Source organism: Schistocerca piceifrons, chromosome 3 (assembly GCF_021461385.2).
Source record: "Schistocerca piceifrons isolate TAMUIC-IGC-003096 chromosome 3, iqSchPice1.1, whole genome shotgun sequence".
Classification (NCBI taxonomy): domain Eukaryota; kingdom Metazoa; phylum Arthropoda; class Insecta; order Orthoptera; family Acrididae; genus Schistocerca; species Schistocerca piceifrons.
In genome coordinates, this window is record NC_060140.1 from 877388015 (window position 1) to 877532193 (window position 144179).

The window sequence follows — 144179 nt, forward strand, 5'->3', positions numbered from 1 at the left end:
GAATCTGCTTAGTGTATTCATCTCTTGGTCTCCCTCTACGATTTTTACCCTCCACGCTGGCCTCCAATACTAAATTGGCGATCCCTTGATGCCTCAGAACATGTCCTACCAACCGATCCCTTCTTCTGGTCAAGTTGTGCCACAAACTTCTCCCCAATCCTATTCAATACTTCCTCATTAGTTATGTGATCTACCCATCTAATCTTCAGCATTCTTCTGTAGCACCACATTTTAAAGCTTCTATTCTCTTCTTGTCCAAACTATTTATCGTCCATGTTTCACTTCCATACATGGCTACACTCCATACGAATACTTTCAGAAATGACTTCCTGACACTTAAATCTATACTCGATGTTAACAAATTTCTCTTCTTCAGAAACGCTTTCCTTGCCATTGCCAGCCTACATTTTATATCCTCTCTACTTCGACCATCATCAGTTATTTTGCTCCCCAAATAGCAAAACTCCTTTACTACTTTAAGTGCCTCATTTCCTAATCTAATTCCCTCAGCATCACCCGACTTAATTAGACTACATTCCATTATCCTTGTTTTGCTTTTGTTGATGTTCATCTTATATCCTCCTTTCAAGACACTGTCCATTCCATTCAACTGCTCTTCCAAGTCCTTTGCTGTCTCTGACAGAATTACAATGTCATCGGCGAACCTCAAAGTTTTTATTTCTTCTCCATGAATTTTAATACCTACTCCGAATTTTTCTTTTGTTTCCTTTACTGCTTGCTCAATATACAGATTGAACAACATCGGGGAGAGGCTACAACCTTGTCTTACTCCCTTCCCAACCACTGCTTCCCTTTCATGTCCCTCGACTCTTATAACTGCCATCTGGTTTCTGTACAAATTGTAAATAGCCTTTCGCCCCCTGTATTTTACCCCTGCCACCTTTAGAAATTGAAAGAGAGTATTCCAGTCAACATTGTCAAAAGCTTTCTCTAAGTCTACAAATGCTAGAAACGTAGGTTTGCCTTTCCCTAATCTTTCTTCTAAGATAAGTCGTAAGGTCAGTATTGCAGGACGTGTTCCAGTGTTTCTACGGAATCCAAACTGATCTTCCCCGAGGTTGGCTTCTACTAGTTTTTCCATTCGTCTGTAAAGAATTCGTGTTAGTATTTTGCAGCTGTGACTTATTAAGCTGATAGTTCGGTAATTTTCACATCTGTCAACACCTGCTTTCTTTGGGATTGGAATTATTATATTCTTCTTGAAGTCTGAGGGTATTTCGCCTGTTTCATACGTCTTGCTCACCAGATGGTAGAGTTTTGTCAGGACTGGCTCTCCCACTGCTGTCAGTAGTTCCAATGGAATATTGTCTACTCCGGGGGCTTTGTTTCGACTCAGGTCTTTCAGTGCTCTGTCAAACTCTTCACACAGTATCATATCTCCCATTTCATCTTCATCTACATCCTCTTTCATTTCCATAATATTGTCCTCAAGTACATCGCCCTTGTATAGACCCTTTATATACTCCTTCCACCTTTCTGCTTTCCCTTCTTTGCTTAGAACTGGGTTTCCATCTGAGCTCTTGATATTCATACAAGTAGTTCTCTTATCTCCAAAGGTCTCTTTAATTTTCCTGTAGGCGGTATCTATCTTACCCCTAGTGAGATAGGCCTCTACATCCTTACATTTGTCCTCTAGCCATCCCTGCTTAGCCATTTTGCACTTCCTGTCGATCTCATTTTTGAGACGTTTGTATTCCATTTTGCCTGTTTCACTTACTGCATTTTTATATTTTCTCCTTTCATCAATTAAATTCAATATTTCTTCTGTTACCCAAGGATTTCTACTAGCCCTCGTCTTTTTACCCACTTGATCCTCTGCTGCCTTCACTACTTCATCCCTCAAAGCTACCCATTCTTCTTCTACTGTATTTCTTTCCCCCATTCCTGTCAATTGTTCCTTTATGCTCTCCCTGAATCTCTGTACAACCTCTGGTTCTTTTAGTTTATCCAGGTCCCATCTCCTTAAATTCCCACCTTTTTGCAGTTTCTTCAGCTTTAATCTACAGGTCATAACCAATAGATTGTGGTCAGAGTCCACATCTGCCCCTGGAAATGTCTTACAATTTAAAACCTGGTTCCTAAATCTCTGTCTTACCATTATATAATCTATCTGATACCTTTTAGTATCTCCAGGGTTCTTCCATGTATACAACCTTCTTTTATGATTCTTAAACCAAGTGTTAGTTATGATTATGTTGTGCTCTGTGCAAAATTCTACCAGGCGGCTTCCTCTTTCATTTCTGTCCCCCAATCCATATTCACCTACTATGTTTCCTTCTCTCCCTTTTCCTACACTCGAATTCCAGTCACCCATGACTATTAAATTTTCGTCTCCCTTCACAATCTGAATAATTTCTTTTATTTCATCATACATTTCTTCAATTTCTTCGTCATCTGCAGAGCTAGTTGGCATATAAACTTGTATTACTGTAGTACGTGTGGGCTTCGTATCTATCTTGGCCACAATAATGCGTTCACTATGCTGTTTGTAGTAGCTTACCCACATTCCTATTTTCCTATTCATTATTAAACCTACTCCGGCATTACCCCTATTTGATTTTGTGTTTATAACCCTGTAGTCACCTGACCAGAAGTCTTGTTCCTCCTGCCACCGAACTTCACTAATTCCCACTATATCTAACTTTAACTTATCCATCCCTTTTTAAATTTTCTAACCTACCTGCCCGATTAAGGGATCTGACATTCCACACTCCGATCCGTAGAACGCCAGTTTTCTTTCTCCTGATAACGACATCCTCTTGAGCAGTCCCCGCCCGGAGATCCGAATGGGGGACTATTTTACCTCCGGAATATTTTACCCAAGAGGACGCCATCATCATGTAATCATACAGTAAAGCTGCATGCCCTCGGGAAAAATTACGGCTGTAGTTTCCCCTTGCTTTCAGCCGTTCGCAGTACCAGCGCAGCAAGGCCGTTTTGGTTATTGTTACAAGGCCACATCAGTCAATCATCCAGACTGTTGCCCTTGCAACTACTGAAAAGGCTGCTGCCCCTCTTCAGGAACCACACGTTTGTCTGGCCTCTCAACAGATACCCCTCCGTTGTGGTTGAACCTACGGTACGGCTATCTGTATCGCTGAGGCACGCAAGCCTCCCCACCAACGGCAAGGGCCATGGTTCATGGGGGGGGGGGGGGGGGGGGGGGAGGGGGAGGGGGGGGTATGTGGTATGTGGTATGTGGTATGCAAATAGAATAGCTAATTCACAGGATAAAATTAAAACCATATGGTCAGTTGTGAAGGAAGTGTCTGGTCAGCAGCACAAGGTCGACAATATTAAGTCAGTTCGCAGTTAAAATATTTCCATTACTGATAAATCAGATACATGTACAGTATTTAACAATCATTTTCTGAGCGTTGCTGGTGAAGTAATTAGAAATTTAGTTTCTACAGGAAATCATATAGGCCTAACTTTCTTGGCAAATGCCTTTCTGGGATTGATGTCTGAAATACTCCTCTGTGATACAGACAAGAGGGAGATTGAGTCAATAATTAAATCACTGAAGACTAAGGACTCTCATGGTTGTGAAGGAGTATCTAGCGGAATACTAAAGTACTGTGCTGCACATGTTAGCCCTGTATTTAGCCATATTTGTAATTTTTCCTTTAGGAATGGTCAGTTTCCTGAGAAATTAAAGTACTCGGTAGTAAAGCCACTTTATAAAAAGGGAGAAAGGGATAATGTAGACAATTTTAGACCTATTTCTATGCCATCAGTGTTTGCAAAAGTTATTGAAAAGGCTGTATATGTAAGGATAATTTATCATTTTATATCACACAATTTGCTATCAAATGTAAGTTTGCCTTCAGAAGTCCCTTAACAGCTGAAATTGCTATATTCTCTTTTATCTGTGAGGTACTGGATGGGCTAAACAAAAGGTTTTTGGACGTTTGGCATATTTTTTGATTTAACTAAGGCACTTGATTGTGTCAATCACAAAATATTGCTCCAGAAGTTGGACCATTACAGAATATGGGGAGTAGCTCACAATTGGTTCTCCTCTTACTCTAGCAACAGGCAGCAAAAGGTCATTATTCACAATGTTGATAATGACTGTGATGTGGGGTACTGTCAAGTGGGGGGTGCCCCAGGGCCACTCCTGTTCCTTATTTATATAAATGATATGCCCTCTAGTATTATGGGTAACTCTAAAATATTTCTGTTTGCTGATGACACAAGCTTGGTAGTAAAGGATGTTGTGTGCAACATTGACTCTGTTTCAAATAGTGCAGTACATGACCTCAATTCATAGCTTGTAGAAAATAAACTAATGCTAAATCACAGTAAGACTCAGTTTTTACAGTTTCTAACGCACAATTCAACAAAACCTGAGGTTTTAATTTCACAGAACGGGCGTATGATTAGTGAAACTGAACAGTTCAAATTTGTAGACGTTCAGATAGATAGTAAGCTGTCGTGGAAAGCCCACTTTCAGGATCTTGTTCAAAGACTTAATACTGCAATTTTTACTATTCGAACAGTATCAGAACTGAGTGATCGTTCGACATGAAAATTAGTCTACTTTGCTTATTTTCATTTGCTTATGTCATATGGTATTATATTTTTGGGTAACTCTTCCCATTATAAAAGGATATTTTTGGCTCAGAAATGGGTGGTTTGTGTAATAAGTGGTGGGAGTTCACGAACCTCTTGTCGACCTGTGTTCACGAGTCTGGGTATTTTGACATTGGCCTCTCAATATATATATTCCTTATTGTCATTTCTTGTTACCAATATCAGTTTATTCCTAAGAATAAGTAGCTTTCACTCGGTTAATAGTCGGCAGAAATCAAACCTGCATTTAGATCGGACTTCCTTAACTCTTGTGCAAAAAGATGTGCAGTATACTGCTGCATCCATTTTCAATAAGCTGCCACTCGAATTCAAAAATCTTTGCAGTAATCCATGTGCTTTCAAATCGAAACTGAAGAGTTTCATCATGGGTCACTCCTTCTATTCTGTCGAGGAGTTCCTTGAAAAATTAAGCTGATTCATATTGTATTGCTGATAGCGTTTACTTGAACGTATGGACAGACTTTTTTCAGGTTCGTGAACATTTATTTTTGTCTGTTATTACTTTTATGTTGTAATTTCATGTACTGACACATTCCATGACCTTGGAGATTTGCTCCTCAATTTGGTCCTATGGAACTTGACGTGTAAATAAAAATAAATAAAAATCAGTTCATCAACATGCTGTCCATGGCTTGTGTATAGCTGGCCACAAGAGTGGATATCTGCAATGGGCCAAAACTGTAGGCCGTTTCAGCAGGTTTCTGTAATGGATCAGGTGTACCAATCTGAAGCCATTGGGTTCCCACCAATGTGCAGTCCCTGCCCGTCGGATCTAGTCTCACCAATCTGCCTGCAGGCCAGGTCTGTTTGTGAGTGGTGTAATGTAGTCGAACTTCGTGGTTTATCCATGGACCCAGTACTGTGGTGCTTCTCAGCAGGCCAGAGCCCATGGATGATGGATTTCAGAAATTGCAGCTGTCTTACCGCAAGTATGTTGTACACTGTGGCATTTTATAGACATTTTAAGTGTTCTAGTATATTTTGGCACTTCAAAAGTAATTTATATGTTACAAAGTATGGACAGTAAGAAGAAGAAAATTGTATCAGTTGCTGGCAGTTGTATGCTATGTACTCACATATTTCTTGAAAGCAAAATCACACAATACTTGTAACACAGTGGGTAATAACGGACAATAACGAACATATTAGAACCAACATTTTATTGGCGGTCACCGATAGTGTTGGTTTACACAGTTCTTCTCCGCCTGGTACATTTTTTTCAAGAGGTTTACCTTTTTCTGAGGTTATTTCTGAAATCATTGATGGAAGGTATTTTAAATCTGTCTTATGACTCCAAAGATATGCGTGTTTTTGTCACCAAATGTGTCTCATTTTATCGAGATAAAACAACATCAGTGGTCTTAGTGAAACACATATACCATTTCGTTTGCTTTCCCCATCTAAAAAACAGTTCATTACAAAAGCTCTTGACATTATTACTTAAGATTTTTGTTCACATCAAGAAACGCCTTCTGCTTGCAATTTTTTTAGATATTTCCTCATTTGCACTATTGTTTCTTGTACCGTAACTGCAAAGACAGAGTGTGAGCTTTAGTCTTAACTTACCCTTGAGATGTCAAAATTTGTCAGAGAAAAATGCTAAAACTTGTCTGGAAATCAGAGAAATATCAGGGAATTTCACATGGGGAAACTTCGGGCAACCCTGTTGGTACCTTTGATATAGGAGGGGAGTCTTTGTACTATGGGTTGCGTGTGCTGATCACCTAAGGCAGATATAAGTTTGGTGGGTGCTTTGTAGCCAGCAACTATAGGACGACCAGGATGATTGGTTTTTGTGGATCTTAGGAAGAAGGTAAAAGGTGGGAGTGTGTGGTTGTGGTGGGTTGAGATGTTCTGTAGATTGAGATGTGAAGCCTTGTGAGGGGCCTGAGGTTTTAATGAGGTACTGCAGACCAGTTTGAATTACAGGGATGGGATCTTGATGGCAGACGCTGTATGTACAGGTGTCAGACAGCTGGCATAGACCTTCACTAACATACTCCTTTCAAAGTACTACAGTGGTAGATCTTTTGTCTTCTGGGAGGATAATGATGGAGTCGATCAGTTTTTAGGGAACATAGAGCCTGGATTTCTGCAGAGGTCAGGTTAGGGTCATGTTGTAGGGAGCTGAGAAAGGGTTGTGAAGCAATGCTGGATATGAGGAGTTCTTGGAAGACTTGTAAGGGACGATTTTGAAGTAGTGGTGGTACATCAAGTTGGGATTGTAGTCTGCACAGTTCAAGGCAGGGTTCAATGTCAGGTTTGCTGTTGGAAAGGTTTTGGGATTGGGCTGAAAGTGAGACTCTTAGATAACCCACAAACCTAATCATCCTGGCCGTCCTATAGTTGCTGGCTACAAAGCACCCACCGAATGTATATGTGCCTTATTTGATCAGCACATGCAACCCATAGTACAAAGATTCCTCTTGTATATCAAAGATACTAAACATTTCGCAGATCGCAGCACACACCTTGCTCCCAGCACACCACACACCTTCCTTGTCACCATTGATGCCACATCCCTCTATACCAATGTCCCCCATATACATGGTCTGTCTGCTGCTGAACATACTCTCAGTTAGTGCCCACCTGATTCCAAATCTGTGGACATCATTCCTACTTACCTTAATCAACTTAACACTTACCAACAACTACTTCAACTTTGAGGGGCAGACATAAAAACAGATCAGGGGTATGGCCATGGGGACCAGGATGCCTCCTTCCAGTGCCAACCTTTTCATGGGTCACTTGGAGGGGGCTTTCCTGGGATCCATGTCTTCAGCCCCTGGTTTGGTTTAGGTACATTGATAAAGTTTTTACCATGTGGACTCATGGTGAGGCTGAGCTATTAAAATTCCAGGTATATCTGAATACCTTCACCCAATTAAACCTCACGTGGTTTTATTCTGAATCCTATGCCACTTTCCGTGATGTTGATCTCGTCCTCACTGAAGGCCAGCTACACACTTCTGTCCACATTAAACCTACCAGCAAACAACAGTACTTAAATTTTGATAGTTGCCATCCTTTTCATGTCAACATTCCCTCCCATACAGCTTTGGCGTCTGGGGCAAACATATTTGTTTGGATGCAGAGTCGTTATAGCAAAATACATCACCATTCTCACCTTAGCCTTCACTGCATGTAATTACCCCACCAGCCTAGTTCAAAAGCAAATTTCCTGGGCAATCACATCCAGTCCTGGTACTGCTGATCCCTCCAAAAAACAACTTTGGAACACACCACTGATGACCCGGTATTATCCTGGTCTGGAATATATCAATCAACTACTTCGACAGGGCTGTGACTTCCTAAAATCATGCCCTGAAATGAGATGCGTTCTGTCTGAAATTTTGTCCACCTCACCTAGAATAGCTTTTTGTAGTCCTCCCAATCTCCTCAATAGTCTTGTCAGACCCCATGCTCCTTCTACACTGATGTTCGTACCCTATGGCTCCTACCCCTGTGGTCATCACTTCTGCAAGACTTGCCCTAGCACCCTCCTACCATGAACCTATATCAGCCCTGTAACTGGGGAAACATGTACTATCAAAGGTGCCATCTGTGAAACGACACGTCATGTACCAGCTGTTACGTAAACACTGTTCAGCCTTTTACATTGTCATGACTACCACCAAATTATCAATTAGAATGAATGGTCATAGGCAGAGGGTGTATAATGGCAACACACAATGTCGTGTTGCAGACCATGCTCTACTACATGACAATCGTAACCACACGCGCTATCCATATTCCTCCCCCAGACAACAGTTGCTCATAACTCCACAGGTGTGAACTAGTGGTACAACATGTCTTTGGTTCTCACCACCCACGTGGCCTTAATTTACATTAATTTTTTTGTCTCGGCACTTCTTCACAGTAACTGCTGTTTTCTTCACTCTATTTTAGTTTTCTGTATCTTTCATTTTCTTACTCACCTATTTTTCACTACATCCCCTCCACTCCCATCTTTGTTACGTACAATGCATGTAGCTTTTCACTCTTATTAACTCGTGCATGATGTTTAAGCAGTAATCTCTGTCAGACTGCAAAATAATCATACTGCCACCAACATACATCACACATAAGGTTTGTGAATACTATGAATACAAGATAAATCACGGCCTTTAAGGAAGCATATAAACAGTTGTTTTTTCCCTCGGCCCATTTGCTAGTGGAACAGGAAAGGGAATGACTAACAGTGGTACAGGGTACCCTCTTCCAAGCACTATATAATGGCTTGTGGAGTATGTATTTAGACTTAGATGTAGTGAATATTAAAGTTCTGTGGCAGGAAGAACAGGATTTGTTATTAGTTTATCAACACAAAGTCAAAAGGGGTAATGTAGGTGTAGGTCTAATAATGAACAAGAAGATTCGAGCAAGGAGGTTACCTTCATAGTCATTGATTTTTTTGAATGTAATGTTTGTTAAAATTCAGGACAAACTGTAATACTTTGTTCTGTCCAGATAACTTCATGGCCTGAGGTACAGGTCACAAGTGGTTTTTTGTGAAATATTGCAGTGCTCTATCTCTGGAATAATTCAGTATATTTTGTTCTTATTCTGTTTAAAAGATAATAATTCTTATTAAAGTGATGTGTTCATGTTCCTATGCTGCAGACATCTTGTTTTTAATAAAAATCAGTTTTTTCCCCATAAATGCTAATTCCAAAAATTTCATTACTTTTGTTGTTGATCAGTACCATACAGTACTACATTCTCTGAAATGAACAACTTCCATATTTCATCTTAATAGGTTTTGGATGCAATATTCATGTTTTAACATTTGTTTGTGTGTTTTTTATTGTGATTTTATAATTTTGCTGTCACAAACAACAGTCATAGAAATTTTGAGAATTTTACAAGAGTTGTATATTTGAGGCCAGTGTGTATCCTGAAACAGAATGTGCTACATTGGTTTTGGAATTCTGCTTTGGAACATCAAAATGTTATGCACTACTACCAATAGTGGGTGGTTTGACTCCCACCTAAAGATGTCTGTCTAGGTGTTTATTGTGTAAGTTGTGAACTTTGTGTGAGAACTTCAAAACACTCACTTAATTCTGTGGTATACAATACCTTTGTTGATGTGTGAAGTCATTAGTAGTATGTGATGTAGAATGGGAGACACATGTTTGAAGAAGGTGGTGACTGACCTGAAAAAGGGGGGATGGGGTGCACACCTTACACACAATTGATCTGGAAAATGCGACAGATGACTAATAATATATGGCATGGGAGGAGGATAAATACTTTTTAAAAAATCTACCATTGTTGGCCTCATTGACAAATTTGGATAATGGGGTCAATCCATACTAAGTGATCCAGCACTGGTTGCTTGACCATCTCAGAAAAATTTTATATTTGCTGGGTGAATTCCCCAGTGTTTAGTAGTCACTAAAATATTTTTTTAAAAAAATTATTATTTATTATTTTGAAATGGTGGCCATATTTGTTCCAAGCTGTATGCGTTTTATTCATATTTGCAAGCATCTACATTTTTTACAGTTCTTCAGTAGTGGATTATCCTAGGCCTTTCAGATAAAATGCATTTAGTTCAACATGCTCTGGGCTAAAAATTAACATCATTATCACTTAGCTGAATGTATTTTTTATATATTTTTAATAGTTCAAAGTTATCAGTCACAAATAAAAAAACTCAATTTTTGAACAGTAGTTTTCAAAAGAAAGATTAATTTCTCAGCTTTAATGTTTTTTCTCCTATTACACTATATAGTATAGTTAGGAGTACCAGTGGTGAGCAGCTTACGCTTAAAAAAAAAAAACTTTTAAAAAATGGATTTTTAAAATTTTTCCATCTTTTGGCCTGCAATATCTTTGTTGGGGGAACAGATAAAAATCTGAAAATTTCACAGTTAATAGACCTTTATGATATCAGACTTCAGTATAAATTTCAACTTTGAGATTCAGTCGGAAGTTATGGAAAAAAAATTACTAACACGAGTCAAAAATATGTTTTTTAACATGTGCGGTATCTGGTGGGCTAATCAAATAAAGTATACCAATTGCATAATGTAACACACCACATTACACTAGCAAATGATTATTTGTCGAAACAATGCTGTGGTAATTGTTTCAACAGGCTAACAATTGCATCTGCAAGCCTGTACAAGTCTGATTGTTGTCTTCCGCCTTACACCAACAATTGTCTACTCACACTTACTTAGCTAGAAGTTCTTGAAGTGTGCAATTGAAAAATGGCTTCTCCATGTTTTGTTGGTGTTGTTATTAATGAAGCATGTCATAAAAGTGTGTATGGAGTGTATCCTAAAGACATTACTTTAATCGAAGACTACAGTGAAGAAGAAAAAGTGTTGTTTTACTTATGAGTTGGCCCCGAGGTCAAATCAACATGCAAGTACCATGAAATGAAATACTTTAAAAAAAGTTCATCATGTTTTTGGTCAGCCTTGCATAGACCCTTTTGAGAAACCTGAAACGAAAAGTCTGCAAGAAATAACATTTGGTCATTATTGTAAAAATAAAAGCCCTTTTGTCAGTCTCATACCAGGAAAATTGTTGTGTCCAACATGTTATTCTAAGATATTTGTAATTCACAAGAGAAAGGATAGTGAAACCTCAGATACAGAATTTTGTGACTTATCAGCAACCATTAAAAAAGTAGATACAGCTTGTGAAATCGTGGGTATATCACCTGCTAGTAAAATTAGAAAGGTAAGTCAAGATAAAAGACCAAGTGGTTTGAATACAAAAACTGAGAAAGTAGCAGCTACAGTCAAAAAGAATTTGGAAGTTTCATTTGAAAATACAATTTGTATTAAAACAGATGAAAGTTCTAAAGCTTCGCCAACCAAATATGATGATTTGATAGAAAAACTAAAAACTAAATGCAGTACTTCAAACAAAGAGGATAAAGTTAAGATTATCAGTTTGCTGCCTAATTCTTGGAGTCGAGCAAAAGTTAGTGATGAATTTAATGTGTCAGAATGTCTTGTTAAGTTAACAAGGCAATTAGTAAAAGAACAGGGAATTTTACCAGCATTACAAAAGTAAAGTGCATCTAATTTGGTACATGAAAACACAATCAATAAAGTTATTAATTGTTATGACAATGACAAGAACAGCCGCTTGATGTCTGGCAAAAAAGACTGTGTTTCTGTGAAAGAAACTGGTTCTAAGAGTCAAAGACAAAAAAGGTTAATATTGCGTAATTTAAATGAACTATTCACTGAATTTAAAAAAGAAAATCCTGATATTAAAATTGGAAGATCAAAGTTTTGTGAATTGAGACCAAGATGGTGTACTGTTGGGAGGTGCATCTGGCACCCATAATGTTTGTGTTTGTTTGTATCATCAGAATGTAAAGTTGATGATAGAGGGGGCTAATCTTAGAGTTGACTATAAAGACCTTTTGGAAGTTATGGTATGCAATATTGACAGTTACAATTGTGTGAGCAAGGGAAAATGTGAAGATCGTCCAGGCAAACAAGCCTTACTTGACATGTAAGTCTGCAGGCTTTCGTGGCCATTGTCACTGAAGTTAAAATGTTCTGGGTTATTAGGCCGCGTCATGTTTATTCTATAATGTTCGTCGTTTTGACTCCTCCACTGGGAATTTATATTATTTTAGAATAAACATGATGCGGCCTAATAACCCAGAAGATTTTAACTTCACTTACTTGACATGTTTGAAGAATCCGAAGATGATTTGATGCCTGACAATATAAAATACAAACAGTGGGTGACAAGACAGAACTGAAATGGTGACAGTCATAAAATCACAAGAAGAGTTTTTTGAAGTGTTGGTGGCTAACCTTGAAAATCTGAAAATGCATCATTTTATTGCAAAAGGTCAAAGTAAATTTTTGAAAGACAAAAAGCAAAGTGTAAGCTGCTCACCATTGATACTCTATAAAAAGTAACTATACTATACAGTGTAATAGCAGGAAAAATATGAAAGCTGAGAAACTAATCTTTCTTTGGAAAACTACTGTTCAAAAATTGAGTTTTTTAATTTGTGGCTGTTAACTTTGAACTGTTAAAATATATTAAAGAACACATTCAGCTAAGTGATAATGATGTTAATTTATAGCCCAGAGCATGTTGAACTAAATGCATTTTATCTGAAAGGCTTAGAACAATCCGCTACTGAATAATTGTAAAAAATGTAGATGCTTGCAGATACGAAAAAATGCATGCAGCCTGGAACAAATGTGGCCGCCATTTCAAAATAATAAAAAATAAATTTAAAAAAATATTTTAGTGACTACTAAACATTGGGGAATTCACCCAGCAAATATAAAATATTTCTGAGATGCTCGAGCAACCAATTTTTTCTTCGACCACTTGGTATGGATTGATCGAACTACTGTAACCTACATATTTCTGAATCTGCTTAGTGTATTCATCCCTTGGTCTCCCTCTATGATTTTTACCCTTCTTGCGTCCCTCCAATACTAAATTGTTGATTCCTTGATGCACATAATTTTATTTTTGTTTTTTGAGCAGTTAAAACATTCCTCTTCTAGACATATTTATTACACAGATGGGATAATTTTTAATGAATAGATTTACATTTACAACATTTTTAATTTTTTTATTTTTTTTTAAAAAACCATCGTAAGGTTCTAAAAAGTTATTTGGCGGATCAAGGTTCCATAATTCTTGTGGAAAAACTCCATTTCCTCCATTTTTTTGTATAGATATTTTGCAATTTAACATGATCGAGTAAGGGAGAATCATTTAACTGATCATTTTTTCGGTTAGTTTGGAAAACAATGAAAGTAAAGTAAGGCATATCAAATTTAACAGAACTATAATAATTAGTAATACCTGCTTCTAAATTTATATTCTGATTAAACCAGAAATTTCAGTTGTTTGTAGTTCAATGAAAGAAATTGGAATTTTTGGATTTATCAGTCTTTCTTGTTCTAGTTAAGTGAATATTCTGTTTAATATTTAACAACAACAACATGAATTTCCATACTTTTTCAACAATTTTGCCTCCTCTCATTATTAGTAGTCAAACAAGAGAACCTTATTGATCTTTTCTTGAACTCTGAGTGAAAATTATTGTTAAATCTCCTTCCCAAATTATTTCTTTTAAGTCCTTAAAAATCATCAAATAATTCTAGTAGATAAAGTACTTCATTCTGTTTGTTTTTAATTTTATCATTGTTGAGAATATTGTTTTCCATAGCCAATTAATTTGATGGAGATGAAGTTAATCGAATAAAAAATGATGAAGACATTAATGGGTTTTCTGTTCCAGATAAAATACTGTTTCCTGTTTTAATTGTAATAATACAGGCATTTTAACACATGATTATCAATTAGTTTAACATTGAATTTACCATCATATGCTGAAAAATCCATTCCATCTGTGTGAATAACATCGAATGTCATTAATAGTTGTGAACGATTATGATGAATCCATCCATTGCCATTGTTAATATTAATTACTGTTTTATTGTTAGGAAGATATAATTGTTTGTTGTTTTCTTGTTTATGGGACATGACAAATGTTGATAACTTCCGATTTTGTTCATAATTTATTAAGGAAAAAATTTATTAATTATTTTATTATTTTGAGCTTTTCCTCATTACAGAGGCTTATCTCCAACATAATAATTTACCTGGAAATGACAATACAAACAATAAACGTTCTTAAACTATACTCTCAAAATATTTCTCCAGGTGTTTCGATCTTGCGTGTCCTCTTCCTCTGCGCCCATTCTCCTCATTGTGTGCTGTACATTTTGGAGCCAGGTGGTCACAGGTCGTCCTCTTCTTCTTCTCCCCTCCGGTTCCCACTCCAGTATCAATTTTGGTATTCTGGCTTCCTCCATTCGTCGTACATGCCCGTACCACTGTAATTTCTTCCTATCCATTACGTCATATATTCTTTCTTTTATTTCCATTCTCCTTATTACTTCGGTGTTCCTTATCTTATCCTTCCTGGAGATTCTTGCTGATCTTCTCCAAAAGTCCAGCTCTAGAGCTTGTAATTTTTTAATGTGGTTCATGTTAATTGTCCAGGTCTCCGTTCCATACAGAACCACACTTCTAATATGGATTTGTATATTAATTTTTTAGTTCTGCTCATTACATTCCTGCTCCATAAGACTGAGTTAAACATCCCAATGACCCTCCGTCCGCTACTAATTCTTTTATTGATTTCTGACTCTGATTTTCCCTCGATTTCTAAAATGGATCCCAAATAACAGAAAGTGTTTATCTTTTTGATTTTCTTTCCTTCAATGTATAGCTCATCTGAATCATTAGTCAAGTATTCTGTTTTTTGGTAATTAATCTTCAAACCCCAAGTTTTGTATGCTACTGCTAGTTGATTGCACATATAGTTAGCATCCTCCTCATCTTGTGCTACGACTACTTGATCATCAGCAAATAATAAATGATGTAGGTAAACTCCATCTCTTATTTCTAATCCCATACTATTACATTTACGAGACCATGTTCTAAGGCTAATATCTATATAGATTTTAAATAATGATGGTGACATGGGACAGCCCTGTAAAAGGCCTTTGCTTGTTCTAAATTTCTGTGAAAGTTTATTACCAACTTTCACTTGGCAAATGTTATCTTTATACATCTGTTGTATTATTTTAATCAAGGAAGGGTTTATGTTTGCCATATGTAGTGCTCTCCAAAGTAATTTTCTTGGAACAGTATCATACGCTTTTTCTAGATCTATGAAAATTAGTCCTATACTTTTTGATTTTTCCCTATGTTTCTCCAAAATCTGTCGTAATGTGAAAATATGGTCTACACATGATCTCCCAGCCGTGAATCCACATTGTTCTTCTTGGGTTCTCAAATTTTTTTCCAGTTCGTTTTTAATTACTTTCACAAAAATTCTCATTAATGTGTTTGTAACACAAATTCCTCGATAGTTTGAACAAATTTTGCGATCCCCTTTCTTAAATATTGTATTAATGTAACCTAGCTTCATTTCGTTGGGTATTGAATCTCCATGTATCATTTTGTTGAAGAGCTGTGTTATCAGTTTCACAATTTTGTCACCACCATATTTCAGACACTCCAGATTGATACTGCCTGGTGCCGGTGATTTACCATTCTTTCCTGTTCTCAACACCTGAAGTACTTCACTTTCTAAAATATGGATCTCATAATCTTCATGTCCTTTATCTTCCCCTGTTCCTTCTTCTAGATATTCTTCTCTGTCCTCATTTAATAATTTTTGGAAATACTCTTCCCATTCCTTTTGTGTTATCAGTTGGAGATTAGTTTTGCTTTTTGTATCCTGTCGAAGCCCTTTCAATACTGACCATGCTTCTTTTGCTCTCCCAAATCCTAATTTGCTATTCACCTTGGCACATGTTCTTTCCCATGCTTCATTTTTTGCCATCCTTATTTTTTTCGTCACTTCATTCTTCTTTTCCTTGTATATTGACCTTGTTTCTTCTGATTTATCATTCAACCACTGAAGGAACGCATTTCGTTTTTCTCTAACGAGGACCTCTAGTTCCTCTGACCACCACTCTGCTGCACGGTTGTGGTTGCTATCTTTTTTACCCAACACCTCTGTTGCTATGATTTTCACATTAGCTTTTATATAGTCATATATTTCGTCTGTACTTCCTTCAAATGATTCAACCAGTTTCCTTTCCATCCTGGGCGCAAAGAGTGTTCTGATACTTTCGTCTTGTAGGCTGTCAATATTAAAAGGTAAATTTTCATCTTTCTCAGTCTGGTTCGTTTTATTTATGTTACTTGTATCACTCCTTGCATTCTTCCATGGCCAGAAAGACTTCATTTTAACTAGATAGTGGTCTGATCCACACTGGGCTCCTCTATAAGATCTGACGTCTACTGCCTTGAAACTACTTGTTTGCCTAATGATAATATAATCTATTATAGAACGAAGTTCTTTGGTGTTCTGTTGCCAAGTATATTTATGAATGTCCTTGTTTGAAAAATGTGTTGGTAATTTTTAGATCAAATTGTTCACAAATTGCAATCAATCGTTCTCCATTGTCATTATATTCGTCCTCTCCATGTTTTCCTACTATTCTACAAGATTCTCTAATTCCTACCCTTCCATGCAGATCCCCCATGATAATCAGTTCCTTTCTTCTTGGGATTTTTTCAATAGTCTCCCTGAGGGTGTCCCAAAATGTATCTTTCTCCTTATCTTTTGTGTCGTTTGTGGGTGCATATACGCCAATAATCACAACTTCCCTAGCAAATAATGTCATTTCAACAGTTATTATACGTTGATTGATGAATGTCCAATTTGTGATTCTTTCTTCCCATGATTTTTTTATCATAATGGAGACTCCTGCTTTGGCTCTTACTGCTTTTGATACCCCATTCCAGATATGTACATAATTATCCAGTTCTTCTTCTCCTTGGCCTTTCTTCTTTGTTTCAGAGAGTACGACAACATCCATGTTGAACATGTCAAGTTCTGCGGGGAGTAAATTTATTTTAGTGGAAATACCTTGCACATTCCAGCATCCAAACATAATTTTCCGTTTCTCATTGCCAGTTCGTCGTCCAAAGTTCCAATTTTTCCGAGGCATATTATTAGGTTTTTTAGCATTTTTATGTTTTTATGTGAGTGAGGAGCTGGCCCACTGCACAACCCCCAACCTGGAGGACCAGGTAATTTTTACTCAAGGTTTTCTTCCTTTAGCCTTTGATAAGCCAATATCATACTACAAGGCAGCAGTTGCTAGTTTTGGTCCACCCCGGGTATTTTATTTCCCCGGTACCCACCATATCTGGTGAGCATTCCCCTATCCGCCACCTGGGGAGGCGCCCGATGGGAGACCAGCAAACTCCACACGGGGAAAAAAAATTTATTTATTAATTAATTTTCAAAATTACCGACACCCAAGCACCATTGAGGTCAAATATTCATTGTCATCAGTTATAGTTATTACTAAATTTTGAATAGTATCAAAAATTGGAGTATTTATAGGCTAATTTGGTTCATGAATAATAGTTTCTGCAAATTCAGCATTTGGTTTAAATGAGGAAATAATATTTTTTTTGTTATGAAAATGATCATTATGTTGAAGAAACATTCCATCAGCTAAATTAAAAAAAAAGAGAACCACTTGTATGAATATCAAGAGCTGAGATGGAGAACCAGTACTAAGCAAAGACGGGAAAACAGAAAGGTGGAAGGAGTATATAGAGGGTCTATACAAGGGCAATGTACTTGAAGGCAATATTATGGAGACAGAAGAGTAAGTAGATGAAGATGAAAATGGAGATATGATACTGCGTGAAGTGTTTGACAGGGCACTGAAAGACCTAAGATAAAACACAACATACCATTAGAACTACTGATAGCCTCGGGAGAGCCAGCCATGATAAAACTCTATCATCTGATGAGCAAGATGTATGAGACAGGTGAAATACCCTCAGACTTCAAGAATAATATAATAATTCCAATCCCAAAGAAAGCAGGTGTTGGCAGATGTGAAAATTACCGAACTATCAGTACAATAAGTCACAGCTGCAAAATACTAACGCGAATTCTTTACAGACGAATGGAAAAACTGGTGGAAGCTGACCTCAGGGAAGATCAGTTTGGATTCCATAGAAATGATGGGACACATGAGGCAATACTGACCTTATGACGTATCTTAGAAGAAAGATTAAGGAAAGGCAAACCTATGTTTCTAGCACTTGTAGAATTAGAGAAAGCTTTTGACAATGTTGACTGGAATACTCTCTTTCAAATTCTAAAGGTGGCAGGGGTAAAATACAGGGAGCGAAAGGCTATTTACAATTTGTACAGAAACCAGATGGCAGTTATAAGAGTGGTGGGGCATGAGAGGGAAGCAATGGTTGGGAAGGGAGTGAGACAAGGTTGTAGCCTCTCCCCGATGTTATTCAATCTGTATATTGAGCAAGCAGTAAAGCAAACATAATGCAGCAAATATGCAAACACCTATCAGACAATAATATATTAAATGATTCTCAGTATGGATTCAGGTCAAACTTATCAACAGTCAAAGCAGTTGAAAACCTTATCTCTTTTGTACTAAGCGCATTTGAGTCAGAATTATCTGCTGAAGCCATTCTAATTGACTTGAGTAAGGCTTTCGACTCAGTTAACCACAAATTATTATTAGATAAACTGTGTTGCTATGGAATAAAGAACTTGGAACTCTCACTAATTGAATCATACCTCAACAATAGAAAACAAATAGTAAAGCATAATGACCAACAGTCACAGACTTTAAGTATAAAACGAGGTGTTCCTCAGGGCTCAGTGCTTGGCCCTCTACTATTTATATTGTTTGTAAATGACTTTCCGAACAACTTACCCTGTAAATCTATCCTCTATGCTGATGACACAACATTAGCTAATTCTGGAAAGGATATAAACATATTGAAGGAGGAAAGTGAAGAGTGTCTCAAAATATCTAATATCTGGTTTAAAGCTAATGACTTATCTATGAACCATGAAAAGACTGTCAAGATAATCTTCAGTTTATCAAACAGTAACATGGAGTTATCATCTGTTAAACTACTAGGAATACACATTGACTCAAAATTAACTTGGGACACACATACAGATTATGTATGTCGAAAGCTATCACGAGTTATCTACCTACTAGCCAAACTACACACATGTGTTACACAAGATTTATTGCTTCAGTCATACTATGCCTTCTTTCATTGCCATCTACAATATGGCATTCTTTTATGGGGTAACTCTCCAGGAGCCAAAAAAATTTTCACTTGGCAGAAGAAAGCAATTAGACGTTTGTACGGAATCACTGGCAACAAGACCTCATGTAGACCTTATTTTAGAGACTTAGAAATTCTCACAGTCCCATCTCTTTAGATATATTGTTGCCTATTAAACATAAAAGAAAACTTAAACCACTACACTATAAGGAAATCAGTTCATCAACACAATACTCGACAAACAAATATGATTGATATACTCACAACCAGGCTTAAGAAAACCCAATCTAGCTATGAATACATAGGCATAAAATTATTCAACACTTTACCCGTACAGGCTCAATTGGTTTCAATGGATATTTTCAAAACTAAAACCAAAGTGTGGATGAAGAAAAATACTTTCTACAGTGTAGAAGAATTTCAGAATAGTTGTAAAGATGATCTAATTTATTGATAAACTAAGGCTTACTGTTATGTATAGTTACGGATGTAGAGGCAGCTAGCTATAAGCTAATAGGGTACAACACTATCTTTTGTTTTCCATGTAATATTTTTGTTGTATGAAACATAATGTACAAATAGCTATAATACTTCTGACAACATTGATTGCATGTTAATGCTGATAAATTATGGCTTACTGTTATGTATGGATCTAGGTGTAGAGACTGTTGTAAGCTAATAGTTTACAACATTGCTATATTTTTACTATGTAATATTTTGGTATGTAAAACATAATGTACAAATAGCTGTAACTCTTCTGATGATATCGATTGCATGTAGGTGCTGAAAGATGGATAAAATAAATAAATAAATAAATAAACAAAAGAAAAATTCGGAGTAGGTATGAAACTCCATGGAGAAGAAATAAAAACTTTGAGGTTCTGTTGTAAGATGGCGGCTAGTGTAAAAATTCGTTGTGCGTGTCCGAGAAAAAGTGTGAATTTTGCAGTGAAAAAGAAAAATTGTGACAGTTGTAAGGATGAAATTACAAAGCTCAGCGAACGGGTGTCTAGTTTACAATTTATTATCAGTTCCTTGAAGATGGATATCAAGAAGCTTAAAGAAGAAAAAAGTGAACGGAACATGAAAAACTCGCGCCATGAAAGTACGAATATGTCGGAGAATTGGACGGAAGTGAAGTACAAAAGACGCAAACAGATAATACAAGATACAGAAAACGGCGAAAGAAACATGAATATAGTGAACGAAAATTACTTTCAAGCTCTTTCGACTACGGATTGTGAAAGTGAAGTTAACAGTGCGAGTGTACCATGTGGAAAACCAAACGACCTTGTGAATAAGGTAAAAAATGGAATATTTCAGCAGCAGTTAAGTAAAAGATCATATGCGAAAGTGCTCACGAAAAATCTTCCACCGCTAAGCTATTCTACTGAGACAATATCGACATGTGTTAGCAAAAAAGACACAATAAATAGTGCCAAACAAGACTTCGCTTACTGCAAAGATAGGCAGGAAACAGGCAATCTCGGAACAGCAAGTACCGGTAAAATTGAACTGTATGCCGACAGCCAAGGACGAAATACAGCCGCTGAATTTCAGCGTACAAGTAGTCAGAATTTTAGTTTTAACTGTACAATAAAACCAGGAGCAAAATTCAGTGCTGCTACGTCAATGAGTCAAGAAAAAATTTCCTCATTGAGCAAAAAGGACTTTTCCATCTTCCTGGCAGGATCAAATAATATACCTAGGAACAAAAAAAACGTTCTCTTAATCTCGCTAAAAAGAAAACTGTATGAGCTGAGAGGAACAAATGTTATTGTTTTTTCAGTGCCACACCGTTACGATTTGATAGAATGGTCCTGTGTAAATAAAGAAATTGAAACAGCAAATAAAGAAATGCAAAATATTTGCAAGCTGTTTGAAAATGTAACATTTGTGAACATCAGCAATTTAGGGAAAAGATTTCACACAACACATGGTTCCCATCTAAATGTACTTGGAAAAAACGTAATAGTAACCAAAATTTTAGAACTTGTAAATAAAATCTCAGATGTGCAGTGTGATGATAGAAAAGTCATACCTCTCATGGACAGGAAGTGTGTGTATCCTGTAGAATCCAATGTGAAATCTGCTATCAGTGAAGCTACACCTCTCCAAGACAAATGTGAAATTTTATTAATGCAAGTGAACACTCCAAATGTTAATAATTCACAGAAAGGCACAGCAGTTATGGAACAACAAACACCAGAAATAAGTGAAACAGCAGCAGCACCATCATTATCAGCAGAAGCAGCAGCAGTAACAGAACCAACAACGACTGGGGCAGCAACACAGCAATGCTTAAGGAGGAGCCAAAGGAAAAATAAATCTGTGTCATTCAGTGATAATTTTTTATGGTTTCAAGCCAAGAAGAAAATACAAATGTGAAAAACCAGCCTGCTAACTCACAGATAAGTCGCAACAACATCCTATTTTTAAACATTCAGGGTCTTGAAAATAAGGTTGAAATTCTGGATGAGTCATTGCCCCAGAATAAGTATTCTTTCTTATGTCTATCAGAACATTGGCTTAAACCAGAACAAGTACAATACTATGTACCAGAAGGTTATAAATATGGAAACAGTTTTTGCAGATCTCAGTGCCGTAATGGTAGTACTGTTATCTATGTTTCAAATGAAATAGAGTGTAGAGAATTAGATCTTAGTTGGGCATGTGTAGAGAAACACTTTGAAATTACCGGGATCATATGTGATATAATGAAACTTATCATAGTATGTATCTACCATTCACCTGACTCAGATGATAAAACTTTTTTAGATAATTTAGACAGTGTACTCTGCTACATAACGAAATGGAAACAGTATGTAACTGTAATTGGGGGAGACTTTAATTCAAGCTTTGATGTCACATGTAACAAACCCAGTGTAAATAAGTTACTGAATATGCTAAGGCAGCACAACTTCCATCATGTAAAATCAGAACCAACAAGACTACAAGCGTGCTTGGATAATGCTTTTGTCAACTGTGCTCGTGTTATGTACTCCACCAAGGTAAAGGAGTTTGTTTTCTCAGACCACTCCATGTTAACAGTAAAGTTAAGACATTTTATAAAAGGGGATGAGAGCAAGGCTGGACAAAAGTTAACAAAATCTAATACCTTAATATTAACAAAACACAATCTCATAAAAGTAACACACCAGTTGAGCATAACAAACTGGGACAAATTATTTCAAAACTGTGATTCCAGTGCCCAAACAGTTTATGAAACATTCCACAATTACTTAACAGGTATTTTAAAAGCCCATCTTGTTCAAAAGAAATCCCATAAAACAAGAAAAGGAAAATTTTGGTACACCAAAGAACTGGAGAATCTAAAAAATAAGCTACTGCTGTTGAAGCGCCTTGCCAAAGTAAACAATTCTAATGAAATTAAGGATCTCGAAAAAATCACTAAGAAACTGTATAAGAAAGAGTTGCAATTAGCGAAACTAAGATACAACACAAATTTCATAAAAAATAGTAAAAACCAATGCAAAACAACCTGGTCAGTAATTAATACTGTTAAAGGTGAAGTCAGAAACTTCGACAAGACAGTCCCAATACCAGCAGATACATTCAATAAATATTTTGTAAGCTGTGCTGATGATATCAAAAAGCTGATCAGTAAACCCAATGTAACATGTATAGATTATCTGAAGAGAGCAAACCTAAATAATAATAGGGCCGGATCATCATTGAAACACTTCAAAGAGGTATGCCAACATGAAGTTCTTAAAATAGTCAAAGAAATGAAAAATTCATACAGTACAGATATTTTTAATATGTCAAACAGTCTATTGAAAGAAATCATACATTACATTGCAGCACCATTAACATATTCTATAAACCTGTGTCTCATAGAAGGGTTTTTTCCTAATCCTCTCAAACTATCGAAGGTAACTCCAGTCTTTAAGAAGGGTGTCAAATCAGATCCTGCAAACTACAGACCAATTTCACTAATTCCAGTACTAGGAAAAGTCTTTGAAGGCATAATATATAAGCAGATGTATGAGTACCTAGAACTAAATGGTATGTTAAGTGCATCACAGTTTGGTTGCAGAAAAGGAAGGTCAGCTATACATGCCATAGAGCTCTTAGTCAGAGACATTCTAGCAGCATTTGAGGACCATGCACACGCACAGGTAACCTTATGTGATCTGAGCAAAGCTTTTGACTGTGTTGACCACTCACTTCTGCTCTCTAAACTTGAGTACTATGGAATATGTGATAAAAGTTTAAAACTCATCAAATCATACCTCAATAAAAGGAACCAGGTGGTGAGTTCAGGAAGTCATCTGTCAAACATACTCGAGGTTCAACATGGAGTGCCACAGGGATCTAAATTGGGACCATTTCTTTTCCTTGTACACATAAATGACTTACCAGGAAATATAGATGTAAAGACATATATGTATGCAGATGACACAACTTTTCTATCTGTAAACCATGTACCTGATAACCTTGTAAGTGATATGAAATTGGCAAAAGAAAATGCAACATCATGGTTTAATGCCAATGGTCTGCTATTAAATGAGGTAAAGATCCAGAATATGTGGTTCAGTCTATCAAAGACTACAAAAATAGAAAAACAAAAGGCAAAGTTTTTAGGTATTGTACTTGACAACAGTCTAACATGGAACTCTCATGTTGATCACATAGTGGTTAGGTTGTCAAGAGTTATATATTTGTTGAAGAGACTGATGTGTTGTGTGACATTTGAGTACGTAAGGACAGCGTACTTTGCCTTTTTTCAATCTGTTTTAAGGTATGGGTTAATACTCTGGGGAAACAGCAGAAAAATAAATGAAATTATGGTGATCCAGAAGAAAGCAATCAGAGTAATGGCTAAGGTAGATAATAGAACACATTGTAAACCATTGTTCACTAAATATAGAATTTTAACAGTAATTAATTTATATATTCTTGACAGTGTTAACTACATACTTGCTGAACTACCTAATTTAAGTGTAACAAATGAAAGACATGGCTACTATACAAGAACGTGTACTTCTCTGCTGTTGCCACAAAATAGATTAGCTAAAACTAACAATAGTCAAGTATATGGCAATTAAAATATATAACAAATTGCCTAAAAATGGGTCAATCAAGCCTGACAAATTATTTAAAGACAATGTTGTTAACTAATCCATTCTATTCATTAGAAGAATTTTTAGAAATGCCCAATATCAACTTAAATATTTTTTTTTTTTTTTTTTTTTTTTTTTAAATTAATAGGTTAAGTGAACTGAAGAAGTCTATTGCATGTAACAATGCTGAATGGCTAATAAAGAATCTGAATCTGAATCTGACATTGTAATTCTGTCAGAGACAGCAAAGGACTTGCAAGAGCAGTTGAACGGAATGGACAGTGTCTTGAAAGGAGGATATAAGATGAACTTCAACAAAAGTAAAATGAGGATAATGGAATGTAGTCGAATTAAGTCTGGCGATGCTGAGGGAATTAGATTAGGAAATGAGACACTTAGAGTAGTAAAGGAGTTTTGCTATTTGGGGAGCAAAATAACTGATGATGGTTGAAGTAGAGAAGATATAAAATGTAGACTGGCAATGGCAAGGAAACCATTTCTGAAGAAGAGAAATTTGTTAACATTGAGTATAGATTTAAGTGTCAGGAAGTCGTTTCTGAAAGTATTTGTATGGAGTGTAGCCATGTATGGAAGTGAAACATGGATGATAAATAGTTTGGACAAGAAGAGAATAGAAGCTTTCAAAATGTGGTGCTACAGAAGAATGCTGAAGATTAGATGGGTAGATCACATAACTAATGAGGAGGTAATGAATAGAATTGGGGAGAAGAGGAGTTTGTGGCACAACTTGCAAAGAAGAAGGGTGTAGTTGGTAGGACATATTCTTGGATGGCAGCGTGGAGGGTAAAAATCATAGAGGGAGAGCAAGAGATGAATACGCTAAGCAGATTCAGAAGGATGTAGGTTGCAGTAGGTACTGGGAGATGAAGAAGCTTGCACAGCATAGAGTAGCATGGAGAGCTTCATCAAACCAGTCTCAGGACAGAAGACTACAACAACAACAACAAATTAAAATTTATATTTATTAATTAAAATTGAATAATTTTAAGAACATTATTATAACAAATTTCTTTTTTCATTAGGTTCAATAATTTGATTATTAATTCCAAAAATTTTACCAATATAATCTTCTTGATCCATAAATAATTTAATATCACTTTCAATAACACCTTTATTTAAAATTTTAACTTCTTTAATGTATATACTAAGTTTTTTCGGTTCAATAAATTTCCTAAAATTTTCAAACTTTATTAGCCAACAGGACTTTCTATCATTTCTTCGTTAGTGTATAATTTATTGTTTTTTGTTGTAATATTTGGAGTTAAAAAGATGAATAAAAACCAACTAGTAAAACATTGTTTGCTTTAATTTTATTTTAACAGTTAATGTATTTTTAAGAATGATGAATTATCACACAATTGAAATAATCTATTCATTTATATTATAAAATTCTTGAAAACAGATGACAAATTGCGAATAAAAATAAGAATTCATGAAAAAATTAAAAAGTAAACACAGTAAGCTTTTACCAAATTCTATTTGATGTTCAGTAGTATAAGTTGTGAAAAAACAACACTAATGATTGATAATTATATTCTAGCACTCAGATGGTTAAACTGGAAAAAAATTAAACCTTTGTGTGTTTATTAACAAAGTTGAGATCAACCAAAATAAATTTATATAAAGGTGTAAAAAGTTGGAAGACAAAATTAACGAAAAAATTACTACTATTATTGAAAACGATGATGAAATTATTCTGTTAGGTGAATGTGAAAATAATTCAGTTGTTTTTGACAATTTCATTCTTGAAAATCAATATATAGTTAGAGAATATTTTACTACAGGTAGACATAACAGAATAGATGGTTTTCCCTTAGCTCAAATGTATTGAAAAATATGAAAATAGAGATAATCTATATTTTTAAAATATTTTCAGACAAGATGACACACATTTAAATCGTGTTTATCAGGAATATGTTATGATGTATATTTTTATAATTTTTTCAGACAAGATGACACAATTTAAATAATCTTTATCAGGAATTTGTTGGTGGTGTTTAAAGAAATATGTAGGAAACGTCGGAATAAAGGTGTATTATTTTTATTACAGTAGATATGACAAGAAAGTTACTTGGAGGTGAAGAAGCTTGCACAGGATAGAGTAGCTTGGAGGGCTGCATCAAACCAGTCTCAGGACTGAAGACCACAACAACAACAATGACAAGAAAAATTAATAATGGTACATACAGAGAAAAGACTAAGAATTTTTTAAACATTGAACACAAAAATTTTAACATTAAAACATTATGCATAAAATGTTGAAAATAAAACGTTATAAAAAATGAATGTAAAATAAAAATGATTATTGTGTTTTTAACCTTAATAAGTGTTTTTAAAATACGATCCAGAGGTTGTTAAAAAAGCTCTACAAAATAGAAAAATAAATGAACAATTAAAAGAAGTTTAAAAAATGATATAATAACTAAGAGCAGATTATGAAAAATTTAAAAAAGAGAATCAACCAGTTATAAGCTCAGTTGTACAATTTAAATAAGGAATCAAAGGGTGAGTGACAATGCGTTAGAAGCAATTGAATAGAATAGAGGAGTTGAAAAACAAATGGATCGTTATAATCAACAGTATTTAGAAGAATTTAACAATAGTCCAGCAATTAAGCACCGTGATAATGATAAAATATATTATACATTAATTGAATGAGAAATAAATTAAATTTAATAAATAATATAGAAAAACTTAAAACTGTTAAGATTTGGAAAGTGAAGATTTAAAAAATAAATATTAGTGAAAGATCATTAAACTTCTGCAGTAAGGTCTGTTCATCAATTTAAATGTTGTTAATGTAATGGAATTATCTTAAGATAACTATTGGTAATAAGGAATATGAAGCTACAGATTGATTAATGAATTTTTAACTAAACTATGAATCTCTATGGATGATTTAGTTAATGAATTTTATTATGTTGATATTAAAAATTATGCTAGAATTTTATTCGGCTCAAGTGCTTATATTCTGATAAAATCAAATAAAGGAAATAACTATAATAATTTGATAAAACAGTTGTTGAAGAATATTTTCCTAGTGTTTCAGAAAGAAACCTTGATGATTCATTAGAAAAAAATTGTGAAGCTTTAATTAAAAAATATACAGAGAAACCAATCGAATATATTTGGATGGATGATGGTAGAGATTAAATCGATAGATTAACAGTAATTCATGGAGAAGCATTAGTTGGAAATAAAAATTATTCTAATGAAAAAGTTGAAATAACAAAAATGTTAGTGATTTGTTATTTATGAACTGGAAGGAATTCCTTATTTAATTAGATTTTTGAGTTATTTATGACACGTTTTGGAAAGGCAAAAAATATTGTTCTGGATCAGTTAATACATTAATTAATAAATTGCCATTTGAATTACTTATTCCTGGTTACAATTATTGTGTCCATGAAACAAAAGTACAAGAAAGATTAGCTAGTGGTTATAAAAGAATTAGATGGTGCATGCTAAGAACATGATATCATGCATGCTAAGAAGTATGATATTTTTTATTGAGATAATAAAGAATTACAAAAAAGATATTAAGCTGATAAAAAACTTCAGCTTGCTGAAAAATCAAGAATGAATGCTTCATATGCTTCAGTTGGTGAAAAATTAGTTTCAACTGCAGTTAGAGGAATAATGTATGGGAAACGAAAATTAGGACTTGAATTAAATGTTGATGGTAATGGATGGGGACTATAAAAATATTCTTTATTAATTTTTAATTTATGTAAATGAACAATGTCAGTACTGATTATACTAAACTTCCAAATACTGAAGTAAAACCAAAATGAGTTATAGTCAAATTAAGTGCTGCGCAGTTGAATAGTATTGAACCATTTTAACTGATGCATAAAATAGAAAAAGGGATTAAAAAACTTGTGGAAATTTGCTTATTATTTTTGGAACACAAAGGAGGATTTTTACCATTATTGTTGTCATCTTTATCATCTTTATTTGGTGCTACTTCAGCTGCTGCATCTATTGGAAATGCAGTTATAAACAAGAAAAAAGCTGATTCGAAGAACAAAAAAGACATAATCAAGGAATTTAAAATAAAGGGAAAAGGCAAAAAACATTTAGAAAAATAATACTAAATACAATAATTCTTCATCTAATTTTGACATAGAAAAGTTAAGAAAACACTTAAAAATTCAATATTTTCATTGTGTTTTTATGATTGTTGTATTACCTAATAAACCAAGAAATGTAGAATGTGGAATAGTAAATTTAGATACATCTAATTATGTCGGTGCTAATTGGATTTTTTATTGTGCGCTGATATGAAACTTCCTTGTTGATTAAAACTGTGTGCTGGACCGAGACCCAAAGTCGGGACCTTTGCCTTTCGCGGGCAAGTGCTGTACCATCTGAGCTACCCATTCACAACTCTCGCCCTGTCCTCACAGCTTTACTTCTGCCAGTACCTCGTCTCCTACCTTCGAAACTCTACAGAAGCTGTCCTGCGAACCTTGCAGAACTAGCACTCCTGAAAGAAAGGATATTGCGGAGACATGGCTTAGCCACAGCCTGGGGAATGTTCCCAGAATGAGATTTTCACTCTGCAGCGGAGTGTGCGCAGGAGAGCTTCTGTAAAGTTTGGAAGGTAGGAGACAAGCTACTGGCAGAAGTAAAGCTGTGAGGACGGGCCGTGAGTCGAGCTTGGGTAGCTCAGATGGTAGAGCACTTGCCCGCGAAAGGCAAAGGTCCCGAGTACGAGTCTCGGTCTGGCACACAGTTTTAATCTGCAAGGAAGTTTCATATCAGCGCACACTCTGCTGCTGAGTGAAAATCTCATTGTGGAAACTGAATAATTTGTCTTAAAATAAATCAAAAATGGAGCTTCCACCCATTCTGGTGGCAGTTTGTTAAACATCTTCATACCCACCACTTCGCAGCTGTTCAGTTGGGATTGGGATGTTTGAGGAAGGAGACGAGACAGCGAGGTCATCGGTCTCATCGGATTAGGGAAGGAAGTCGGCCGTGGCCTTTTAAAGGAACCATCCCGGCATTTGCCTGGAGTGATTTAGGGAAATCACGAAAAAACCTAAATCAGAATGGCCGGACGCGGGATTGAACCGTCGTCCTCCCGAATGCGAGTCCAGTGTCTAACCACTGCGCCACCTCGCTCGGTGCTGTTCAGTTACTTGGACAATCTTTAGTAGGGTATGTCAAGATGGCTACTACTTCTGGTTCTAAGAGTGTGTACATCACTTCTACACTGGTATTCTGATAAGTTACTCTTTATGTGCAGTAGGGGAGTGTAAATATACATATTTATAACAGTTAATATTTTTATATGTAAAAACAAAGATGATGTGACTTACCATACGAAAGCGCTGGCAGGTCGATAGAAACACAAACAAACACATACATACACACAAAATTCTAGCTTTTGCAACCAACGGTTGCCTCGTCAGGAAAGAGGCAAGGAGAGGGAAAAACGAAAGGATGTGGGTTTTAAGGGAGAGGGTAAGGAGGCATTCCAATCTCGGGAGCGGAAAGACTTACCTTAGGGGGAAAAAAGGACAGGTATACACTCGCGCGCACACACACGCCTTATCCATCCACACATATACAGACATATTCAAAGACAAAGAGTTTGGGCAGAGATGTCAGTCGAGGCGGAAGTGCAGAGGCAAAGATGTTGTTGAATGACAGGTGAGGTATGAGTGGCGGCAACTTGAAATTAGCGGAGATTGAGGCCTGGTGGGTAATGAGAAGAGAGGATATATTGAAGAGCAAGTTCCCATCTCCGGAGTTCGGATAGGTTGGTGTTAGTGGGAAGTATCCAGATAACCCGGATGGTGTAACAGTGTGCCAAGATGTGCTGGCCGTGTGGATGGATATTTGTGTGTGTGCGCGCGAGTGTATACCCGTCCTTTTTTCCCCCTAAGGTAAGTCTTTCCGCTCCCGGGATTGGAATGACTCCTTATCCTCTCCCTTAAAACCCACATCCTTTTGTCTTTCCCTCTCCTTCCCTCTTTCCTGACGAGGCAACCGTTGGTTGCGAAAGCTAGAATTTTGTGTGTATGTATGTGTTTGTTTGTGTTTCTATCGACCTGCCAGCGCTTTCGTATGGTAAGTCACATCATCTTTGTTTTTACATATATTTTTCCCTCGTGGAATGTTTCTTTCTATTATATTCATATAGTTAATATTTTTAAGGTGATAAACAGTGGTTTGCATTGGGCCAGTTTATCACTGTTTGTGATAATTCGAATTACTTTCTTCTGAAGTACCAAAATGTCCTGAAGGTGTGAGCTATTGCCCCATATTAAAAGCCCATAAGATATAATGCTTTGAAAAAAAGCGAAGTAGGCTGATCTTACATAGGCCGCAGGTACATGGTTTTTTAAATTCTTTAACAAATACACCACTCTAGACAGCCTTGCACTAATGTATTTCATATGTGGCTCCCAAGTCAGTTTACTATCTATACCTAAGAACTTGACACTATCCATGAGGTCTGCTACTGGCAGATTTCTTAAACTAAATACAATCTTTTGAGTTTTACTCTAATTAAACAGGAACCCATTAGCTCGAAACCAGACTGATGCTTGTGGTATTGTGTCATTTGCCACAGTGTGGAGCATATCCATGTCCGAGCTGATATTGAAAAAAGTGCTATCATCTGCTTAGAGAATGGAGTGAGTATTTATGTAAGATGGTAGATCGTTTGTCATTATGATAAATAGCAGAGGTCCTAATACTGAGCCTTGTGGCACACCGAACTTAACTTCAGCTAGCTGTGACCTATACAACCAATTTGTTTACGGTTGCTGAGGAAAGATTTGAAAATGTTGTCAACTTCACTGTTTGTGATTCCGTAATAAACTGGTTTGTTGTTGAGTGAAATATGCTCCACACAATCGAAGGCTTTGCTAAGATCACAAAAGGTAGCCTGAGCATAATTTTTTCCTTCATAAGCATTAAGCACTTTTTTAATCAGGGAGTCAATAGCATGTACTGTAGATTTGCCCTTCCTAAAGCCAAATTGTACCGCAGCAATAATGTTATTACATGTCAGATAATCGTACAACTGGGAGTTGATGATGGATTCCAAAACTTAGATAACATAGGTGTCAGAGATATTGGGCGATAGCTAGATGGGCAATTTTTGTCTCCTTTCTTGTAAAGGGGCACTACCCTGGATAATTTTAATACATCTGGGAGTACTCCTTCTATTAGACATCTGTTTATACATTTAGTAAGTGGATGTACTATGTGCCCAATTATCTTTTTTAACATATTACGGGAAATACCATATATATCTTCACTATCAGAGGGCGTAAAATTATTTACAATAGTTAAAACAACACCTGGTGACCTCTGTTAAAAGGAATTTATCTTTCAGGGTGTAGTCTACATTATTATATTTAATGAGATCAGCTACAGTTTCTTGCGGCCTCCCAATGCTTTCCCTAATTTGGTTAACAGATTTTATACAGTAATTATTAAATTCATCTGCTGAAATTTCTACCTCAGCTTTCTGCTTGCTTTTCGCCCCCGGATTTTATTATTGTCCATTCTTTTTTCCAATTATTTATTGCTGACTCAATGCTGACTAGGTTATGTTGTTTTTTGGCCTCATTTAAAGCATACTTATATTCCTTTTGTGCTCTTTAGTACCTTTGTTTAGCCATATCAGTTTTCTGAAGTCTGTAAGAATCTCTATGCAACAACAACCTCCTTTTCATATTGGCTAGTTGAGCGATATACCATGGATTCTTATCGCTATGTCTATTACTGTTACTTTTAGCGTTAACTTTACATTTGTTTGGAGGGCAGTTGGTCTCAAATATATTTAAGAAAGAAAGAAAAAATCTATTGAACAGTGTGTTGGCAGAGCCCTATATGTACCTATTTTTACCCAAACTGAGTCATGGTCCGAAAAATAGAAGACAGCAATTCACTTGTGGGTTTGCAGTTCTTAAAAATGAAATTGAATTGTCGTAACATTCATTTACGGTGTGCACATCTTTGTTTACATCAAATGCAGCGTTGATGTCACCACTGATCACTATACTATATTTCTTCCACTGAGGACCAAGAAAGAAATTTAGTAAAGTCTCAAGTTTTTCTAAAAATATTAGTGGACTTCCATCTGGTGATCTATAAAGAGATACAATAGCATTTTTTAAATGATCCAGATATACACCTGTGGCCTCAAAATGTATCTCACTGCACAGAAATCCTAGATCTAGTTCATTACTACAATTTATTAATTCTTTCTTAATGTAAATTAATACTCCCCCATGAATATGCTGCTCTCTGCTAAAGCTGTTTGCTAAGTGGAAATCATCTAGTACATGAAAAGATGTTTCATTTCCTTTACACCAGTGCTCACTTAAGCATAATGCATCAAATAAGTTCTCATTTGCAAATTCATTTAAAATTATGTGTTTTCCACTTATACTTTCAGTATTGAGATAACCTATCTTGAGAGACAAAGTTGGTGAGTAATTTTTTTATGGGCACAATCGTCATTACTGCTATATTTCTCTCTAGTGTTACCGACATTTATCATATTGTTCTTATCTTTAATCTGCTTTTGATTATCAAAACATAAAGAAAGATGTTATCAAAAAGTCAATTGCTTTTGTGGAAAATTACCATATCCCAAAAAATATTGAAACCTGATTAATTTTTTATTTGATTATTTGCTTTAGTTATCTTTTATGAAACTGTTATAGTCATGGAGAAAATCGTTGGTATCATCTATTATTTGATTTCAGTTTAATTTATATGTCCATGCGGTAATCTGCCCCAGGAATTGAAACGCCTCAAGACCGTGTTCCGAAAAAACGGGTACTCGGAATGGCAGATTAGACGTGCTCTCCGTCCCAGCATCACAACACAACCAGTGGAGACAGATGAAGTCACGGATGAAGAGGTAGCCACTGCCTTTATTCCGTACAATGGCGCACTATCAGGGAAAATCGGTTGTATATTAAAGAAACACCAAGATAAAACCATCTTTTGCCCGCCCAATAAAACACGGGCATTACTGGGAAGTGTGAAAGATGACCTCCGTTTGAGGAAGGCCGGCCTATACCAAATTCCCTGTGAGTGTGGGAAGACTTATATCGGACAAACAGTATGCACCATCGAAGATCGTTGTTGAGGCACATTCGACTGAAATATCCAAATAAGTCGGCGGCAGCAGAGCACTGTTTGTCCGAGAAACACGAGATGGATTATGAGCGTACCAAGATCCTGGCTCAGACCTCTAAATATTGGGACAGCGTTATAAGGAAGGCTATCGAAATTCGCACCAGGGAAGATCTTATCAACCGAGATTGCGGCTACAATCTCAGCAAGGCTTGGGACCCGGCATTGAATGTAATTAAGAAGACTCTCAGCAAGAAGTACAAACTGGCGACCAGGGCGGACGTAGCAAGCACATCGACGCTACGACAGATTCCGACGCCCACGTCTTCACGACCGCCGGCGTGCGGGTGCTGACGGCGAAGAGAGCAGACCGCGGGAGGGGGGGGGGGTGATTTCTATCGGTCGCCTGCCCTCAGTAGCTCAGTTCGTCAGCGCACCTGATGATGGCGACATATCTGATTGCAGAAATATTGTGCCCGTTGGACACTATGAACCGGCAGTATACCCGTGGACTGTTCGAGCAACAAATACGCCAGGAGAAACTGAAGAATCACATTGTAATCATATTAATTATCATCTGATTTTTATTTATTTTTCCAAAAAAAGAAAGTTTTGTCCTAACCAACTGACATTGTTAAATGCTAAAAATTGTTGAAATATGGAAGAGAAAGAAGTTGATGATAATATTGCGGAAAGAGAAGAGGAAGTGGTATTGCAAGAAGAATTGGACAAAGCACTGAAAGACGTACGTTTTTAGCAACATATGAGGTTCTCACAAATATAACACTGTGCGGTAGTAATGATTCTGCTTAGACCATGTTCCACAGTTTTACTGTTTTCTTTTATGTGCACCCAAAATGAAATCTAATGTACAGAGTGTGTACGACCCGGGACAACCAGGAGATCCAGCAAAAACCTGGAAATTTTTCATTCAGGAGAAAATGGGGAAAACCTGGGAATTTTTTAGAATTCCGGGATAATTTTTTGTTTTAGTTTTCAGTTAAGTTTTTGTAATTTTGACTTGTAAGAAATAATACTCTAACAAAGGATATTACTGTGTCCTGCTGCTGCAGAATAATACTGCAGCAATAAAACATGAACGAGAGAAAAAACTAAAATAAAACTTAAGTTGCAAAGGAAATGCTCCATGTACACAACAAAACACAGTGCTCATACAAGTGTCTGCCACTACCAAAATGTGTGAAAGGCTTTAGGAAGTCTATGCAATGCTTCATAACAACAAATTGCCTCCGATGAGCGTGACGTCACAACTGTTTACATTAGATATGTGTGAGCAGTTGTGAGCAGGCCCATGCACATTGAGTCACTCGTGTATCTTCTGTCTTTTCTGACTACAAAAGTGTGGCTGTTAGCTGTATAAGCAAGCAGCAAGATGATACCCAGCAAGCTGCCATATTTACTGGGAGCAAACCAGGGTATCTGTGTGGGCGTTAATTTCAGTCAAGCATTAATCGCCTTGCGAAACAGTGAAATTATTTTTTTCAGTTTCATAAAGAAATATGGTTTTATTAATCTTTCCCACTGAGGCAGTCAATCTATTTGAAATGAAGTGTTTAATTCCACACTATTGGCTAGTTTCAACTGTTCATTGTATTTCAAAAGAGCATGTTTTCATCTTCTAGCATGTATGGCATTAGGCCATAATAAAGAACCAAGAATGAGAAAATACAGTACTGATACTCCAAGAAAATTTGCAACCGAATCTGGACATACGAATATGCACTTTAAGCTGAATTACGCATTTTAGTATGGTTCACAAAATTCCTCTGATGTCTTGTTTTTTTTTATGACATAATGTAAGATCTTTTAATATTTTACACGTGTGAACATACGGGCTTCCTGCGTTATTGTAGCTGCGCAAGTGCGGTGACGCCTGTTATCTGGCGCTCTCTGGCAACTGTTGAAACGAACCTCTTTCTAACAGGTCGCGGGAAAATATTGTGTATGATTGATTGAAAAGCGTTACTTTCAAAGTAAATTGACTTTTACGCAGGATGAACTAAGTGTGAGAATGTGCAGTGAATTTCTTAAATCACAGAGCGTTTGACTCTCATTTAAAAATCAACTGTTTGAGGATGACCATTTAGAAAAAATTTCGAGCCCAGAAGATCAGACAGGTATGTCGGTACTAAAAATTTTACTGGCCAAGGTGTATACAATCCGGGACAAGCACCTGGAGATCCGGGAAAAACCCAGGAATTTTTTCATCTGGGAGAAAACTGGGAAAAACCTGGGAATTTTTTTGAATTCCAAGGATTTTTTTTGTTTTGGTTTTTAGTTAAATTTTTGTAATTTTGACTGGTAAGAAATAATACCCTAACAAAGGATATTAGTGTATTGCGCTACTGTGGAATAATATTGCAGCAATAAAACATGAATGAGAGAAAAGAAACAACAATAAAACTTAAGTTGTAAAGGAAATGCACCATATACAACAACAACACACAGTACTCATAGAAACATCTGCCAACAACAAAATGTGTGAAAGGCTTTAGGAAGACTGTGCAATGCTTCATAACAATAAATTGCATCCAATGAGTGTGATGTAACATCTACTTACAGTAGATTAGTTTGAGCAATTACGAGCAGGCTCATGCGCGTGTGCAGTTGAGTCACCCATGTGTAGTACCTTCTCCCGATTCTGGCTACAGAAATGTGGCTGTTAGCTGTATAAGCAGTGGCAGCAAGCAGCAAGATGCTACCTGGAGAAATTTTACTGGCGCGTGCAAACTGCAAACCGGGGTATCTGCCCCAGGCGGCAAGAATTCATATTCTCGAGGAAAATGTCTTGTTTCAAAAGGCGCCTAGTATCCAGCGCACGTTTGTCTATTAATTATTCATATGAAAGTGTTGGCATGTCGATAGACACACAAACATACACACAAAATTCAAGATTTCGCAACCAATGGTTGCTTCGTCAGGAAAGAGGGAAGTAGAGGGAAAGACAAAAGGATGTGGGTTTTAAGGGAGAGGGTAAGGAGTCATTCCAATCCCGGGAGCGGAAAGACTTACCTTAGGGGGTAAAAAGGACAGGTATACACTCGCACACACACACATATCCATCCGCACATACACAGACACAAGCAGACATTTGTAATGTCAAAAATGCAGTTTACATTCAGTGCAAAGCCTAAAAAGTTCCGAAAAATTACACTAGTTGCCGCCGTAAGCGCTTGTGGCCTCTATTGCTGCCTTTTGCCACTAGAAGCCACCACAGAAGCCGTTGTGTTAGTTTCGAGTAATGAATGTTAAGGTATTTTTTATCATAGGTGAATTTAGCGATTTTCCAAATATTCATAGCAGTTTAAAAAAACTCTTGACATATACACCATCAAAACAGACGTTTTGAAGAAACTTGACAAGCGTGGCTTTACATTTCAACTTCAGCTAATGAGAGCAGTGTCTGCAAAATAGTTTGTTTCAGTCTGCTTTTGAACTTCCGTAAGACATGGAGACAGCAAAAGTAACAACTTTCAGCTTATTCCAGCAACAGAAAAGTATTTTGTGGACCAAAACGTGGCCACCACTACGAGTTGGAAGTCGTAGTGAATGATTTTGTGAGGAAGCAGTGACAGTGCTTATTTGTAACTACAGAAATAATTCAAGTAAAAGCACGTCAGAAAATCCAGGATTTTAAAGGGAGCCGCAACTGGGCCTGGAAAATACGGGGAAAAACTCATCACATTTCAGCGCTACACCATCAAACTGCACGGCGGAAATTCATGCTGACTTGTACAGTTGATGGCCATAAACTGCCACCATTCATTTCACACAGAAGACTTTACCGAAGTCCGAAGTGTTTCCTAAAGGTGTTATTGTACACGCTAACGAAATTGGCTGGTTCGCGGAGGATATGGTTTTAGAGTGAATCAGACCTGTCTGGCAGCGTTGTCCTGATACCTTGCTAGGTTTGCCACGTATACTTGTGTTAGATTTCTACTCAGGTCATTGTACACCAGGTGTGAAAAACAAAAAATTAGCAGAGGGTAAAACAGACTTAGTTGTAATTCCAGAATGGATGACGTCCATTCTGCATCCGTTAGATGTTTGTTTAAACAAATCTTTTATGGACAAGCAGAAAAATATGTATACACAGTGCCTAATGAAAGAAGATAGGCAATAACGCCTACAGGACATGTTAAGTGTGCAAGCTTGTCTGAAGTGTGCGTGTGCATTAGTCAATCTTGGAAATATCTCACAAGTGAAACTGTTCGCCACGCTTTTAAAAAATACTTTATTTCTAATGCGCTTGATGGCACAAAGGACGATGCTTTGTATGAAAGTAGCAACAAGGAGTCGCTAGTGTTAATAATAAAACATGAAAAATCAAGACTGTGTTGTGGTGTGCAGTGCAGCGAGCTCGCCTGCGATGTCATTGCTCACAGCTCATGTGCGTGTAGATCCTGAATACTGTATTTTGTTAGATATTGTGGATTTTCACTGTTGTCAGTGTTTTGCGATGTAATTGTAATTTTATGTGTCCCAAATCCCTGAGAGGTAGGGCCACTTAATACTCTATCCATATGATGAGCCATATCTTTCACTTTTAAGTGTGGCTTGAAATTGGGTTAAAATTTATTTGTATTTTTTTTGTTTGTTTTTTTCCGAGTCTCATTTCTGAGGTGCGGCTTGCATTAGAGGTTGGGTTGCAATTGGGTAAATATGGTAACTACAGTACTTCTGGTGGTTTCTAGTGGGATTTTTTGGAACTTCTACAGATTTTGCCTCCAAATGCCAGCATCGTGTAATACGGGCTTTAAGAACCTATGGACTCCAGCATTTATATTGGATACGATTGATCATCTTTCATATCGATTCTCGCTACATGCACGAGCGAGCTCGAACTTAGCCGACTGCAGCTGAAGACTAACAATGTACAGCTGCTTTGCATGCTTGCACGTGGCCGAGCTCCGTCTGGGTCTGAACATTTATAGCAGCATTACAGTATAGCATCAGTTTATGCAAGTTTGCATCAGTTCGTGTATTATTGTGTATTGCATGGAGAATCCAGCTGTATATCAGTTTTCTCACTCACATTCATTGTTGTAGTGAAGTTGAATTTGGCAGCAAAAAGAAAAACTCCATGTGTCACAGAGAAAGTGAACTTGATTCGGGAAGTGGAGAGAAATGCAGATGTGCCCGTAAGTGAAATGGCTCGCTCGACACCTGGGACTTGCAGTCTTCATTGTCAGGAATATTGAAGAATAAGGAGAAGCTTCTGGATCAAGAAACACCGTGCGGTTCAAATACACAGCAGAGAAAAAAATGTTAAGAAGTCGCCGTATGAAGAAATGGAATCAAAGCTAATAGAGTGGTTCAACGGAGCATGTGCTGAAAATTTACCAATCGATGGGGCATTGATAAAAATGAAAGCATCTACAATATCAGGGAAACTTGGGCTAACAGAATTCAAACCTTCGAATGGTTGACTGGTTAGGTTCAAAAAACGTTATGGGATAACTTGCAGGGCAGTATATGGAGAGAGTGCTGCAGTTAGTGATGATGAAAGTGTTGTACACTGGAAAGAAGAGGTGTTGCTATCCCTCTTGGAAGGTTTCGAATCTCGGGATGTGTACTATGTGGATGAAACAGGTCTGTTTTACCAACTCATGCCCTCTAAAACCTTAGTTGTTAAAGGAGAAGTGTGCCATGGAGGAAGAATGAGCAAGCAGAGAATTACTGTTCTCCTATGCAGCAATGCAGATGGCATCAACAAGCTGGATCCCACAGTACCTGTAATTGGAAAGTTCCACAAACCTCATTGCTTTAAGAATGGTGCTATGCTGCCATGTAAGTATTAGAGCAAGGAAAGTGCTTGGATGACTGTGGACTTGTTCAAAATGCTCTTGCAAGCTTTTGATGCTTGAATGGGTGCTAGAAACAGGAAGGTTGTTCTCTTTATGGACAAGTGTCCTGCTAATCCACCAGACTTAGGATTTCGGCGGAGTGTGAAAGTGCATTTCTTTCCTGCAAATTGCAAGCAGACTCCAGCCCATGGATCTAGATTAGATTAGATTAGATTAGATTAATACTAGTTCCATGGATCATGAATACGATATTTCGTAATGATGTGGAACGAGTCGAATTTTCCAATACATGACATAATTAGGTTAATTTAACAACATACTTAAGTTAATATAACAACTTTATTTTTTTTGTGTTTTTTTGTTTTTCTTTATTTTTTATTTTTATTTTTATTTTTTTTATTTTTTTAATATTTTTGTTTTGTTTTTTTTTTCTTTTTTTTTTTCTTAATTTATATCTAAAAATTCCTCTATGGAGTAGAAGGAGTTGTCATTCAGAAATTCTTTTAATTTCTTCTTAAATACTTGTTGGTTATCTGTCAGACTTTTGATACTATTTGGTAAGTGACCAAAGACTTGTGCAAGTATAATTCACCCCTTTCTGTGCCAAAGTTAGATTTAATCTTGAATAGTGAAGATCGTCCTTTCTCCTAGTATTCTAGTTATGCACACTGCTATTACTTTTGAATTGGGTTTGGTTGTTAATAACAAATTTCATAAGAGAGTATATATACTGAGAAGCTACTGTGAATATCCCTAGATCCTTAAATAAATGTCTGCAGGATGATCTTGGGTGGACTCCAGCTATTATTCTGATTACACGCTTTTGTGCAATAAATACTTTATTCCTCAGTGATGAATTACCCCAAAATATGATGCCATATGAAAGCAATGAGTGAAAATAGGCGTAGTAAGCTAATTTACTAAGATGTTTATCACCAAAATTTGCAATGACCCTTATTGCATAAGTAGCTGAACTCAAACATTTCAGCAGATCATCAATGTGTTTCTTCCAATTTAATCTCTCATCAATGGACATTCCTAAAAATTTGGAATATTCTACCTTAGCTATATGCTTCTGATTAAGGTCTATATTTATTAATGGTGTCATACCATTCACTGTACGGAACTGTATGTACTGTGTCTTATCAAAATTCAGTGAGAGTCCGTTTACAAGGAACCACTTAGTAATTTTCTGAAAGACAGTATTGACAATTTCATCCGTTAATTCTTGTTTCTCAGGTGTGATTACTATACTTGTATCATCAGCAAAGAGAACTAACTTTGCCTCTTCATGAATATAGAATGGCAAGTCATTAATATATAATAAGAACAACAAAGGACCCACGACTGACCCTTGTGGAACCCCATTCTTGATAGTTCCCCAGTTTGAGGAATGTGCTGATTTTTGCATGTTACGAGAACTACTTATTTCAACTTTCTGCACTCTTCCAGTTAGGTACGAATTAATCCATTTGTGCACTGTCCCACTCATGCCACAATACTTGAGCTTGTCTAGCAGAATTTCATGATTTACACAATCAAAAGCCTTTGAGAGATCACAAAAAATCCCAATGGGTGGTGTTCGGTTATTCAGATCATTCAAAATTTGACTGGTGAAAGCATATATGGCATTTTCTGTTGAAAATTATTCATAGCCTGAAAAGCTAGTATCGGAAAGCTCTTGTCCTTAAGGCACTTGCCTTTATGGATAGGAATGAAGTGCTTAAATTGGACATCCTGCAAGCAATGCAGATGCTCACAGGAGCTTGGAAAATGGTAACTAAGGAAACCATCTCAAATTGCTTTCATACGGCTGGGTTTAATGAAATGAGCACTCACGACAAAGATGTCTACGAAGTAGTGGTGGGCATGCATGATTGAGTTCAGGTATCTAACAATTTATCCATCACTTTTGATGAGTTTGTGGCTTGTGATGATGATACCATCACTACATGCATCCGAGATGTTGAGGAAATCTATGAAGTTGAAGTAAAGCTGAAGATGAAGATATTGAAGAAGGCGATGGTGATAGGGAAGAAGAAATGCTAACACTGTCATTCAGTGAAGCTATTGCCAGCATAGACATTGTCCGGGGATTTGTCACAGTATTTAAAGTGGACAAACCTGTTATAGACAGAGTAAATCAATTGGAGATGGACATTTTGAACCCAAAATCCAACATTGCTAAAAAGCAGACTACCATTTTTGATTACAGGTATTTCAAAAAATGAGGCCCTGCGAAAGTTGTGTAAATATGTGTTGTATGTAGGAAAAGTAACTCGGTATATTATATTACTGTAATTGTGTAAGTATTTTGTGGATGTTTTAATTTTGTAGTGTGCTGGGAAACTACGATCTTTGACTACAGTATTAATGCTACAAAAAAAATTGTAATTACAGTATAATATGTAAGGTAGGTACCTCCTTGTTTTATTGTTGTTATTGTGTAAATTATGTGTGTTGGTGCAATTCATGTCAGTACAGGAAAAGAATTCTGGAAAAGATTTGCTTTCTATTGAAACCTCGATTTAAGGTAAACCCCCATTTAAGGTTAAAAAATTCTGGTTCCTAGAGAAGTGTTAATAGGGGTTCTACTGTATGTGGAAGAGTGAATACTGGCAAGTAAAGATCATATTCTAAGGATTATTTCTGCATTTGATCTATTAAAATATTCCCATCCAAACCCAATTACGAAGGTGGAGGCATTACTTTTCATTCAACCATTGTAAATATTAATTACAATTGATAATACAAAATCATAGTAATTTAGCAAGCAGTCAACTGCACATGTTAGCTGACACCACATTTGTAAAAGACTGCCAAAAGACACTTCTGATAGGCAGGCCTTAATAATTGTTTAAAAAATATTTAATGACAATCAGTTGTCATTTATCATGTGCACATGTGTGCAAGAATACTGGCTTATTTAATACAAACAATTATTTATGTTTATTGTGAATGATCTCAGCATAATGAGTATAACCGAATGCTTATAACACTTCTTTATTTAAGTACATTGTAATACATTAGTTTAGTTCGGAAGTGGTCAAGTTGAGTCAAATGATGTCTGTAGAACTTAAGAATGATGTGCTCGTATTTTTTGTGGGGACAGCCTTAAGCCAATGGAAAAGCAGACAATAGTGAAACACTATGGGGGTCAAGTGGAGACTGGGACTTGAGTGAAGGGCTCAAGGGAGCAATTCTTGGGAATTTTACGTGAGTTCTGAAAGGAGGCAGACTTTTCTGGTAACGACTGGTATTGATCATGGAGATGTCTGATTATGGGCAGTGAAGGGCCACTTCCATACTTTAACTTATGGAGGGACTTTGGAAATACAAAGTTCTGAATGTGGTACAGAGTAGGACTCTTTAATTTTTTCTGTTTGTATTACGGAACTGAGGATAGACGGAGTATGTTAGTGTGTGCGAGTGTATACCCGTCCTTTTTTCCCCCTAAGGTAAGTCTTTCCGCTCCCGGGATTGGAATGACTCCTTACCCTCTCCCTTAAAACCCACATCCTTTCGTCCTTCCCTCTCCTTCCCTCTTTCCTGATGAGGCAACAGTTTGTTGCGAAAGCTTGAATTTTGTGTGTATGTTTGTGTTTGTTTGTGTGTCTATCGACGTGCCAGCGCTTTCGTTTGGTAAGTCACATCATCTTTGTTTTTAGATATATTACTATTATTTATGTTACATATGATAATTTGTGAATCATCATGTTGAACTCTGAACTGATTTGAGCTGGTGAATATTCCATGTACTGTGATTATGAAATGGACTTAGTTTTCATGTATGTTTTATACAGTTTGGTTTGGGTATTTTGCTATCATGCTCGTAATACTCTCAACATAACTTTACTATATTTGATAAGGATATTTTTTGTCTGTATTTTAACTGAATATTGTAGGACCACTTCCCATTTACTTGAGATGTCTTTTCTTGAATAAACATTATTCAACATAATTCTTTGTTGTCTATATCAATTACAAATGTTAGAATACAAACCTTGTTATTAAATTATTCATTTAACTTTTATTTTGTATTTCTGTGTGTTTTATTAACTTGCAACTCTAGCCAATGGATAGACTATTTGACTGCAGGATCACAGCTATAGGTTATTATTTGGAGTGAATTAGCTGTGGGGCATGAAAGCAGATGTGCGCAGCATATCCCTAGAACTACATTGAGCTTTTCTTTTTAAACAGAACCAAGCATAGCACAAGTACCTAAAATACTAGTTACCGCAGGTAAGACACAACTGTTTTGTTCACATAGGATGCTATTTAGAAGAGCAACTATGCTAGCAGTAATAGTTAGGTGCTGTCACATACTTTGTAAAAATGTTTGATGGGATAGTCAGTGATAATGTGCCGTATAATACTTGCTGTGCTGGGATCACTTTCAGTTGGAATAGTCAACAACTTGAAACAGTCAAACTTGTCAGAAAGATATGTTTTAAGAATACCAAATAAATTACACAGCACTCATACTTTGAGTGGTACAGAAATAAGTAAAATAATATTACATCCATGTGTATGTTATTTTAACTAATAGTAATTGTTTTGTTTGCTTTTACAGGAAGAATGTAATGTTTTTTTCATGACTACCTTATAGAGGCATAGTCTTTGTGGCATAGTGCAGCCTTGCCATATGAAAAGACATTTGTTTTCCTACTAACTTCTACCCAGTACTGGAAATATTTCACCAATAATGCTGTCCTGCGAGTTTGGAATGCCAACACTGAAGCAGTCTTCTACCCAAATAGATGACAGGAGTGACATGAGTCATGATCAAAGTGATATAGGATATTTAATACGAAATGAAATCCAGGACGCAGAGAAAAAACTTGTTTACCTGGGAGAGATAATTGCCAGTACGAAGGAAAAACTGAGTGCTTTCCACAGGGTATGTTTATCCATATAAGTTTATTGTAATGTCTCCTCTTTTTCTAAAGTTTATTATTTTGTATGTAATACATTAATGCAGATAACTTGTGCATAATGTGAACTCAGTATATCTGGAAAGAGTTTTATTTCAATGGATATGAAGAAAAAATGAGTTTTACATATATGTAAAAATACTCTGTTAAATGTTTTTTACTGGTTTTTTTATATCACATGCATACATACATTGAAATTATTATACCCAGAACAAACCATTTTCCTTTCAACATGATTCAGGCCATATGGCACACCAAGAAAAAGACGTTATCAGAAAGGGATATTGTATTGTCTTCTACTGACAGATGATAAGGAGGGCACAAAGTATGAGATATTTAGAAATTTAGTGTTACAATCACTTCCTACGTCTACATTGCCAGTGAACAATGCTCTTGAACTGAAAATGAGAGAGCAACTGTTGTGTTGTGTATTTTTGGTTCTATCTTACTGAGGGATGCTGTGTGTCTTCATCATGCAGTGGCAGTCATAATAACTCCGTGATGTGAAGTACCTGCAGTGGCGTTTGTATGTGCTACATGTGTGGTAATCCCTGGCTGGAATAGCACAGCAAGCCTGGATTAAATGCCTTCAGTATAGAAAAGCTGGGAGCAATCCAAGAAGAAACAGTAGAAGATTGATAATTTTTGTTCATATTATCCTCTAGTTATGTAGAGATCTGTGAAATTGGTATTTGCACTTTTATGTGTGGTGTGGACAAGATAAGATAGCTACACAAGTGTTTACTGTAAGATCGTAGAAGAATGTGTGGAGATTGTTGTTGAAGAGACTCTTCATGTTTATTTAAGAGAATTTAATGTAATGTTGCAGAACCTTATTTCCATCATTATTCCAGATTGCTTGAGAAATGAAGTGTGAAAGACTTCTAGAGCCGTGGTCAAGATATAATTAATAGCTCAGTTGCAAATCAGAACTGCGAGTGAACATACTCAGAGCAGACAAAATAGCAGGAACATTGCATTCTGGGACCCTGGTAACAGGATGTAGAATAATTAATGCTGGAACTATATCAGACTGACAAAGAATGTTAGTAATTATTAATTGAAGATTCACTGGGAATTTATTATTGTTGTCATCAATGACAGCCACTTAAGAAATTGAACTTTAAGAAGAACTGTGTAGATAAATACAGGGTTATTACAAATCATTGGAGCGATTTCACAGCTTTACAATAACTTTATTATTTGAGATATTTTCACAATGCTTTGCACACACATACAGAAACTCAAAAAAGTTTTTTTAGGCATTCACAAATGTTCGATATGTGCCCCTTTAGTGATTTGGCAGACATCAAGCCGATAATCAAGTTCCTCCCACACTCAGCGCAGCATGTCCCCATCAATGAGTTCGAAAGCATCGTTTATGCAAGCCCGCAGTTCTGGCACGTTTCTTGGTGGAGGAGGTTTAAACACTGAATCTTTCACATAACCCCACTGAAAGAAATTGCATGGGGTTAAGCTGGGAGAGTGTGGAGGCCATGAGATGAATTGCTGATCATGATCTCCACCATGACCGATCCATCGGTTTTCCAATCTCCTGTTCAAGAAATGCCGAACATCATGATGGAAGTGCGGTGGAGCACCGTCCTGTTGAAAGATGAAGTCAGCGCTATCGGTCTCCAGTTGTGGCATGAGCCAATTTTCCAGCATGTCCAGATACACGTGTCCTGTAACGTTTTTTTTTTGCAGAAGAAAAAGGGGCCGTAAACTTTAAACCATCAGATTGCACAAAACATGTTAACTTTTGGTGAATTGCGAATTTGCTGCACGAATGCGTGAGGATTCTCTGCCGCCCAGATTCGCACATTGTGTCTGTTCACTTCACCATTAAGAAAAAATGTTGCTTCATCACTGAAAACAAGTTTCGCACTGAACGCATCCTCTTCCATGAGCTGTTGTAACCACGCCGAAAATTCAAAGCGTTTGACTTTGTCATTGGGTGTCAGGGCTTGTAGCAATTGTAAACGGTAAGGCTTCTGCTTTAGCCTTTTCCATAAGATTTTCCAAACCGTCGGCTGTGGTACGTTTAGCTCCCTGCTTGCTTTATTCGTCGACTTCCGCGGGCTACGCGTGAAACTTGCCCGCATGCGTTCAACCGTTTCTTCGCTCACTGCAGGCTGGCCCGTTGATTTCCCCTTACAGAGGCATCCAGAAGCTTTAAACTGCACATACCATCGCCGAATGGAGTTAGCAGTTGGTGGATCTTTGTTGAACTTCATCCTGAAGTGTCGTTGCACTGTTATGACTAACTGATGTGAGTGCATTTCAAGCACGACATACATTTTCTCGGCTCCTGTCGCCATTTTGTCTCACTGCGCTCTCGAGCACTCTGGCGGCAGAAACCTGAAGTGCGGCTTCAGCCGAACAAAACTTGATGAGTTTTTCTACGTATCTGTAGTGTGTCATGACCATATGTCAATGAATGGAGCTACAGTGAATTTATGAAATCGCTTCAATCATTGTAATAGCCCTGTACATATACAGACAGTTAAGCATTTCAGAAGAAATAATTTTGCAAAAAGTAACAATCTGAGTTCCCAGTGAAAGATACGTTGCAGAAGTTTGTGAAGTCCATTAGTCAGAAGATTGACTGCTGACACTACAAACAATGATGACTGTGTTCATCTGGTCCGGAAGAAGATTAATTATGAACTTCTTAATGTTTTAAATATATGTCAGTACTGTCTAAGAGAATGGTGGAAATAATGAAGGCTCTGGTGGATTTGAAGGCTGAGGCTGACGAGTTAAAAACTGAAATAAATGCTAGATTAGATAAAACCAGTTATGAGTTACATGCTAAACTAGGTACAACGACTGATACGATAGGTCAGACACATTCTGAATTAAAAGCAGATTTAAAGACCGTAAAAACATATTTCAAGCCTAAGAAATAAATAAAAATTTGTCAGAACTGGAATCCACTATCCTAAATGTGACATGAGAGCTACATTCAGATGTATGTGAACAGTCTGACTTAGTTATGAATCCAGTAAATAACTATTTTGTCAAACTAAATACAGATTTCAAAGATTCTCAAACACTGCAATCAGACTTATTGTTTCAGGGGAACTTAAAGATACAGATTTACTGCAATTTCAGGCTGTACACATTGCTCATTGTATTTCTTTATCTTTCATTTTCAGCACAAAATTCTTCCTTTCATACTGTCACGTGAGGTGTGATCAAAATGTAATGGAGATTTTTTTATTTTGCGGGTTCAGGTGTTTTAAATATTTAGCTTATTGTTGACAGTCAAAAAAGGTTATACATGCTTTTGAGTCCACAGAAAATTTTAACTTTCCAATAAAATGTTTCAAAAAATTTGCATTAAATTTTGCTTGAAAAATGGAATAAAGTGCAGTATCATATTTGAAATGTTGACTGTGGTTTTTGGCTGATCTACTACGAGTAAGACAAGAGTTTACAAGTGGTATAAATGTTACAAAGAGGGTCGAGAAGGTAGAAATTGAAGCTCCATGTGAGATTGTTTGGGCAAGATTCAGTATGAGCAGTGGGCATAAAATAATTGGCTCCTTCTATTGTACACCACACTTATCTCCTGATGTAAACTTTAGATGAAACCTCAGTCCACTTGTACCTAAGTTCTCCAATCATACTGTAAACATCAGTTGAGGCTTGAATCATCCAACAATTAATTGGGAAAATTAGAATTGTTTTGTTAGTAGCAGGTATGGTAAAACTTCCTGTGAAACTTTACTAAATGCCTTCTCTGGAAACTACCTAGAACAGATAGTTAGGAACCCCACTCATGATAGAAATATAGGGAATCTAATGGCAACAAGTGGATGTCTTTGAGGATGTCCACATATAAACTGGTATCAGTGATCGTGATGTTGTGGCAACAATGGTTACCTAAGTACAAAGGACAACTAAATCGAGCAGAAAGATATATATATTCAGGAAACTAGATAAAAAATCAGTATTGTCATATCTCAATGAGGAACTTGAAACTTTCAGAACAGGGCAGGAGCATATAGAGGAACTTTGGCTCAAGTTTAAAAGAATAGTTGGCCCCACACTGGATAGATATGTACCCAGTAGAACAATTCATAATGGGAGGGAACCTCCATGGTATACAGTCACTGTAAAGAAACTTCTAAAGAAGCAGAAATTACTGGATATTAGCTCTAAAACGAAGCGTAGGGCTGTAGGTAGAGAGATGCTGAATGAAACACATTTGGCTGTCAAGAGAGCAATGCTACTGTAGCAGGATATTGTCAAGTGACCTTTTGCAAAATTCAAAGAAATTGTGGTCATACGTAAAGGCTGTTAGTGACACCAAAGGTAGCATTGAGTCCCTAGCGAATGAGACAGGAACTGAAATTGAGTGTAGCAAAGCAAAAGCAGAAGCACTTAACTACATTTTCAAATGTTCCCTTACGAAGTAAAACTCAGGAGAACTGCCCCAATTTAATCCTTGTACCACTGAAAAGATGAATGAAATAAGTATTAGTGCTCCAGGTGTTGAGAAACAGCTGAAATTGTTTAAATTGAACAAAGCTCCAGGCACCAATCCCTGTCAGATTCTGTACTGAATTTGTGGCTGAGTTAGCACCTCTTCTAACTATAATCTATTGTAGATCCCTTGAACAAAAAACTGTGCCTAGTTCTAGGAAAAAGGCACAGGTCACACCTGGCTACAAGAAGGGTAGTAGAAGTGATCCGCAAAACTACTGTCCAGTATCCTTGACATTGATTCATTGTAAAAACTGAAAACATATTCTGAGCTCTAACATAATGAGGTACCTTGAACAGAATGACCTCTTCAGTGCAAACCAGCTTTGATTTCGAAAATATCGATCATGTGGAACCCAACTCACACTTTTCTCACGACATACTGAAAGCTTTGTATCAATGAAATCAGGTAGATTCTGTATTTATTGATTTCTGAAAAGCATTTGACTCAATAATAAACTTATGCTTAATGTCAAAAGTATGATCATATGGGGGTATCAAGTGAAATTTGTGACTGGATTGAGGACTGTTTGGTGGGGAGGAAGCAACATGTTATCATGGATGGAGAGTCATCGTCAGATGTTGACGTAACTTCGGGTGTGCCCCACGGAAGTGTGTTGCGACCCTTGCTGTTCATATTCGATATTAATGACCCTTCACACAATATTAATAGTAAAATCTGGATTTTTGCAGATTGTGTAGTTATCAATAATGGAGTACTAAATGCTCTGTCAGATCTTAATAAGATTTCTAAGTGGTGGAGAGATTGGCAACTTGCTTTAAATGTTAAGCAATGTAAAATTTTACAGTTTAGTGAATGAAAATACAGTTTCCTGTGAGCCACTGTTGGAATTGACCAACTTGTACAAATACATAGATGTAACACTTTGTAAGAATATGAAATGGGATGATCACATAGGTGCAGTCTTGGGTAAAGTAGGTGGTAGACTTCGGTTTATTGGTAGAATACTGGGTAATTGCAATCAGTCTACAAAAGAGATTGCTTACGGATAACTCATGCAAGTGGTTCTAGAATATTGCTCAAGTGTGTGGGACCAGTACCAGGTAGGATTAACAGGGGATGTTGAACGTATACAGAGAAGGACAACACCAATGGTCACACTTTTGTTTAATCCATGGGAGGGTTGTCACAGAGGTACTGAAGGAACTGAACTGGCAGACTTAATGCAACCCAAGAAAGTCTGTTAACAAAGTTCCAAGATTCGGCTTCAAATGATTACTCTAGGCATAGACTACAACCCCTTATGTATCATTCACATAGGGATCATGAGGACAAGATTAGAATAATTACTGCATACACAGAGGCATTTGATCAGTCAGCCTCCCCATGCTCCATATGTGAATGGAACAGGATGAAACCCTAATAACTGGTACAATGAGACATACCCTCTGCCATGCACCTCATGGTGGTTTGCAGAGTATAGATGTTAATGCAGACTGCCCTGTGTGCTCCGACACATCAATTACTGACAACAGTGTGGAGTAAGTAAAGAAAATGGTTCTGGAAAATCACCATCAGAGAGGTTTCTGATGATTTCAGCATATCTTTTGGCTCATGCCAAGCAACTTTTTTGAGCGTATTTGGCAGGAAACGTGTAGCAGCAAAGTTTGTTTCGAAATTTTTGAATTTTGACTAAAAACAACGTCATGTAGAGATCACTAATGAATTGCTGAATTAAGTCGACAATGATCCAGAACTTCTAGAGAAGGTGACAAAACATGAATATATGGGTATGATGTCAAAACAAAGGCCCATTCGTCGCAGTGGAAACTGCCAAAGAGCCAAGACTGAAAAAAATTCGATTAGTTGGATCGCTTGTGAAGCTCCTTCTCACTGTTTTCTTTGAGTACAGTGGTATACTGCATCACAAGTTACTGCCTTCTGATCATACAGTCAATGAGGAATACTACATGGAAGTCATGCGCTGTTTGTATGAAGCAATCCAATGACCACACTTGTGACAGAATCGCTCATGGAAATTGCGTCGTGATAATGCTCCTGCTCACATCTCAACACTTGTTCATGATTATTTTGTCAAAAAATCAAACTTTTATGTTGCTTGAGCCACTATGTTTTTCTGGCATGCTCCCCTGGGGCTTCTTTCTATTCCCAGGGCTCAAGAGAACCATGAAAGGATATCATTGTGCCACCATTGATGAGATAAAAACAGAATCGCTGAAGAAGCTGAATAATGAAAACTGAGTTCCAGATGTGCTTTCAAGACTGGTAAAAGAGCTGGCATACTTGTATTACATCTGAGGGGGATTACTTTGTATGAGGCAAAGTTGATATTGATAACAAATAAAGATTCTTTAAGAAAAATATAAATTCCCGTTAGTTTTTGATCACACCTTGTATATTATTTACTTTCAAGTGTTTCTGTAACTATTCTGTTGTGAGGTAGTAGTGTAAAGGAAAGATATCTAAAATGGTAGACACTAAGTATATATGTGGAGAGAGTCAAATGAATTTTATTGAGGAGTGAAGGAGTAGCAGAAGGAGTAAATTTTATGAAATGATGTAAAGAAATTTCTCACTTTTTAAAAAATCTGATGTCTTATTTAGTCAATGGCCTTGCCGCAGTGGTAACACCGGTTCCTGTCAGATCACCGAAGTTAAGTGCTGTCGGGCACTGGATGGGTGACTATTCGGTCTGCCGAGCACTGTTGGCAAGCGGGGTGCACTCAGCCCTTGTGAGGCAAACTGAGGATCTAGAAGTAGTGGCTCCAGTCTCATAAACTGAGAAAATGGCCGGGAGAACGGTGTGCTGACCACATGCCCCTCCATATCCGCATCCGAGTGACACCTGTGAGCTGAGGATGACATGGCAGCCGGTCTATACAATTGGGCCTTCATGGCCTGTTCGGCCGGAGTTTAGTTTTAGATGTCTTATTTACATTCACTATTGTTTAAGAGATTTGAATAACCTTGTTCTTATTTATCTCACATGTCCCTATCAGGAGTGTACATGGTGGTATCTGTGATTCAAATAAGAATTTGGCAATGCGTTAGCGATGTCTGAGTGTGGCATACTACAGATCCCATTTCACCTTCCTTTGAGATCTTTGAATCATCTTCTGTATCTATGTACTTCCCTTTGAGGTCTTTTGAATTATCATGTATGCTATTACTGCTGAAAATATGTAATTTGTGTTACCGTGTCTCACTTTGATGTCTTCGAGTTGTCATAAATTCTATGTTATTGAAATATATACCACTCATTTTGAAATTATATCTATGTCCCTGGTTTGAGATTTTGACAAGTCAGTTCCAATTGTGAGTTACCCTCCCCCCACCTAACCCCCGTGGGGCTAGGGCCTCCTGTCCCATCGAGTGGACCGATTGCCTTTTGCAAGTTTATCTAGTTGACACTATTTCAATGACTTGTGTGTCCATGAGGATGAAATTATGATGAGGATGAAATTATGATGAACACAACACCCAGTCCCTGAGTGATGAAAATTTCTGACCCAGCCAAGCAAGTGTGGTCATGGAGGGGTGCTGCTTAATATTTACCTAAAAGTGAGCAATGTGAGTGTAGGCTTCAGTTTAGAACAGCATTTGCCCTATGGCCCTCTGAACATTCCCCCACCACTGCCACTCTCCCCATGTTTCCCCAGCCAACTGCACATCTAGTGACCATGGCATTTTGTGTGCACTGTATATACATTTTCATTTTATTTTATTTTTTTTGTACATGTTGCTCCTCAGTTTGTGTCTCAGTGGCATGACTGTCTCAATGCAGGATGGTGTGCGCTGCTGGTAAAGCTCATAAGAAAACAGAAAAAAATTGTTGGTCCTATGTCTGCCAAATATCTGGAGAAAATGATTACAAAATTCGAAAATTCAGATTCTTTTAAAGTGCAATGTAGCAGAGGGAGGAATATGATTGATCCGGTGTCAGTGAAGATATGGTCACAGCATTGCAGGAAGAGTTGAGCAGCTGTGTGCAAACATTCAGTGCATGGGGAACCTGATCTGTTGTGGGATAAGCTGTTTCTCAGTTCTCAGTTTCAACTTGTGGCAGAAAAATGTGGACAGTATATTGAACATGTCTTGCTCCAGTCTCACGACAATTAAAAACTGGTTTCCGTGTTGCTTTTTGTGTGGCTCATGGTCTCAGGACAACAAAAAACTGATTTCATTGTTGCTTTTGATGCAGTTTTTGACCTCAGTATAATTAAAAACCGATGTCATTGTTGCTTTTTATGCAGTTTTTGGCACCCAGACAATAAAAACGGACCCTTCCCGTTTGCCATGGTGTATGGGCTTAGTTGACTAAAAGTGCCACAATCATTGAATGCCAAATTTGTGCAGATACGCACATTGCAGAGAATGGTTGGTTTAATATGCAACTCGCACCACAACTGTCATATTGCAACTCATCGATCATTTGTAGTGGAATCCATTTATGTTATGATGCCTGCAGTGCCATCTAGTGGGGAAAGCTTTGTTAATTTTTTTCTTTTTGTTTTCATATCATTTTTCCCTTCTTTGATAATATTCCATTTAAATTTGACATCATTCTGGGCATCGTTTTTTATTTATTTATTTTTTACACCATTTCGAAACTGGAAGTTTAATTATGATCGAGCTGCATATTCTTCAAAATACTTATGTAGATTTTGTCAATACCCTGTTTCTCAAGGGCAGTTTCCAGATTTGGTTGGAACGGAGTCAAAAGCGTTCTCAAACCTGTAGTGTTGCTACCCACTCTTTGAATAAAAGTAATGAGGTCTCTTGCAAAAGCAATAAGTAGTAGTTAGAAATCTGCTGTAGAGCACTGCGTTAGCAGCAAGTGCCATTGTGGCAAATGGGCACAATAAAAGACACACAAAAGGTTGCGAGCAAGGATAACTGAGTGCAGCAGTAAACTACACCACACAGCAGTAACAACTTAACAAGTGGGTCGTCACCACACCAGGTCAAGTGTCTTATTATGGGCAACATGACTAGGTACCGACTTTTAGTGAGACAAATGCACACAAGAGGCACTTAAGTAAGTCTGAATTTTGAGACAGGAAGACTTCTCATTGCTGGAGACCAGCAGCACCACTAATGACACCAGAACTATGCCAGACAGTGAGACAACTGGACATCGCCACAGCAACCATGGGCTCGAGATGAGTTGTGCTTCCCACCAGCACTAACTGCTTCACAAAACTTCGGGCCATAGCCCTGACGGCCTGACGTCTGTGCCAGCTGTCACCAATATGGAGCTCCTAGTTGGACATGGCGCCTCAGCACCAGCTGCCATCCGACTCCTGCAGGAGGGTGTTGGGTTGAACCCTGCACTCAGCTGTCTCCACATTGGTAAGGGTCTGCCAGGGTTCCATGCCACAGAGGTAAGTAGGATGCTGCTGAAGGCAATGACTGTGACCTGCGTCACAGGTTGCCAGCTCGGCATCCAGTGTGGAAGCCACCGTCCATATGTCTGCGCTGGCCAGGGGCAACACAGGGAGTCATATTTGCTCTCTGAGTCATGAAATGTCATGTATTAGAGTGAAATAAAGTCATTCTCTACTGTCAACAGCATTTCCAGTGGACCCTCCATCCTGTCAACCCATCACTCAGACCTCTGACTCTTCAAAATCTATGAGTAATAGGCAAACTCATTGCTTATTGCTCCTTTCTGTAATTCTGTTCAAGACTTGCAAGTGGTTCGTCGTGCTGTAAAATACAGCACAATGAAGGTGTCTTGTTCATTTGTTGATTAAGCCTTAAGCTTTTTTATGTTGTTGTTGCTGTTGTTGTGGTCTTCAGTCCTGAGACTGGTTTGATGCAGCTCTCCATGCTATTCTATCCTGTGCAAGCTTCTTCATCTCCCAGTACCTACTGCAACCTACATCCTTCTGAATCTGCTTAGTGTATTCATCTCTTGGTCTCCCTCTACAATTTTTACCCTCCACGCTGCCCTCCAATACTAAATTGGTGATCCCTTGATGCCTCAGAACATGTCCTACCAACCGATCCCTTCTTCTAGTTAAGTTGTGCCACAAACTTCTCTTCTCCCCAATCCTGTTCAATACCTCCTCATTATTTATATGATCTACCCATCTAATCTTCAGCATTCTTCTGTAGCACCACTTTTCAAAAGCTTCTATTCTCTTCTCATCCAAACTAGTTATCGCCCATATTTCACTTCCATACATGGCTACACTCCATACAAATACTTTCAGAAACGACTTCCTGACACTTAAATCAATACTTGATGTTAACAAATTTCTCTTCTTCAAAAACGCTTTCCTTGCCATTGCCAGTGTACATTTTTTATATCCTCTCTACTTCGACCATCATCAGTTATTTTGCTCCCCAAATAGCAAAACTCCTTTACTACTTTAAGTGTCTCATTTCCTAATATAATTCTCTCAGCATCACCAGACTTAATTCGACTACATTCCATTATTCTTGTTTTGATTTTGCTGATGTTCATCTTATACCCTCCTTTCATGACACTGTCCATTCCGTTCAACTGCTCTTCCAAGTCCTTTGCTGTCTCTGACAGAATTACAATGTCATCGGCGAACCTCAAAGTTATTATTTCTTCTCCATGGATTTTCATACCTACTCCGAATTTTTCTTTTGTTTGCTTTACTGCTTGCTCAATATACAGATTGAATAACATCGGGGATAGGCTACAACCCTGTCTCACTCCCTTCCCAGCCACTGCTTCCCTTTCGTGCCCCTCGACTCTTATAACTGCCATCTGGTTTCTGTACAAATTGTAAATAACCTTTTGCTCCCTGTATTTTACCCCTGCCACATTCAGAATTTGAAAAGAGAGTATTCCAGTCAACATTGTCAAAAGCTTTCTCTAAGTCTACAAATGCTAGAAACGTAGGTTTGCCTTTCCTTAATCTAGCTTCTAAGATAAGTCGTAGGATCAGTATTGCCTCACGTGTTCCAACATTTCTACGGAATCCAAACTGATCTTCCCCGAGGTCAGCTTCTATCACTTTTTCCATTCGTCTGTAGAGAATACGCATTAGTATTTTGCAGCTGTGACGTATTAAACTGATTGTTCAGTAATTTTCACATCTGTCAGCACCTGCTTTCTTTGGGATTGGAATTATTATATTCTTCTTGAAGTCTGAGGGTATTTAGCCGGTCTCATACATCTTGCTCACCAGATGGTAGAGTTTTGTCAGGACTGGCTCTCCCAAGGCCGTCAATAGTTCTAATGGAATGTTGTCTACTCTCGGGGCCTTATTTTGACTCAGGTCTTTCAGTGCTCTGTCAAACTCTTCACGCAGTATCGTATCTCCCATTTCATCTTCATCTACATCCTCTTCCATTTCCATAATATTGTCCTGAAGTACATTGCCCTTGTATAGACCCTCTATATACTCCCTCCACCTTTCTGCTTTCCCTTCTTTGTTTAGAACTGGGTTTCCAGCTGAGCTCTTGATATTCATACAAGTGGTTCTCTGTTCTCCAAAGGTCTCTTTAATTTTCCTGTAGGCAGTATCTACACTCCTGGACACTGCGAGAGGGCTGTACAAGCAATGATCACACACACGGCACAGCGGACACACCAGGAACCGTGGTGTTGTCCGTCGAATGGCACTAGCTGCGCAGCATTTGTGCACCGCCGCCGTCAGTGTCAGCCAGTTTGCCGTGGCATACGGAGCTCCATCGCAGTCTTTAACACTGGTAGCATGCCGTGACAGCGTGGACGTGAACCGTATGTGCAGCTGACGGACTTTGAGCGAGGGCGTATAGTGGGCATGCGGGAGGCCGGGTGGACGTACCGCCCAATTGCTCAACACGTGGGGCGTGAGGTCTCCACAGTACATCGATGTTGTCGCCAGTGGTCGGCGGAAGGTGCACGTGCCCGTCGACCTGGGACCGGACTGCAGCGAAGCACGGATGCACGCCAAGACCGTAGGATCCTACGCAGTGCCGTAGGGGACCGCACCGCCACTTCCCAGCAAATTAGGGACACTGTTGCTCCTGGGGTATCGGCGAGGACCATTCGCAACCGTCTCCATGAAGCTGGGCTACAGTCCCGCACACCGTTAGGCCGTCTTCCGCTCACGCCCCAACATCGTGCAGCCCGCCTCCAGTGGTGTCGCGACAGGCGTGAATGGAGGGACGAATGGAGACGTGTCGTCTTCAGCGATGAGAGTCGCTTCTGCCTTGGTGCCAATGATGGTCGTATGCGTGTTTGGCGCCGTGCAGGTGAGCGCCACAATCAGGACTGCATACGACCGAGGCACACAGGGCCAACACCCGTCATCATGGTGTGGGGAGCGATCTCCTACACTGGCCGTACACCACTGGTGATCGTCGAGGGGACACTGAATAGTGCACGGTACATCCAAACCGTCATCGAACCCATCGTTCTACCATTCCTAGACCGGCAAGGGAACTTGCTGTTCCAACAGGACAATGCACGTCCGCATGTATCCCGTGCCACCCAACGTGCTCTAGAAGGTGTAAGTCAACTACCCTGGCCAGCAAGATCTCCGGATCTGTCCCCCATTGAGCATGTTTGGGACTGGATGAAGCGTCGTCTCACGCGGTCTGCACGTCCAGCACGAACGCTGGTCCAACTGAGGCACCAGGTGGAAATGGCATGGCAAGCCGTTCCACAGGACTACATCCAGCATCTCTACGATCGTCTCCATGGGAGAATAGCAGCCTGCATTGCTGCGAAAGGTGGATATACACTGTACTAGCGCCGACATTGTGCATGCTCTGTTGCCTGTGTCTATGTGCCTGTGGTTCTGTCAGTGTGATCATGTGATGTATCTGACCCCAGGAATGTGTCAATAAAGTTTCCCCTTCCTGGGACAATGAATTCACGGTGTTCTTATTTCAATTTCCAGGAGTGTATCTTACCCCTAGTGAGATAACCCTCTACATCCGTACATTTGTCCTCTAGCCATCCCTGCTTAGCCATTTTGCACTGCCTGTCGATCTTGTTTTTGAGACGTTTGTATTCCTTTTTGCCTGCTTCATTTACTGCATTTTTATATTTTCTCCTTTCGTCAATTAAATTCAGTATTTCTTCTGTTACCCAAGGATTTCTACCAGCCCTCGTCTTTTTACCTACTAGATCCTCTGCTGCCTTCTCTACTTTATCGCTCAAAGTTACCCATTCTTCTTCTACTGTATTTCTTTCCCTCATTCCTGTCAATTGTTCCCTTATGCTCTCTGTGAAAGTCTGTACAACCTCTGATCCTTTCAGTTTATCCAGGTCCCATCTCCTTAAATTCCCACCTTTTTTGCAGTTTCTTCAGTTTTAATCTACAGTTCATAACCAATAGATTGTGATCAGAGTCCACATCTGCCCCTGGAAATGTCTTACAATTTAAAATCTGGTTCCTAAATCTCTGTCTTACCATTATGTAATCTACCTGAAACCTGTCAGTATCTCCAGGCTTCTTCCAAGTATACAACCTTCTTTTATGATTCTTGAAACAAGTGTTAGCTATGATTAAGTTGTGCTCTGTGCAAAATTCTATCAGGCGGCTTCCTCTTTCATTTCTTAGCCCCAATCCATATTCACCTACTTCGTTTCCTTCTCTCCCTTTTCCTACTGATGAATTCCAGTCACCCATGACTATTAAATTTTCGTCTCCCTTCACTATCTGAATAATTTCTTTTATTTCATCACACATTTCTTCAATTTCTTCGTCATCTGCAGAGCTAGTTGGCATATAAACTTGTACTACTGTAGTAGGTGTGGGCTTCGTGTCTATCTTGGCCACAATAATGCGTTCACTATGCTGTTTGTAGTAGCTTACGCGCATTCCCATTTTTTTTATTCATTATTAAACCGACTCCTGCAATACCCCTATTTGGTTTTGTATTTATAACCCTGTATTCACCTGACCAGAAGTCTTGTTCCTGCTGCCACCAAACTTCACTAATTCTCACTATATCTAACTTTAACCTATCCATTTCCCTTTTTAAATTTTCTAACCTACCTGCCCGATTAAGGGATCTGACATTCCACGCTCCGATCCGTAGAACGCCAGTTTTCTTTCTCCTGATAAGGATGTCCTCTTGAGTAGTCCCCGCCCGGAGATCTGAATGGGGGACTATTTTACCTCCGGAATATTTTACCCAAGAGGACGCCATCATCATTTAATCATACAGTAAAGATGCATACCCTCGGGAAAAATTACGGCCGTAGTTTCCCCTTGCTTTCAACCGTTTGCAGTACCAGCACAGCAAGACTGTTTTGGTTAGTGTTACAAGGCCAAATCAGTCAATCATCCAGACTGTTGCCCCTGCAACTACTGAAAAGGCTGCTGCCCCTCTTCAGGAACCACACGTTTGTCTGGCCTCTCAACAGATACCCCTCAGTTGTGGTTGCACCTACGGTACGGCTATCTGTATCGCTGAGGCACGCAAACCTCCCCACCAACAGCAAGGTCCATGGTTCTTGGGTACTTGGTGATGATTTCAGAGAAAGTTTGTACATTACAGAGAGTAGGCTAATAGGTCTATAGTTTTTTGTGTCTGTATGTGTTCCATTTCTTTTGAAGGAGAGTAATTACAGTACTGTTCCAGTTTTGGAGAATAGGCTTGTACCGCAAAAGTTCCGCAAGTAATTTTCCATATAACTTTTCCTCTTTTGTATTAAGCCACCACTATCACCTCTAAGTGACTGCCATTTGTTCATATTTCTAATGATGCAATACATCACACGTTGGATTGTTTCCAGAGTATCATTATTTTTGTTATTATCTGTGTTTCTGATTGGCCTATTGAATTGTGCAAATATTTAAAAACATCTTGCAATTTATATATAATTTTTTCTCTGTTGTTAGTTCCTGTGCCATCTCCTGTCTTAAATTATCAGATGTGGTGTTTACTCCAAAATATGTTTTTGTTTTTTTTCTTTGTGCACTTACAGCTTTCAGTAGTGACATGGGATGAGATTTTTGGTTACCAAAATGGTTATGATAGATGGGTCTTTCAGAAGCAACAAAAGAAGTTTATGCCCGTGCCTACCTGCTGCTCCTCAGGTTAATGATTTTCCTAATTGGACAAGTTAACCAACCCAACCTACTGTCCTCTGGTTTTGACCCAAAATTGTTACTTTTTGTCTTTGTGGCAGCTATCTCAATATCCTTGTCAAACATAATGTCTCACATGAAGTTTTTTTTTCCACATTAATTTTTTTGTCTCATGTTTCTATTCATAACTGATCACAAGCACCCAGCCCCATCACTGATATGTCCAATTTTGTCATATATTTATAGACTGTCCTTGCATTTTTCCTTTGCTCACTGCCACTTCTGACTACTTAGGTTTCCAAATGTCATTGATTGGTAGCATTTCATTATTGACTTCCCTATTGTGGTGTCCCCATAACTCCCTCCCAAATCAAAGTCATGGCTGGATTCTTCACCTGTTTACTGTAAAATGCAATTTCTACATAATTTTTCTCTCTCACTTTCGACAGACATGGGAACTACAGGTTCCGAAAAATTGTGAATTTGGTTACCTTTTGTATGCACCTGTTACATCGCAAATATATATATTTTTTCCTTTCTATGTGTGACTTCAGTTTAGTGTTCAACATTTTCCTTGTATCGTGATGAAATTATTTGTAAGTTTGTGTTATGTAACAAACAAGGGAAATGGATAGGTTAAAGTTACATATAGTGGGAATTAGTGAAGTTCGGTGGCAGGAGGAACAGGACTTCTGGTCAGATGAGTACAGGGTTATAAATACAAAATCAAATAGGGGTAATGCAGGAGTAGGTTTAATAATGAATAAAAAAATAGGTGTACGGGTAAGCTACTACAAACAGCATAGTGAACGCATTATTGTGGCCAAGATAGATATGAAGCACATGCCTACTACAGTAGTACAAGTTTATATGCCAACTAGCTCTGCAGATGACGAAGAAATTGATGAAATGTATGATGAGATAAAAGAAGTTATTCAGGTAGTGAAGGGAGACGAAAATTTAATAGTCATGGGTGACTGGAATTCATCAGTAGGAAAAGGGAGAGAAGGAAACATAGTAGGTGAATATGGATTGGGGCTAAGAAATGAAAAAGGAAGCCGCCTAGTAGAATTTTGCGCAGAGCATAACTTAATCATAGCTAACACTTGGTTTAAGAATCATAAAAGAAGGTTGTATACATGGAAGAACCCTGGAGATACTAAAAGGTATCAGATAGATTATATAATGGTAAGACAGAGATTTAGGAACCAGGTTTTAAATTGTAAGACATTTCCAGGGACAGATGTGGACTCTGATCGCAATCTATTGGTTATGAACTGTAGATTAAAACTGAAGAAACTGCAAAAACGTAGGAATTTAAGGAGATGGGACCTGGATAAACTGACTAAACCAGAGATTCTACAGAGTTTCAGGGAGAGCATGAGGGAACATTTGACAGGAATGGGGGAAAGAAATACAGTAGAAGAAGAATGGGTAACTTTGAGAGATAAAGTAGTGAAGGCAGCAGAGGATCTAGTAGGTAAAAAGACGAGGGCTGGTAGAAATCCTTGGGTAACAGAAGAAATACTGAATTTAATTGATGAAAGGAGAAAATATAAAAATGCAGTAAATGAAGCAGGCAAAAAGGAATACAAACGTCTCAAAAACAAGATCCACAGGAAGTGCAAAATGGCTAAGCAGGGATGGCTAGAGGACAAATGTACGGATGTAGAGGGTTATCTCACTAGGGGTAAGATAGATACTGCCTACAGGAAAATTAAAGAGACCGTTGGAGAACAGAGAACCACTTGTATGAATATCAAGAGCTCAGCTGGAAACCCAGTTCTAAACAAAGAAGGGAAAGCAGAAAGGTGGAGGGAGTATATAGAGGGTCTATACAAGGGCAATGTACTTCAGGACAATATTATGGAAATGGAAGAGGATGTAGATGAAGATGAAATGGGAGATACGATACTGCGTGAAGAGTTTGACAGAGCACTGAAAGACCTGAGTCAAAACAAGGCCCCGGGAGTAGACAACATTCCATTAGAACTATTGACGGCCTTGGGAGAGCCAGTCCTGACAAAACTCTACCATCTGGTGAGCAAGATGTATGAGACAGGCGAAATACCCTCAGACTTCAAGAAGAATATAATAATTCCAATCCCAAAGAAAGCAGGTGCTGACAGATGTGAAAATTACCGAACAATCAGTTTAATATGTCACAGCTGCAAAATACTAACGCGAATTATTTACAGACGAATGGAAAAACTGATAGAAGCCAACCTCGGGGAAGATCAGTTTGGATTCCGTAGAAATGTTGGAACACGTGAGGCAATACTGACCCTACGACTTATCTTAGAAGCTAGAGTAAGGAAAGGCAAACCTACGTTTCTAGCATTTGTAGACTTAGAGAAAGCTTTTGAAAATGTTGACTGGAATACTCTCTTTCAAATTCTGAAGATGGCAGGGATAAAATACAGAGAGCGAAAGGCTATTTACAATGTGTACAGAAACCAGATGACAGTTATAAGAGTCGAGGGGTATGAAAGGGAAGCAGTGGTTGGGAAGGGAGTGAGACAGGGTTGTAGCCTATCCCCGATGTTATTCAATCTGTATATTGAGCAAGCAATAAAGGAAACAAAAGAAAAATTCGGAGTAGGTATTAAAATCCATGGAGAAGAAATAAAAACTTTGAGGTTCGCCGATGACATTGTAATTCTGTCAGAGACAGCAAAGGACTTGGAAGAGCAGTTGAACGAAATGGACAGCATCTTGAAAGGAGGGTATAAGATGAACATCAACAAAAACAAAACGAGGATCATGGAATGTAGTCGAATTAAGTCGGGTGATGCTGAGGGAATCAGATTAGGAAATGAGACACTTAAAGTAGTAAAGGAGTTTTGCTATTTGGGGAGCAAAATAACTGATGATGGTCGAAGTAAAGAGGATATAAAATGTAGACTGGCAATGGCAAGGAAAGCGTTTCTTAAGAAGAGAAATTTGTTAACATCGAGTATTGATTTAAGTGTCAGGAAGTCGTTTCTGAAAGTATTTGTGTGGAGTGTAGCCATGTATGGAAGTGAAACGTGGGCGATAAATAGCTTAGACAAGAAGAGAATAGAAGCTTTCGAAATGTGGTGCTGCAGAAGAATGCTGATGATTAGATGGGTTGATCACATAACTAATGAGGAGGTAATGAATAGAATTGGGGAGAAGAGGAGCTTGTGGCACAACTTGACTAGAAGAAGGGACCGGTTGGTAGGACATGTTCTGAGACATCGAGGGATCACCAATTTAATATTGGAGGGCAGCACGGAGGGTAAAAATCGTAGAGGGAGACCAAGAGATGAATACACTAAGCAGATTCAGAAGGATGTAGGTTGCAGCAGGTACTGGGAGATGAAGAAGCTTGCACAGGATAGAATAGCATGGAGAGCTGCATCAAACCAGTCTCAGGACTGAACACCACAACAACAACAAACAAACACATCACAATTCTCAATTAAATATTTTCTAAATAACGTTGTGTTATTTCCAGCTTGTTGCAAGCCTTTTCATGTGACCTAAATTTTGCGGCTTAAATGTCAGTTAAAATGTATATTTACTCAGGCAGCTTCTCATTTTCCCTCAATAGTTTCAGTGGTCCATGCCTCAAACCTGTCCATGCCAGAAAAATTTGCGATCATCACCAGAAATCTAACCCAAGATCTATGCATAAGCAGCAAAATACATTAACAATTAGACTACTTGGCAATATATTTACCAAACAACAATATAAGGCATGTAAAAGAATTGTCGTACTGTTATGACTGTTATTCGTGAACAAATTGTTCTATTTTACTCTGTAGCACCTGAAGATAAGTTCTTGGCCTAAGAGACTCAATGTTTCTTTGACTATGGTTACCTAGATATCTGTAAAATTGCGTTATATGGCCCTTATCATGGAGACCATTCAGCAGTGTGGAACAAGTCAAAGGAAACGTCAGCAGCATGAAGTGACTGTCAGAAATATTGTGTAGGTTGCATTGTCAATTAACTGTCATTAATATAGAATAGAATAGAATCTTTATTGTTGCATGACATGTTATATACAATCATTTGATTGAAACCGGAGCCTCATCAGTGAATAAGTCCATGCCTACCTAAGTATACCTGAACAAGATACATTAAAATAATGCATATTGATGCTCCTGGGAGCACATTACAACATAAAAAGATAATTACATGTTAGATTCCTTCCTTTTTTTAAAAATTTCCACTGTGATTTGAAATAATTGTTTTAAAGTATTTTTGTTTCTGTAGTTTATAAATATGGACATACTTCAAAGGCCACATACTTTCATAAAAGTAGTATATATGTTTACATCTAGATGTTTAGATACATAGTTCACATGATACTTAGCTTATAAGTATGGACACATATAAAAAGAACAAATACCTCCATTAAAACTGAACATAAGCATACACATAGAATGTAATGTAGAAAAAACAGGAAAACAAAACAGATGTAATACTCCTACCTGTCTTCCTTGTTTATAAAAAATCATCCACACTGTAATAGCTTCTGCTTTTTAAATATTTTTCAATGTTTGCACAGGTGGATTCTAGCTTGCAGTTCTTCAATTTTGAGTGGATTTTATTGCTAAGCTTCAAAGCCATGTAATATGGAGTATTTTCAAATAATGTTAGGCTGTGGCAAGGTAACATGTAATATTGTTTGTGCCTTGTTTCATAAGTATGTGTAAATGAATTTCCCTCAAAAAGATGTGGGTTTTTAACTCAAAGAGAAGTGTTTCATATATAAACGTGGAAGAAATTGTCTGTAAGTCAAAGCTTGCAAATAAAGGTTTGCATGATTGTCTGTTGTTTGTTCCAATCATAGCTCTGATAATTTTTTCAGTAGCTTGAACAGTCTGAGGAGGCTTCCTTTTTCAACTCCCCCCAAAATTATGCCATATCTTAAAGTTGATATAAAACATGCATGATACACAATTTTCTTAACATCTAAGTCATTTACTTTATTCAGAACCCTCATTGTGTAAACAAAACTATTTAACAGCTTCAGTTAGCAAGCCATATGATCAGTCCATGACAAGTTTTTGTTTATGGTCATTCCCAGAAATTTGACAGAATGTGCAGTTATCAGTTCTCTGCCTTCATAACTTAACTGTGTTACGTATTCAACAGTTTGTTTGGTCCTGAAGTGTACAATTTGTGTTTTTGTTAAGTTTAGTTTCGTAGTATTATTATTTAACCAATTTTCTAGCTCATAAGGAGTCTGTTTTGTTTTCTGTGCTAATTCTTCAGTGTTTTTAAAGCATACTACTTTTGTTGAGTCATCTGCATACAGAATTGTATCTGAAGTTACCATACATGGCATGTCATTTATATAATATAGAAATAGTAATGGGCCTAGTATGGATCCCTATGGTACACCTGCTTGTATTTTCTTCCAACGAGAACAAGCTTTCACACCCTTATGTTGTATAACTACTCTCTGCTTCCTATTTTTGATATACGACTTGAACCAATTTAAAGATTTTTCATGGAAGCCGTAAGAAGCTAATTTGAGGAGCAGCTGCTTATGGTTTACCATATCAAACGCCTTACTGAGGTCACAGAAGATACTGTATTCCACTTTTATGCTTACACATGCTACGAGTGAAGGTGAAAGTAGCAGTAAAGCTGCATCTTGGAAATAAGTTGCTTCATCCTTAGTTATATTAAGTATAATATGCTACTACTGGGATTGCCATCAATCTCAGTATATCAGAACCATCACCATTATATACTGTATTGTCCCACAATCCTGAAAAGAGCCAATTTTATCCCAAATTTCCAAAATACTGTTACGAGTTTGTTTCAAGTGCTGAAGTATGTCATGTGTTAGCACAACATGTAAATGCAGCCTCAGTTTTATTTATGTCAACTAGTTTATGTTGACACTGTTGTGTCACAGATGGTGTTGCATGTTGCGTATCCTGTATCAACGATGCAAGCACATTCTAGATTTGACGCCATAATTTGAGAAAATACCAGACTTCTCTTGTAGCATTTAAGCAGTGCCAAATGGAAGAATCAGGCAGATCCCATTTGAATAGCATTTTGATAAGACGATTCTTTCTAAATGTAATATGAACAACAAGTGCAAGTTAGTAATTTTTGAAGTATTTACTTGGGGTATACAGGGTGTGAAGTGTATTGTGACTTATACTTCGATAATGAAAGTGTTATTATCAACTGTTTGCCATCTAATAAACTTATCATTGCCTTGAAAATGCCCAAGGATAGAAAGTGTCACTTTTTTGATGATTATTCAAAAGAGTGGTCTTTCATCAAGAAAGGACATACAGATCTGGATTGTATGAGATTTGTAGCTGCTTCATCTCAGTAATACACAGAGGTGAGACAGATGTGGGGCATCACATTTCTACGAAGAATCATACAAATAGATTCACAGTAGTGTCGACATCAAACGCTATTTCCACACATTCTTGATTGAAGAAGATATCCAGGAAGAATTGCTCATTCCTGCTGCAGAACTAACAACAGCTTATAAAGTGTCAAGCATCGTCACTCCTTCAGTTCTCTTGACTGTACCGTAAAACTGAATGCCCCAATGTATCCTGACTCCAAACTAGCCAAGAAGCAGTCTACAGCCAGGAACAAAGCTACAGCAATTGTTAAAATATTCTCACACCACACTTTGTGTCCAAACACATAAAACTATTCCAAGAAGTTTCATTTTATGATACAGGGGCAAAGCATCGAACCACAAGGCTGAAAAGTTGTTTCCTTTAGTTGTTCAGTATTTGACTCAAATTGATGGAATCCAACAGAAGCTCTAGAAGTTTGATTCACTGAATAACAAAACATTAGAGACAGTTACAAAGTTTTGTGTCGACGCTTTAAGACAATTGTCAGATTCCATTGTATAAATTAATTGCTTTTTGTGGAGATGATACCAATACCAGCTTCAGATGGCTTCATCGATAGTGCCAGCAGAATGTGTTTCACCAATTCTAAGAAGAACTAGGAAAAAATGTATAAGGAATTGGATGCCCTGCCCCTGTTCTCCACAATACTATATCAAGTGCTTGGAGTCTTAACTGTTGACATTGAAATAATCATCATGAAAATATTTAATTATTTTCAATATGTGTGGTAAGGACAGAGAAACTGAAAGTTTTGCTTACGCATTGATGTCAATCATCAGACTCTTCTGCCTCACTCAAAAACAAGATGACTGTCATTGGTGCCTGCAGTTGAGAGAATTCTCAAACTTTGGATTCCTTTAAAACAATTTTTTGACTCTTAATAGTTTCAAATTTCTTCTGTAGTCCAGTCAGTGAAATTTACATGTTCCTGCAGCCAGACTTGGCTCTATTTGAAAAAAAATATAAAAAGCTTGTAGAAGAGTAAAGTCTTAATTTTTGAAATAAGAAGTATATTATTGGCACTCAAAAATGTCTGAATGAAAGGAAGACTGCTAATTTTATTGGCCTGCACACCACGAAGAATTTGAAGAAATTAAGGAAATAAATAACTGGATTTCAAAACTTGAAGAAGAGACAGTGGCTTTCTATGCCACAGCATTTGATTACTTCGAGAAATGGGCTATTTCATCTCATAAATATCAGGTATTCAATTGGATGACACTATCTGAAATCCCGGATTGGGTGATAATTGAAAACACTATTAGATACCTGACTAAAATGGTGTGAAGATTTCAGGTGACAATTGTTTTCAGGAATGTAGGTATCTGAAGCGCTTTTTAGAAGCTAAGTATGACTGGAAAAATGGAAGTCTAAACACTGTGTGAAAGAAAGGTGGATTTACTTTATGAAGGGAGCTGAATATCAATCTACAAGCTTACTTGCATGGAGTTTTATAAATATGTACATCTACATCTACATTGATACTCCGCAAGCCACCCAACGGTGTGTGGCGGAGGGCACTTTACGTGCCACTGTCATTACCTCCCTTTCCTGTTCCAGTCGCGTATGGTTCGCGGGAAGAACGACTGTCTGAAAGCCTCCGTGCGCGCTCTAATCTCTCTAATTTTACATTCGTGATCTCCTCGGGAAGTATAAGTAGGGGGAAGCAATATATTCGATACCTCATCCAGAAACGCACCCTCTCGAAACCTGGCGAGCAAGCTACACCGCGATGCAGAGCGCCTCTCTTGCAGAGTCTGCCACTTGAGTTTATTAAACATCTCCGTAACGCTATCACGGTTACCAAATAACCCAGTGACGAAACACGCCGCTCTTCTTTGGATCTTCTCTATCTCCTCCGTCAACCCGACTTGCTGCAAAAGAAAGATGAAATCTTCCAAAAAAGATGGTGTACCAACTACTTCTGCCGTAAGAAGTTCTATGTAATTGTGTTCTAAATAAAAGTAATTATATTAAATATTCTTCATTTCTACACTCCCATCTCAGAGTGTCCCAATGAGTCCAAACTAGATATGGCAAACCTACAGGGTATTTCCGTAAGAGTGTGCAAAAATTTGACAGGTCGTGGGATGATCTGCTGAACAATTTGAGGGGAACCTGGGTTCGGAGAAGCCAACTTAAGGAGGTAATAGGAATAAATCACATTATTGTGTATGTTTATATTTACATTAGTTACAGTTAACTGCAAATATCATCATTGACACAATGAATAAACCATTTCTACTGTATCTTACAAAATGTGCATAAACTGATGGCCATCAACCTCAATGCAAGCATGATATTGGCGAACAAGATTCTGACGCACCCTGACAAATATCCCTGATGTGTTTTAAATCACAGCAGAGGCAGCTACAGTTCTGGCAACTAATTCTCTCTCATACACAACTGACTTTATACATCCCCACATGAAATAATCAAGGGGATTCAGGTCAGGTGACATCGCAGTCCATGGGATAGGACCCCAATTCCAATCCAGCAATCAGGAAATACAGTATTGAGATAGTTGAAGGCATCCACACTGAAGTGAAGTGGTTCACTATTGTGTTGTATCCACATCCTTTGACGAACAGCCAAGGGTACATTCTCCAACAACTCAGGTAGAACTCTTTGCATGAACATCAAGTACTGGTGGCCATTCAGACAGCCAGGTAGAAGGTGTGGCCCAATGAGACTGTCACCTACAATGCCAGCCCAGATATTCACAGCAAAACATACTTGGTGGTGTGACTCTACTAAAGTGTGAAGGTTTTCCTGATTCCAACCATGATATTCCTACTGTTCGAAATACCTTCATGATAAAATGAGGCCTCATCAGTAAACACCACAATTTGTGGGAAATCTGGTTGTTCAATCCATTGTTGGAGCAACCCCTGACACAATGCAACCCTTGGTGCAAAGTCAAGTCAAAAGCATTGCATGGACTTGTTGTGGGTCACAGGGGTGTAATTGTTGTTCATGGAGTGCTCGCCACATGCTAGTATGTGCAGCTCTCATTTCACATGCGATACAATGAGTACTTGTAGTGGGGTCTGCTGCAACATGTTCCAGCACCTCTTCTTCAAAATTGGGTGTGTGAGTGATCCTCATGTTGCCAGGTTCCTTGTTTCTTTCCAGTGAACCACTCTTCCATTGTTGTGACCCGCCGATCTTTCAAAGTGCCGCCGCGCAGTTACGTGCGTCCTCTACATGCAGCGCTGTCTGCCAGCCATGCAGCAGCAGCGCCACCTAAGCGGCCAGCCAGCCAGCGGCCACTAGACTTGGACTCAGTTATGATTTGACTGTTAAATTGTACACACGTCTTACTGTGTTTACTTGATCTGTGACTTTCATGTATTGCGTCTTTCTTGAAATATATTTGTAAAACTTGAAGTTATTACAATTGGCGACGAGGTAGTGATTTTTCTTTTCCATCATTGACCCACATGTTTCCATGGCTACTTTAGAGCAACTATTGCAATGTCTCATAGAACAGCAAACGCTTCTCACAAATGCGATTCGTGATTTCGTTGCGGCATCAAATGCGGGGCGTCTCTCGTCATTGTCTCTACCTCTTTTTCCTCCTTACAACGAGACGGCGGAAGACTGGTCTGATTACAAAAAACGTCTTCGACAGCACTTCTTGGCATTTCATGTCGCGGATGAACAAACATGTAAGTCTCCGTTCCTTTCATGGATTTCACCTCAAATGTATCGGTTGTTGTCGCAATTGGCTCCTTTGAAAGATCCTGCGTCTTTGTCCTTTGCTGAAATGTGCTCACTTCTGTCCGTCTATTTTCAAAAGCAAACACATGTGGTAGCCTCTCGTGTTGCCTTTTATCGTTGTCAAAAACAACCGAATCAATCCTATCGCGCTTGGGCTGCTGAACTTCATGGCCTCAGTAGAAAGTGTCAATTTGTTACTGAAGTTCACAAAGAATCCTATGCCGATTACATGGTACGGGATGCTATTATCCGATCGGTGCCCGACAAAGAAGTTAGGCAACATGCTCTTCAGTTGGCAAATCTGACTCTAGATGAAGTCCTACCCATCGCTCAGTCTTTTGAAATTTCTCGTGCCGCTGGAGGGCAAATGGAGGCATGGGGCAACTTTGGGGGAAATACAACCTCTGTGCGATGTTGATGAAGTGTGTGGCATGCCCCCGCCGGCCGACGTGGCCGCAGTACGCTCCCAAGTGCAGCCTCGGCCGAACCGTAAACAAACCTCTAAGAAACTGCAGCAAAACCCACGGCAACTTCCTTCATGTCCGCAGTGTTTTACGAAACATTCACGAGAAGATTGTCCACAACGTTGGGCCGTATGTCACAAATGCAAAAAAAAGAGTCATGAGTCATCCGTTTGCAAATCAGACCGCATACATGATGTTCATGAACATGATGCTGATTCTGATTCTGTGTTGTCTGTCAATTGTACTTCTTCCCTTTCAGGGAAGTTATTCCTCACTGTCCAAATACTTGGTCGAGATGTTCGCATGAAGGTGGATACTGGTTCTGCTGCCACTACCATCAATTCTCAGACGTATCTTCAGCTGGGTTCTCCACTCCTGTCACCTGTCACTATGCAATTATTGACTTAACAATAAAGAGAAGACTTCTCTCTTGGGACAATTTGATGCTGAGGTATCTTACAAATCTGTCGTTCACACTGTTCCCATATTTGTGGTCGACCTTAGTAACGCAGAGAATCTTTTTGGTTTCGATGCCTTTCACGTTTTTGGGTTCTCCATAGGTGACTCTGTCAATATTGTCTCTGATGTGATTCTTTAAGCTCAATTGGATTCCTTGTCAACGACATTTTCGTCCCTATTTTCTCCTGAGTTAGGCCATGCAAACGACTTTGAAGCTCATATCACGCTCAAACCCACTGCTCGGCCAAGTTTTTTTGGGCTCGGCCCATTCCTGTGGCCTTTCATGATAGGTCAAACGAGAGCTGGATCGTCTCACTGCTTCAGGGGTCTTGCTTCCTGTCACTTCCAGTGAGTGGTCCTCTCCTGTCGTTGTCGTTGCTAAGTCAAATGGTGATATGCGTCTCTGTGGTGATTTCAAAGCCACTATAAATGCTCAATGCCTTATCAACACTTACCCTATGCCTCGACCTGAAGAATTGTTCACTAAACTTGATGGAGGCCAGTATTTTTCTAAACTTGACCTGTCAGAAGCTTATCATCAATTTCCTCTCGACACTGCTTCCCGGCAGTTTCTGGTGTTTAACACGCCTTTCGGCCTCTATCAATACCAACGATCGCCATTCGGGGTTACCAGCGCCCCTGCTCTCTTTCAGCGATTCTTGGAACAATTATTGCTCACTGTACCAGGGTGTATAAATTACCAGGACGACATTGTTGTCAGTAGCTCCACCACTGACAAACATCTTCAGAATCTCTGCACACTTTTTCATGTCTTACAGACTGCTGGTCTTAAATGTAATCTTCAAAAATCAAAATTTTTTTCAGGCATCTATCACATACTTGGGGTTTCAACTCTCTTGGGATGGTATTCGTCCACTTCAGCAAACTGTCGCTGCGATCGATGTCCTTCCTCACCCTACATCTGTTAAGGAACTGCAGGCCTTCTTGGGGAAAATAGCATACTATCACAAGTTTTTACCATCTGCTGCTTTGGTGGCTCAGCTGTTGCATCGCCTGTTGCATAAAAACGTGCCTTTTCACTGGTCCGCGTCATGCGACGCAGCTTTCTAGAAATTGAAGACTATGCTGAAACAGGCCCCATGCCTGGCTACTTACCGACCTGGCCAACATCTTGTTCTTGCCATGGACGCCTCACAATATGGGGTCGATGCAGTCCTTGCGCACCATTTTTCTGACGGTTCTGAACAACCCATTGCTTATGCCTCCAAAACTCTCACGGATGCCCAACAAAAGTATACTCAAATTGAAAAAGAAGCTTTGGCCATTATTTATGCTCTTCATAAGTTTGTTGTTTTTCTCTATGGATCCAAATTTCATCTTGTTATGGATCACAAACAACTTGTTTCCTTGTTTCATCCATCAATATCACTTCCCGACAAGGCTGCACACCGCCTCCAGCGTTGGGCTCTTTACTTATCTCGTTTCAATTATGAGATTCATTTCAGGCTGATGGCTCAACATGTGAATGCTGATGCACTGTCTCGTCTTCCCATGGGTCTTGATCTGGCATTCGATAGGGATGAACTTTTGTGTTTCCACCTGGATGTTGCCGAGCAGTGGGTTGTGGACGGGTTCCCCATCACCAGGGACCGGCTGGCGGCTGCTAGGGGATCTGACCCTACCCTCTCCCGGGTTTTACGCTGTATTCAGAAGGGTTGGCCAGATCGTCCATCCGCTAAGACTTCTGATCCGTTCCGGAACTACTACGCTTTGCGTTTCCGCCTCACAGCTAGGGATGGTGTTATCCTCCATTCCACCGAAAATGCATCGCCGCGTGTTGTGGTACCTGCGTCTTTGCGTGCTTCGGTCTATCGTTCCTTCACCAAGGGCACTGGGGTGTGTCTCGCACAAAATCTCTGGCGTGCCGTCATGTGTACTGGCCCGGCATCGACTCTGAAATCGCACACATGGTCGCTGCCTGTGGCCCTTGTGCGTCACAGGCCACCGCCCCCAAGTCATCTTTGTCACCGTGCCCTTCGCCTGAGAAGCCCTGGGAGCATATTCATGCTGACTTCGCGGGGCCTTTTTTGGGTACTTATTGGCTTATCGTTATTTGCGCCTACTCTAACTTTCCTTCCAGTGTCCGTTGCACGTCGCCTACCACCGCGGCAACCACCAATGCTCTAGCTTGCGTTTACTCTTTGGAAGGCCTTCCCTCTACTCTTGTTACTGATAATGGTCCGCAATTTGCCTCTTCCGATTTTGCGGATTTTTGTGCCCGTCACGACGTCATGCATGTCACGGCCCCTCCGTTCCATCCACAGTCAAACGGTGAGGCTGAACGACTGGTCCGCACATTTAAGGTTCAGATGAGGAAACTCCTGACTTCTTCTGCTTATGGTGATGGTGCACTTCTCCAATTTCTGGCTTCTTACTGTTTCACCCCCATGGGTGACCACAGCCCGGCTGAGCTCTTACATGGGTGACAGCCCCGCACGCTACTTCATCTTCTGTGGCCTTCCATCTCATGGCTGCGGGTGCCTTTGCTTGGCCGCTTCACTGCCGACGACCTTGTATGGGTACGGGGATATGGCAGGCGGCCAAAATGGAGTCCTGGCTGCATCTTATGACACCGTGGGCGACGCCTGTATGAAATCCAGATGGACATGGGTGTTGCAGTTCATTCGGACCAGCTTCGGCCTCGTGTGCCGGCAACACCTGTTCCGGATGCCGCTACACCACCTTCGGCTCTACCTGATGCTCGGGATACTGGAATCTATCATTACTCACAACGCAGTCCTCTTACCATCATATTGGTGCCAGCACAAGAATTGACGCCACCAGTAGACGTGCCCATGCAGGAACCAGATGACCATCATCTGTCAGAGCAACTCTACTCATCTCTTTCTCCTACGGACGCGGACACATCGCTCATGTCTCCTGTTATAACAACTGGACTTGCCGCAATGGGCAGATTGGTGCACGGGGCCCTAACAGATTCGACCCCCACGTCTCCTTTCATCTTGACCAATTATCATTGGGGACACTTCTGTCCGTATGGGAAGCTTCCTCCTCGAGACTTTACGGGCAGTCAAACAACACCTGTGGACGTTAGCAATCTACAGGCCACCTCCATCAAGGCCTGTGCAAAAAATTCAAAGGGGGGGGGGGGGAAGGGTTGTGACTTGCCGATCTTTCAAAATGCCGCCGCGCAGTTACGCGCATCCTCTACAAGCAGCGCTGTCTGCCAGCCATGCAGCAGCAGTGCCACCTAAGCAGCCAGCCAGCCAGTGGCTGCTAGACTTGGACTCGGTTATGATTTGACTTTTAAAGTGTACACACGTCTTACTCTGTTTACTTGCTCTGTGACTTTCATGTATTGCGTCTTCCTTGAAATATATTTGTTCAACTTGAAGTTATTACACCTATATTCATTGATCAAGAGAAATAAACACTCATCATGACAGATGAGGTCTGTTAGGAAATCATTCGCTGTACAGTCTTTCAGCAGTGAGGTGCATGTCAGTGAGTTCAGCAAAACTGTACTGGTACTATTCCATCTACTGTATCATACGTCACTGAATAGCACTGAGTAATGAATGGGTCTGCTGTAGATTCATAGCACGCCCTGTCATGGGACAATGCAAATACGATGTAACAGAGCCACCTTATGGACAAGTAAAGTAAATGAAAGCTACGACATGATTTCCCAGTAATCAGGCTCGTCCTCCTTGTTTTATTGCAGGCACTAAAGAATGTACACATAAGTAAACAACACAGTAAATGTAAACTTGTACACATGTTAGTTGTAAATAAGCTGAAAATAGTAATGCTACACAAAGTGGTAGACAAGTTTAATTCCATATTTCCTTAAGCCGGCTTTTCTGACCTCAGGCTCTGTACCTCAAATTGTTCAGTGGAACATTCTCTATGTCCTGTTACATTTTTGCACACCATTAAGCAAAGGTCCTTTATATTGCTTGCTATTTACTTACATGAATGTCTCAATAACAGTTATCTTTGTTGTGTGAGAAACGGAGACACATGTACATTTATCATTATGTTTATGAAGGTATTACCAAGGTTTTCATTTATCCATATGGATACTTCAATTAATAATGTTACTGAATTCTGTGAGAGTAATGTTTATAAAGTGACAGTTCCCATTCAACTTAATTATGCTAATATGTCACTCTATGTTCTTTTTCAGAAAGGAAATCTTTCAGACCTTGAGCAGAGATTGGTGAAAGAATATGAGCAAGAAATCCAAGACAGGTTAAATGAGCTGCATGAAACATCAAGGAGGATACAAACTCTGATTGGCTTAACTAACTCAGATCTGGAACGGCTAATCAATTCCACAGAAGCATCTGAACAAAATGAGGAGGATGACGATAATACAAATAGTGAGACAACAAGTGAAGTCTCGTCTGTGTCAGAACCATTCATAAATCTTGGAACATTATTTAATGATAGTGATACAGAAGAGGCTGCTGATTCCTTAGCTCATACTCAGCCAGGTGTGAATGAAGTGAATCAAATACTGGAAACTATATCAGAAGAAGAAGTGCCTAATGAAGATGCACATGAGTGGATATCTGTAAACACTGCAGTCACTGAAGCATTGCAGTGTGTAGATGTCCAGGAAAAATTTATTAACATTCTAACAAAAGGAGAGTTGCTGACAGGGAAACCAACCCATGATTCAGATGACGGTGCACCAAAAATAGTGACTGTGTGTGAGAAAAGGAATTTATCAGTAAGTATCAGAGCTACAGACAGCTTGACTGCTCAGCTAAGATATATGTTACAGCACCTCACAAAGGAAGTATTTGAGCACTTGCTTCTCATTTATGCATTTTTTTCCATAATGAATCCAAGACAATGTAACAAGGAGTTCTTAATTCTCATTTTCCATTAAACAAGTTTCATTAGCTACTGTAAAATTTGGCGCTACACTTATCATCCTACACTCTATCAGACTTCACAGATTTAGTTTATAAAGGTTCTTGTTCTGGATCTTTTACATACTGAAGCAAATTTTGTGATAATGTTTTGTTGATCTAATTTCTTCATATAAATTAATTTCTTTGAAAGGAGTTGTAAACATAGTTTTTACACACAAATAACCAAAAACTGTAAAGAAAAAATGACTGTAGATGATGAGTGAAACAAAATGTTATTGGAAATCTTAAGTACGTATATAGACAGGGAAAAGAATTTGTACTCTGGTTTGTAAAATTTACCAAGTTTGTAGACATATCAGTATTGACGGTTGTCTGGGTGAAAAATATGAGAAGTAATGGAGCAATCATGATTTATCAAGAGTACAGTAGACCAACATATATGAATGTTGGTTGGTCACAGCCAGTGTGCTCCCTGCCGCCATTGGATAAGCAGCTGCCAGCAGAAAGTCGTATACTCCTAGCTCACTTATTTGTTACATAGTTTAATTCTTAATTTCTTTGCGTGTTTTTGGTACTTGCATTGTTTAATTCATAAATTTCGGGCGTATTATAGTATTTGAGAGTTGTAGCATCGCGTTTTAGTACCTGAATAGTGTAAATTCGCGTAGTCGTGTGTCTTCTGTTTTTGTTTTGAACGGCCAGTGTCGGTTGGTCACAGCCAGTGTGCTCCCTGCCACCGTTTGATAAGCAGCTGCCAGCAGAAAGTTGTATACTCCTAGCTCACTTATTTGTTACATAGTTTAATTCTTAATTTCTTTTCGTGTTTTTGGTACTTGGATTGTTTAATTCATAAATTTTGGGCTTATGATAGTATTTGAGAGTTGTAGCATCGCGTTTTAGTACCTGAATAGTGTAAAATCGCGTAGTCTCCTTCCGCCGCTGAGCAGTGTGTCAGCAGTGCACAAGTAGCAGCATTACTGCATTTACTAGGCAATCTTGTATTTTAATAACCGTTTAAATTTTGTGTCGATTTGTTTGTGCTCTCTGTAGATTAGTTCAGACGTTCTTTGCACAACAGTTTTTAGCATGGATAGGGACTGCAACTGCTGTGTTCGGATGCAGGCTGAGTTGGCATCCCTTCGCTCCCAGCTTCAGGCAGTGTTGGCTTCGGTCACACAGCTTGAGGCTGTTGCCAATGGGCATCACTGTGGGGATCCGTATGGGGGTTTGTCGGGGACAGCCAGCTCGTCCCACGCATCCCCTGATCGGACTATGACTGTGGCTGCCCAGGATACTGCCCACATTGAGGCTCATCCCTCACCTGTGGTAGAGTGGGAGGTTGTCTCGAGGTGTGGCAGGGGCGAAAGACATTCCGAAGGGCTGAACGGAAGGCCTCTCCAGTTTGCCTGACGAACCGGTTTCAGGCTCTGTCTCAGGCTGATACTGATCTTCGGCCGGACGTGGCTGCTTGTCCTGTTCCAGAGGTTGCCCCTCAGTCTGCAAGATGTGGGCGGTCGCAGAGGGTGGGCTTACTGATAGTTGGGAGCTCCAACGTCAGGCGTGTAATGGGTCCCCTTAGGGATATAGCAGCAAGAGAGGAGAAGAAAACCAATGTGCACTCCGTGTGCATACCGGGGGGAGTCATTCCAGATGTGGAAAGGGTCCTTCCAGATGCCATGAAGGGTACAGGGTGCACCCATCTGCAGGTGGTCGCTCATGTCGGCACCAATGATGTGTGTCGCTATGGATTGGAGGAAATCCTCTCTGGCTTCCGGCGGCTATCTGATTTGGTGAACACTGCCAGTCTCAATAGCGGGATGAAAGCAGAGCTAACCATCTGCAGCATCGTCGACAGGACTGACTGCGGACCTTTGGTACAGAGCCGAGTGGTGGGTCTGAATCAGAGGCTGAGACAGTTCTGCGACCGTGTGGGCTGCAGATTCCTCGACTTGGTGGGGTTTCGGGTTCTACTGGATAGGTCAGGAGTCCACTACACGCAGCAAGCAGCTACACGGGTAGCAGGGGTTGTGTGGCGTGGACTGGGCGGTTTTTTAGGTTAGATGGCCTCTGGCAAGTACAGAAAGGGCAACAGCCTCAAAGGGTGCGGGGTAAAGTCAGGACATGCGGGGACCAAGCAGCAATCGGTATTGTAATTGTAAACTGTCGAAGCTGCATTGGTAAAGTACCGGAACTTCAAGCACTGATAGAAAGCACCGAAGCTGAAATCGTTGTAGGTACAGAAAGCTGGCTGAAGCCAGAGATAAATTTTTGCCGAAATTTTTACAAAGGCACAGACGGTGTTTAGAAAGGATAGATTGCATGCAACCGGTGGTGGTGTGTTTGTCGCTGTTAGTAGTAGTTTATCCTGTAGTGAAGTAGAAGTGGATAGTTCCTGTGAATTATTATGGTTGGAGGTTACACTCAACAACCGAGCTAGGTTAATAATTGGCTCCTTTTACAAACCTCCCGACTCAGCAGCATTAGTGGCAGAACAACTGAGAGAAAATTTGGAATACATTTCACATAAATTTTCTCAGCATGTTATAGTCTTAGGTGGAGATATCAATTTACCAGATATAGACTGGGACACTCAGATGTTTATGACGGGTGGTAGAGACAGAGCATCGAGTGACATTATACTGAGTGCACTATCCGAAAATTACCTCGAGCAATTAAACAGAGAACCAACTCTTGGAGATAATATCTTGGACCTACTGATAACAAACAGACCCGAACTTTTCAACTCTGTAAGTGCAGAACAGGGAATCAGTGATCATAAGGCCATTGCAACATCCCTGAATATGGAAGTTAATAGGAATATAAAAAAGGGAGGAAGGTTTATCTGTTTAGCAAGAGTAATAGAAGGCAGATTTCAGACTACCTAACAGATCAAAACGAAAATTTCTGTTCCGACACTGACAATGTTGAGTGTTTATGGAAAAAGTTCAAGGCAATCGTAAAATGCGTTTTAGCCAGGTACGTGCAGAGTAAAACTGTGAGGGACGGGAAAAACCCACCGTGGTTCAACAACAAAGTTAGGAAACTACTGCGAAAGCAAAGAGAGCTTCACTCCAAGTTTAAACACAGCTAAAACCTCTCAGACAAACAGAAGCTAAACGATATCAAAGTTAGCGTAAGGAGAGCTATGCGTGAAGCGTTCAGTGAATTCGAAAGTAAAATTCTATGTACCGACTTGACAGAAAATCCTAGGAAGTTCTGGTCCTATGTTAAATCAGTAAGTGGCTCGAAACAGCATATCTAGACACTCCGGGATGATGATGGTATTGAAACAGAGGATGACATGCGTAAAGCTGAAATACTAAACACCTTTTTCCAAAGCTGTTTCACAGAGGAAGGCCGCACTGCAGTTCCTTCTCTAAATCCTCGCACAAACGAAAAAATGGCTGACATCGAAATAAGTGTCCAAGGAATAGAAAAGCAACTGGAATCACTCAACAGAGGAAAGTCCACTGAACCTGACAGGATATCAATTTGATTCTACACAGAGTACGCGAAAGAACTTGCCCCCCCTTCTAACAGCCGTGTACCGCAAGTCTCTAGAGGAACGGAAGGTTCCAGATGATTGGAAAAGAGCACAGGTAGTCCCTATCTTCAAGAAGGGTCGTCGAGCAGATGCGCAAAACTATAGACCTATATCTCTGACGTCGATCTGTTGTAGAATTTTAGAACATGTTTTTTGCTCGAGTATCATGTTGTTTTTGGAAACCCAGAATTTAGTCTGTAGGAATCAGCATGGATTCCGGAAACAGCGATCGTGTGAAACCCAACTCGCTTTATTTGTTCATGAGACCCAGAAAATATTGGATACAGGCTCCCAGGTAGATGCTATTTTCCTTGACTTCCGGAAGGCGTTCGATACAGTCCCGCACTGTCGCCTGATAAACAAAGTAAGAGCCTACGGAATATCAGACCAGCTGTGTGGCTGGATTGAAGAGTTTTTAGCAAACAGAACACAGCATGTTGTTATCAATGGAGAGACATCTACAGACATTAAAGTAACCTCTGGCGTGCCACAGGCGAGTGTTATGGGACCATTGCTTTTCACAATATATATAAATGACCTAGTAAATAGTGTCGGAAGTTCCATTCGGCTTCTCGTGGATGATGCTGTAGTATACAGAGAAGTTGCAGCATTAGAAAATTGTAGCGAAATGCAGGAAGATCTGCAGCGGATAGGCACTTGGTGCAGGGAGTGGTAACTGACCCTTAACATAGACAAATGTAATGTATTGCGAATACATAGAAAGAAGGATCCTTTATTGTATAATTATATGATACGGAACAAATGCTGGTAGCAGTTACTTCTGTAAAATATCCGGGAGTATGCATGCGGAACGATTTGAAGTGGAATGATCATATAAAATTAATTGTTGGTAAGGCGGGTACCAGGTTGAGATTCATTGGGAGAGTCCTTAGAAAATGTAGTCCATCAACAAAGGAGGTGGCTTACAAAACACTCGTTCGACCTATACTTGAGTATTGCTCATCAGTGTGGGATGCGTACCAGATCGGGTTGACGGAGGAGATAGAGAAGATCCAAAGAAGAGCGGTGCGTTTCGTCACAGGGTTATTTGGTAACCGTGATAGCGTTACGAAGATGTTTAGCAAACTCAAGTGGCAGACTCTGCAAGAGAGACGCTCTGCATCGCGGTGTAGCTTGCTCGCCAGGTTTCAAGAGGGTGCATTTCTGGATGGGGTATCAAATATATTGCTTCCCCCTACTTATACCTCCCGAGGAGATCACGAATGTAAAATTAGAGAGATTCAAGTGCGCACAGAGGATTTCAGACAGTCGTTCTTCCCGCAAACCATACACAACTGGAACAGAAAAGGGAGGTAATGACAGTGGCACGTAAAGTGCCCTCCGCCACACACCGTTGGGTAGCTTGCGGAGTATAAATGTAGATGTAGATGTAGAATGTGTGCTTAACCCAGTAAAATTTATTTGGGTGTGTGTGCGCTTCATGATGTAATAAAACTGCAAATATTTTGACTGCTATTGCAGGCAATTTTCTTCATGGTATATAATAGGAAGCAATTGAAACTTTTAGCACAGGAAAGACATGCTTGTGTTTACAGCAAAACATTTTGAACCAACTTATGCCTCTGTTTCCAAGGATCACATTAATTATCTTTGTGTCACAAGTAACCTAATTGCAATCTCTTGGTATGTTGTGGAACAAGTCAGTTACACACTCACACACACAATATCTCACTGCTTTTTGTGTCACACCAAGGCTTATGTAAATCATTCCTCGTCCTAGAATTATATTTGTGAATGTTGCTATTGTTTTTGTATTGTCATTGATTGTTGACAACAATCCTTTCTAAAGGAAAATACAATAGTACTACCCTACTTTAATTCTCACACATCTGTAAATATAAGTGTTATTAAGTGTGAGCATCAGTGACATTAAGATACCAATGAAATCATTAAAACTGGAGAAAACTCCATGCTCAGTGTAATCCCTGTCAGTACCTATGCAGAATTTGCTGCCGAATTAGCGCTCCTCGATCCAGTATGACATCAATCTGTGGTAGAATCTTTGAATTTATTCTGACCACATACATAATGAGGTATCTTGAACAGAATGACACCCATGCTAATCTGTATGGGGTCTCAAAAGAAATCTGTTATCAGACTGAGGATTTCTTGGAGGGGGGGATACAGCATGTTATCTCGGATGGAGATTCAAAGTAGAAGTAATTCCACCCGTCCCCAGAGATGTGTGCAGGACCCCCTCTGTTCATGTTTAATGTTAATCACATAGAAGATAACATCAGTTCTACCCACATACCTTTTGCAGATGACAATGTTATCTGCAATAAAGTACTGTCTGGAAAAAGCCGCCCAAGTATTCAGTCAAATCTTGGTAAGTTATCAAACTTCTGCACAGAATGGCAGCTTGTCTTAAATGTTCAAAAATGCACAATTGAGCACTTTACAAAACACAAAAACATGTTTTCCTGCAGATTAAAACTGTGTGCTGGATCAAGACTCAAACTCTGGAACTTTGCTTTTCCTAGGCAAGTGCTCTACCAGAGCTACCCAAGAATGACTCTACCAGCTGAGCTACCCAAGCATGACTCACGACCTGTCCTCATTGCTCTACTTGCACCAGTACCTTGTCTGCCCCCTTCCACTTCACAGAAGTTCGCATGCAAACCTTACAGAACTAGTACTCCTGGGCAAAAGGATATCATGGAGGCATTGCGTAGCCACAGCCTGGGGGATGTTTCCAGAAAGATTTTCACTCTACTGTGGAGTGCGTGCTGATATGTAACTTCCTAAGAGATAAAAACTGTGTTCGGACAAAGACTAAAACTCAGAACCCGTGCCTTTTGCAGGAAAGTGCTCTACCAACTGAGTTACCCAAGCTTACCCAAGCAAGACTCATGACCCATCCTCACAACTCTAATTTACAGTTTTAACCTGCTAGGAAGTTTTCATATCAGCACACACTGTGCTGCAGAATGAAAATTCATTCTTGAAACATCGCCCAGGCTGTGGCTAAGCCCTGTTTCCACAGTATCCTTTTTTCTAGGGGTTCTAGTTCTGAAAGGTTTGCAGGAGAAGTTGTGTGAAGTGTGGAAGGTAGGAGACAAGGCACTGGCAGAAGTAAAGCTGAGAGGACAGGTTGTGAGTCACGGTGTATTGGTAGAGCACTTGCCTGTGAAAGGCAAGTCTACCTTGGTCCAAACACAGTTGTAATCTGCCAGGTAGCTTCATATAAGCGCACACTCCGCTGCAGAGTGTGCCAGATTTAGAGACAGAATTTCGTTGTGGAAATTATTAAACACATCTCGCATTGAAGTACGCGCTATATTTCGAACTTCTGTAAAACTTTGCCAATCTTGGGGATTTTGCGTTCTTTTAAATTTGGCATGCTTTTTTCGTTGCTTCTGCAACAACGATGTGACCCGTTTTGTGTACCATGGGGGGTCAGTACCATCACTTATTAATTTATGTGGTATATATCTCTCAGTTGCTGTTGATACTATCTCTTTGAAAACATTGCACAATTTTTCTATACTTACATGATCAGATTGGAAGGAGTGAATACAGTCTCTCAAAAAGGCGATAAGAGCATTTTTATCAGCTTTTTGAAATAGACATATTTTGCGTTTCTTTTTGATGGTTGCAGGTGTTATGGTATTCAGCCTAGCAACAACTGCCTTGTGGTCGCCAATCCCTGTACCCGTCACAATACTCACTATTTGTCCAGAATTATTTGTTGCTAAAAGGTCAAGTACGCTTTGGCAACCAATTACACTTCGAGTGGGCTCATGAACTAATTGTTCAAAATAATTTCCTGAGAAAGCATTCAGTACAATTTCGGATGACGTTTTATGCCTGCCGCTGGCTTTAAACGTATAATTTTCCCAGCATATTGAGGGTAGATTGAAGTCACCACTGACTATAATTGTATGAGTGAGGTACTTATCTGAAATGAGATGCAAGTTTTCTTTGAACTGTTCAGCCACTATATTTTCTGAGTCGGGGTTCGGTAAAAATTTCCAATTAATAGTTTAGTCCAATTTTGAGGTATAACCTCTACCCATACTATTTTACACGAACTATCTACTTCAGCTGCTATTTTGTCTAAAACTGACATGGTGAGACTGTGGCTGTGTACAATTAATGTAGGTTAATTCTTACAAAGAAGAAGACAGCAACCAACCACTATTAATACTGCTATTTATTTAGGTAAATAGCACTGTAACCAGTTTCGAACTGGCAAGTTCATCATCAGACGGCTGTTCACATGATTTGCAAGATACACTTTACATAATCGTCAGTTGTTTTTGGTTTTTATTTCGCCACAGTGGAAGACCTATAGTGACCTATTAAGCAGAACCCGGAAACCCACCACTCAATGGTGCAAGCCGTCTATAGAAACGAGACACACAAGGTGATTACAGAAATGAGGAAATGATTAAATAATTTAACCCACACAAATGTACTCGTGAATATCCCGCATCGTCATGATTTACCAACCTGGTTGTGTGTGAACCGCGAAATTAATGTTGTAAACGAGTGTATCACTGAAATATGCACCAACTTTAAGAATGTCAATATTGTAGACATAAACAGATTGGAGCAAAGGATCCATACAGTCCATGGACTTCATTTAAATATGCCAGGAAAGAAATTACTAGCCGAAAAAATATGTACTTGCATTTCGAAGAAGAGTGAAGAAAAAAGTATAAGTGACAAACAAACGGAGATTAAGAAGTGTTTTAGATGAGTTCCAAGCTGTGCCATCGGCCAAACGCGAATTACCAAGTGGTTCAAACCAATTAGGCAAAAAACAATCACTCAAGTTGTCAGTGAAACAAAAATTACGAAATGGTTTAAACCGAAGAGGACAGATGTAACATATACAGAGCACCAAGTGGAAACCTGTTAGTCTTCATGAATAAACTAGAGGTTATGTTGAACAAGATCAGTACACTAAATATGAAGATAGTGCTTTGTGGGGATTTCAATATTGATTTTTCAAAAGACAGCAGCAGCAGAGATGCTTTGATAAATATGACCAACACATTCAATATGATCCCCACAATACACTGTCCAACAAGATTAACAGAATGAACAAATTCCATTATTGACCAAATATTCATCTCAGAAACAACTTAAAGATTCACAAGCAGAGTACTGAGCGTGGGTTATAGTGATCATGAGGCACAGCTGCTGTGTATAGAAATGCCAACAAGTAGTATCAGTTCTGGAAAAGAAGTTGAAAAAAGAACCTTTTCTGAAGATAACATTAGAATTTTTAATCTCTTATTGGTGAAGGAAAACTGGGAAAGCATCGCCACTCAGAACAATGTTGATAACATGTACATGAGTTTCCAGAGCATCTTTCTTCACTATTTTAATGTAGCTTTTCCAAAAGTAGTAAAAACAGTAAAACCTATCAATAATAAGCAATGGGTAACTAAAGGTATAAAAATTTCCAGTGAGAGAAACAGATTTCTGCAGTACTCTTGTAAGAAATATAGAGTAAACCAAGAATTCGCATATTATTCAAAAGCCTACAAAAGAATCTATGGTAGAGTAGTCAAAGAGGCAAAAATTATGTGGAATGACAATTTGATAAGAAACTCATCTAACAAAATGAGATCCACGTGGAGAGTTATAAAGAAAGAAACTTGTAGTTCAGCGCCAAAGAAAAAGAATGTATCATTAACACTAGAAGGCTCAAAAGTCACAGACCCAAATTCAGTTGTGGAAAAATTCAATGAATACTTCACCTCACTAGCTGAAGACCTCATTCAAGTACACTGTCGAGGACCAGTCCCAAGTTTCTCCAGCAAGTCAGTGATCTCGACTGCTTCTATGTATGTGTATGAAACAAACCCCAATGAAATTGTAAGTAAAATTAAATCATTAAGCAATAAAATGTCAAGTGGTCTTGATGAAGTATTTGATTTCATATTAAAAGCATGTGCTCACCACATAGCAAACCCCTTGGCAAAAATTTCCAACCTCTCTTTAAAAACTGGTGTATTCCCAGGTATTTTTAAAATAGCAAAAGTTTCACCACTGCTAAAAAAAGGTTCTTCTAAAAAAATATCAAACTACCGACCCGTGTCACAGTTAAGTTCCTTCTCAAAAATTCTAGAAAAACTCTTCTATGACAGGCTTTTAAGTTTCATAAATAAATATGCACCTCTTACAGTACAACAACATGGTTTTAGGAAGTCTAAATAGACACAGACAGTAATTTTCGAATTCTTAGACTGCATTTTAAAATCCCTTGATCAACATAAATTAGTTGCAGGTATTTTTCTAGATCTATCAAAAGCCTTCAATGTCCTGGACCATAACATTCTGCTCGAAAAATTAGAAAGACGAGGAGTAAGAGGTGTAGCACATAGCTGGTTGTGTTCATACCTAAAAAACCGCAGGCAGAAAGTATCACTTCAGTATGAATTCAACAAAATGAATAAAACAAGAAACAACTCCTTTCTTTCTAGGGAATTACCAATAAAATATGGTGTACCACAGGGCTCAATCCTAGGTCCACTACTCTTCTTGATTTATGTGGACGACTTAGTTGAATATATGAGTCCCACAAAAACTATCCTGTTTGCCGATGACACCAGAATAATGCTCACTGGATCCAGTCCAGAAACTTTGTGGTCCACAGCAGAAAGTTCTATGAAAAGGCTATCTGAGTGGTTCACAAAAAACAAACTCATTATAAATACTGAAAAAACTGTGTGTGTCGATTTTCATTTAATTCTTCCAACTAATGAAATCTCTATTCAAGCCCAATTAAAAAATGATCCCCTAGAAAATGTAAGCGTCACAAAATTCTTGGGTCGTTGGGTTCAGCAAGACTTAAAAGTGGGACACACATATAAATAACTTGTGTAAAAAACTATCTTCTGTGTGCTATGGCCTTAGAATTTTAAAGGCTACAACAAGCAAAACAGCAAAACAACAGTACTGCCGGCATACTATGCACAGTTCCACTCACTAATCCAGTATGGGATCATTTTCTGGGGATACTCAACTCACAGTGTAAAGGTTTTTAGAATGCAAAAAAGAGCTTTAAGAATAATTTGTGGCCTTAAAAAGATGGAGTCCTCTAAATCCCATTTTACTGAGCTTGGTGTTCTAAATGTTCCAAGTTTATTCATTTATGAAACTATCTTGTTCACTAGGGACTACCTCCTGAAAACAGGCAAACTGCTACAGAACAAAAGTGTACACAACTATAGTACCAGAAGGGAACAAATATACATAAAAAATATCACAGAACAACCACCCATCAGAGGAGCATAATTAACATTGGTGTAATACTACACAATAAGATATCAGAGGAAATAAAAAATACTACTCATCCAATATTTAAAGCTAAACTAAAGGCATTTCTAATAAAGCACTGTTTCTATTCTGTCAGAGAATTTCTGAATAAGTAACAAAATTAATTGTAGTAGGTACCTAATTTTAATTGCTAATACTATGTATTATTGTAACTTATCTTTGACCTGTCCAATATCAATTGTACAATTTGTGCTATATGATAAAACTGGACCAATAAAACATCAAATCAAATCAAAGGACCACGGTCGGTTCTATCGATGATGATGCAGGTGATGAGCTCCACCTTAATCTCGGAAGCAAGACTGGCAGTCCTTACCATTTCAGCTAGCTGCCTGAAACCAGAGAGAATCTGCTCCGATCCAAAGCAACACACGTAATTGGTACTGACATAAGCCACCACCTGGAGTTGGCTGCACCTTGTACTCTTGGTGGCATCTGGAAGCACCCTTTCGACATCCGGAATGACTCCCCCAGGATGTACACTGGGTGCACACTGGTTTCCTTCCCCTCCATGGCACCCATGTTCCTAAGGGGCCCCATTACGCACCTAATGGTGGAGCTCCCAACTACAAGTAAACCCACCCTCTGTGAATACCCAGACCTTGCGAGCTGAGATGCTTCCTTTGGAACAGGTTGGACGACTGCATCAGGCTCAGAGACATCGTCAGCCACAGATATTGCCCGAAACCTGTTCGTCAAACGAACCGGGGAGTCTCTACGATCAGCCCCTCATAAAGTTTTTCACTGCCTGCCAGACTTTGGAATGATCTCCCACTCTACCACGGGTGAGGGGTCAACCTCAGTGCAGGCAGTACCCGGGACGGTCACAGCAATGGAACGATCGGGGGACACGTGGGACATGCTTGATGTCCCTCTCATTCCTGCGTTCGATCCCCCACAGTGATGCCCCTTGGCAGCAGCCTCAAGCTGTGTGACAGAAGCCAACGCAGCCTGGAGCTGTGAGCGAAGGGTCGCCAACTCAGCTCACAATTTTATACACTAATCACAGTTCCTATCCATTATTGCAGTCGCTCCTGTTTTAAGCTCGTAAAAATATGCAACAAAAGAATGGTGTACTCACCTTATTAGCAGCTGGAGATCGAAGTGCTCTCTCACTGACGGTCTAACTGACACTCAGCTTTTCTAACCAAACAAACAAGAGCCTGTGTGATATGAGGGTCGATATAACGGTCAATAGAAACGGCAGCACTGTTCAGTACACTGTTATTGAAATAAAAGGTTGGGCCTAGTAAGCACTCAAACACGCAAGAAATTACAAAAATAAACTAGTAACTACACACATAACTGAAAATAAGTCACTCCAGTTTGAAGCTCATAAACATATGTAACGAGCAAACGGTGTACTCGCCTTATTAGTAGCAGGAACTAGTGGTGCATTCTCACTGACGGTCTAACCAACACTGAGCTGTTCTAACCAAACGAACAAAAGCCTGTACGATATGAGGGTCGATACAATGGTCGATAGCAATGGCGGTACTGTACACTACACTGTTATTAAAATAAAAGGTTGTGCCTAGTAAGCACTCGAACACGCAAGACTGTGGAGACAGTATGAGTAGCTTATACTGACTAAGAACTGATAACATTAATACTGGTGTGGGAATAGCTTTCCTCAGTGAACATGACTGGCAGATACCCTAGATTCTCACCATTGAAATCTTCATGGGTCGTGCACCTATCTAGTGGCACTACAATTAACATCAGTGGAACATTAAGTCCCACCATTCATCATGTGTACAATTTGGCATTTGGGTGGGGAGTGTGGGGTGCTGGGCTTCTGGGGGCACTTGCTATGGCATGCTTTACAGAAAAATCGCAAGTGCTGTGGAAAAGAAAACTTGTTCTCGGATGCATACAATTCATGATGCTTTTTTATTTTTTATTTTATTTTATTTTATTTTTTATTTTTTAAAATTTAAGCGATATGTTGTCCGCTCTAGCATGAGATCATCTACTAGAGCAGATGGATGGTAGGCACAATTGTATAGTAGTATGTTGCCACAAAGTTTACACTCCCCTCCCCTGCCCCCACCCCCACCTCTGCCATGTGAGAAAGAGAAGGCAGGTTGCTGGTTGCAGTGGCCACTTCCAGCATCAATTGGAAGACTGCCACAGCTAGTGGTGCAATTTTGGCAGGCCTGGGGCACTGGCTGTGGTGGAGGGGAAGGCATGGTCCACACGACAGCCCCTGGAGCATCACGTTGTGAGCTAAATACCCTGCCACTCTGCTAGCTGGTGCAGGGAGCGGTGATGCACCGTGGCAGGCATAGTCGAGTGTGCTGTGGTGCTGGTGGGGGCCTAGTGGAGGGCGCGGCAGTGTGCTGCTGATCAGACAGGTCGTGTATGGTAGATGGAGCACAGTGCACCCAATGCATATTTCATAATGCATGCCATCCTCTGTGAGCACTTTAGGTGACCTTCCTGCCACCTCTTGCTGGTAGACAGGGCCACCTGTTGGAGCAGAGGTGTGTGCTGTCATGAGGGTAGCGAAAGGAGCGTGCACAAGAGGTGCAGTGGGTAGTGGTTGGGGATCGTCCTGGCAGTGAGGCCCCAGACGTCAGCACATGGTCACCAAGTGCCATTGTTTTTTTGGACAATGTGCAAGACATAGGCACATGGGCACTTTGGGGGCTGGAGCACACTGGTGGAAATCCCTGCCTCAATTTTGGTCTGCACAGTTCTTCGCTTACCCAGACGAAGGCAGTGGTAGCGACAGAAAACTGGAGGGACCCAGCATCTTTGCAGTGTAGTGCAACATATTGTGGTGAATCTCCAGCCAAGGGCTTGAATGACGGGTGAGGAGAGAAAATTCAGTGAGGAGGTCAGCAAAGGGGCCAGTGTATGACAATTGCTTGAGGGCAAAATATGTGACAGTACAAGGAATGGAATGGCATGACATGCCATTGAGATACGGCAGTTCACAAAGTCGACAAGGAAGCTGTAGTAGGTGATGAATTTCATGCCAAGGACAGGCATGGTAAAGGTCCAAGCAAAATCTCTGCTGAGTCCAAGGTTGACGAACTGAATGTGGAATCCTCCAGTGAGGAGGAGATGGGAGTGGCAGGGGCAGAGGAGGCTATCATTTTGCAGGGATAGGTGGTGAGGTCAGAGCCAGTGTCAAGCAGGTAGGCTGTTGGGGAGGAGGGGAATCAGTAATAGTACATGAACAGGCTCTGAGAAATAGCAGAGGAACTGGGTACATGAACAGGCACTGAGAAATAGCAGAGGAGCTGGGTGCACCTACTGCCAGCTGCTGTCAGTGTTTGGGAACAATGGACTTCATGCCCCGTAGTTTGCAGTGTCACTGCTGGAACACTTGTGATATCACCAACGATCACCGGCATCCCAAATGTCCTGGCCACCACTAGGTGATTTGGTGTGTGTGTGCCTGCTTGGATGTGCTTGCTAACTGTGCTGGGAGTTGCGTGGTGAGGGGGTGAGTGGCGGGGCAGGTGTCCACTCCAGGGTGGAGGAGATTTGTTCATCTCGCTGATCATGTGGGCTATAAACTGAGCTTTCCGTTGAGGCTTCATGGGGTGTGGAGGACATGGATGCCGATATGGTTTTATGTGTGGGAGACTGTGTGGAGGGCCTTTGCAATGCCCTGCAGTGACAGTGTGTGACTCTACGGACTCGGAAGACACGGAGACTGTGGTGGGCAGACAACTGAGTCAACTTGCAAGTAGCTTTGTTTTGGAACTGATAATAAGTTCGGAAGTGTGTGGAGATGCTGGAGAAGTTGCAAGGGCCACATGTTGACGAATTCCTGTGATGAAGATAGTGTATGCATGTGCTTCATTTCTGACATAGACAGCTGTGGTATCAGCTGGTGTTTCAGGGCGTCGAATGTGCTGGAAGGACGGTTGAGAGTTGGACTGGGGGTATTTGTCTGGGTGGTGACAGTCCTTGCGACTTGCATGCAATGGCTGAGGAAAGTGTGAAACTCAGCTAAATGTGCTTGCTGATCAGGGGGGTGGGGGTTGTTACTGGGCAGTACTAAATTTCAAGGTAGCAGTAAGACGGGATTGGAATCACCGTGCGTAAAGACACTTCACTTACTGTGTTAGTACTGGAACAGCAGAGTAGTGTGCTGTGCTATTTATGCAGCCCGGCATGGCGTATGCTAGCTGGGAGGTGGAGGAGTGTGCCTGCACATGGTGTGCATGCACATGGCACGGTATAGAAAGGACTAGCTGGGTGGTAGGGGAATGTGACAGCAGCAGCCACTCAGTGGGGCCAGTCATGGTGTAGGGCTTGGCCGAGGCAGGGTGGGAGGGTTTCTTTTTGGCCAGGATCACCAGCGGGGAAATAGTGCTCCTCATTGAAGATGACGGGTGGATACCATGGGTTTGCTAGGTGTAGAGGGTAAAACAAATGGGTAAAACAAGGGAACAGTGTAACAAAATATGTCCGAATACTAAACAGTTCCTTTACTGGGACACAAACAGGCACAATCAGTCACAGAATGCATGTACGCAGGTAAATTGGCACAAAAAATCATGTGGTCAAAAACTCAGTCGAGTCTTATCTGGTAATTCTCATCACTCATGAAAGCATTACGAGAACAAATGAGGGGTACTCCTCCATCCATTTATGGGGAATCTGCTTACACAGTTTTTCTTAAGACAACAAGAGTAACGTTTTTCACGTTATTGAAGTGTGGTTAATGGGGCCAGTCTTACACTGTAATCAATGAGATATGCAAGTGCAAATAAATGAACTTGGAGGTACCATAAGTGTGTCGTGTAACACTATGATCAAAGCAAAATTGAATTACAAGTAAACGAAATTGAGGCACAAAGGATGAAACAAATCTAACAGTGATTATAGCAAAATATGCCTTTACAAATGTCTGCTTGTGTCTGTGTATGTGTGGATGGATATGTGTGTGTGTGCGAGTGTATACCTGTCCTTTGCCTTTACAAATGTCTGCTTGTGTCTGTGTATGTGTGGATGGATATGTGTGTGTGTGCGAGTGTATACCTGTCCTTTTTTCCCCCTAAGGTAAGTCTTTCCGCTCCCGGGATTGGAATGACTCCTTACCCTCTCCCTTAAAACCCATATCCTTTTGTCTTTCCTTCTCCTTCCCTCTTTCCTGACGAGGCAACCATTGGTTGCGAAAGCTAGAATTTTGTGTGTATGTTTGTGTTTGTTTGTGTGTCTGTCGACCTGCCAGCGCTTTTGTTTGGTAAGTTTCATCATCTTTCTTTTTAGATATATTTTTCCCACGTGGAATGTTTCCCTCTATTATATTCAAAAATATGACATACAAATAGACAGACTGCAGGTACCATAGATGAAGCTAATTTAACATACGAGGTCTGTTCAAAAAATTCCAAAACATTTGAAATTTCACGTCAATGGTTTGTTGGAGCAAAATGCAATTGGCATCCCTGCACATGGCTGTGTTTAATGTGTAACTGCTGAAAGTTTCATTGTTGTATGACTGTTAGCTATTGTTCAGTGCTGTATTCAGTAGGACATTGTGTCACACATTTTGGGAATTTTGAGATGACAGAGTTAGAGGAGCCATGCACCTGCATTAAAGTTTGTGTGAAACTCAAAAAAACCATTACAGAGACACACAACAAATGATGCAGGAAGCGTACAGTGATAAATGCTTAAGCCGTACTTAGTATTGCGAATACTTCACACAGTTTAAAAATGGTCAGGACATCCTTCGACATCTGCTGACGATGCTCATGTCAGGAACATCAACGAAATTATGTGTGCCAATCAGAGACAGGTTGTCCGAGGGATTGCAGAAGAATTGGAACATTTCAGTTGGATCATGTCATAAAATTCTGACACAGCATCTTGGAATGCATCGTGTTGCCACCAAGTTCATCCCACAGCTCATGAGTCAAGACCAGAAAGACCTTCACCTCACAATCTGTGAAGAGCTTTTGGATCATGCACATGAGGATGAGATGTTCTTTAAGAGAAACATAACTGGTAATGAGATGTGGGTCTGTGGTTATGATATTGACACCAAGGTTCAATCTTCACAATGGGTTGGGAAAGGTTCCCCAAGACCAAAAAAGCTCATCAGGTCAGGTCAAATGTCAAAACCATGCCGATAGTTTTCTGTGACTTTGAAGGATTAGTTCATCATGAATTTGTGACACAGGGGAAAACTGTTAAATTATGGTACTATTGGGACATGTTCTGACACCTGCAAGAAAATATTAGAATGTAAAGCAGTATGAAATGTGGCAAGACAATTCATGGCTCTTGCACCACGTTAATGCACCCGTACATTCATACCTGTTGGTGTGTGACAATTGCACAAAAAAACATAATCATTGTGCCACCTCAAACCTCGATACTCTCCAGACCTGGCCCCTGTGAACTTTTTTTTGTTTCCAAAGTTGAAAACTCTGTTGAAAGGATGAAGATTTGCAATGATGGAGGAGATAAAAGAAAATTCGCAGATGTGCTTCTCATGATCCGGGAAGAGCATGATCTGGCAAGAGCCATACCAAGGCTGCTTTGGAAGTGGAAATGGCATTGGGAGCAATGTGTCAATTGTGGAGGAGACTATTTCGAAAGAGATCATGCTTAATAAGGAAAAGGTAAGCGAAGAAAAATTTTGTGGCCAGAATTCCAGAATTTTCTGAACAGACTTCGTAGTTAGGTCTTTCAGTCTTTAACAGCCGCATGTGTTGTGCCACAGGGTTTTGCGTGTAGTTAACAAAAAGAGATTGGATCTTGCCACACTCACTATTATTCAACAGGCTCCATAAAGCAGATGGAAATTAAATGAGCATTTGGCGTCATGGACCGGGGGCCCCTTATGGGGCAAGTCTGGTCGCCTTGGTGCAGGTCTTATTACATTTGATCCCACATTGGGCGATCTGTGCGCTGGATGGGAATGAAATGATGATGAAGACAACACAACACCCAGTTCCTGAGCGGATAAAATCCCTGACCCAGCTGGGAATCGAGCTCGGGCCCCTCTGGACGGCAGTCCGTCACACTGACCATTCAGCTATCGGGGCAGAGATAAACCAGATAATCCATGCTCAGGACATGATACTACAAAGCGGGTGCTGAATAATGTTTTCCTGAAGTATGGTGTCAATCTCACTTACCAGTTCTCCTTGGGTGTCATGGGAGCCTGCAATTCTCTTTATAGACAACACAAAAACAACTCACCATTGATGTTTCTGTGGGTTGTACACCTGTCTGGTAGCACTATCTCAAGCTGCTAAGTTCCAGGAATGAAATAATTTTAACATAAACTTATTGCTTCATTCATTGTGTGGACAGCTTGGCATCAGCTTGGGAAGTGTAGGGTGTCCTGGATGCTTCGTGCTTTACGAGAAACTGCATGTGCTGGAGCAAACAGGTGTGTAGCAGAGAAAACTTGTCCTCTGATGCATACAGTTCATGACACAGTTTTGTTGCTGGGTGATGTATCATCTGCTACAGTGTGAGATCATCTGCTAGGGCAGACGGGTGGTGGACATGAATGTATAGCGCATCGCCACACTGGCAGTACTTCTACTGTAGCTGTTGCTGTGAGTAATAATGATAATTGTGATAATAATAACAATAATGATAGTGGCAGATATGAAATAATTTATAGGTGTACAAAATAGATGTTTTCTAATGTGATGAATTCTGGAGAAAGGATATTTAAGGAGTCTACACCAGCTAACAATACTGGGAAGTGAGGAAGATCTTGTTGGTAACAAGGATGTGCAAGGGTAATGAGTGTGTACAGGGACAAGGATAATCATTATTGTTGCTTTAGTGGATATGTCATGAACTGTCTTCTGAAGCTGTAGATTTTATTCAGTTCTCTAATATAATGTGGGAGGCTATTTCAGGGTTGGGTTCCTGATAATGAGGAGGATTTGGGAAAAGGACTGAACGATGGAGTGGGATTGGAAGGATTCTGCTCTGATGGGATCGGGTGTTTCTGCCGTGTTGTTCAGAGAAGAACGTTAAGGTCAAGGAGAAGCATGAGGCACAATGTTCATTACTAAGATAGTAGAGAAAGGAGGGAGTGGAGAAACTTACATGCTACTTTGCATGCAGCCAGGATAACTATGCATATTATGGTGAAATATTATCGGGCAGAAATCTAAAATATGTACAAGTGTGCACACAAGCATAAATACAGTTGTTAGTAAAAATTAAGTGAGTATGAATTGCGTCCAAGTCATAAGCATGTGAGTAATCCCAGAACAAAATAAAAACCATGACAGTAACATATTTCTTACATTTTTGTGGTCCTGCTTGACATTTGGATGACAAATGTAATAAATGTACACCTATGTTCATAAGGGCCTGCTTGACAGTTGGATGACAAGTATAGCAGACAGACATACATTAGATATATGTTACAATTGTGGTTTTGTATTTGGATTATTTTAATTTGTGATTAGTTGTGTACCATGTGACGTGCACATAGTTCGTACTTCACAGCTGTATTTATGCCAGGGTGCATATTTGTATTCCAGATTTCCTCCTTAAAGATGAGCGATACTTGGAATTGCAGTCACAATGAATAAAAGAACAATATTATGAAAAGGATAGTTGCTACTCACCATATAGGTGCTGAGCTGTAGATAGGTCCAATGACAAGGCTGTCATAAAGTAAGCCTTCAGCCAACAAATCTTTTTGGAAATAGACAACATACACACATCACAGTTAGTTAATTAGTTAGTTAGTTAGGTGTTCCATTGATCAATAGCACAGAAGAACCGTTATGATGTGGAATGTGTCAAATGTACAAGAAATGCGCACAGGAAACAAGTTTTCTTTTTCATTATAGCCTTGTACCTAAATACACTCCTGGAAATTGAAATAAGAACACCGTGAATTCATTGTCCCAGGAAGGGGAAACTTTATTGACACATTCCTGGGGTCAGATACATCACATGATCACACTGACAGAACCACAGGCACATAGACACAGGCAACAGAGCATGCACAATGTCGGCACTAGTACAGTGTATATCCACCTTTCGCAGCAATGCAGGCTGCTATTCTCCCATGGAGACGATCGTAGAGATGCTGGATGTAGTCCTGTGGAACGGCTTGCCATGCCATTTCCACCTGGCGTCTCAGTTGGACCAGCGTTCGTGCTGGACGTGCAGACCGCGTGAGACGACGCTTCATCCAGTCCCAAACATGCTCAATGGGGGACAGATCCGGAGATCTTGCTGGCCAGGGTAGTTGAGTTACACCTTCTAGAGCACGTTGGGTGGCACGGGATACATGCGGACGTGCATTGTCCTGTTGGAACAGCAAGTTCCCTTGCCGGTCTAGGAATGGTAGAACGATGGGTTCGATGACGGTTTGGATGTACCGTGCACTATTCAGAGTCCCCTCGACGATCACCAGTGGTGTACGGCCAGTGTAGGAGATCGCTCCCCACACCATGATGCCGGGTGTTGGCCCTGTGTGCCTCGGTCGTATGCAGTCCTGATTGTGGCGCTCACCTGCACGGCGCCAAACACGCATACGACCATCATTGGCACCACGGCAGAAGCGACTCTCATCGCTGAAGACGACACGTCTCCATTCGTCCCTCCATTCACGCCTGTCGCGACACCACTGGAGGCGGGCTGCACGATGTTGGGGCGTGAGCGGAAGACGGCCGAACGGTGTGCGGGACCGTAGCCCAGCTTCATGGAGACGGTTGCGAATGGTCATCGCCGATACCCCAGGAGCAACAGTGTCCCTAATTTGCTGGGAAGTGGCGGTGCGGTCCCCTATGGCACTGCGTAGGATCCTACGGTCTTGGCGTGCATCCGTGCGTCGCTGCGGTCCGGTCCCAGGTCGACGGGCACGTGCATCTTCCGCTGACCACTGGCGACAACATCGATGTACTGTGGAGACCTCACGCCCCACGTGTTGAGCAATTCGGCGGTACGTCCACCCGGCCTCCCGCATGCCCACTATATGCCCTCGCTCAAAGTCCGTCAACTGCACATACGGTTCACGTCCACGCTGTCGCGGTATGCTACCAGTGTTAAAGACTGCGATGGAGCTCCGTATGCCACGGCAAACTGGCTGACACTGACGGCGGCGGTGCACAAATGCTGCGCAGCTAGCGCCATTCGACGGCCAACACCGCGGTTCCTGGTGTGTCCGCTGTGCCGTGCGTGTGATCATTGCTTGTACAGCCCTCTCGCAGTGTCCGGAGCAAGTATGGTGGGTCTGACACACCGGTGTCAATGTGTTCTTTTTTCCATTTCCAGGAGTGTATTTCTGTTACCTATCCCATTCCCTTAAATGGCACAAAATGCATATATTATATCTCCAGATTTATTTACTCATATTCAAGAATTCATCTGTGGTATAGAAGGAGTTGTCAAGGAGGTATGATTTCAGTTTGTTTTTGAAACTATTACTGCTATCTGTCAGACATTTTATTTCATCTGGTAATTTATCAAAAGTTTTATAGCAGCATATTTTACCCCTTTCTGTGCCAAAGATAGGTTAAGTAAAGGATAGTGTAGGTCTTTCTTTTTTGTGGTATTGTAATCATGAAGGTCGCTGTTGATTTTAAACTGGTCAATGTTGTTGGGAAAAAATCTCATTACTGAGTAAATGTACTGTGAAGCTGTTGTAAGAATTTGTAACCTTTTAAACAGATGCCTACAAGATGTGCGACTATAAACCCCACACATTATTCCAACTACTTTCTTTTGAGCAGTGAATACCTGTTGCCTAAGTGTTGAGTTGCCCCAGAATATTATTCCGTCTGACATCAGAGAGTGGAAGTATGCAAAGTATGTTAGCTTACTAATTTCTACATTCTCAAAATTGGCAATTATTCTGATTGCAAAAGTTACTGAACCTAGTCGTTTTAAGAGATCCAAAATATGACTTTTCCAATTAAGATTCTCACCTATATGTACACCCAAAAACTTAGTATGCTCTACCCTGGCTACTGACTTCTTTTGATATGTTATGTTTATTGGAGGAATTATACTTTTTGCAGCAGAAAATTGGATATACTGTGTTTTTTCAAAATTCAGAGCAAGCCCATTCGCAGAAAACCAATTAATGACTTTTCCAAAGACCTTATTTGTATCATTTTCTGTCAGACTTTCTTTTACTGGATTAATAATTATGCTTGTATCATCAGCAAACAGTGTCAGTTCAGCATCTTGTTTCACATAAGAAGGGAGGTGATTCACATATATCAAGAACAGGAGGGGACCTATTATGTGTAATGATCACACAAACATGACCACAGTCTCTGGCTGCTGAGGCCATGTCAGCCTATGCTGTCTATTTTTGATGAAGGCTTTGTTGGCTGAAAGCTTACTTTCTGGCAGTCTTTTTGTTGTGCTTATCTGTGACTCTGCCATATGCTGAGTAGCAACTATGCTTTTAATAATATTGTTACATTTCACCCTGAAATTTCCATTGTTAAATAAAAGAACAATAATATCTGACAGCTGTTTGTAGAAATGAACATATTCCATAATTACATGAAGGATGTGGAATCATCTCACATCAAATTACTTCTTTTCCCAGTTTCATTCACTAATGTCTTATTGCACCATCATCTGGGTAAATCATAATTTAGGACAAACATATTTGTTGCATAGCAATATGTAATTCGTGTAATATGTAGTATCCATTCTAAAACCTCTTGTAGACATCTCTTTAAACACATGAGCATAATGAAAACAGCTTCACAGTACATCTACTCCCTTATGAATTTTGTTGTTGAAAAACAGCAGTAACAATCATAAATATAATATTAGACGAAGAAATAAGTTAAACTATCCCTCACATATTTTGAGACTGGCAAGGGAAGGAGTGAGGAGCCATAAAAATATTTGACTTCCTACCAAGTGATGTAAAGATTTTGATGGATATGAAAATTAACTTCCAACAATCATATACACTTAGTAACTCCTTCTACCCCAAAGAAGAATTTTTGAATGTATAATAATTGTGTGTGTGTGTGTGTGTGTGTGTGTGTGTGTGTGTGTGAATAGAATAGAATAGAATCTTTATTGTCACATGACATGTGATATACAATCATTTGATTGAAACATTGCAGACTTGTCAGTGAATAATTCTATGCCTGCTTAAGTATACCTTAAAACAATATACATTAAAATAAAGCATATGGATGCTTCCAGAAGCACATTACAACATAAAAAGATAATTACATTAGTTCTCTTCCGGTTTCTTAAAATTTCCACAGTGTTTTGAAATTATTCTTTTTAAGTATTTTTCATGTTTGTTTCTCTAGTTTATAAATATGGACATACTTTAAAGAGCACATACTTTCAAAATAGTAGTATATATGTATACATCCAGATATTTAGATACATAGTTCACACTATACGTAGTTTATAAGTGTGGACACATATAAAAAGAACATATACCTCCATTAAAAGTAAACATAAGCATATGCATAGAATGTAATGTAGAAAAAAACCAGAAAACATAACAAATGTAAGATCTCCTACTTGTCTTCCTGATTTATAAAATCATTCACACTGTAGTAGCATTTTCTTGTTAAATATTTTTCAATGTTTGCAGCTGAAGGTTCTAGCTTCCAGTCCTTCAACTTTGAATGCATTTTGTTGCTAAGCTTCAAAGCCATTTTAATATGGAGTATTTGTAAGCAGGTGCTAATAAATTTCCTTCAAAAAGATGTAGGTTTATTAACTCGAAGAGAAGTGTTTTACACATAATCATGGAAGGAATTGTCAGTAAGTCAAGGCTTGCAAATAAAGCTTTGCATGATTGTCTACTGTTTGTTCCAGTCATAGCACTGTTAATTTATTTCTGTAGCTTGAACACACTGAGGGGCTTTGTTTTTCAGCTCCCCAAAAAATGATGCCATATCTTACAACTGCTATAAAATATGCACGATACACAATTTTCCTAACAGCTAAGTCAGTTACTTTTATTAGCACCCTCGTTGTGTAATCAGAACTATTTAACTGCTTCAATAAGCAAACCACATGATCAGTCCATGATAAGTTTTTGTTTATGGTCACTCCCAGAAATTTGACAGAATGTGCAGTTAACAGTTCTCTGCTTTCATAACTTAACTGTGTTATATATTCAACAGCTTGTTTTGTCCTGAAGTGTACAATTTGTGTTTGTGTTAGGTTAGTTTCATAGCATTATTATTTATCCAATGTTATAGTTCTTGAAGAGTCTGTTTTGTTTTCTGTGCTAATTCTTCAGTGTTTTTACAGCAGACTACTGCTGTTGAGTAATCTGCATACAGAATCGCATCTGAAGTTACCTTACCTGGGAAGTCATTTATATAATATAGAAATAGTAATGGGCCTAGTATGGATCCCTAGGGTACACCTGCTTGTATTTCCTTCCAACTAGAGCAAGCTTTCTCGCTGTTATCTTGTATAACTACCCTCTGCTTCCTATTTTTGAGATACGACTTGAACCAATTTAAAGTTTTTTCATGAAAGCCGCAAGCAGCTAATTTGAGGAGCAGCTGCTTATGGTTTACCATATCAAATACCTTACTGAGGTCACAGAAGATACCGGATACACACTCCTTGTTATCAAGGCATTTGCTTATTTTAGTGATTACTTCATTAATAGCAGTGCTTTGGCCCTTACTAAATCCATACTGATTATTAAGAATAATGTTTTTGTTATATTTTTCTAGTAGGTTACACACTACTTGCTCAAATATTTTAGAAGTAGTTGGCAATATTGGTACTGGGCGAAAAAGTCATATTTCCTCTTGTCTGCCCTTTGTGTGGATAGGTCAAACTTTTGCATACTTCAGCCTGTCCGGAAAGCAGCCCTCATCAAACGATTGATTTATCATGTGGCAAAGTTGGGGTGCAATATTATCACATCCTCCCCTTATTATTTTTGTTGGAACTTCATCCCAGCCCACAGATTTGAGATTTTTTTAGGGATTTTAGAATGTTAGCCACTTCATAGCAGGATACCTTACTGAATTAGAATTCTACTGATCTGTGCTGCATTATATTGGGATTTCCATGTGGAGGAGGGAGATTGTCAATTTTCGTAGAATTTATGTAATACCTGTTGAATTCTTGGCAAATATGTCTGGAGTTTGTAATCATTTCCTCATCTATTTCTAAATTATGAGTAAAACTTTTTGTTTTTTCTGCACTTATTTCGCTCCTGACAATTTGCCATACAAATTTTGATTTATTTGTGGCATCTGATATGTATTTACTGTTTGCCATTTGTTTTGCTTGTTTAACTACTCTACCAAATATTTTTTTGCATTTGTTTACATAGCTGACAAACTCTGCATCATGGTTGTTCTTTGCTTCCACGTGCAGTTTCCTGTTTCTAATACTAGAGATCCTGATGTTCTCAGTTATCTAAGAGTTCTTTTTACAGTTTTTGTCACAAGCTGTTATGAAGGGGAAGTATTCATTGAAAATATTCATGAATTCTGCTACAAAAGCATTGTAGTTTGTGTTTACTGAGTACTGCTTGCTGAAAGGCCAGGACATTTCATTTAGTCTTAAGACAAATGTATTCACATTGTGGTGGCTGAAGTTCCTGACTCATTTCACTGTTACAGTTTTATCTAAATTTGGCAATGGGATAAAAAGGGCTGAATGGTCAGATATACCTAATTCTAAGATGAACTTTTCTGTAGCACCACAGTTGATACTGCTCACTATATTATCTACAAATGTTGCAGAAGATGCTGTTATTCTAGTGTACTAACCAAAGTTTAATGTTAAGCCATTTGTAGATAAATTATCCTTCAGAGAAACAGCAAACCCGTCATCAGGTCTTACATTTATGTTGAAGTCAGCACAAATTATGACCTTTTTACATAACTTTTCTTCCTCAAATCTACATACCAATGTTTCATATTTGTCTAAAAATGCACATGTGGCCGAATAGTCAGGGATATGATATAAACTAATAATTAATGTACCATATTACAAAAGTTCAGTGCAGCAGCTTTCAAATAATTATTCCTTGTTCAAGCAATTAAAAGTCTACCTGACTTCAAAGCTTAGTGATTCTTCTGCTGGAATGCACGATCCCTTGTCTACAAAAACTCGCTTCTAAATTGTAACCTGAAAGTGAGTTTATCAAGTCTATATTTTTCACTTTCAAGCCAGTGCTCGTTTAAGCATATAACTTTTACAGAATTTGTATTCTCTAGAAATACTTCTTAGTCCATACAATTTGTTCATCATTCCTGTTGATAAACCTCCTATGTTAAGATACATTTTGAAATTATTATGAACTAAACAGGGAATCATTTAATTGGTCATCGAATGTGGCACCTGAGTGGGTCTTTAATTCTAAATTGCATTCCATTATTTTGTTTCTCGTGGACCAAATTCCATGGGAATTGGTTCACTCTTGTTAGTTTCCCTGTGAAGGATCGCTCAGCACAATAACAGATGTATTTCTACTTTCAGTGACAAGAGAGATCTCTTTAAGAGCATTGCTTATATTAGAAGCTAGCGTCCTTTCACCATATTTGTTGAGATGCATTCCATGGTATGTGAAACAGTTTCTGTCATAGTTACTAATGCCTATCACCTTAACATTCACAAACTTGGCACAGAAGTTTTTCAGCTTAAAATTCGTAAGTCTGATTTATTTATTAATGCACAACCAGTCTGGTAAGTCATACTTTAGTGGCAATGTTGTTACGATGACATTGGTGAAATACAGGAACCGCAGCACCTTAAACAGCTTCTTAACAAAGGCACTAGCTTCATTCCTATAGATGTTATTAACACCCACTGTGAGCACAGACAATCAGTCTTTGTGAAATCAGATCATTCTTTGTTAACACACACCATTACACTTTCGAAATTTGCTCCAGGTTTTATGATGCCACAAACTTGAACACAGTCATTCACATTGTTTGTCAATAATTCCGGAATGTTTCCTGCATGTCGCCAAGTAGTTTCACTTTGTTCTTTTGTAGCCATTTTTCCGCTGCTGTTTGATGTACACGTAGCATATTCCTTTGAAAAACCATTATTACATGATGCTGAGATGTCTTGCTCGGTTTCCTGGTGCTTAATGGCTGTCTTCTTTCGATGAAGTACAATTTTTACGGTGAATCAGCATGTCTGCTTTGTTTATGTCAGATTCTTTATTGTGGTCTTCTAGTGATGGAGAGAAATGTATTTTCTTTTCCAAAAGTGCACTCATAGTCTTCAGAGCAGTATATTTTTTGTTTAGAGCAAACATATCACTTTGAAGTGCTCTGATTATTTCGTCCTTTTTTCTGATTACGTCTTTCAATTTGCGTTCACAGGCATCACTAACGCACATAAGACAAGACCATGTATAATCGTCAGTTACAAATTTTATTCTTATTTTGGAACATTTCTCATGAAACCAATGGTGACAGTTGCTACACTGGATACACTTTAATATTTTCTTGTCACAAATCTTGCAGTTGTTTGCACTTTTAAGTTCATTTTTGCTGGTGCAGTTTTCACTTATTTTCTTGTCACAAATCTTGCAGTTGTTTGCACTTTTAAGTTCATTTTTGCTGGTGCAGTTTTCACTTATGACTTTACCACATGGCGCCATGGCACCATCTTAGTTGAGCGTGTGAGAAATGTAGACATTGAAAATACTTCAGCATAGAAGCATTGTAAGAAGGAAAAAGAAAGAAAGAAGTAGCAGCTTAAGAGAGTCATGTAAAAAGTGAGTATGTTGCCATCCCACATCATAGCGTAATTATGATTCCTAGAACATGCAAATAACCAGAGTGTCATATAATGCTAAACCCTCTCCTGCATCAGTATGCAGGGCTCCACATGACCTGGACTATATGGGATGAGTGGCAGAGATGATTCTATATCTGTAGGTATATTGTGGAAGTCTTCAGTTGTTGTTGTTGCTCATGGTAGAATTTCGCATACTAACACTGCTTCAACAAGGGTGCACATATGGACAGAGATGGGATTGTCCTAAGTCAGTTGGTGGGATTAGGGGCAGCTCTTGTCATTGGAGTGTGCAGGTCCCTGACCAGCTTGAAAGGGAGCACACGTTATGTGTTTTCCTAAGTATACTGTGTTATCTAGTGTGTACATCATTTACTTTAATTGAGAAGTTATCTCACTCAGTGTTTGATCCATATTAGAAAACATTTTGTCTGTTTGAGGAAGTCAAGTGACAAAATACTCAAGAAACCATTTCACTGTATATTGTATCTGAAAAGAACAGAACCCACAAGGTTTAAACGTAGTGGAGCCTTTTGAGGTGTTGTGTAATGCCAGACTATCTGCCACAAACTTCCATTGTCTTGTATACCTGTGGTTTGTTGCTGTGTGTTGCCTGCTAATCACCAACTGCTGCTGCCTCCAATTGTTGATGCTTCTGCTTTGTATCTACATTGCTGATTCGACTCTACTTTCCATTGCTGCTTGCTGACTAATTACAAACTCATTATTCATAGTGAAGTTGATGCATTGACTGCTGCCAGTGCAGCTTAGCTGTATTAGGTGAAAATAGTTTATTGTAGGCTGCCAATCTATTTCAGTTTCTTAAAGTGCATCTACTGCATACTCTGCCATTGCTCTTGAAACTAATCTGGTAGATTCAGAGTAAATTCAATGAACATGTGATGCATAGAATCTTTTGTATTTACTTTTCACTTGTGATTTTTGATTAAATTCTTTCTGGGAATGGTTTAAAATTGCTGTATTATTATTTCTTGTTAATGGTGTTGTTATCAAGAGAAGTAGAATGTTATTTCTTCTTTGATGACTATAACTAGTTTCTAAAAATTAATGTCAAGATATTGGATAGACAAAAAAATCTACTCACAAGCAACATCAGGAGAACACACATATAAAAAAAGGTTTTACATATGCAAGCTTTAAGAGCTAGTGGCTCCTTCTTCTGGCAGAAGAGTTGAAGGGAAAGGAACAGGGGTGAAGGAAAAGGACTGGAGAGAGTTAGGAAAAGGGATAGGGTTCGGGAAAGTCACCCAGAACTCCAGATCAGGGGACACTTACTGGACAGGATAAGAAGGAAAGACTGATTGTTGGAGACCGCATCATGCGTGATATGAAAGCCTGAGAGCTTAAAGGTAATATGCAAGACAGAGATTACTGCTATAATGTTGTGCACCTAAAGGTAATATGCAAGACAGATTTCTGCTACAATGTTGTGCACGACTTAATGAGTATGAAAAGCTAAGTGCATTGTACTTCAGAGGTGAGAGGGGGACAGCGAAAAATAGACAGGTTAGAAAATGAAAGATGTAGAAAACTAAAATGGAGTGAAGAAAGGAGTAGTTACTTTGAAGAAATGCTGAGATGAAAGAAATTAACTTAAATTAAGTCCAGAATTAATGCAAATTAAGCCCAGATGGACAGTGAGAACAAAGGACATGTAGCGCTAGTTCCCACCTGTGGAATACTGCAAAACTTGTGTCTGGGGGAAGAATGAAGATGGCATGCATGGTAAAATAGGCACCAAGATCACAATGATCATGTTGTAGAGTGTGCTCTGCAACAAGATTTTGTGTGTTGCTGGTATACACCGTCTTCCTATGCCCATTCATCCTAACTGACAACTTTGTGGTAGTCATGCCAATGTAAAAGGTCAAACAGCGTTTATGTAACAGCTCATATATGACCTGTGATTTCACAGATGGCTCTTCCTTTGATAGTATATGTTTTGCCACTTACAGGGCTGGTATAGGTAGTGGCAGGAGGCTGCAAAGGGCAAGTCTTGCAGCAGGGACAATCACAGGGGTAGGAGCCATAGGGTAGAGAGATGGATGAAGGAGGAGCATAGGGTCTGACAAGGTTATTTGTGGAGATTGGGAGGCTAACAAAAAGCAGTAACATAAAGATTAGATTAAAGAAAAACAAAAATAAATCTGTGCACGCCACACAGTCTACACAAGCAGAGCAGCGGGTGCTAAGCTAGTGTTACATATACACGTAGCTTTGTTTACAAAGTTAGTAAGCTTCTCATAATTAAGTGATCCTTCTGTATGTATGATTAATGGCTGTTGCCTAAAGATTATATTTCATTCAGCTAGTATTTTTTTATCTCTTTGCATATACTTATTTGCAATTAGGGAAATGTTTTCTTCTGTCATTATTTAGAAGGTAATTCCTTCTAGAACTACAGTGGTTAATAAAGATAACTGATATTATTATTTTTTGTTGTTGTTTGAAAGAAGAACTTACTTATTTCACAGGAAGAGGAGGAGGAGGAGGAGGAGGAGGATTCTAAAATGCAGACTCTCAAGGACATAGAAACATCCTTTTGGACAAAGGATGGTCACAAAAAAGTAATGACATTGTGTAACACTGAAGAAATCAAAATGCACAGCAATAGAAATATGGCTGACAAATCTGAGGATGCAGAATTTGGGATCAGTAATGAAATTCAAGAAGCAGAAAAGAAGCTTACTTATTTAGGAGAACATATTTCTTTTGTGAAGGATAAACTGAATTTATTTCAAGAGGTAAAACACGTCTGTAGTGCTATAGTGCTATCACTTACACCTTTTCCTGTCTATGCCATCTCACATTCAATACTAAATAAATGATTACACCACAGGACATATCTGGGCTTACAGGTCATACAAATGTTCACTTATTATCAACAGGGTAGTACATGACTAACAACTCCAACACTGAGAAAAATAGTAGTGCTGCTTTACAATTAAGTTTTTTTAAATTTTACTTGGGAATCACTCACTATTTGAAATGCAACTAACATATATAGATATAACCAGAATTGAAATGGACAACTTGTTAGCACAGAGTTTCGTTAATTTCTTTGAAGATCTGCACTGATCCCAGCTGCTTTCTTTTACAGATCCTTCTTTTCCACCACAAAAACCACATAAAAAAGAAATGAGAGTGACTTAAATTTGGATTCTATGAGGTTCTAAGATTCCACCATTACATTCACCAAATACTTATAGTATTGGAGATGACATAATCACCAAAAAGTTTTAGAAGTTTGATTAAAAATGAACTTCATAAGTTATCACACAATTTTGCGTAAATCATTGATTAGAGACTTTATTTTAGACCTATCACTCATCCACACCAAAACATCTGTTTCTTACAATTCATGGAGATTCATATGAGCCCCTTCAAGCCCATGTGGTGTAACTCAAATTATTCTTATTGTGAGATATTTAATGCTGTACAATGATTGTTATTCACAATTCAACAGTACTTTTTGTATTACCTTTTTATCATATATGCTGTCAGAATAGTTAATCCTTACTAAAATTAACAATTTCAATAAATTTTATTCAGTTTTAGACCTGATGTAAGGGCCACTTGTGATATAAACAAATAAAGGATTTTATTTGCTATAAAAATAGACATAGGTTCTACATAATGCATTAGATGATTATGTGCCAAGCAAGATCGTAAGAGATGGAAAAGAGCCACCGTGGTATAACAACCGAGTTAGAAAACCACTATGGAAGCAAAGGGAACTTCACACAAAACATAAACATAGCCAAAGCCTTGCAGACAAACGAAAATTACACGAAGCAAAAAAAATGTAGTATGAGGAGGGCTTGCGGGAGGCGTTCAATGAATTCGAAAGTAAAGTTCTATGTACTGACTTGGCAGAAAATCCTAAGACATTTTGGTCTTATGTCAAAGTGGTAGGTGGATCAAAACAAAATGTCCAGACACTCTGTGACCAAAATGGTACTGAAACAGAGGATGACAGACTAAAGACCAAAATACTGAATGTCTTTTTCCAAAGCTGTTTCACAGAGGAAGACTGCACTGTAGTTCCTTCTCTAGATTGTCGCACAGATGACAAAATGGTAGATATCGAAATAGATGACAGAGGGATAGAAAAACAGTTAAAATCGCTCAAAAGAGGAAAGGCTGCTGGATCTGATGGGATACCAGTTCGATTTTACACAGAGTACGTGAAGGAACTTGCCCCCTTCTTGCAGCAGTGTACTGTAGGTCTCTAGAAGAGCATAGCATTCCAAAAGATTGGAAAAGGGCACAGGTCATCCTCGTTTTCATGAAGGGATGTCGAACAGATGTGCAGAACTATAGACCTATATCTCTAACGTCGATCAGTTATAGAATTTTGGAACATGTATTATGTTTGAGTGTAATGACTTTTCTTGAGACTAGAAATCTACTCTTTATGAATCAGCATGGGTTTTGAAAAAGACGATCGTGTGCAACCCAGCTCGCGCTATTCGCCCACGAGACTCAGATGGCCATTGACACAGATTCCCAGGTAGATGCCGTGTTTCTTGACTTCCGCAAGGCATTTGATACAGTTCCCCACAGTCATTTAATGAACAAAATAAGAGCATATGGACTATCAGACCAATTGTGTGATTGGATTGAAGAGTTCCTAGATAACAGAACGCAGCATGTCATTCTCAATGGAGAGAAGTCTTCTAAAGTAAGAGTGATTTCAGGTGTGCCACAGCAGAGTGTCGTAGGACCATTGCTATTCACAATATATATAAATGACCTTGTGTATAACATCGGAAGTTCACTGAGACTTTTCGCGGATGATGCTGTAGTATATTGAGAGGTTGTAACAATGGAAAATTGTACTGAAATGCAGGAGGATCTGCAACGAATTGATTCATGGTGCAGGGAATGGCAATTGAATCCCAATGTAGACAAGTGTAATATGCTGCAAATACATAGAAAGAAAGATCCTTTATCATTTAGCTACAATATAGCAGGTCAGTAACTGGAAACAGTTAATTCCATAAATTATCTGGGAGTAGGCATTAGGAATGATTTAAAAGGGAATGACCATATAAAATTAATTTTCGGTAAAGCAGATGCCAGACTGAGATTCATTGGAAGAATCCAAAGGAAATGCAGTCCAAAACCAAAGGAAATAGGTTACAGTACACTTGTTCGCCCACTACTTGAGTACTGCTCACTGGTATGTGATCCGTACCAGATAGGGTCGATAGAAGAGATAGAGAAGATCCAACAGAGAGCAGCGCGCTTCATTACAGGATCATTTAGTAATCGCGAAAGCTGTACGGAGATGATAGATATACTCCAGTGAAAGACTCTGCAGGAGAGACGCTCAGTAGCTCGGTAGGGGCTTTTGTTGAAGTTACGAGAACATACCTTCACCAAGGAGTCAACCAGTACATTGCTTCTTCCTACATATATCTCGCAAAGAGACTATGAGGATAAAATCAGAGAGATTAGAGCCCACACAGAGGCATACCAACAACCTTTCATTCCACGAACAATACGAGACTGGAATAGAAGGGTGAACCGATAGAGGTACTCAAGGTACCCTCCGCCACACACCGTCAGGTGGCTTGCGGAGTATGGATGTAGATGTAGAATTTTAGTTGTCATCATTAATATTGTTATTTCCATTCAGTGGCCCAATATCTCCAGCATTGTCAGAAAAAAAGAAGAATATGAAAGATCTGGAAGTGAACAGATGGTATGCTGGACTTGACAATATTATTGTACCAATCATTGTGACAAAAGATCTGTTGTGTCTTGTTGCAGTTTTCTATTGAGGCAAGACCACCATCATTGAAGAGATCGGAATGGCCACTTTTCATGAACTTTTGGTCTCTGATTTCAATATTATTCTACTCCTTAAAACTAGTTTCATTAATGTCAGTGCTATTTCCCAGTTCCTGGTATGACTGTACATTGCTACATGTTTTGAGGATGGTGGTCGTATTTCGTTCTGTTTGATCAAACAGGCACGAATTTCTTAGGAACGTCAAGATCCAGCCACTTCATTCCAGCAGTTTATGAATCCCAATTTTGATGACAGCTCGTGGCACCCAAATTGGAAACATGTGAATTATGTTTGTAATAAGTTACTTAATATGTCAGTGCAGGATAGGGCAGAGAATTTTCTAAATCAAAAGAAAAGGCATAGTAGGAGCTATCAGAAACTGATTTTTCGTGTCCATTTTCATGGAGTCCTGAGTTTGTCCAGGCTTATGTAGATGCAATTCATGGTCTTGTTGAAGCTGTGCCTTTTCTTGTTCATCTGTTGATCCTTGAGTTTATTAGCTAAAGTATCACATTGTACAAAAGAGAATTTCTGATGCACTTGGGAATGGAAGGTGAATGTGGCAAAAGTTCTATAATAAATGTTTTTTGCAGCTGGCTCGTTTCTTTGACTTTCAGTATGTTTTTTGCACAAATTACTAAGCAGCTGAGTATTCAATTTTTCTGTTTAATATTATGTGATTGGGTTGTGGGATCTAGTGTGGGATCTAAGAGGGGAATGGCGCTATGTGATCACATAGTATTACTACTTTTCTTTTGGAATTTTATACCTGGAACTTTTTGGCTTATTTATCTCCATGCGAAGGCTCTATAAGTTTTATCCATTTATGGCTCAGGTCATTCTACCATCAGAGATTTTGAATGTTTCCAAGGAGTATTTTTTTCATTCTGTTTCACTTCTTCCATCAATATTCACATGAAAAATGTTAGTTGCAGTTTTTTTTAATTTTTACTGCCATTTGTTGGTCAATGATGTGACATTTTCCATTTTATCAGGCCACACAACAGCACATTTTGAGTAAAGACTCTGAATGTGGTGGAAAATATTAATCACTGGATTCATTATCATCCCAAATAATTGTCTTTATCACTATAACTCACAGTGAAACACACTGAACCCAATTTAAACAACTAAATGAGTAAAATCCTGTTATTGGAACAGTCAGAATATCGAACATTTTATGTGAATTCAGAAAACTCAAAACAATAGCAAGCACAGTGGTGTAACTCACAACTTCACCACATCAGCTGTTAGTGTATAGATATCCGTACTTACAGCAGAAACTTCTGCTGCTATATGTGCTGTTGCTGAATGAGCATAGCAGAAATTATTGCTGTTACTGTACAGTTGCTTAATGAGTTATGGATCACACCATTTGCACTGTTACCAAAACACCACATGCTGAACAAGATCCTGACCCTATCAAAAGAGAAAGAAAGAAAGAAAAAGTGTAGTTATACCCCTTAGGCTCTAAGCAGCTCATAAATTATATTTATTGTATCAAATGCTCCTAATTCAGATATACAGAAACTTTTTATGAGAGTAGCAAGAAGTATATTTTTATCCAACTCACAAACAAATATCCTGTGCCGTATTACTGTGAGCTGTGCAGCGTGCAGTTTGGCATAGCGGTCAGCGTTGCTGGCTGACATGCTGCAGGTCGCCAGCTCAAACCTGACAGTGAGCAGTAATGTGTTATTTAGTATTTATCATTTTTGAAGGCTCTCAAAATGTCTTATGTTTTTATTTCAACGCTGCTCATAATTTTAGGCATTGCTGTGGTATGCGAGGTGAGCAGGCGGGTGTGGAGGCATTGGTATGTGATGATATAAAGAAGCTTATTTACCTGTCTCAAGGCGGCCAGGCTAAGCCGTGAAATCTTGGCAACATCGCAGAAAAGCAGCGAAACTTCGAACACGCCTGAGGAGGGCTTTCACACCATTGTGTCACAAAGGTGTTGATATGTACATGCTTGGAAGGTACAAAGCAACACAATAAATGTATCATTAATCACTGTAAATCCCCTTTGATTCTAACAAGACTATGCACAGTCTAGCAGCACGCTTTGCGATACCATGGCTATGCACGCCCCCTCCGTGTTAGCTGCGAGCAGGTGAAAGTGATCTTGGCAGTCATCTGCACCAGACCAGCAGGGTTAAGTATGCACCCATGGAATTGGGCAGTATAATGGATGAGCTATCTTCAGGCTGTACAGTTGTAGCCAGAGTTCTGCCTTGGAGGTTAGCAGTTCACAGCCAGGGCAATACGACTGCCATGTATCCTCAGCAGGGTGAACTTCTCTTCTTGTAGGAATGGACCTCTATGTGGATCTAGGCAGAAGTTCATGTTACAGACACTTCTTGCTCATAGCTGCACAGTGCTAAATGGTGCACACGCTACTGAGTGAGGCAAATAGTGGCAGCATAGCAGAATGTGGACGTCACACATCCAGCAGCCAACAAACCATACAACTCAAGGGACATATCTGTGGGGTTGTAGCACTTCAATCATTGTTGTGCATAAAGATGTTTCAGCTTTCAGCCAAGTTTTCCTAGCCAGCAGCATCACCTAACACCCTGTCATTTCATCATCTTGACACTGTAGCGGCACCACTCACCCTGGGTTGTTACAGATTGGTGTCAGTAGTATCTTGGTATTAGTGGACCTTATCTGGTAGCTGTTGCCAGCACAATTGACCTACATGCAGCATGGCTTCGCAACCACATCATGCAGTTTTGTCAAACAGAGGGTGTGAGTGAACAGACGGTTTTTGTGGTTGTTTTCCCTGTTTTATGTGTAGAAGACATGGAAATAAGTTGGATATTCACAGAAATTTGAGGGCTTCACCTGTGTAGCCAATGGAACTGGCTGATCTTTCCCAATTCTGCAGTAATGTGAAGAAACATTATTTGGTACTGGTGTGATGCGGTCATTGTAATTTGCTTGGACATTCTGCATGGAATCAATACCAGTAATTTGTGTTGCTGTAGGTACTGGCATATGGCTAGTCAATGCTCAGTGTTAAGATGGTTGTTGATAAGACATAATATGTAAATGTTGTACTGCGGTATACAATCTGTTGTAGGTGTGTTCTGTGTTACTTCATGTTTTTTATTTCATGTGCTTTGGAGATTAAAATTTTGCAGTGACAGATTTTCAGCACAGGACATCACGTGTCAGGATGCAGTTCAAGCTTTGGTTAATGAAGTAACACCACTGAGAGTGGATGATATGGACTTGTGTAACAAGCTTGCAGCTAGGGTTGAGGAGTTGGAATTAGCCAAGCAACCTACTCCTTTATTAGATCCAGCCACAGACAGTTTGACCATGCTTTTCTCTGGAAAGTCAGCTGGCGACATAATGTATTTCTTGGATGACCTGCAACTAACATCCAGTGTTGCAGGGCCAGTTACTGCTGGTGACAAATTTACAATTGTTAGAGAAAGACATACATCGGATGCACATAGGGACTAAGAGGTGCGCAAATGTTTGATGAACTGAAACAAAGCCCACTACAAAGGTACAAGAAGGAAAACAGTGTAAGGTTTTCTCATGAACAGTTGAGTATTGTGTTGAAGAAAAGTCACTAGAGAATTTTGCAGACAGGACGTAAGGTGAATTAGGGGAAAGTGATGAGGGAAATAAATTCCTACTCCAGGAAGCAGAACAGAGGGCGTTGGACACATTTTTAAGAGGCTTGCCGCCTGATATGTTGAGAATGGTAAGAATGCATATCCAGAAGCATTTGTACTCTATGATCAGATTAGCCACAGAGTTTGAAGAAATTGATCTAGCAACAGGAATGTGGGGTAAGAGGGGAGCAGTTCCACTAACATGAGATGCTACAAATGTGGGAGGACAGGACATGTGCAGAGGCAATGTAGTAGAGGCAGTGTAGTAGATGTCGTGTTGTTGGATGCAACCAACAAGATTATAGGAATGGTAAGGGAAAACAAGGGATGAATAAGTAGGTGTTAAACACTAGAGGGAACCCCAGGCAAGTTCCCAGTGAATTTTGATGCAACAAGTACAGATGCAGAGGCAGAATGTAGTATATTTGGAGTAGTGAAGGGTAGAAAGCACAAGTTTTTTTGGACAGAGGGGTGCATGTATTGGTAGCAAGTATTGACCTCATGGGTCAGAGGCAATTGCACCCTCCATACCATAATTTACATGGTGTTGGAGATAATGACGTGGAATCTTTGGATTCAGCAGTGGTAGATTTTCAGGTTGGGACATAGTGTTTTAAGCAATGCATGCAAGTTGTGACCTGGATAGGTGAAGGTTACGGCATGAGGTTTAGACTTTCTAATAATGCAGCATGCCAAAATGGACCTTAGGAATCATGTAGTTGAACTTATGGGGACAATGTTCAAACTAGGGGAGAAAGCTAGTAAGGGATGAAACACTTGAACTATGATCAACAACACTAGTGATTAATTTGCTTGTTATAGTGCCACAAGGGACCAGGAAGTTGGTCTGGGTAAATGTGGAACCAAAATAGCCTGTTAATGCATTGTGTTTGGTAGAACCACTTGCATAAAATGCCTTAGAAGTAACACATTGTTTCGCAAGGAGAAGCATTTTGTGCATATGGGAGAGATTGGTGGGAAAGTGGTATCCATGAACTTGGATAATGCTGCACCAGTGGTGTAGAGCTGAGCAAAGGAATGTTGGTAACTAATTTGGAAGTCCTGGATGATGTACAAACCACCTATAATGTTGGAAGAATTCATTGATTAATAACTAGGTGATGGAGTAGTAGAACATAGCACAAGTACATTTGTGGGCAGCCATGGTGGTTGTGCCAAGAAGTTACCAGATGGTACTAAGAGATATAGATTCTGCTATGAATCTTAACAGTAAGATGAAAAAAAAAAAAACTACTCCACAACAGAAAATGAAATGCACAGTGTGATACTTAGAATCATGTATTTCTGATGTTATTTGTATGGAAAAAAGCTCAAAGTAATAACTGACCATGCAGCTTTTAAGTGGTTGTTGGGGCTTAAGGCCCACTCTAGTAGACTCACCAGATGTGCCTTAAGATTGAGCAAACTTGAGTGTGAAGTTGCCCACAAGTCTGTGGAATGTAAAATGTATGTGTCACAGCTGCAGTTCACTATTGGTGATGGGTTGTTGTGTAAAACCGTGAGGTTGGGGCTGAGGGTAGTAGTGCCAGCAGAGCTTAAAGAAGAAACTCTTAAAGAAATACATGATTGCATATTGTCAGGAAATGGGAATTGTAGAACTACGAACAGGAGAATTCTGTTGTAGAATTTTAGAACATTTTTTTTTTTTTTTTGCTCGAGTATCATGTCGTTTTTGGAAACCCAGAATCTACTATGTAGGAATCAACATGGATTCCGGAAACAGCAATCGTGTGAGACCCAACTCGCTTTATTTGTTCATGAGACCCAGAAAATATTAGATACAGGCTCCCAGGTAGATGCTATTTTTCTTGACTTCCGGAAGGCGTTCGACACAGTTCCACACTGTCGCCTGATAAACAAAGTAAGAGCCTACGGAATATCAGACCAGCTGTGTGGCTGGATTGAAGAGTTTTTAGCAAACAGAACACAGCATGTTGTTGTCAATGGAGAGACGTCTACAGACGTTAAAGTAACCTCTGGCGTGCCACAGGGGAGTGTTATGGGACCATTGCTTTTCACAATATATATAAATGACCTAGTAGATAGTGTCGGAAGTCCCATGCGGCTTTTCGCGGATGATGCTGTAGTATACAGAGAAGTTGCAGCATTAGAAAATTGTAGCGAAATGTAGGAAGATCTGCAGCGGATAGGCACTTGGTGCAGGGAGTGGCAACTGACCCTTAACATAGACAAATGTAATGTATTGCGAATAATAGAATGAAGGATCCTCTATTGTATGAGTATATGATAGCGGAACAAACACTGGTAGCAGTAACTTCTGTAAAATATCTGGGAGTATGCGTGCGGAACGATTTGAAGTGGAATGATCATATAAAATTAATTGTTGGTAAGGCGGGTACCAGGTTGAGATTCATTGGGAGAGTCCTTAGAAAATGTAGTCCATCAACAAAGGAGGTGGCTTACAAAACACTCATTCGACCTATACTTGAGTATTGCTCATCAATGTGGGATCCGTACCAGATCGGGTTGACGGAGGAGATAGAGAAGATCCAAAGAAGAGCGGCGCGTTTCGTCACAGGGTTATTTGGTAACCGTGATAGCGTTACGGAGATGTTTAACCAACTCAATTGGCAGACTCTGCAAGAGAGGCGCTCTGCATCGCGGTGTAGCTTGCTTGCCAGGTTTCGAGAGGGTGCGTTTCTGGATGAGGTATCGAATATATTGCTTCCCCCTACTTATACCTCCCGAGGAGATCACGAATGTAAAATTAGAGAGATTCGAGCACGCACGGAGGCTTTCAGACAGTCGTTCTTCCCGCGAACCATACGCAACTGGAACAGGAAAGGGAGGTAATGACAGTGGCACGTAAAGTGCCCTCCGCCACACACCGTTGGGTGGCTTGTGGAGAATAAATGTAGATGTAGATGTAGAGAGTAGTGGAACACTTTGGGTAGAAGTTAAGGAAAGATTATGTGGATCGAGTTTGGATGTCGTGTTGCACTGGGTCAGGGTTTGGCAGGAGAGGTGATAGTGTGCAGGCATTTGGGCAGGTGACACATTGTGTGTGGCTCACAGTGCGCCCTGTGCGGTGTTGATGTCTGCAAACTGCTGTGCAGTGCATGTGACCCTTTGCAGTGAGTGGTAGCTGTGTAGTGGGGGTGGTCCAGTCAAGAGTCACTAGTGCGGGAAATGCATTCCTCACTGTCTTTGCACACATAAGCTGCCTAAGGTGCACTAGTATGTATAGTCATTAGTGGTTGATTTTTCAGTTCCTTTATTGGAACAGAACACCATTACATAAAAATTAACAGGAGAACATTAACAAAATAAAATTATGTAAAGAGGAAAATTGACACAGGGGAAATGATTCCTATAGAACACGGTGACCTCACTGAACTGAAGGTTGCAGTGAGTGGAAAGTAACGAATTGTAAAGGTAAAAAATAATATACATTGACTTCATACCTAAGCAAATACAGGGTATAAAATGTAAAGGATTCACAAATATGCCTTGCATGAAATAATTTAATCTAAGGGTGTGTGGTATCACTACAGATGAGATGCTGGGGAAAAGCCAAGATAACACTCTCTCAGTTGAGGTGTGCATGCCATTTATATACATGTGGTCATGACGACGATGGAGGAGGCAACAAAAAAAGCTTGTGGGCATGCAAATGGTAGTCTACAATGATCAGGGGACATGCACATACTATCCACTAGGATACAATTGTTACTAAGAATACCGTGTCATGAAAGTAGCCTAGAGATCCCAAGAAACTGCCCGGGTCGATGTGAAAACATCAGTATCAAGTTGATTTATATGAGCAAAAATTTAATCCTCTGCCACTAGCACTCAGCAAGGTTTGCAATTGCCAGCAATCATTGTTCAGCCAAAGCATGTAGTACATACTCACTGGCATTGTGTTCTCTCCATGTGTACATATCCTGAGTACTGTTACTACATTTTGTGCCAGGTCCCTTTTTCAAGTTCCCATAGCACAACTGACACTATAAAACATTATATCACTCGGGCTAGCATATCAGTCATTTGGCATCAGCACAGGAAGTTCCAGTCAGGGAGCTCCTCACGTTGCATGCTTCTCTTTTGAAAAGGCCTAAAGCTGCAGCAGGGCAACACTTGGTGGAGAGAGATTCCACTTCATAGGTCCATTTTGCTCATGGCTGATCCACATGTCATCTGCTGGCATGCAAGCAGTGTAGTGCATCACCACATTTCCTTGAACAGATAGTTCTGTATCCCACTCATGATGCAGGTACATTGGATCTGGTGGTGACAAACTGATCTGACCTCTTTGTGGATGCACAGATGGAAACTGGTATCAGTAAGCAGGATGCGGTTGTGGAAACAGTGATTATTAAAGTACAAAGAACAACTAAAACAAGTGGAAAGATATATATCTTCAGTAAACTAAATAAAAAAGCAGCACAAAGCAGGAGTATGCACAGGAACTAAGGTTCAAGTTAAGAAGAATAGTTGACCATGCACTGGATAGATATGTACCCAGTAGAACAGTTCTTAATGGGATGGACCATCCATGGCATACAATCACTGTAAAGAAACAGAGACTTATGCATAATAGGTGTAAAACAAAGCATAAAACTGTAGATAGATCCTGAATGAAATGCATTTTTCAGTAAACAGCACAATCTGTGAAGCCTTCAAAGAGTACCATAGTAAAATATTGTCAAATGACCTTCCACAAGAATCAATGAAATTTGGATCATAAGTAAAGGCACTAAAGTTTGTGTCCTGTCCCTAATGTATGAGACAGGAACTGAAATTGAGCAAACGCTGAAATGCTTAACTATGTTTCCACATGTTCCCAGTGAAATAAGTATTTGTGTCAGTGGTGTTGAGAAACAGCTGAAATTGTTAAAATTGAACTTAGTTCCAGGGCCCAGTGGAATCTCTGTCAGACTCTATACTGAATATGTGGCTGAGTTAGCCCCTTTCCTAACTGTAATCTGTCACATACACATCAAACAAAAAACCTGCTCAGTTCTGGGAAGAAAGCACAGGTCACACCCCTTTACAAGAAGGGTAGTAAAAGTAATCCACAAAACTATTGTCAGTGTTGTTGACATCAATTTGTTGCAGAATCTTAGAACATACCTACAGCTCAAAAATGATAAGGTGTCTTGAACAGAATGCCCTCCTCCTTACCAACCAGCATGGATTCAAAAATATCAGTTATGCAAAACCTGACTTACCCTTTTCTCACACGACATACTGAAAGCTTTGGACCAAGGCAGTCAGGTAGGTAAAGTATTTCTTGATTTCTGGAAAGCATTTGACTCAGTACCATATCTACACTTATTGTCAAAAGTATGATCATATGGGGTATCAAGTGAAATTTATGACTGGATGGAAGATTTTTGATAGGGAGGTGAGGAAACTTGTATTTCGTGGTTGAGCGGCTGCTCATAAGCCACACATCATGCCGGTAAATGCTAAATGACACCTCACTTGGTGTAAGTAGTGCAAACATTGGACGATTGAACAGTGGAAAAATGTTATGTGAGCTGACAAATCATGGTACACAATGTGGCGATACGATGGCAGAGTGTGGGTATGGCGAATGCCCAGTGAATGTCATCTGCCAGCGTGCATAGTGCCAACAGTGAACTCCGGAGGCAGTGGTGCTATGGTGTGGTCATGTTGCACCCCTTGTTGTTTTGTATGGCACTGTCACAGCACATGCCTACATTGATGTTTTAAGCACCTTTTTGCTTCCCACTGTTGAAGATCAAGTCGGGGATGGTGATTGCATCTTTCAACATGATCAAGCACTTGTTCATAATGCATAGCCTGTGGCAGAGTGGTTACATGACAATAACATCCCTGTAACGGACTGGCCTGCACAGAGTCCTGACCTGAATCCTATAGAACACATTTGGGATGTTTTGGAAGGCCGACTTCAATACCTCTCCTCAGTGCAGCACTCCATGAAGAATGGGCTGCCATTCCCCAAGAAACCTTCCAGCACCTGATTGAACGTATGCCTGCGAGAATGGAAGCTGTCATCAAGGCTAAGGGTAGGTCAACATCATATAGAATTCCAGCATTATCGTTGGAGGATGCCATGAACTTGTTAGTCATTTTTAGCCAGGTGTCCAGATAATTTTGATCACATAGCATATCTCTGACCTTCAGGATGCAACACTTGACAAAATGAGCAATATGGCCAATCTTTTGGGCTCTATAAGGAGGTGAATGCCAAAATGGTGTGGAACTGAGTGTACCAAAATAAAAGTGTTGTACAGCTATTAAAATTGCCAAGATTGCCTACTTTTGAGTTACAGCATATATAAGAACATTTCTGTAATTAGTGGAAGCCCTGAACACAAATTACTAACATATTTATACATTTTCATGTTTAGAAATCATTAAAATTTAAATATTTGTTTATTTACGATACATAATAGCCATTAGCAGACGTATTAACATGTAAAGTACATCATTAAATCGTTCTTGACTTCAATTATGTGATGAGCAAGCTTGGTGTGAGATATGTATGAAAACAAATTGTTAAATTATTTATAATTTTTATGAAACTGCAAAAGAACATAATTTGGCAAACACTCATTTAGTGTAAACATACTGTCATATCAGTAGAGATTAAGTTGTAATAATGTATTTGAATTTTATTTATTATGTTTGTAACAACATTAAGAAATGTTGTTTGAATCTCATAATGCCACAATAATAACGATATGGACATGTTTTGACTAGCGTCGGAGATTTCCTTTTGAACATAACTAAAAATAATAAATTCAAAGTATGAAGTGTAGACATTAGCTGTGGAATAAGATGTACACATAAGTAGATTTAAGAATACATACATGCAAAATTTATAATGTATACAAAACAGTGTATTCTGCTAAAGTGGAGTAAGGAAGTAGCAGACATGACTATAGTAGTTGGTCATGTGACCAAGCACTGGAGTTGGCAAGCACAGAAGCTTCATCATCTTTTGTCACTGTCATTCAAGGAGAGAAGATGGGCTTCTGATCTTTGGTGTTGGAACAGAAGAGTTGCTTTTAAATGAGTTTCAGTGGAACTTAGAAAACTTTGTAAATTGTTGAAAATTTTACATATGCAGCAAACTCTCACCTACATTGATGTTTGGAAATTTCATTTGATGCTCTGTTTGCTTTGCTCTGCACTATACATTGATTCATGTATCTGCTGCAGGTTTACTTAGAAATATATGACCACCTTTACGCACTTGTTTCCATTGAGTCTTTACTTGTAAGTAAAGTTACAAGTTGAACTTAAATCAGTGCATTGTTACCTCATTACCCTTTGGGATACACCTTATTTAATTTGCATAATTCTATAAAATTTTGCTGATTAATATGTTCACCTACCTCAGTGCATAATTATTTGGGCCAAAAGGGAGCAGCAAATAACCAACCCTTAGATGAAATCGAGTCAGAGTTATTGTAAATTGTGTGTTTGTCCAATCACTACTACTGATAGGGCCTCTGTGAACATGCAGGTGGTTCATTTTCCAAGCGCCCTGGTTACTTCCTGACAAGTGAACCACCTGCATGTTCACTGTGACCTATCAATAGTGAGTGGGCAAGCACACAACCTACAATAATTTTGGCTTGATTTCATCTAAGGGTCGATTATGTGCTGCTGGTTTTTGGCCCAAATAATTGTACACTGAGGTAGCTGAACATACTAATTGCAAAATTGTATAGAATTATGGAAATTAAATGAGGTTTATCCCAAAGGATAATGAGATAACAGTGCATTGGTTCAAGTTCAACTTGTAACTTTGCTTGCAAGCAAATAAACAGTGGCAACAGGTGCAAAAAGGTGGCCACACATTTCTAAGTAAACCTGCAGCAGATAAATGAATCACTGTATAGTGCAGAGCAAGTAAACAGAGCATCGAATGAAATTTCCAAAAATGAATGTAGGTGAGACTTTGTAGCAAATAAAATTTTTCAACACCTCTCAAAGTTTTCTAAGTTTCACTGACACTCATTTAATAGCACCTCCACTGTTTCAACGCCAAAGATCAGAAGCCCATTTTCTCTCCTCCAATGACTGTGACAAAAGATGACGAGGCTTCTCTGCTTGCCACCTCCAGTGCTTGGTCACATGACCAACTACTATAGTCAAGTTCGTTACTTCCTTAGCCCACCTTAGCAGAACACACTGTTTTGTATGCATTATATATTTTTCATGTACATATTCTTAAATCGACTTATGTGTACATTTTATTCCATAACTAATGTCTACACTTTGTACTTTCAATTTATTATTTTTACTTCTGTTTTGAAAGGAAATCTCCAAAGGTAGTCAAATACATGCCCATATTCTTCTTATTGCTGTGGCACTATGAGATTCAAAGCACTTCTTAATGGCCGAAAATGGTGTGTCCTAATTTTGTTGTGCTGTATGAGCCAGCATGTCCACCACCTTATATCTAACTCAGCAACTAAATTTATTTATACTTACGCTTCTTACACCAGAATCATTTTACATCACATATATACTTTTCTTGAGAGCTTTGCAATACACTGAACTTTATACACTCTTAAATCACACAAGAGGAAAGTTAATTTGGTTGACACTTCACAGCTCAAAAGTTTCTAATGATTGCAGTCTTAATTGTCTTGAGTCAGCATGAGGCACATGACTCACTGAAATATATCAGCAGACCAGCAGTCATGTGCACTCATTGCCAGACAAACCATCTATCAAATACAAACATATCCACATAAAATATTGCCTAGAAATGCAGACCCATGATTCTCAGTAGTCACATTATCCAAACCCTCTCTGGAATATCTCATGCCCACTGTGATCAACTCTCAAATGTGGCTTATACAGACAAGACAAATGCACATATATCAAATATATCCTATGTCACCCCATCAAATCATCAAATGTTCCCAAGTCAGTAACTCTATGCAGATTCCTATTTTTAAGCATCTGTACAACTATATCTATTCAAACGTAAGTGAATCCCAAATATTTCTCTAAATTCATATCAATCCCTTACATAATACTTGGCAATATCTTAGAACACTTTTTTCTGCCATTTCTGTGGCTAAAGATTACTGACCCTTAAAACAATTGGTTGTAACATACACAATAATATAGTTTGTACATCTACATCTACATGGATACTCTGCAAATCACATTTAAGTGCCTGGCAGAGGGTCCATCGAACCACCTTCGCAATTCTCTATTATTCCAATCTCATATAGCGCACGGAAAGAATGAACACTTATATCTTTCCGTACGAACTCTGATTTCCCTTATTTTATCGTGGTGATCGTTCCTCCCTGTGTAGTTTGATGTCAACAAAATATTTTCGCATTCGGAGGAGAAGGTTGGTGATTGGAATTTCGTGAGAAGATTCCATCACAACGAAAAACACCTTTCTTTTAATGATGTCTAGCCCAAATCCTGTATCATTTCTGTGACACTCTCTCCCGTATTTCACGACAATACAAAACATGCTGCCTTTCTTTTAACTTTTTTGATGTACTCCGTCAGTTTAATTGTATAGATAAAAAATCTGCTCACCAAGCGGCAGCAGAACACACACATAAAAGAAGGTTGTGTTAGGCAAGCTTTTGGAGCCAGTGGCTCCTTCTTCAGGCAAAATGGTTCAAGAGGAAGAAAGAGGGATGAAGGAAAAGGACTGGAGAAAGCTAGGAATTGGGGTAGAGTTCAGGAAAGTCACCCAGGACCGCAGGTCAGGGGAGACTTACTGCATGGCATGAGAAGGAAAGACTGATTGTTGGGGACTGCATCAGATGAGATTTGAAAACCTGAGAGCTTAAAGATGGAAGACAGGGTAAAATGCGAGCCAGAGATTACTTTTTAAACATAATGTATGACAAGTGCATTGTACTTAACGGAGGTGGTATGGGGGCACTGAAAAATAGATCGGTAACACAATGAAAGATGTAGAAAACTAAAATGGAATGAAGTAGAAAACTAAAATGGAGTGGAGAAAACAGTAGTTATTGTGAAGAAATGATGAGGTGATGAAATTAACATAAACAAAGGCCAGGTGGATGGCGAGAACCAAGGACATGTTGTAGAGCTAGTTCACACATATGGAGTTTGTGAAACTGGTGTTGGGGGAAGAATCCAGATGGTGTGTGTGATGAAACAGGCACCGAGGTCATGATAGTCATGTTGAGCATGCTCTGCAACAGAATATTGGTGTTGCTAGTGTGCATCCTCTGTCTATGCCCATTGATCCTAATTGATAATTTGGTGGTAGTCATGCCATGTGTCATTTCACAGGTGGCTCTCCCTTTGATAGTATATGTTTTGCCAGTTATGGGGCCAGGATGGATAGGGCAAGTCTTGCATTGGGGACAATCACAGGTGCAGGAGCCATAGAGTAGGGAGATGGGTGCAGAAGGAGCATAGGGTCTGACAAGAATATTGCGGAGATAGGGAGAACAACGAGAAGCTATTCTAGGTGTTGTGGGAACAATTTCAGAGTGACTGGATCTCATTTCAGGGCATGATTTTAGGAAGTCATTGCCCTGTCGAAGTAGCTGATTAATACATTCCAGACCAGGATAATACTGAGTCACCAGTGGTGTGCTCCAAGGATGTTTTTTGGAGGGATCAGCAGTACCAGGATTGGATGTGTTGGCCCAGGAAATCTGATTTTGAACTAGGCTGGTGGGGTAATTTGTAGGGGATAGGTAAAAATTATCTGAACAGTGGTAGTAATGGGATGGCTGTGTTTGATAGACAACAACGCAAGTAAGGTACGTGTTGTGCTGGATTGTGTGTGTTCAGTACAGACTAGGCATCAGTGTAGATTGTTTACAACTAGCCCACACTTCATATTTGCATTCAGAGGCTGAGATCGACATGCAGTGAAATACATAACAGATTTCCAAAGAGGACAGATTGTGGTGGCCCAATTAGCTGGAGCATCAGTAACCAAGATAGCCAACTTATTGAATGTTTCAAGAGCAAATGTTTCAATAGTCATAACAGCCTACACAAAACATGGAAAGACATCAATCATCATGTAAACGAAATAGTGGGCACAAATCAAAACTACATGACAGATCATCATACACTAACATGAATTTTGTCAAAACAACACAAAACTATGATGGCTAAAGTGATTATAGAGCTCAGTAGCCATCTTTGAGATTTCATATCTATTGACATCTATTGGCAGTGTCTGCCGAGAACTCCATAAACCGAATATTTATGGACGAGCTGCTATACTGAAACCATTAGTGATGACAACCAACACAAAGAAGTGTAAAACACAGTGTCAGGAGCATAATTCCTGAACAGATCATCAGTGGAAACACGTCACATGGTTCAACAAGTCAACATTTTCATTATTTCCAACATTGGGTTGGGTTTATGTCTGGAGAATGCCAAAAGAAGTGTGCAATCCTGATTGCTTGATTCCAATGGTTAAGCATGGAGGTGGAAGTGTGATAGTGTGGGCAGGCGTATCACGCTATTCTGTTGGTCCCATCATTACTCTCAAAGGCCGTGTTACAGCCAATGATGCTGTTCCCCAACAATGATGCCATATTTCAGCACAATAATGCACCCATAACGCAAACTCCAGAGCAGACTTCTGCCTCCCTCATCACTACAGGAGATGGAAGAGGTTCTGAATGAAGAGTGGCATAACATTCCACTGGAGACCAAACAATCATTATATGCCCATATTCCAAGAAGAATCGCAGGTGTATTATGGGTAAATGGGGGTACAACCCATTATTAATAAACCATTTCTAAATAAGTCCAGGTGTTCATGTTATTTTGCCTATCCCCCGTACATGCAGTGAAGGCTGAGTTTAGAATGGTGGTGTATTGCTCTACAGAGTCTGCGTCTGAACAAATATGTTTGCCTTGAATTCCAAGCCTGTAAGGGAGTGAACGTTTTACATGGAAAGGATGGCAACTGTCAAAATGTAAGCATTGTTGTTTGTTGTTAGGTTTAATGTGGACAGAAGTGTGTAGCTGGCCTTCAGTGAGGACAAGATCAACATCAAGGAAAGTGGCATGGGGTTTGGAATAGTACCATGTGAAGTTTAATTGGGAAAAAAGGTATTCAGAGATTCCAGGAATTTTAACAGGTCAGTCTAACCATGAATCCGTATCGTAAGTGGTCATCAATGTATCTAAACCAAACCACAGCTGGAGACTTTTGGATCCCAGGAAAGCCCCTTCCAACCAACACATGAAAAGGTTGACATTTGAAGGAGCCATCCTCATTCCCATGGCTATATCCTTGATCTGTTTGTAAGTCTGCCCCTCAAAGGTGAAGTAGCTGTTGGTAAGTATAAATTTGAATAAGGTAAGTAGGAAGGATGTCATAGGTTTGGAATCAGTGGGTACTGACTGAGGAAATGTTCGGCAGTAGACAGACCATGTACGTGGGGGATGTTGGTATAGAGGGAGGTGGCATCACTGATGACAAGCTAGGTGTGTCATGGGAGTGGGACAGGCACGAATTTCAGACAATCTAGGAAATGGTTGGTATCTTTGATATAGGAGGGGATTTTTGTACGATGGGTTGCATGTGCTGTTCAACTAAGGCAGATATACGTTCAGTGGGTGCTTTGAGCCCATAGGACGGGCTGGATGATTGGATTTGTGGATCTTAGGAAGAAGGTAAAATGTGGGGGTGCATGGTTTGGGTGGGGTGAGAAGTTCTAGGATTGAGATGTTAATCCTTGGGAGGGGCCTGAGGTTTTAAGGAGGGCTGCAGGACAGTTTGAATCACAGGGATGGGATTTTGATCGCAGATGCTGTATGTATAGGTGTCAGACAGCTGGCTTCGACCTTCACTAACTTACTTCTTTCGGTCAAGTACTCCAGTGGTAGATCCTTTATCTGCTGAGAGGATAATGATGGGGTCATCGGTTATGGGGAAGGTAGAGCCTGGAGTTCTGCAGAGGACAGGTTAGGATCATGTTGTAGGGACCTGAGGAAGGGTTGTGAAGCACTGCTGGATGTGAGGAGTTCTTGGAAGGCTTTTAAGAAATGATTTTGAGGTAGTGGTGGGGGATCAAGTTGGGATCGTGGTTGGAACTGTTCAAGGCAGGGTTCAGTGTCAGGTTTGCTGTTGGAAAGGTTTTGGGATTGGGTTGCAAAGTGATATTTCCGATTGATATTACATATGAAGGAAAGTAGGTCTGTAACCAAAGCAGCATGATCAAATGCAGGTTAGGGGCTGAAAGTGAGATTCTTAGATAATACAGACAATTCAGGAGAGGAAAGTGCTTTAGATAAGAGGTTAAGAACACTGTACTGTTGTGACTGGTTCTTGTGGTTATGGGTTATTCTTCGTCTGGGAGGCAGTGGTGAAGGCTGTGGGATGTGTAAAGGAGGTTGTCCAAGCTCGGTTTGTAGGAGAGGAGTGGTGATTGATGGTGTGGCTGCTTAGGGAGCTGCAGAAGGACTGGAAGGGAAACACCACTGTTGAGGAGGTAGTTTAGGAGAAGGTGGGATAGCTTTTTGAGGTGAAGTCTGGCATGTTGTTGCAGTTTGAAGTTGGCTTGGCGGATGATACCATCCAAGAAAACAAGTGGGGCAGATAACTGCAGGATTTTGTAGGAGGAGAGAAGCCTGATGGAGTGGAAATTGGGTGGTGAGGCATATACATTACAGATTAGCCGGATAAGAGCAAGAAATGGCTTTATTTGAAACTGTAAAAGCCTGGTGCAGAGTAGGCTTACATCCAGAAGCAGGGACTTTCCATGTTAAGCCTTTTGGAGCAACTCCAAGGGACAAGCAGGTTTCCAGAAACAGAATGTGGGACCTTCGTTTTGATAGTGCAAAAGTATGCTTTCAAAAAGAATGGATGTACTATGAGATGGGTTTCATCATGGCAAGAGAGGACAGTTTGGACAATTATAGATTGTGGGAGCGGCAAAAGTAAGCAGAGGGTGAAAAAGATAGAAAAATTGAAGAAAAGCAAGGAAAAAATTGTCAAAAATTATTTTGTCAAAAAGTCAAATATTGATTGTTTATGTTGTTACATACAAAATAATATGAATGATAGCCCCACAAATAATTACAACTACATATTTACTGTTACATAACATGCCCCTAAAGGACTAGGCACAATATTGTACATTTTCTGTACATGGCAATGTCACACTTCCTATTTATGTATTCTTTCTCCACATATTTTTTCAACCCAGTTACATTCTTCCATCCAAATGGCCTTTTGGACAATGGATATGCTAACCTATAAGCATTAGGGCATGGGCTACAAATTATCTCAAAGGGCCCATGGTAGAGGTCAAATAGCTTTTTGATTTCTCCATCAATCTCACTGGATTTTATCTTGGTCGTTTCCAACAATTTAGCACCCTGCTTGAACTTAGTTGGCTTATACCTTTCTCCATTCTTCTTCTGTCCTCATGCCCTTTCTTTTAACATTTGCTGTCTGGCCAGCTGTAAACTTCCCCTGGCTTTTCAGACTTTGAGGTGGAGAGAAATGTACATGTTCTACTATCAAACTGTCTGGCCTGATATATTTAATGAGCTCAGATGATGAGAATCCTTTTGCACAACTCTTCATTGTATTCATAAAATCCTCAAATTCAGCTATATCCTCTGTCCACATGCTATGCTTCTTACTGCAAAACGTCCTACATAGCCTACACAGCTCCTTCATATACCTCTTTGCTGGGTTGCTCACAGGACAATACATGGAAATTCGTATATGCTTTATCCCAGGTCTTTGCATAAATTTATCCCACACACTAAATACAAATTGTGCTCCATTACCAGACAGAATGTCCTCTGGTTTTGCAGCTATAAAAAAAAATTCTCTCTAGCTTTTCAATTATAATCTGGCTGGAAGCCTTTTTTTAGTGGATACAGCTTTACAAATTTGGAGAACACATCAACAGCTAAAAAGAACTTACTTCACACCACCTTGACCTGCTGGTAGTGTTCCAATCAGACCAACAGCCAATGTGAGCTATGTTAAAAAAATTCTGGAACTTTTTCCACAAAATTTTTCTGCGCCTACCTTTTACTTATTGTGTGTGGTCTCCTTCGAAATACTCACCTCCACAATTGATACACTGCTCCCAACATCATTTCCACTTCCAAAAGCAGTCTTGGTGCACCTCTTGTTGGATCGCTTGAAGTGCCATCCACGAATTTTCTTTTTATCTCATCTACCATTGCAAATCTTCATCATTTCCATGGGCTTTTCAACTTTGGAATTAAAAAAAACATTCACTGGGGCCAGGTCTGGAGAGTAAGGAGGATGAGACAGCACAGTGATTTTTTTTTTTTTTTTTTTGTGCAATAGTCACCCACCAACAGGGATGAATGTACGGGCGCATTAACGAGATGCAAGAGCCATGAATTGTCTTGCCACATTTCGAGCAGTTTTCCATTCTCACATTTTCTCGCAAGTGTCGCAACAAGTCCCGATAGTACCATTGATTAACAGTTTGTCACTGTGGCATGAATTCATGATGAACTAATCCTTCCAAGTCAAAGAAAACTATCAGCATAGCTTTTGACATTTGACCTGACATAATGAGCTTTTTTTGGCCTTGGAGAACCTTTCCTGTCCCATTGTGAAGACTGAACCTTGGTCTTGACATGATAACCATAGATCCACATCTCATCACCAGTTATGATTCTCTTAAGCAGCATCTCATTGTCATTTGCGCAATCCAAAAGCTCTTTACAGATTGCAAGGTGAAGGTCTTTCTGGCCTTGACTCATTACCCATGGGACAAACTTGGCGCAACAATATGCATTCCGAGATGTTGTGCCAGGATTTCATGACATGATCCAACTGAAATGTTGCATTCTTCTGCAGTCTCTCAGACAGTCCATCTTCAATTGGCATGCACAATTTCATTGACATTCCTGATATGTACACCATCTGTAGACATAGAAGGGCGTCCTGAAGGAGGGTCATTTTAACTTCCATCTGGCCACTTTTAAACTGTGTGAACCATTTATAACACCGAGTACGGCTTAAGCACTCATCACTACAGGCTTCCTCCATCATTTGGTTTGTCTCTGTAAAGGTTTTCTTGAGTTCCATACAAAATTTACGCACTGTTCCTCTAACTCTGCTGTCTCGAAATTCACAAAGTGTGAAGCACAATACTCTACACAGTACAGCAATGAACAATAGCTAACAGATGCACAACAATGTTACTTCCAGCAGTTACACATTAAACACAGGCATGTGCAGGGATGCCAACCGCATTTCCCTCAAACACACCATTAGCGCGAAATGACGAGTGTTCCAGAATTTTTTGAATAGACCTCATAGTTCACTTATATTTTCATGAATAATATTCTGCATCTCTCCTTGTTCTACAACAGTATTATACTTTACTTTTTCACACTTTTCACAAAGCGCCAATTGCCTCCTTATTCTCCTTGCTGTGTTGTTAAAATTAACATAGTCCTATAGTGTTTCCAGACACCTCTGAGCCCCGTAATGCTCATGACTGTGGTGGACGTAATTTATTAACATTACCACATGCTCATCTGGAAAACATACCTTCCACTCCTCTTTGTCCAAACTTCTGCACCTATATTAAATCCCCTTATAAATTTTATAATGTTGAACAATTTTCTCCTATCCTTTACTTCCAAAGTTGATTCTGATGAACTTCAAGGTTTGATTCCCATTCTGACGTCTCGTCATGTCCTTACAGATGGATTTTATCACTTGCTGTCCACCCCCTCCTTTCATGTACAGTACATGTAGTTCTTTCTCTTCTCCCTTCTCTTCATGTTCTTCTCCAGACAAAGATAACTTTGACAAGGCATCGGCCACATTGTGTCGGTATCTGAACATACCTTATATCATAGTTTCAGAGGTAGGCAACTATTTGAATAGAAATTGTACCTCTTTTTACTGCTAATATATTGTCCGTTGTGAATGTTTTTCTGAGATTTAAATTTTTTTGTGATTTTCGTTGAGGGTGTCCTGGTTCAATGGTTCTTTCCACCTGGTAAGAAGAGAACAACTTCTCTTGTAGAAGTGGTCCACATCCTCTCTCCTGGCTGTCCACTAAAATCAGTGCCTTTGTTTTTCTTGTTTTTCATTTGTGACTATTTCACTTTGGATAAACATATCTGAAACAGCAAACACTTGGACATGTCACTACACTTATTTTTGGCATCAATTCACTTTCACTGTTTGTTTTGCATATTGTTTGTCACTGCATTTATCATCAGTAAATGAAGTGTTGACTTTCAACTCTTTGTGGGTTTCTTAATGTTTCTCTTAATCTCACTGATAAAATTTTCTGAAGATGTATTTTCATACTATATCAGTGTTTTCTTTGTGAAGAATTTTTATAATGTCTTCTTTCTTCAATAATTCATTTTCACTTTAAAGTTAATACATGTGTAGTTGCACTAATTGCAGTTGCTGTTTCTAATGTTGCCCTTGTAACACACTTGTTTCTCAACCATGTTGGCAAAGGACTAATATTTTTTAGTTTGATTTTGAATTCACTACGTGCACAAAAGCCTTGTAAACTTATATTGAGGCACTTTTGCACAGAATACTATTAAATACTTAATTTTTTTTCAGACTGCAAGTTATAGAATGTCTTCAGTCAAATGTCATTGAGCCTTTAATGATTGGAAAAGTAGAATGTCACACATAGTGTTAGCAACTCTAAAAAATTAATTTGGTTCAGAGATTATGTTGACTATTGTGAAAGCTTCCACTAATAAGTACCAATACAAGTTTATGTTTTGTCATGATGAAGTCATCAGCAACCCCAGTGAAAGTTTCATTTTCTGCATGGGAGGTTCCTCGGTGGTTCAGTAATGAACTTGCAGCACATTCCTGTAACTGCATGGTACTATATAATTCTCTTACAGTAATCATTGTCACCTTCCCTGCAGTTGCAATAATTGGTCACCTTTTTAGGCATTGGAGAACTTTGAAATTTCCAAAATGTATTGACTTACTTTATGGTCATAGTGACGCAACTATCTAAAGTATATAAATCACAAAAAGTCCAAAGAGATGCAGTAATTTGCAGCATGTCTCCATATACATGAGAATTAACTGCCACAAATATGGCTTAGATATACCATAGATGATCATTCATTATTGTAAAAGACGCTGCATATGAAATTGACAACAGATCACTGTAGAAACTACTGCAAAGGCATAAAGTAAAGCATAGGGCTGTAGCTAGAAAGATGCTGAATGAAACACATTTGGCAGTCAAGAGAGCAATGCATGACGCCTTCAATGTCTATCTTAGCTGAATATTGTTGAAATATCCTTCACAAAATCCAAAGGAATTCTGGTCATATGTAAAGGCCTTTAGTGGTACCAAAGTTAATGTCTGTCCACTCGTGGACAAGAGAAAACCTAAGTTTGTTTCTACATAAGCTCCCTAATGATACTGTAATCACTAGAGGAGACTTTAATCATTCAACAGTCAAATGTGTTAATTGTAGTTTTGTTAGTGATGTGGATGATGAGACATCCTGTAAAATGTTACAAAATGCCTTCTCAGAAAACTACCCACAAACAGAAAAGAGACCTCACCTCTTTGATGAAATCCACATAGAAACTGATATCAGTGAGCATGAGGCAGTTATAGTAACAATGAATACTAAAACACAAAGGGCAACTAAAACATCATAAAGCAAACTAGCCCCCAGGGGCTTGGCATTTGTTTGCTGCGTATGGGCTTGGCGATCCCAGGGTTCCTGAGCTGGAGACTGGTAAGTGCCACCAGTCCCCTGCCACCATAAACTCTGGGCATGCTTCAGTGACCACCGTGTGGTGCGACGGTGGAATGTTGTGTGTCTCAGGGAATGGGGATCTTGGCTTGATTGCCCGTATCATGAGGATGGAATAAACCTCTTTAAAAAAGCCCTTAATCTCAAGGTGTGCTGCACGCTGATGAGATGCATGGCTGTTGAAGTGGAGCAGTCATTAGTGGGCAACCTCTTGGGAACCTGCCACACCTTAGTTATATAAGGCTTACCTAGGCATGCAGGACTCTGTCTAGGTCGACTTCTAGTTCCCTAGCTTCTCGTGGGACCAAGATGGATCCTTCGAAATCGTCTTTGCCTCCTCCCAGCAGAAGGGGTGGGCTGCTGGTAGGTACCAACACCCAATCCAAGAAGAGGGCACATGTAGCCAGTCCTGACTCAGGAGCGAAATCTCAGGGTATCATGACTAGTGACAGAACATATGCTGGCAGTCATAATGTGTTTTTAATCATTAAAAGGAAAGAGGGCAGCTTCAAGAAAGTTTTACCTTTCTATATTCAAAAAGGGCTCGAGTGCATTGCTGGCAGTTTGAAATATTTTAAGCGATTGCGTAATGGGATGCTGTTGGTGGAACCACTATTTCCCAACAAGCTAAGAATATATATAATGTGCAAACCCTAGGGGAATATGCCCTCAAAACTGAGCTGCACACCACCTTGTATCACATCAAAGGTTTTGTGACATGCAGAGATGCGGTGGACATTCCGAAAGAGGAACTGAAAGATGAGTGGCCTCCAGCAGGAGTAGTTGGCGTGCAAAATACCATGAAGAGGGTGGATGGGGTTCTTGTTAAGTCTGACTCCTTTATCCTGATGTTTAATAGCACAAAACTCCCTGAGCATATTAAGGCAGGTTTCCTTCGCTTAAGTGTGCAGCTTTATGTACCCAACCCAATGTGATGTTTCAAATGCCAACACTTTGGGCATACTACTCTTGGGTGTCGTGGAGCAGCTACTTGTGGCAAGTGCAGTCAGGCTGCCCATGACAGTGCGCATTGTTCGTCTCCGTTGAAGTGTGTAAATTGCTCTGGACCTTACTCCATCTGGAGTAGGGACTGCAGCATGTATCTGGAAGAGCAGAAGATACAGGAGCTTAAAGCTATGAAGTGCATCCCCTACACCGAGGCAAAAAAACTGTATAAAGCCATGCTGCCCCTGTGTTTTGCCACCTCCTTCACTTTAGTTGTTAAACAGCCCATGTGGAAAGCTGACGCTGCTACACAAATTGAGGCTGCTAGTGTTGGCACTAGTACTTGTGTGTGTTCCTGCACTTGTGCTGCTGCAGTCATTTCTAAGCCTGCCCCTCCCCCAAGAACTTCAGAAGAAGCTGTGGTTGCTGACATTGTGGAGCTCCCTGCCTTTTCAAAGGTTCTGTCTGGTACGCTGTGAAATGCTGCCACACCCTCAACCGCAGTTGTGGCTGCAAAGTCTACCCAGGGAAAAAATACAAGGCGAAATGTCCAACACTGGTGGAATTGGGCAGAAAACAGCCTGACGATGTCGACATCAACCTCTCTGACGTCTCTCTCGATTGTTCTTTAGAGGCTATGGAGCTTGATGTCGGACTGGGACAACCATCTCGCTCCAAAATTGAGCCTCCACACATTGTGGGCTCCCTTCCCTGTCAGAAAGTTAGGATGAAAGTACTACCCCCCTGATAGATGGCTCCCATTATACGGTGGAACAAGAATGGATTCAGGACACACATGGAGGAACTGAAACTCCTAGGGCAGCAACGCCCTCTTTGCTTGTGTTTGCTGGAAACACATTTCAAAGCATCTGATGCCCCTGCTGTACAGGGCTATATGCTATATCACAAGGATGACCTGACTGGGGAAAGAGGCAAAGGAGGGGTTGCTGTGTTTGTCAGTAATGGGCACCCCTCCTCTGCTCTCCCCCTGGGTACTAACCTGCAAGTAGTTGCAGTTGAAATTCATTCATGTCGAAGACTTACAGTTACTCCCTTTATTTACCTCCTCTGGATGCAGTAGCCTTCGAGGCTCTCACAGATCTTATGGAACAACTCCCCTGACCATTTCTCCTCCTGGGAGACTTCAATGCTCATCATGTCCTGCGTGGCGCAACCTTTACTTGCCCTCGGGGTCGGGTTTTGGAGAGCCTCCTGACATCTCAATTGTTGTGCATCCTGGGCACCGGTTCTCCGACTCATTTCTGTTCTGCTACTGGGTCATTCTCAGCCATCAACCTATCTCTCTGCTCTCCAGCCTTCACCGACTCAGTACACTGGGAGGTCATTGACGACCTTCATTCCAGCGATCTCTTCCCCATGCGCATTCACCTCCTGGATGGTGTGTTGCTGGAACAGAAGCCGCCAACATGAATGATTGGCAGGGCTAATTGGTCATTGTTCAGTCGGTTGGCTGTCTTTGAACACCGTAACAGCATCCAGGAATGGATGGATCAGATCACACATGTGATCCATCATGCTGCTGACCTGTCCATACTACAGTCTCTCGGCCCTCTTAAGCGGCAACCTGTACCTTGGTGGACAAAGAGTGCCATACAGCCATCTGGGACAGGCGTGCAGCTCTTCGATGGCTTAAATGCCACCCAACAGCAGACAATCTCATCACCTTTCGAATCACGAGATCAAAGGCTTGTCGTGTCATTAAAGATAGCAAGAAACAGTCATGACAGGAGTTCATAGATTCCATCAACAGTTCCATTTGTTCCACAAAAGTATGGGAAACCATCCAGAGGATTTCCGGTACATGCAGCCATTTACCTATAACAGCAATACTGAAATAGGGGTGCCTCTAAACAACACCCAGAGACATTGCTGGCCAAGCATTTTGCACAAACTACTGCCAATGTAAGCCAGGATCCAGTGTTTTGTCGCTACCGTGCAACTGTGGAGAAGGAAAAGTTGGACATCAGGTCCAACGGTTCTGAGGCCTACAATTCCCCTTTCTCCATGTGGGAGCTCGAATCAGTACTGGCTGAGGCTCATGACACTGCACCCGGTCATGACCATATTTGGCACTGCATGCTTTGACATTTGCCTGCGGCATCCCAGGAAATACTCCACGAATGTTTTAATCTATTATAGCAGACAGGCAACTTCCCCAACTCGTGGAGAGAGGCAATTCTGATCCCTCTCCTCAAGCCAGGAAAGAACCACACATGTCCAAGTAGTTATCGGAGCATTGCCCTAATGAGCTTTATAGGAAAGACCATGGAGCGAATGGTTAACCGGTGTCTGGTCTGCTTGTTAGAGACCAGGCATCTCCTTAGCTATTCTCAGTGTGAATTCTGCCAATATCGGTCCACTGTAGACAACCTGACCCTCCTAGAGGTGGCTATTCAGCAGGTTTTCCTCTGCCAGCATCACTGTATTGGCATTTTCTTATAAGTAAAGCATACGATACTACTTGGAAGCACTCTATATTCTCGCAACTGCATCAGTGGGGCTTTTGTGGCCACCTTCCCATTTTCATTCAGTCTTTCCTGTCTCAGTGGTTTTTTCGGACTCGAGTTGGTGCCATGATCTCTGATTGATTTGAGCAGGAGAATGGTACCCCCCATGGCAGTTTTTTAAGTGTTACCCTCTTTGCCATAGTCATCAACAGTATTACATCTATGGTAAGGAGTCAAGTACAGTGCTCCATATTTGTGGCTGATTTTTTTGTTTCCTGCTCCTCCTCCAGTGTTGCAACGGTGATCCGTCAGTTGTAACTTACAGTGCGGGGGTTAGAGGAGTGGGCTGCAAAGACGGATTTTTGGTTTTCTGCTGATAAGTGTGCGTGCGTTCATTTTAATCATTCTCTTCGTCCTTTTAATTTGCCAGTATTGAAGATGGGGGACACCATCCTACATTTTAGAGACACAGTGCAGTTTCTGGGCCTAATTTTTACTCCAGATTGTCATGGTTGCCACACCTGCAAGACTTGAAAGCCCAAACCCTGAAGGCACTGAACATCCTCAAGTATCTTAGCCACAGGTCTTGGGGAGCGGACAGGTCCCATCTCCTCCAGTTTTATCGGACTATTGTGCATTCACGACTGGGCTATGGGTGCACGTTTTATGGGTCAGCGAGGTCTTCTTATTTGCGGATCATTGACGCTGTCCACCATGAGAGGATTCGGTTGCCCACAGGTGCTTATCGGCCCAGTCCCATACCCAGCCTCTGTGCTGAGGCGGGAGAACCACCACTTACCATCCGGTGCCAGCTCCTCCTGGTGAGCCAAGCGTGTAAGTTCCTCACAGCTCCTACTTCACCCGCACTCCACATTGTTGTTCATCCAAATATGGAGCACTTTTTTCCCAACTGTCCATGAGTCACGATCCTGTTTAGGATCTGCGGGAATCATGTGCTGGAGTCACTCAGTATGGCGCCAGTCCAAGCCCAAATCCAGGATTTTAACCGTCTACCACCCTGGTTACTAGAGCGGTCCGGACTGATTTTAGATTTGGTGCAGTACAGGAGAGGTAGCACTCCTGCTTCTGTTTTTACTGCGGTATTTTCTGCCACATTATCTGAGCACCACAACCATGTAGCTGTTTTTACAGATGGGTCTAAACAGAATGATTCCGTTGGTTGCTCTGTCGATTTCCCGGATCATGTCCTCAAGGTCAGACTGCCTTCCGAAGGTACCATCTTTGACGCAGAATTATATGCTATTTTGCGAGCATTGTGCGGGCTTTCAAATTAAAATTAGTGGTGGTGGATCTCAACTATGTACCCTCAGACTCAGAGTTGAAATATTAAAGGTTTTGGCTGGTTTCGTTGTCTAGGGGCTGGGATATGTAGTTACCGCATTACAAGCCAAATACTGCTGAGTCTACAGCATACAATATGAATATACACATGAATTGAATGGTCAAAGCTGCCTATCACTCGGCAATTGCAAATTTTTAATGTAACATTGAAAGTTATAAATGAAAGATTGCAATTAATAAAACCTCCAGGTTATAAGGGGGTTGTTTGCATAGTTACCTCAGATGATGATTACACGAATATTTTGTCAGGATTTGTAATCAGTGGGTCCTTCAGGTATGGCAGTATGCGAACATGAGAAGTAAGTATAAACAGTTTTATTAGCAAAGGCGGATTACAAAACATGCATGCTACACGCACCCGTGAGCACTGTGTCTGACATCATAATTATGGTCGTATCGAAGGCTCCTGGTGAGCTAAGAAGAGAGGCATATTTGTGCCCAAGGCCATGCTAGTTAAAACGGCACACTGCGGACGGCGGCCAGTGGCGTACTCGCTGCATTGCACTCGACTGGATGCATGTGTACTGACCAAGCAAATTGTCAGTTTCCAGACAGGCCAGCTGGCAAGTGCGTGTTATGTACTGTACAGCTGTGTGCATCCCGTAGACCTTACATCACTCTCCCCAGAGTAAAAGAGCAACCATAAGTGGCTCCAAACGACCTCCTGGGCATTATGAATCTGTTTCGCCATCTGTGGCATCAGAAGGCTCTGCAACATGTATTTCATTTGCAGACACAGTAACATTCAATCTGTGCTCCTGTGTCAATAAGTAGTTTGATGTTTTTCCCACGATATACAGCACCTATCATGAAGTCATTCTCGGTCTGATTTAGCCTGGAACTAACTGCTCTGGCAAGGGGCAGAAGGGGTGGTGGCCCACATGTCCCTGTACTCGTTTAAAGATCTGACAGATTGTCTGCTGTTCGCATATCCTTTCTTCTTGTTGCTACAATCTCTCAAAACATGATCCTGCATCCCGCAATGATAGCAGATTTGATTCTCTTTACAATCCTTACGCTCATGACCCAGCTTATTGCATCTGTGGCATTGTACTGTTGTATTGAACCCTCTGTGTTCTTTTTTCTGCATCTCATTCAGTCGTCTTAGTGCTTCAATGAAACCAGCAGCTGATTCTACTGCTTCCTGAAACATTCTACATTGTGCAAATCTACCAGCTTTGCTTACTTCCTCTCTGTGCAACCCATGAATGAATGTGTCCAAGGCTCTCTGGTCAGCTTAAAGCAACTGAATGCGATTTTCATCTTCTTCCAACTCGTATGTTTGAGTGTTGATGTATCGAATTTTGTCAGCAAACTGCTCAATAGATTCATCTCATCACATTTGCAAACTGTGAAGCTGCTCTCTGTAAAATCTGATCACGTTTTTACTTTTAAATCTCTGAACAACAATCGTTCTAAACAGATTGTAATCTTCTGTTTTCATGCTTGTAGGCTCTGCACTAATGAAATCTTGTGCTGCTCCCTAAATTCTTAATTTGGCAACCACTAGCTTATCGTAATCTGCCCATGATCCTAAGAGGGTGTCACCTTCAAGTTTATGAAAAAACATTTTCTTATCCTCTTCAGGTTTCCATCTAAACCCTGGCACTGGGGGCAATTATGAAAAATTCTTTATTTCAGTTGTACTTGTACTGCATGAACTGACATTTGACAAGTCTTTCGGTTGTAACGCTCACTTCTTGCAGTTCATTAATAACAGTTTGTAGATTGACAACATTACTCTGACTCAATCACGACATTTAGTCAAATTTAACGCCAATGAGTCACTCACAAGTAAAATAAAATCCATCACTGCCCTTCTTATTATTGCCAAACTGGAGTAGACCAACCTGAATTCCAGTGTTGAATGTCCCTGCATAGTCGGAAGATGTTCATGCTGCTGCTGCTCAAAGTTCATGTTGTGTTGCACCTCTTCAAGATTGTAGATTTTCCACAATTATCCCCATGCTGACTCCACTTCTATAAGGGGTTGTTTGTGTTGTTGCCCCGGATGATGATTACACGAATATTTTGTCAGGATTTGTAAGTTGTGGGTCCTTGAGGTATGGCAATATGCGAACACGAGAAGTAAGTTTAAACAGTTTTATTAGCAAAGGCGGATTATAAAACACGCATGCTATGCGCACCCATCATCACTGTGTCTGACATCCTAACTACAGTCGTATCGAAAGACTCCATGGTGAGCTACGTATCGAAAGACTCCATGGTGAGCTATGAAAAGAGACATATTTGCACCTGAGGCTGCACTAGTTAAAACAGCGCAGTGCAGATGGCGGCAGATGGCATACTTGCCGCATCGCCCTCAGCCAGATGCGTGTGTACTGACCAAGCAAATTGTCAGCATTCCAGATCGGCCAGCTGGAGAGCACCTGTTATGTACCATACAGCTATGTGCAACCCATAGACCCTTACAAGTTGCTATTTTTAACGACTTTAATTGATGAGTACGATATTAGAAATACATTTAATAATGCCGTTTATTATTGCAAAACACTTATTGGTGTTGATGGTCCAGCAATTAAATAAAACGTAAGTTGAATAACAGGGAAACAATAGATTCCTACTTCACGTAATTAGTTATGAACAGCAACACAGCTCGTGAGATATTCACTTCTAAACACATACTGCGTCTTCACTGCAGAAGCCGCAGAAATCTCACAAATACACAAGTTGGAACTACAAAATATTTCTACCTCCCGCAACCACGTGCAAACTGCTCAACACTCTCCAAGTATTTCCTGCAACCGTCTGTCATGCCTTCCCGTGCAGCCCTCCTTGTGTCCTGTGCCACTTACTTTGGTAGTCACCTACCATAGTAACGAATGCTGTGAGTGGCTAGAGCTCCCCCGCCATGTCTCCAAGCCAATGCACTCTCACAAACATATTGAAACACATACAAAATACTGGATTTACATTTAAATAAGTTGAAATTAAATAAATATTCCTATGGCTGGACCATAAACATGCTCTAACACACATTATTAAATACATAAACAAGTTGAATAAACTTATATTAAAGGAATAGAACCAAAACTAGGCCAGTAGCCTTATGTCTCTATGCTTTCTAAAACACAGCAAATATTTGACCAATTTCTTCATGAATAGTTTATAACGGATATAAACAAAGACATAGATGAATAAATTTATTTATAAGCATACTGCTCCAATTTTTTCATGTGACTGTGGAGTACTTATGGCCTGACACGATCAATAGTAATCGGCCATTTTGACCTCCAATACCTATTGTACCCATCAATTTACATGCCTGTAATTCATGCCAGTTTAGGTTTACCCTAATAGCTTTCTAAAGACATGTTGATCGACGAAATCGGATGAACCATTTAGATTTTGGAAAATCGTTGTTGGGCGTTACTTGTATAATTTACAGTCGGATACTAAACTTTAAAGTAATAAAGATATTGAAAATCTGATTACACCATCACAATCATTGCGCAAATAATGGAAGTAGGTTTCTTTTTACGATATCATGATTCCTCTGGCTACTATTAACTACTACATTAACTGTAAAATGTCTGCCATTATGGTTTCACAAAGTCCGCCATGTTTGGCACTCCTGGCATTCAAATCTCCTTCATCGACACAAATCACAGTGCTCGTCAAGGCTTCAGCATGGAATTCCCAACCACCCAGTCGTCCTGGACCATGCACTCAGGCTACCCCTCTTGCTTCGGGTAACGTTCGACACCACACGGTTGCTGACGAGCCCCGGCTTGCCGAGTGGCCCGCGCGGCCATGCCAACTCCGAACTTAGACTATTTTCAGGGCACCACAACTTGCCCATTACTTCACACACCTCCACTTATTAACATTCTGACTTGCCAGAATGTTCAGAAGTAGCATCCTTCAGTTCATACAAGTACATATAAAACAAATTACAAAGAACAGAACTAAATGATTGAAATGCCAGGCCAATAGTGTTTACAATTTCTTAGTAGTGATGTGGGAGCAGCATGAATTTTGAAATAATTTAAACTAACACAAATTATGAATGAAACAGCATATTAAATATATGCCTGCATTTCAGTTATGCATAAACAATTTTCTGAACAAGAAATAATTTTTTTAAAATGCTTTTCCATTTATGTATGATTTTGTAAGCACTTCTTGTGCCACTCACTCAGTGCTAAGGCGCCTTCTTGCAGTAATTTTTCCGTCACACTACACACACTCATACAGATTTTAGCACGAAGTATCGATCAACTCACATCAGTCTTTTGACCAAGTGCGTCGCAGTAATTGTGTCTGCCTCTGAATTCCAAGCTCCACTGTGTATCGTGACAAATCTGTCTACAATGAAAACCAATAGTAGAAACCCATCAACAAACCATTTCCCAAACCGAACCAGGAACCTCGCTAAAGATTCCCTCCAGCGGAAAACGATACTTTAGGAACAAAGTCACAGAGTGAATGACTGAATCACAGTAAGCTCAAATTCCCACGAGTTCTGTTTAATTGACTTTAATAAATCCTTCCTACCTCTATGCACCAAAAAATGTGTGGATTTACAATTACAATTTTAATACCCTTCAAACTGACCACTAAATCCTTTGCCACACTCTTATACAAAGCATAAATCAATACATATTTTTACTTAAATCCACGAAGTGACTGACCTCCATGCAACCTGAGTGCCTAAACTGCCCTCCTCTTGCACACGTGCAGTGCCACAATAAACTAACAAATTACAAATGAGTCCCCAAGTAAAACATATAAAATTATCCCTCCAAAATTACTACCACTAATTACAAATAAGAACAGCTTTTCATTTCTCCCCTGTCTCTATATACTCTTGACTGCATCAATCACTTCCTTAATTCTGTTATGTATGTCGACTTCCTCACTCCAACCCTCAGTAACAATGGTATGAGCAATCTGATTTTCACCTGTTAAACGTCTTTTAAATTTTACTTGCATTTTTTCATTCTGAAATTCAAACTCTTGGCATTTCCCTAAACAATTAAGTGAAGTATTGTATTTGGTCAGGAAGTCAGTACCTAAAACTATGTCCTTTACTAGACCACTCACTACAAAACATTCTATCTCGAATTTATTTTCTCCAAATTTAAATTCTAAAAGTATTTGTTGTCTTATTGGCTTACTCATACCACCAACTGCAATTTTAATCTGAACACTAGTGACTGGGAAGATTACTAGTTTCCTATTTTTCATCATGTTCATAAAACTTTCCTACACCGCTGACACATTACTGCCTGAATGTAGAAGTGCCTCTACCATTTCTTTGCCAACTTTAATTTCAATAATTGGCTACACATTTACCATTTCCTTTCGTTCTAAATATTTCTCCCTTAATAAATCATTTTCTACACGTTGTCCCTTCTCTTCCAATTCTGGCATATACACATTCTGTTCAACCCATCCCTCAATCTCGTGTTCATCCCAGAATAATTAATTAAATATTTCCTTCACCCAAAATTCATTCCTTCCCTTTTGTAAATCTCTAGCAATTTTAAATTTCCCTCATTTCCACATATGCAGCAGTAACGACCATAAAGTTCTACCGTACCAACGCCAATCAGTCGCACTAAAATCACTATCCTCCCTCACATACCAATTCGTACGAACTTCGTTACACAAACTACCCCATCCACACTATTTACATCAGCCCTCTCTAAATTTTCTGTAAGTTCTTCAACACCTTTCACTGATTCCCTACCCACAACATGCACAACTTTACTGTTTTCCCCTCCAAAACATCGACACTTGCTGCTTCAACAAAATTACGCATCAGTTTACTGTTAAACACTTTATCTTCCTGAAATAATACATCGATGCCTAAGCCATCGTCACCATGTATATTCATCTCAGCAACCTTATCTGCTGATGCACCATTTAAATCACTACATAAATTCACATCAGAAACCTTACTTTCCTCTGTCCACAAATTAACTTTACATCAATCGTACACAGTTTTATCCTCTGCTTCTACATTATGCAAATTGCTGCTACCTTATTGTACAATTTTGGGACTTCCAGACTTGCTACATTTTGTTGTGATCAGACAAAAATCAGCATGCTCCGCCATTTCTGCACACTTTTCATCCAGATTAACCCCCGATCCTACTTTACACACATTGTCACATTCATACTCTGACAAACGTTTTAGATCCATACATTCATCAATAAGTTTCATTTAAATTTCCCTCGTTTCCACATATGCAGCAATAACGACCATAAAGTTCTACCGTACCAACGCCAATCAGTCGCACTAAAATCACTATCCTCCTTCACATATCAATTCGTACGAACTTCATTACACAAACTACCCCATCCACACTATTTACATCAGCCCTCTCTAAATTTTCTGTAAGTTCTTCAACACCTTTCGCTGATTCCCTACCCACAACATGCACAACTTTACTGTTTTCCCCTCCAAAACATCGACACTTGCTGCTTCAACAAAATTACGCATCAGTTTACTGTTAAACACTTTATCTTCCTGAAATAATACATCGATGCCTAAGCCATCGTCACCATATATATTCATCTCAGCAACCTTATCTGCTGATACACCATTTAAATCACTACATAAATTCACATCAGAAACCTTACTTTCCTCCGTCCACAAATTAACTTTACATCAATTGTACACAGCTTTATCCTCTGCTTCTACATTATGCAAATTGCTGCTACCTTATTGTACAATTTTGGGACTTCCAGACTTGCTACATTTTGTTGTGATCAGACAAAAATCAGCATGCTCCGCCATTTCTGCACACTTTTCATCCAGATTAACCCCCGATCCTACTTTACACACATTGTCACATTCATACTCTGACAAACGTTTTAGATCCATACATTCATCAATAAGTTTCATTTTGCCTTCATTCGTGAGTAGAAACGCGTAAATTCCTTCCTCCGAAGTATCAAAACCAGTAGCTTTTACACCATTACATAAGTTACCATTACTCTGTCCCTTTAAACAGAAATCATCTACCTCCGCTGATACATTTTTAACAACTGTTGGCAAGACCAACGCTAAGCCTCCCTTAGTAACATTGGCACTTTCTGCCGAAACACTATCACCCTCCCTTCCACCTGGTGAGACCAAAGCTACGCCGCCTTCACTAACATCGACGTTTTTCGCTGACTCACAAATACTTGTTACTACACCACCTTCCTTACTGAAATTGCTACTATTTGCTAATACCTCATCAGAACTCTCCACGCAATTTGCTTTCGCAAAATTCATTTCCTCTTTAACCTCTTTTTGAACCACTGAACTTTTCTATTCATCACCACTTGTACACTCATTCATTACACATCCATGACTTATATTATTCCCTGCAAATTTATTCCCATTACTTCTACTTAAATCTCTCACAAATCTATGCTTCCACCATTTGTGCCTGCTTTTATTGAAAGGGCCACCTTTATAGTCTTCCTCTTTAACATACTCCATATTACACATTTGTTGCCTTTCTCCAAACCTATCAACATTTTTAACATTACTATTATTTCCAGTCCTTTTCATCACCTGTTCAGATCGCCATCCCCGGACCTGAGATGTGGCGAACATCAGTTTCCCGACTGGTTGTTACGCGATTGCGCTTCGCGCGAATTTCCCCCGTCAAATCTGCGTTCTTTACTTGGGCCCCATTCTAGGAAGTTATTACTTCTGTTCATTCTCCGACCATTACGCTCATTCCAGCTACTATCTCCCTGAGAGTTCCTTTGATTTCTCTCACGATTATTATTTTGGTGATGATTATTTGGATTCCCATTTTGATAACTACCACCCGGTTTGCTCTGAGGTTTGAACTTCAAAGCCCTTTCTAAGTATTCTACAAATTCTAGAAATTCTTCCATGGAATCACATGGACTATGGACACGATCCCACTGTGAATTTTTGGGAAATTGCCTTTTTAACATGGTGATTTCTGTTGAAACCCCCAATAGATGTTTCACAGGCATAAGCT